The 144,179-nt window shown below is 43.0% G+C and overlaps 1 protein-coding gene across 5 annotated transcripts; it reads left to right on the plus strand.

The window, feature by feature from the left end:
• Positions 1-16,716: 16,716 nt before the first annotated feature.
• On the plus strand, positions 16,717-113,910 carry Bcl11a (BCL11 transcription factor A). Of its 5 annotated transcripts, none has more exons than XM_090336874.1 (5): positions 16,717-16,875; positions 23,981-24,310; positions 97,767-97,868; positions 103,283-105,031; positions 113,380-113,910. In XM_090336874.1, exons 1-5 carry the CDS (start codon positions 16,821-16,823, stop codon positions 113,469-113,471), a joined length of 2,328 nt encoding a protein of 775 aa, XP_090193000.1. In that variant the 5' UTR covers positions 16,717-16,820; the 3' UTR covers positions 113,472-113,910. The 5 variants fall into 5 exon arrangements, with proteins under 5 accessions (XP_090193000.1, XP_090192998.1, XP_090193002.1 ...); XM_090336876.1 differs by having other exon boundaries at positions 16,769-16,875; positions 103,283-105,048; XM_090336875.1 differs by having other exon boundaries at positions 16,770-16,875; positions 103,283-103,425.
• The last annotated feature ends 30,269 nt before the right edge of the window (positions 113,911-144,179 follow it).

The raw sequence follows: 144,179 nt of genomic DNA on the forward strand, positions 1-144,179 counted from the left end.
TACCTAGTGTTAGGTTATCTGTCTGGGCTTCTCTGTCTCTGTCTCTTGTCTCTTTCACCTTTACTCTCTTGTTCTCTTCATCTCTCCCCTCTTAATGGCTTAGAAAGGGGACAGAATACAGAGAGAGAAAAGCTCATCTGTCTCCAAATACATAATGGGGATAGGTGTGGAGATGGAAGATATTCAAGGCAGATTTGATTTTTGTGTCTCTGAAACCATCCTTTGCTTTGGTAGATTTTTCTTAAAGAAAGGCACACACAAGCACATACAAGCATGAGCGCATGCACACACACACACACACACACACACACACACACACACACACACACACACCCTAGATAAAAGCCAGTGAGTTGTTAAAAATGAATTTGCAGCATTAGAGCTGTTAGCATCATTCAGCAAGCAGCAAGCTTGATAATTTCCAGGTGTTGGGGATAGCCGTCGTCCAGGAGCTCTTACAGAGCTTATAAATCCCTGTTGGGAGGGAGGGGGAAAAAAATCTTTGGAGGTGAATGAAATATCAAATCACAAGACTCCTATGTAGATTTATGATTGCATAAGAGGCTTGATCATTTCCATATACTGAAATGTGCTGTCCTCCTGAGTCTGCCCAGCCCTTCCAGGAGACGAAGCGCTCCGTTCTGCCTTGATCAATGTTGACTATGAAGGCAGAGAGGAGGGAGGGGGGGTGGGAAGCAGGCTGGCACCAGATGGAGCGGGGTCTCGGGAAAGGTCAAGGTTAGCCCAGGCTGCTATTGAGTCGGTAGCAGCCTCACAGATAGATCTCTGCCTCGAAGGCACCCACTGGGGCTTCTCAAAATCAAATCTAATAGAAAAGGCAGTCACAGAATGAAATCGCTTCATCTGAATGCTAAAATTGTTATTAGGCTACATTAGAGAGATATCAGGCACGTGGTTACCAAAAAAGGGAGCATGCCTAGCAGTTTGTGTCTGAAAGAAAAGCTATGAATATGTTGATAACATCAGTAATGGGCAAGTGGAAAAGATGGATATCTTTTTTTGTTGTTTGTTTGAAGACCAGATTAACATATTAAATGAACACACCCACTGCACCTCCCTTTTAAAAGCAGGACTACCTATACTTGCAATTGCTTAGAATTACTTGGGAGAGGAGAGCTAAAAAAAAACCTTTCAATTCAGAAAGATGATTTTTATTGATCCAGAAGTTTGATTCACTTCAGGAATTTTGTTGGCATTTTTGGCCAGGTGTGTGGCTTTGGAAATGTATTCCTCAGGCATTCCATTAGGGGTTGACACTGCCATGTCAATCAGTTTCTCTGGCTTTGGACCACTGAAAATAATCTGTCAGAGGCCCTTTTTCTTTTCTTCCTTTTCTTCTCTTGCATTCTTTTTAGAGACAACTGTTTCTGGAGAATCGCAGGCAAACCTCAACCTAGAAGAGAGTCTGGGACTAGCCTATCTGAGTAACCACAATGGAATTTTTTTTTCAGTCTTTCCTTCCAATTATCATAATGAAACCCACATTAGCTGTTTTTTAACCTACAGCACCGCCATATCTTAAAGAAGGATTTAGTCTTGTAAAATAAATGCGGGCTACACTAGATTAAACATGATGACTGCACTCCAAGGGTTAATAAATTTAGAATTAACAGATCATCCCAGCTTGATACAGCTACTATAGATGATTTAATATGCAGCCTAAGCAGGTTGACAGTCAGCTCACAGATGCAGATAAGATCAAACAGTCTCTTGATTCAATAGATTGAATGGTGGTAGTGAGAGTCTAGAAGGTGAATGACAGAACATATATGGCAGGGGTTCTGGCAAAGAGGGCTTCGACTCCCAACTGCTGTTTTGTACACTGGTTTTCTTTTTCTAACAGGTCACCTTCTGTAGCAATAAAAACCCATAGTGGGGGTTTAAAAATCCTCTTCATCATATAGAGTAATGGAGTGCTTGTTTGAGTTTTGCATAAAAAAGATGGAAAGCTTGAATAACAAGATCTATTTCTAATTAGTTCTGCCTGGTAAATAGCAGTCACCAGTTCTTTTCCTCATTTCTCTCCATGGGCTCTCAGGTCCAGAGCTCAACAGACAGGATACAAGATTTCTGGGTGATGCAGATAAAGGCAGCTCATTGCTGAAATGATATAGGTAATTTTCCTCAGTCCTCTGCTTTGCTCTGGCTGTGAAGATCTGAATATGGAAACAAGATTCAAAGCTAAGTTGAAATTCAAACTCCAGCACATAACCATTCTGAAATATATTTACACTAGGAGAGAACTTACGGTTCTGAAACTGATGTTTAAAAAAAATAGCAAAAGTTGGGGGCAGGAGGGCTTAGGACACTGAGGTAGACTGAGGATCCAATAGAAAAAAATGGAATTATCTGTTATCAAAGTTTGCATCTGCAGCTGCAATCTAGAGGCTGGAATGTCTACTAAATTGAGTGCCCCCCACTTTCACCCCCTCAGGCTTAATTTCCTTTTATCTGTTACAACTCTAGTAGTTAAACAAGAAGACCAAAATTTTTTTTGATGGAATTGTATGTGATTTAATATATGAAAGACAAGTTTATAACAGTTTTTATGATTTAATCAGGAGCAGGGGCTCCTCCTAAACCCATTAGATTCTGTCATGTGAATATATATTCAGGCAATTTAAAAATGCATATTATGTATTCAATAGACCGTCACAGGTCTGAATTGTATCATGTTATTCTGGTTATTCTGTTCTATCAGGTCATCCCCCCCCTCAGCCCATCTTAATATGAAATCTGTAATAGAATGACTATAGGGTTACTGTAATCTATTTTCTTGTGTTCTTAACTTAGATATTTCATACATTTATTTTATTTCATTTTATTTTGAATCTTAAAAATGTCCACTATACACTATGAGCTAATGGACCACAAGATTTTGAAACCATGTAATATCTTTACATGCTGTTAGCACTAACTTTTTTCTCTTCCTTCTGCTGCAATATCCCAGAGACTGACAAGTAACTTTCTTAATTCACAATTTGTTTTCATTAAGTAACTTCTAAGAAATTCTTAATTCTTTGAAAAAGCTGTTTTGGATCTTGATTTTTTTCTTTTCTTTTCTTTTTTTTTTTTTTTAAAGAAAATCCATCATTGTGCAACCTGCAGATGAAAAGATACCAGTGAATTTTCCAAACTTAAGGCTGAGAAAGTATTTAAAAGTGGAATTGCATCTGGTAAGAAGAATTCTGAGCTTGAGAATGGCTGCTCCTAGAATTGGGATAGTGGACATTTATTTTACATTTAATCAGGAGATCTAAATGCTTCTGAATTTTATTTTTCCCTTTCTTGGACAACTTGTGATTGCAGCAGGGGGCACCACCAACATACGAATTACTTGGAAGCAGGCAGCTCCGGCTCTCTGGCTTCCCATACTACTTGGAGGCATAACCACTGAAAACAGTTATCTCTTGGAAATTTGCATATTTATGGTGCCTCCTGCAGGTTTCTGTGATTGCTTTACAGTCAGGAAAGGTAACAGAAAAATATATATCCTTCTTTAACACATGAAAAAGGATCATATAGGCGCAGTGACTCTAATAGGAGACTAATCCTTGCAAAGCCTGTAGCATGAAATTTGTCTCCTGAACATTTTTGTTTTGGTTTTGTTTTAGGATTTGAAGGGAATCTTCTGGAAGTTATAGGACTAAGTATCTGATTTTTTGAAAATGGACAGAGGAGAATACTTAATGTTTTGGAAAAATTAGCATAGATATATTCATTGAATGACTACCTCCAAGAACAGAAAATTTGTTACAGGCAAGGAAAGCCATCCAATAGATCATTTAAAAGCCTAGTACCATGGCACATATATTTTTTTTAGTCCTCGTCCTCAGCAATGAAAATATGTGCAGTGTACCTTTGGATATAAAAGTTAATTAGGTCTCAGAAGAGAATAGTTTCATTTTTATTTGCTCTGAGTTCCAAGGATACCTTTGATACACCTTTTTTCCCCCCTTCCCACTCTTTTTGACCTTCTTTGTGAAAACTACATGGTTCAGGCACTCAGGCTTGCTGAGTTCTGAATGCCAGATTTTTGTTATTTTCTGTGCTCTCTTGAGAAGCATTCCACCAAAGTAAGTATCATAATTGAAATTACACCCAGAAAAATCTAATCTCATCTCCACTTCAGAATCAAGGTGCAGCTAAAGTGCTGTTTTATCAAGGATTTTAGTTTAGCAAGATATTTCATATATCTTGTAGTTGGTGAGACCTAAAAACAGAATCAGGGAAGATGGAGAATGAAGCTTTAATTTGGAGTCATCCTGTTCTGTGTATCTTCATCAGAACTTCATCTTTACTTTATCCCAGGTCTCATGTACTTAATTTCATTCCCACAGCTGGTATCAGCAGTCATCAGCAGACATTCTTAGTGACCGTAGATTGCCACAATACACAGCCCTTCTCTGCATTTCACTCCTTCTATGGAAATGCCTATCAAATCCAAGAGGATAAAAATAATTTTTCTTGCAATTAGGCTTTATGTAGTGAAGACATCATGTATAAAAATAATATGTGCTATCAATAATTGGTGATGACATAAATGCCCACACTGTGAGCAGAAGGATTCTCTTACCACACATTAGTTACCACGGTATCTTGTATATAGCACACTTGTATACACACACACTACCTTACAGTGTAATGTTAGGTGATATATCTGTTTGTTATTCTGGCTGGGAAAATTCTCATTAAAATAATTACTGCACCATCTTATTATTTCTGTGTAAATTTATCCATAGCCTTTAGGTATTTGGTATTATGTTGAAAAAAACTTCAGAAATAATATACATACATATATATGTATACGTATATATATACATATATATTTCCTTGCTGCTGGACAATTTGTTATCTTAAAAAAATTAAGTAAAGGTACCAAATAAAATCAAAGGCTCTTTGGCTCATTTCATCTCCCATAGTGAAAACTTTTCTTCTTTCTAGAATATTTAAAAATTGAAAGTAATGAATTACAACTTTTTTAGCATGGTCATAAAATATATTAATTATGGACATTTTTACATATCAAATATCATACAAGTCTCACATAGAACAAAGTAACTGGAAACATAAGCTTACATATCACTACAAATATTTCTCCTTTCATATTAATTTTGAGATTGAAATTCTTAAATGTGATGATCAGTGAAAGAAAAACAGTTGGTCTTGGAATTCTAAAGATAATTCTGAAGCTAAAGTCAAATAAAAAAAAGTAGTTCCCTTTGGTTTGAGATTGCTTCTCAGTTTATTTTAGCTAAAATAAAATTTTAAAAAAGAGTTGCAAGTTTCTGTTCAGGAAGTTGACTTTAAAAATACACGTTTTAAAATGAGTATGTTTTAGATTTTTTAGAACCTGTAAATGAATACATGCAAAAGACTATAATCTTAAGCAAATCTCTTTAGGTGTTTAATATTAAAACAATTAATGTATGTACTTTCTCCGTAATATATTCACAATCAGAAGCTGAATTTATTTTGAAATTTCACTGATTTCATGTTTTCTCTTACAAATTAATTGAGTTCATGATTTAATATTTCGAGAGTGGGTCATGATTAAATGATCCTATTAAATTAATTTAATAGGATAAAGATCCATTGTATTTGAAGAACATTTACTGCTATTTCCTATGCTCCTTAAGCCAGGCCCTACCTTTCCCAGAAAAAAAAATAGGAGTTTGGGGTGAGTAGCTTTGACTTAGAGAACCAGCTAGACCAGGCCTTGATATTCAAAAAAGGCAGTGCCTGGAGACTTAGGCTTCAGAATGAATCCCTCACAGTTGCTCTGGATTACTATGCACTTGGAATTTGGATGCTTGAATGTTTTATTGTATTGCAAGACCTGAAAATTGAGAACAATAAGAAAGACATTTTATCTGTGGTAGTTAGGCTGTTTTGAATTTTCTGAGAATCTAAGTGGTCTATTTTATTCACATGCCAGATATTTTCTGGAGGTCCTACTCTGTGCTGAAGGGATTTAAAAAAAAAGATGAGAATGACACAGGCTTTCACAAGCCCCAAAAACTCAGGACTTAGGTAATTTAGTGGCTTTATGATATAAATTACTGCATGCCATAAGCTATACAGAGAAATGCAGTTGCCTTCATCTGATACAAATGAACATGTAATTTAGAACATGTATGTTGGCCAGCAGTACAAATGGTTCAACCTGTTAATTATTTTAAAAAGTGAAATAGTAGCTGAGCTCCAGTGGCTTATTCCTGTAATCGTAGCTACTCGGGAGGCTGAGATTCAAGGATTATGGTTTGAAGCCAGCCTGGGCAGAAAAGTTTGTGAGACTCTTATCTCCACTCAGAAAAAGCCAAAAGTGACACTGTGGCTCAAGTGGTAGAGTGCTAGGCTTGAGTAGAATGAAGCTCAGGGACAGTGCCAAGGCCCTGAGTTTAAGCCCCAAGACCAGAAAAGGAAAAAAGGGAGAAAGAAAGAAAGAGAGAGAGAGAGAGAGAGAGAGAGAGAGAGAGAGAGAGAGAGAGAGAGAGAGAGAGAGAGAGAGAGAGAGAGAGAGAAAGGTGAAATCCCAGTATATGAAGTGTTTGCACCCTGTGTCCTTTCCTCCCTCAGTCTTTTTGAGTTCATTCTTCAACAATGTAAACGCCTACCTTGTATTTGGAAACAGAAAAAATGTCATGTTTAGAATGGTAAATTCATAATTACATGCCAAGCATAGCCGAGTATGTACTAGTGAGCTTCATGTAATATGAAGTCCTGTGTGTATGTGTGTCTTAGTGCCTTAAAAATAAGAAAGATCCCAAACCAGAGGCTAGATCTCATTTTTGCTCAATGTAGTACTTAGGACCACATTCTTTTTCTTTTATGGGAGTACTGGTCCTTGAACTCAGTGTCTTGTCTTCTGCTGCATTTTTCTTCTCCTAGCTGGCTCTACCACTTGAGACAAACCTCCAGTTACAGGGTGTGTGTGTGTGTGTGTGTGTGTGTGTGTGTTTCTTCTGGTTAATTGAGCTCTGGCTGTCTTGAAACCCCTATCCTCAGATCTCAGATTCTTAATTTTATAGAAACCTGGTGATTTGGATGACTGATTTTGTGCGAAACCTTTTTTTTTTCTTCGTCTATTTGGACTTGGGGCCTCCAGCTTGCTCAGCTTGCTTGCTTGGCTGGTGTTCTAACTCTTGAGACATGCCTCTAGATCAGGGTTTTTGCTAGTCATTTTGGAGATGGAGTCTGGTAGACTCTTCTGCCTGGATTGGCTTCAAACTGAGAACTTCTGAATCTCAACCTCCTGAATATCTAAGATGACAGGTATGAACCATGGGTGTATGGAAAAAACTTTTATTTATTGAAACAGTAGCAATGTGTCTCAAAGTGGTAGAGTGCTAGCCTTGAGTAAAAAAGCTCAGAGAAAGCATTCAGGAGCTGAGTTCAAGCCCCGTGACTGACAAACACACAAACAAAAGGCATATCTCTTAGAAGGGAAAATAAGGTGCCCAATTTCGAGAAAAAGGACCTTGCTGACCTGAGTTAGCAGAGAGAACAGGGAAGAGAGCTGCTCTTCCAGACATGGAAAGGGTTCTGATTGCAAATGTGCAGCTCTTGATGGGTTTTTCTGGATCAAGTCAGGGACCTTATAGTCTGCTGGCAGCCATATCTAGCCAAGGCCACATCTTGGTGATGAGTAGAGTTGTGGGCATTTGGAAACTGTCCTTTTAATTGCTTATCCACCTGAAGCAACAAGAATGAGGGAAGCACGCATCTGAATTTCTAACTCTGTCTTTCACCCTAGTTTTACTCTGATGGATATGTTAGCTAGAAAAACCACCACAACCACTGTCACTATCATATCTTATCATCATTACCCCTGTATCTCACCACCACCATGACCATCTCTTCCATCATCACTACAATCACCTCCACCACTGCCTTTGTCACAAACACTATCAGTACCATTTCCAGAACCATGACCAGCATCATCCTCACTTTTTCATGTACAGAATTAGCATTCTCACAGCACCATGAATAAATATTAATTGTATATTATGGTGGTGAGATAACAAGGTAGTAGTTATAGTTCTGATCCATTAGATAATCTTAGGTAATTTCTTCATCAACCAATGAAGTCAAACAGAGAAATACATAGTATTTATATATAGTCATGGGGTTATTTCCCTCTTTTCCTTCCTTCCTTCCTTCCTTCCTTCCTTCCTTCCTTCCTTCCTTCCTTCCTTCCCTTCTCTGTTTCTTTTCTTTCTCCTGCCTTCCTTATTTTCTTCTTTTTTTTTTTTTTGTCAGTCATGGGGCTTGAACTCTGGGCCTGGGAGTTGTCCCTGAGCTCTTCAGCCTAAGGTTACCACCCTAACCCTTGAGCCACAGTGCCACTTCCAATTTTCTGGTAGTTAATTGGAGATAAGAGTCTCATGGGACTGAATGTAGAGTCTTAAGGTAACTAGTTAAGCACTATACAACTGAGTTAAATCTCTATCACTTAAATGACTTTAAAATTTTTTATAAGTCAGGCTCTGGTGGCTCATGCCTGTAGTCCTGAGACTGAGATCCCAGGACCGAGGTTCAAAGCCAGCCTGGACTCAAAGGTCTGTGAGACATTTATCTTCAATTAACCACCAGAAAACCGAAAGTGGCGGTGTGACTCAAGTGATAGAAGTGCTAACCTTGAGCTGAAGAGCTCAGGGACAACGCCCAGGCCCAGAGTTCAAACCCCAAGACTGACTCCCAAAAAACTATATTAAGGGCCAGAAGTGTGGCCTAGTGGTACAGTGCTTGCCAAGTATACATGAAACCCTAGGTTCAATTCCTCAGTACCACATAGACAGAAAAAGCCAGAAGTGGTGTTGTGGCTCACATGGTAAAGTGCTTGCCTTGAGAAAGCCCAAGGACAGTGTTCAGGCCCTAAGTTCAAGACCCAAGGTGGCAAAAAATGTTATAATAAGTTGTTCAGGCTGGCCTGTCATGATTCTCCTGGTTTATCTGGGATTACAGATATGAACCACCACACTTAGCTCTAGTGATTTATTTTTTTTAATAAACCAAGTGATATCAGGAAAAGGTCAACATCTATGAAGTAGGATGTTAGTACTAATTTCACATTTGTGCTTACATATTTATTTCAGTGCTGTGTACAACAGACAAATGAAATTAACCAGTGTCCATTAATGGACAGATAAAGACAATGTGGCACATATACACAGTGGAATATTACTTAGACATGAAAGAATCAAATTCTGCCATTCATAGCAGCATGGGACTGAAATTATGTTAAGTGAAGTAAGTCAGGCACAGATAGATAATTAATGTGTTTATCCAAAGAAGTAGAAAATAGACTAGAGTTTACCAAGCAGCCTGAGGGGACTTGGCGAGTTGGCTGGTTAACTGGTACAGGGATGCAATTGGATAAGAAGACTAAGTTCCAATATTCTATAACACAGTAGGATAACTATAGTCCACAGTAATTAATTGAAACATCCAAATTAATTAATTAAAAGAAACATCTAAAACCAGCAGCTATGTCTCATTTTTGCTCAGAGAAATTGTGTCAGAGGTAACCTATATGCCAATGAATCAGATCTGACCATTATATATTATATACCTGTATCAAAATGTCACACAAATATGCATAATTGCTATGTGTCAAAAATCTTTTATTTTTACCATGTAGTTGATAAATGAGATAAAAAATATGAGATACTTCGTTCTTGATAAACTCATGTTCTCATGAGAATATAACACAGATATGTGGATATATGTTTAAGGCTGCACCATTTTTTGGCATTATAGTCTTAATTTCTCTCTGTGTGTATATACACATACATATACAGAAACTCCACACATATACTTCAGGACAATAAGATGATAAAAAAAATTATATGAATAGCAAGGAATTCTTATCCAAATAAAGGACTAACTGCCTTCAAAATTTTCTTTTTAGAGAGTGAAGTCATAGCTAGAGGTTGGCAATAAGGCTATCTAAAAAACACTAAAAATTATTTGTGCAATGGAGAGAGAGAGAGAGAGAGGAGAGGAGGGAGGGAGGGAGGGAGGAAGAGAGAGAGAGAGAGAGAGAGAGAGAGAGAGAGAGAGAGAGAGAGAGAGAGAGAGAGAGAGAGAGTAACCAAAACCAAAATCTTCCACAGCTGAGTTATTCTGCCTTTTATAAAACAACTTCACATCTGGACTGATAACTTGAATTCCACCCAGTGCCATTTAAATAGCCCAAGTTATAAACCTCTTAAACTTGGGGTTTATAATAGAAACACTGACAGACCCTTAACTATAGTGCCTCTATAGTAATGAAAGCACAACTATTTCATTATAGCAGTGTCTGGTGAGGCTGCTATAATTAAGAGTCTGTCAGCGTTTCCATTATAAACCCAAATTTTAAGAGGTTTTTAACTCACATTGTTTTAAATCACATTGGGCTGAAACTTGCTGTACAAAATGTCAGACCAGATGTGTATGTGTGTGTGTGTGTATGTGTGTGTGTGCACGCGTGCGCGTGTGCACAAGTGTGAGTTTTATTGACAAAAAATGAGGCAAATAGGTGAAGGTTGTTTTTTAAGAATGGGTGTGCAAAATGTATATTGAAAAAATTATTCTTTTGCTAAAAGCAAAAGATCCATAGGGGAGGGGTAGAGAATAAAATCCAAAATATCTTTTATTTTTGGTTGTTTTGATTGCATTTTTTTTCCTTTAGAAGTTCTCTCATTTGTGAAAGCAGATTTGTACATATCCAAAAAGCAGTGTTAAAAATGAATCATTTGGTACTGGTTTCTTGATACTGGCTAATTTGGAATATATGTGATAATGTAGGCTGCTGGAACGATGGAAATATCTTGCCTTGTATTGTTAATTGTTCAGCTGCTGTGATATTTGGAGTGATTGTTTTTTGAGCTCCTTGTCCTTGGTTGGGAATCACTTTTAGGCTTAAATGCACTCTCATAGTAGGGGTGCTTAATCAAAGCCTAAATGGCTTCTGAGACAATGACTAGAGTTTGGGAGGCCATGTTGGTTTCGTGAATGTGGTATGAAGATTGGTTGGTTCCTTCATTTGAGGACTATTTATTGAGCACCTACAGTCACTACACTGCTAGCAATGTCCTCCTGTACCTGCTTTTTTTTTTTCTTTTTTCATGTCAATGGTAGGTAGCTAAGTTAAGTATTTCACCCAACTGGGTTCTAACCAGATCTCCCTGAAACTTCAAAAGGACCTCTTACTTAAACGGTGACACTATAACTCTCTACTTTTCTTTCATACACTGACTCAGACTATAGCCGACCCAACTCTTCTTCTCTCTCTCCCTCTCCTCCCTCCTTCCTCTCTCCCTCTATTCCTTCCTTCCTTCCTTCCTTCCTTCCTTCCTTCCTTCCTTCCTTCCTTCCTTCCTTCCTTTCTTTTCCCTTTCCCTTTCCCTTTCCCTTTTCCCTCTCTTCTTTCTGTTTCTCTTTTCCTTAGGATGGTCCACCCAGGATCAGGAAGTATCCTGCCAGCCTTCCCCCTGCCCACTCCACCCCCCCCCCAAAAAAAAAGAAAGCTCAGAAAGACTCTGAGGCTCTGGGCCATAATGGCAGACTGACTTAATGCTTCTTCCAGGAACCACTTGGGGGGAAGTCTGTGCCTCTGCAGAAGGTATAGACACTCCTCAGGCCAGGGGCCTCCTCAGGTTCTGAGGTTCTGAGTCACACAGGGAATAGAGAGGAAAGCACTCAATCCCTTCCTCACACCCAGTTTTCTTCCCTTTAAAATCCCTTTTCCATTGTGTGACAGCACCCAGGCTCCCACCCTTAGGCTGAACCTGTGCTGAGTGCTGGACCCAAACCCAAGTTTTACTTTTATGAAGAAGACAACCCACTCCCAGTTTCTTATCTGTTGATTAGGAGAAAGAATAATGAGAGAGAGAGAGAGAGAGAGAGAGAGAGAGAGAGAGAGAGAGAGAGAGAGAGAGAGAGAGAGAGAGAGAGAGGAGAGAGACAGACAGACAGACAGATAGGCAGACAGACAGGGAGACAGAAAGAGAGAGGGAGGAAGAAGAAAAAAGATGAAAAGCTAGGTGGGACGGAGTGTTAAATCATTCATTTATTTATCTTTAAATCTATAAAAGTGTTTCTCCCCAAAGGCAGACAGTGAATATTTTAATCATGTAGTTTCCATTGAGACAGACCTTTTAACCATTCATTCTCTGGCTCAGCCCAAGTCTCCCGCGCCAGCCAGGCGATCCTCACACTAAGGCTGGGACTGTATTAAGTCTCTCTCTTCGAGCTGTTTGTTGACCACATTCACGTTCAGAGCCCTGGAGCTAAAAGCACTTTACACCATAAAATAAAAGCACTGTCTTTTTTTCTAAAAGGTTACGTCTGGAGGCCACGCGGCTCATACTTCATACCGAAAACTACTGAAAGGACTATGAAATCCTCTATGATTTACACTCTCTCACTGCATTAGGGTATAGATCTACCCGGCTCTAAAAATACGGTGAGTTCCTAACCGACGTGAATATATGTGCATTATTTCAGAAAGTCTGTTAGAAAACTTGTCAACACATTATAAAGCATAAACCAGGACTTGGCTATTAAGTACGGAGATCAGAGGCAGAATACATACAGCAGGAAGTACTGGGGAGTCTCCTCTGTGGGCAAGATAAAAAGGAGGAGGAGGGGAGAGGAGGGAGGGTCCCTGTCTGTTGGCCTGTGTGGTCACCCGGGTTTGGGGAAGAGCCCACGGAGTGTAATTACCTTTTCAGTGCAAGCAGCCAAAGGTTCCACAGCCCCAAACGAAGTTAACTGAATTGGCAGAAAATAATTTTAACGTTGTCATAATTTATTACTTTCTAAAAGCCACTTCTGGAAAGGTAAATATACTTATTGTGTATCCAAGTGTGTGCGTTTCAAGTGACCTTTCACCTCCCCTCTGCCAAACCACCTGCATCATTAATCAATACTTAAGTAATATTTTAACATCTCTTAGAATAACACATTTTCTTCGACTTCTTTAAACACACTGACGATCCTGCCCCTCCCCCACTTTTGGGCGCCATTGAGTGCGTCCAGCAGTGTCGAGAGAGGGGGCGTCACCCGCCTGGAGAGCAGAAGGGACTCGGGGATGGGAGGGGGGGGTCGGCGTCGAGGAGAGATCAAATGCCGACGCACTGCCTGGGTTTCTGGACTGGGTGAAATCTGGTTGGGGGAGGGGCGGGAGCGGAGGGCAGTTGCCATTCTCACCCTGGGCATTTTATGATGGTGAAATTAAATCTATGTTAATGGTGGAAACGTCGCTGCTTACCTCTCCGTGGGCACCCAGGAAAGGCAGCTGCAAAAGCTGGCTCTTTAATGTGTGTTTTAAGATGTGGTTTAGGAAGGAGCCCCCCCCCCCCCGAATCTGGAACTAGTGCCATAACACAGCAGACCTACTTGTAACTAAGTGCTTAATTTCCTATGATTTTTTTTTAAAAAAGAAAATCGATAAAATGTTGCCAGTTATTTATTGGAAATAACCACAGATAGCAGTCCTGATAGGGTGCTGGTTTTAGAGAACACACAATTGTGTAATGAATTGTAATTCAAAAGACTGTTAAATGTGAACCACAGAACCTTTCAGAGGTAATAAAGTCATTACTTTTTACGCTACACCCAACCCTGAAAAGCTTTATACATACCATTCTGTATAAATCTCACACCATCTACACCATATATTTCGTCAATATAATTTGTCCATTTATATATCTTCTCACTATATGGGACTTGTGTGGATGAATGAGAACAAGATTCAAATCTGAACAGCTCGGTTCTGCCAGAGTCTGGCTCCCAGGGTTACCTGAAGGCGATTTTATTTATTGATTTTTCGCAGGCCTCCCAGTCTGACTTTTTTCCCTCTTCCCTCTCCTCACCTTCCCGGTGGCCGTCTTCCTGGAGTCCCGCCTCCCCTCCGCCCTGGGTTCGGACTTTCTCTGGGAGGCAGGCTGGGAGGCTGGTTTAGCAAGACAAAAAAACAAAAACAAAAGCAAAAACAAAAAGCCCAAACCAAACAGACATGAGAGGAAGAAGAGAGGCTGGTCCTGCTGTTTAGAACTCAGAGAAAAGGGGAAATGGTGTCACTCACAGGAGCTTTTCTGCTAGTGAATCTTCTTACTTAAAAGAATGGGAGGACCCTCCCCCCCACCCCCCAAAAGCTGAGGAGGAAAAACAATAAACCTCATTTACGCACACCTAGTCCAGTGTACACCTCTCCTAATGCTGGCCACCGAAACTTTCTTTTCTTCCTTAGAGGGGCCCGAAGCTTCGCGGCGCCAGACAAGCCAGTCATTTTCTAATAGGTTTGAAACTTTCCTAAGAAGACCTAGGAATAAAACAGCCGCTTGCTGGTGAGGCTGGGAGGTGGGTGAACGCCTGCAAGCCCGAGGCCCACACTTTAAACAATAAAGCCCCCCGCCGGGTGGGGTGAATTTACGGAAAAGACCCCCTCTCCTCTTGGACTGAACCAGGGTGGGGTGAGGGGGGGTCTGAGAAGACACGAGGGGACGTGGAGGCGCTTGGAGAAGGGAAAGCAGGCTCTTCGCTTGGCAGACACCCACGTCCACCTGCAGCTGGCTGGGGTGGGGGTGGGGGCTGAGGCCCACCGTCTCCGCCCCGGACTTTCGGCACCTTCCAGCTCTCGGGTCCCCCGCCTCCCCTCCCCCACTCCTCCCGGTGGAGGAACCGCAGCTCGATCTCCGGTGCAGCGGCGGCTGGGTGGTGCAAGCAGGCAGGCAGGCAGGCAGGGAGCCTGGGAGGCGGGAGACGCCGGGGGACTTTGCAGGCACGTTTCTGAATAAACTTTCCAATCGCAGGGGGTGCTGTTGCTGTACATTTTACGTAAAACTGAAAGTATCCCACGCCAGAGTGAAGCCCGCTTTTTGACAGCGGCAGCGCGCGCGTGTGTGCATTAAAGAGACAGGGGTTTATTTCCAACAGGTCTTCCCTAATTTCCCGGGAGGGACTGCCGAGGGGCGAGCGGGTGCTGCGGGCGCCGGGGTGTGCGCCATGGCCGCTGGCTCCTGGGGAGCGCGGCGCTGACCCCTGGGCGGTCACCTCACCACCGTGGCCTCCCCGCTGCTTACTCCTTTCCCCAATCCTCCATTTCCTCGGGCAACAGATTAGGAACAGTTGTGCTCTGTCCGTAAGAAAGCATTTTATTTTCCATCCCTTTATACGTTTGGCAGTGGATCTGAAGTGGGAAGGGGGTGTGTCCCCTCCTGGAGACCCGGCGGGGAGACCGCCGGCAGCGCCGAGAACAGGTTCCCAGGGACCCGGGCTCCCGGGACTGCCCGCGCTTTGTCCTGGCCGCCCCGGGAGAGGTGGACGCCTCGGCATCTCCCGCGCTCCGGGCCCCCGGTGCTCCCAGGCCGGGACTCGGGCTCCACGGCTTTTTTTTTTTTTTAAAATCTCTCGGCCACTATCTCTTTCCTGCGGTTCTCGGGAGCTGGGCACTCGGTGCTTCCAGCTCCATTTCGAGCCAGTCGTTTGTTGGGGGCGCCCGGTCCTCCCGGGTCTGGCCGAAGCCGACGCCGCCGGTGCGCCCCAACCCCCAACCCCGTGGGCCACCGAGGCTGCACGAGGCCCCGGCGGTGCCCTTCCGGATCCGCCACCCTCCAAACTTGGGCTGCATTCCGCTTGGCCACGCGCTCCCGCCCAGCGCCCCGTGCCCACCGCCGAGCTCTTAACTTAGAGGCTCAGCTCTCAACTTCGGGTGATTTTTTTTTCCTTCTCTCTCTCCCCGTTCCTGTCCTTTCCTTGGGCAAAGTTTCCCGAGCGCTACCGCGGGCTCGGGTCTTTGACTTGGGCCCGGAGAGGCGGCCGGCGGGGAGCGCGAGCGCGGCGGCGACGGCGGGGAGGGGAAGTGGGTGTGCGCACGGAAGAGGGTGTCCGGGCGCAACTCTACCTGGCTTCCCTCCGCCCGCGCTGCCCCAGTCCGGGGCCGCAGCCACCCGCGGCACCGTGGCTCCCCCCCACCCTTAAATAATCTTCCATTTTAGGGACCGCGCGCGCGTGTGTGTGTTGGGGGGGAGCGGGGCGCAAGTCTTGCACCCCGCTCTCCCCCTCCCTCCTCCCTCCCTCCCCCACCCCCACGGCCGCCCCTTTCTTCTCCCCGGGCCACGCCATCGCCGCGGCGCTCGCTGCGGCCACTGGTGAGCCGGCGGCCCCGGAGCCCCCTCCCCTCCCGCCGCCCCTCCCCCCGGGGCCGCGTCTGGCGTCTGCGGAGCCCCCCGCCCCGCACCTCCCCCGCCCCGCACTGGCCATTGGCTTGTCCTGGTCTCTTTTTCATGTCCAGCCCCTGATGTGTGTCCATTGGTGTGAGCTTCCCCTTCCCTCCTCCCCTTCTCTCCTGCTCGCCCTGCCCATGTTTTGTGTGTCTCTGTCCATCCAGACTCCTGACGTTCAAGTTCGCAGGGACGTCACGTCCGCACTTGAACTTGCAGCTCAGGGGGGCTTTTGCCATTTTTTTCATCTCTCTCTCTCTCTCTCCCTCCTCTCTCTCCCTCTCTCTCTCCCTCTATTTCTCTCTCTTCCCTCTCTCTCTCTCTCTCTCTCTCTTTTTTTTTGCTTAAAAAAAAAAAAGCCATGACGGCTCTCCCACAATTCATCTTCCCTGCGCCATCTTTGTATTATTTCTAATTTATTTTGGATGTCAAAAGGCACTGATGAAGATATTTTCTCTGGAGTCTCCTTCTTTCTAACCCGGCTCTCCCGATGTGAACCGAGCCGTCGTCCGCCCGCCGCCGCCGCCGCCGCCGCCGCTGCCGCCGCCGCCGCCGCCGCCGCCGCCGCCCGCCCCGCAGCCCACCATGTCTCGCCGCAAGCAAGGCAAACCCCAGCACTTAAGCAAACGGGAATTCTCGCGTAAGTAACCCAATAATAGTAATAATAATTATTAATAATCACGGGAGCGCGCAGGATGAGAGAGAAACAAGAGCGAGGGGGGAGAGGGGTGTGTGCACGCATTAAAATTTTTTTTTCACGTGAAAAAGCCTGAGAGTCGAGGTAAAAGAGACTAAGAGGGAGGGAAAAAAAAAAGCCCCGTATCCCCTCTCCAACCGTAGCCCTGTGTGCACTTTTGAGACAGCACGCACCTTTTAATTTTATTTAATTCTACAAAAAATTGACTCCTCCTTCTTTCCTCCTTTCCGCCGCTTTATTTCTCCTTTCAGAAGGCAATGCAATGATTCCCCCCCCCCCCCCCCAGTTTTGCAAAAATAATGAACAATGCTAAGGATGCGAACAACTCACATGCAAACCTGGGGGTGGGACTGGGAGGGAAGGGGGGTTGTTCCCACTCACCGTAGGAAAATGGAAGTTGGGGGGGGAGCGAGACCAAGACTAAAAAAAAAACAACACCAAAAAACCCACAAACAAACAATTTCTGGGGAGAAAGAGGTGAGACTGGCCCCTACGACACCAACGTGCGCGCGATCAAGTGTGCAGCGACTGAAAGTAGCCATCCCCACAATAGTGCGAAAGAGCACGGTGAAAGGGGCTCCCCGGCGCTCCGGGGTCTGCTGAGTGGGGAGAGGGTCTGAGATGACCGGGGAGAACCGGGTGACAGGCAAGGAGCGGAGACGCGGCGGGCGCTGCGGCCTTTTGTTCCGGCCGAGGTGGGTGTTTGTCCCGCCGCCTTTTGTGCCGGCTCCAGGCGCTGGCCCTCCCGCGCCGCCGCCGCCGCCGCCGCCGCCGCAGTGGGGCTGGAGCTCGGACCCGGGGAGGAGGCGGCCGGGAGCACGCGGGAGAAGGGAGGGAGGGAACTCGAGCAGCCGCCGCCGCCGCGTTTGCAGCTGCCCTCCCCTCCCTGGCCAAAAATTCTTAGAGGCGACGAAAAGAAGACGTGCAAAATAAAAGGAAAAAAAAATTAAAACAATTCAACAAGGCAAGAGAATGTACAATTTTTTCCCCCCTGCCCCTAAACTGTAGCCAAACGCTCCGCCAGCCTTCCTCCCCCCTCTTCCCCAGCGCGTTCCTTCTTTGACCCCCCCCCACGCAAAAAAAAATCTCACCGTCTCTGATCGAGAAAAAAAAATGACAAACACCCTCTTTCCCCCAAACCTCTTCAGTGGCAAACTTCAGAGCGCCCGCGGCGCGGAGAGGGAGTGAGGAACTCCCTCCTCTTACTATTTTTTGGAAGATTTTCAAAAAAAGTGGAAGTGGATTTTGATTGGGAAAAATCTCGTGTCTGAATGTTTACAAGCACCGCGTGTGCGGGAGCCTCCTGCCAACAAACAGAGCGAGGACCTAGCGCGGCGCGGCGGTCCTGGAGCGGGGCGGTAGCCGCGGCCTGGCCTCTCCCGGGCCTCGCCGCGCCCGGGTCTAGCCCGGGATCGCCCACCCCGCGCCCGCCGCCCACCCGCGGGGGGCACCGCGGCCGGCCGGCTCGTTTGCCACTCCGAGACAGCCCGGCCTGCGGGTGTGTGTTTGCCCCGGTACAATGCCCAGATCTCTTCCCCGACCTCCCCAGGCTGCGAAATCGGCCGCAGGAAACTCGGTTTTGCAAAGCATTTTTCTTTTTTTCTTTGCAAATGGTGCAAAGCAACAGTAAAAGCACGTTCCGCGCGCCCCCCTCCACGCTGCCCCAGCTCCTTTCTCCGACTTCTCTAGTCCAGAGCTGGTGGAAGGGGGGGACGGCGGGGAGGTCACCACGTGCTTTCCCTGCCCCCTCTCTCACTCAGCCGGGTCACTCCACCTCTTGAACTCCAGCCCGGCCAGGCCAGGTGTGTGTGTGAGTGTGTGTGTCTGTGTGTGTGTGTGTGTGTGTGTGTGTGTGTGTGTGTGTGTGTGTGTGTGCCTGTGTGTTGAGGGGGGGAGCAGGGTAGAAGTAAGCATTTTGGGGGTGTTAGTTCCTCGGACTGTCTGCTCCCCACTCTTGGGTTCCCCTTACTATCGTGGGCCTGGCTGGGTCAGGGGTCTTGGCGAGTCCATATAAAGGGAGGTGGTGGCTAGGTGGTTCTCTCCAGATGAGGCGCGCCTGGGGAAGGCGGGTGTTGGACACTTCAGAAACTTTGAGAGTCGGGAGAGAAGAGGCGGGGAAGGACCCCCTTCAAACCCTCCTCCCTCGTCTTATTTTAATTATTTTGGGTGCAAGTTTCAAGGACCACCTATACTCTTCTGTTTTTTTTAAGTGGGGGGGGTGTGTGTGGGAGCACCGAGAACTGAATTTTTCACTGGGCTCTGGAACTTGTCACACACTTGGGGGAGCTCCCCCCGCCCCAGCACGTTGCGGGGCCCTCCCTCTCCCCACCCCCGCGCGTCCCTCCCTCGCCGCTCTCCCCCGCCCCCCACTCCCCGGGCCGTGCCGGATGCGGAGCAGACGCGGCGCGCACGGCGGTGTGAAGTTACAGCCCGGCCAGGTACCGGCGGGAAGGAAGGGCAGTTGTTCTTCGCAGGACTCGGGAAAGCCAGGCTCTTCGGAAGGATGCCTTGGGGGTTCAAAGGACTGACTGGGGCGCGCAAGGGGAGCTGCGCTCCTTTTCTCTTCCCTCTCTGGTCCATTTCAGGTTACTCCAAGGCGGGAGGGTTAGTCTTTCCCAGCGTGTCCCGGGGCGGACCCTTGATTAGGGGGCATCTTTTTTTTTTTTGAGTGTGTGTGTGTGTGTGTGTGTCACAGGGGTTGCTCCTTTCATTTTTCTAGGTGTGTAGAGAGGGGGCGGGAACGTTCCCAGTTTACAGGATTACCCCCCCCCCCCAGCCCGCTACGTGGGCTGAATGAGCCATTCGGTCGCTAGGAGGCAGAACAAGATCAAGAAAGCTCAGCGAACTTGAACCTGTACCAGAGCTTCCCCCCCCCCCCCGGCGTTTCTCGTCTTGGGAGGGACCAGCGTTGCGAGGGTGGGGGAGGTGGGGGGGAACGAACGGTTAGGCAGAATTCCTCCCCCCCCCCCAGCACCCCTATGTCTTTGTTCTTTCATTTTGACTTTAAAAAAGCGTTTGGCCAGGGCGACGGAGAAGCGCCTGGGCGCGCGGCCGACACTCCCTGTGCGCGAGCCGTGGAGCCTAGGGCGCGCCGGGAGCAGAGCGGGGTGCAGTTTTTTGTTTTGGGGCAGGCTTTTTTATTTTTTGGTAGGAAAGTAAGGAGAGTGCGAGCTCTTAGGCTTTGGTCAAGGTCGAAGAGAGGAACGTGGCAAGTTAGCACTTGGTCACCAGGTTCACTTCTACCCGGTCACCCCCCCCCCCCATCTCCGCGGCCACCGCAGGCTTTCCAGGCGCCTCGGCAATCCAAAGCTCCCGGTCCCCGCCTCCTGCCGCTCTCGCCTTGGAGCCCGAAATCACAACAATAGTAATAGTTATCATCATAATGATGCGGGCAAGCAGCGTCATTAATAATGAATAACCGTGGTCGCCGCCTGGCGCACACCCGGTGTCCAGAATTGCGGAGTGAAAAGCATTGAACAGATCCTCCAAAGTGTAAAAAAAAAAAAAAAAGTGTTTGCATGTGGACCACAAGAATGGATTTCAGACTCGAGCTTGGGGTGTATGGGATAAAACTAAGACTGCACCAGGTTAAAACCCGCCGACTTTTTCCAAACCTCATTTTCCTGGGCCTGATAGCCCAGGAAACCTTCAGCAGCACGCTGGGGCTGGACTGGATGGGTGTGGAGGCAGCAGTTGGAGGCCCCTGGGTACCCGCCGCCTCAGGCCCGGAGTCCCAGTCCCTAGGCCGCCGCTGCACGTGTTTGCAGCAAGCACCCGCCAGACCCTGCAGTCAGGAGGCTGCTTGCTTTGTGCCTTCTCGCCCTGGCGCCCAACTTCACTTTCTACCAGGCACACCCCTGCAAGGGCCCCCAACCCTGGGGCCTGTAGCCCTGGGCATTGCTTTTGTTTCTTTGCTTTTCCCCTCTGTATATTGGCCTCCCCTTGCGTTACCCTGCTAAGAAAAATTCAGAAGGACTTGGAAAGCAAACTTGAAGACACATTTTCTTATACCCCTCCCCCCCCCACTCCCTCATCCCCTCGTTTCCTTGTGTCTTCCCATTGCTTCTAAGGATTTAAAAATTTTTTTAAATTGATTCTTTTGCAACTGTTTACAGAAAGAGGAAAGAGATCTCAGTCTGCCGCTGGGACACTGAGACATTTCAGTCTGTTTTTCTGAATTCAGAAGCATTTTATTTTTTTTATTTCTTCCTCCCTTGTAGAGAGAATTCGCGGCTAATTATTATCATTATTTGTCCACTCCCTTCCACTTCAATCGAGGACTCCCCGCTTTGTAGCCAGAGTTAGGCCCGAGCTTAGAAAGGATGGTTTTGTGGGGGCAAATTAGGATGGTGTTGAATTGAGGGAGGGGATGAAATGGCTGAGGTTAGGAATGTTTTTAGAGAAAGAGGAATTTGCATTAAAATACAGAGAAATTATCTTATGCCCAGAAAGGAAATGTTGATTGCCACTGAGAAAAGATGTCAATGCAAATCAGTAGACTGCTACTAGAGAATTGTATTTTCATATTTTCTTTGTGCCCCACTTCGTCTGATTTTCAATAAGACAGCAGCAATAATAAAAACACGTTTTGATATTTCTCTGCACATTAGTAGCCAAATGTTTTTCAAGGAGCCGCATGTTAAGCTTATTTCATACATTAGGATATAATTCTTGTTAATTAGCAATAATTTACGTTAAGAGCATAGAAAATGTTGAGGTTACAGGTTTTATATCTGTACATTTGATCATCTTGTTATTTTCAAGAACTTTGCCTCCTATAAAATTAATTAGGTGAAATGTGGAGGTGTAATCAGCAACCTGTGAATTACCACTTCATTTCCTGGTTTTGATTGTAAATCAGTTCAGTCACTACATTTAAAAGACTTTAACCAAGTCTGTTTGGTACGGAATTACCTTTAACTGTTTGATACCTAGGAGAATATTTCCTTTTTCTCCTAAATAATGTTCCTACAGTCAGAAAGATATCAGACCTCCAGAGTTAAAAAAACAAAAACAGATAAACTCAAACGAATCTTAACGGAATTTTCAAACATGTTTTAACTTTAATAAAATAAAGAATGCTTCCTCCCTTGCTTCCTTCAGTCTGCAAACCGTAGGGCTTGTAGTTAAAACTACAATCAAAAAAGCTCCATTTGTCTGTGTATTTAAGATCCTTAATTCAAATAGTAGGGATCTTGGAGAATGACTTCCCTAATTCCATTTTTCACTTGGTCAAAATGAAAGCAAGTGTGTGTGTGTGTGGGGGGGGGGGGGGGAGGTGACATAAAGGCACAATGCAGAAGCCCTAACGTTCGTCTCTCATTATTTGAAAAGTATGCTTGTGCAGTCTGAATTTATCTTTTACTCAGGACGTTGGGCAAAGCAACGTTTAAGTGCTTACTTTGCTGTCTTTATTAGTAGAGAGATAACCTTCATATTCCTGTGGTGACCTTATGTTAAATTAGGAGGCGTACCAAAGGCTAGAAATTATGACATGTCCTACTTGAGCACAGGTGCAGCTAGGCAGGGCTCTCTCAACATTATTTCACCCAGCACATCTGGGAGTTACTCCAGATCTTCCCCCTCAATATTCAGCCTGGGAAGGGTTGAAATAAATTTAACCTGAGTTCACTGGATTTTTGCACTTTATCAAAATCTGTTCCAATATTCTACACTCAAATTAAAATCTATTTTTTGATTCTCTGTGGCTTTAAGTTCATTAAATGTGAAATTGGCAGCTTGCTAAAGAAGGTCAGACTGATTAACTGTTTAAGACTTGTACATTTTTTGCTTCACTTTTTTATTAACTGGCAACATCCTGATGTGTTTTGTATTTTGTGATTTTTTTTTTTTTTGATAGAGAAAGTATAAGGTTTCCTGTGAGAGACTTCCTAGATTTCCTTTCCTCATTTGAAAGGTCAAAAAAATGATAAAAGCTGCTCAAATAAATGTTAGAGTATTTTGGCACAAAAGTTAAAAATAAAAAAAACGAAGAGGAGAGACACAGCTACCGTGTTATACCATTCGTTGGTGATTATGTGTTCAAAAATAGTCCCATAATGAAGCATTTAGAGCTCATTCAGAAAATTAGTCAACTTTGACAACATTAGGTGAAGTATTTCAAATCTAAAGAAAGGAATTCTCAGCCTCGTTTTGAATTGTGGCATTTGCTTGACCATTCTGATTTTTTCTGTCATGGATGCCACCAAGTGCAAACATGTTTAGAATATTTTAGGCATTCCTTTCTTCAGAAAAAAATGACTAATTGGCTTATTTTCTTAAGTACTCAAAAGTATCCCATTTAGTTAATGTGTCTGAGAAGAATTGCCAGTGAAATTGATATTTCTTTCATTTTTTGTGGCTCTGCTGAGTGTCAGATCAGAAAGGCTTTTGGCAGAGTGAATTCTACTGCATTATGATTATTTAGGCCGGTTTTTACAGGTGAATGCAGTCCTTTCCTTAGTATGGCAGGGTGTGTGAGGGTGGTACATTTTTGTGTGATATAGTATCCTTCTGATTTATGAAGCTGTGTCTGTATCCTTATGAATATACACATCACGCACAAAGGGAGTGTGTGCTTATTCACCTCTTACATTCTTTGGCACAATAGGCAACTTAGTGTCCAGGAAAGAAACAAATTTGGATTCAACCCTTCTTTTTGCCAGTTTTTTTCTTATGACTAATCTTGAGGTACCTTTATGTTCTCGGTGTTAGCTATTTGTCCCATTCTTTCTAGGGGAAGGATGTGTGTGTGTGTGTGTGTGTGTGTGTGTGTGTGTGTGTGTGTGTGTGGTGTATTCACACATGATCTGGAGTTAAGCAAGTCAGATAGATTTCTTTAAACATGTGATGACATGCCTCATTGATAAATTTACTTTCTTGCTGATAACCCCCACATTCTTATACATTTTGTATGTCTCCTTTTCTGGAGAAGGCTACAGATACTTTCCCTAATGTGGGGAGGTGGGGTGGGGTTCAAAATGTATTTCCCTCCTTTTTTCTCCCTTTTGGCATCCTAATAATTGTGCTTTTGTTTCTCTCGTCACAGCCGAACCTCTTGAAGCCATTCTTACAGATGATGAACCTGACCACGGTCCGCTGGGAGCTCCAGAAGGAGACCATGACCTCCTCACCTGTGGGCAGTGCCAGATGAACTTCCCATTGGGGGACATTCTTATTTTTATCGAGCACAAACGGAAACAATGCAATGGCAGTCTCTGCTTAGAAAAAGCTGTGGATAAGCCACCTTCCCCTTCACCAATCGAGATGAAAAAAGCATCCAATCCTGTGGAGGTTGGCATCCAGGTCACACCAGAGGATGACGATTGTTTATCAACGTCATCTAGAGGAATTTGCCCCAAACAGGAACACATAGCAGGTAAATGAGAAGCAAGGACAAAAGCTGTTTGCATGTTTTCTTTTCATTTTCAGAGGTGCTGTAAGGAGTGGTGAAGTGCTTTCTATATTTCTCCACGTGACTGTCCATAACAGCCTGTAATGTTCAAATAATCATTCCTATTGCTTTATGCCCAGAACACAGAAAATAAATACTTTCCATTTCATGGAGTCAGATGCTGGTGAATAGGTACACACACCTGACACCCTCTCTCTCGATCTGCTGATTCTGAATTTCTTTTCTTCCCTCTGCCTGCCTTCTCCTTGGAAAGTGTTGGACCTTTTTATACCTCATCCAGTTGCCAATGTCCATTCCTGGCCTTGGGGACATTATCAGAGGCAAAGTGGTCACATAGGCATTTGTAGTTCAGCCAATAATGATCTGTCTTACTAAAGATGTCTGGTTGGGTCTCCCTTGAGGTATAGTGAGTTCTCCAGTCTTCCCTGAAGTGGGATGGGCTGCAATGGTGGCTTGGAAGGGGTGGAAAGAGTTAACTGAGCTTCAGGGCTAGCCTTGGATCCATATTGGCTGTCAGCCCATATGGGGCTGTAATTAAACACAGCCCCGTGGTGGGATGACACTGTGACCTTGACTTTAAGATGCCATTTTCGACTGGCCAGGCCAGAGTAGAGAGGGCAGTTGCTGAAGCGCACAGACATGCTTACTCGAAAAGTTTAAGGGCATGTTGGAAATTTCAAAAGGTTGGTTTGACAGGAACGGCTGCTCCCTGCAGCCTGCCTCCTCAGCTCAATGATAAATGCTTCTCGGTGCTCTCTCTTGTCTCTGATGTGGTTTTGACAGATGTATCTTGATTTTGTTTGTGGTTTACACAACCACATGTCACCCTTACAAATGTCCAGTCCAGATTCCACTGTTTCTGCTATAATGCAACGTAAAAAATTCTTACAAAAATAACGTTCACAGGTTCAACAGCTCATTCCCCTTCAGTTCATTTTTACCAGAAAGGCAGCTAGGTGTGTGTGGATTCCTCAACAACTCAAGGGAGAGGAATTAAAGATGACAGAGGGATTTAAATTTCCTACTCCGAATCATAAACAGCAACACTATATAGTGATCCTTGAAAGGATTTTTGATTTGGCACTTTAGACAAAATGACCGATGATTCTGTGGTGGTGGAAACTCTCTACCTGTCAAAGATAGGATCATTTTTTCCAGTCCTTCTTCCCATTCTGCTAAAGGTAGACTGTTTGTTATTCAGTGTTAGGAAAGGTAGTTCATATAATCAATGGTGGTGGGGGGCAGGATCCACTGGAACTTTTCTCTCCCACCTAGTTTAACCATAAAGTTGCACCATAATAAGTCAGTGGTCCAGAGGGAATTAAATATCATATTATTTCTCCTTTTGCTCTCTAGAATTTGATCATTACATTGCCCCTCCCCTCTTTACAAACATGTTTTCTGCAGCCAACATTCATACTTCTCCTTTAGTGAAAGGAGAAGTATGCTACCAAAGAAGCTAGGCTGCCTGTGTAGTCTTTCTTGAATCCACCATGAGACATGTAGTTTTTTTTTTTTTTAATCTTCCCCCCACCCCCAGTAGGATATGGCAATGACCATTTCCATGTGCTGTCTTGTGTCTGGAAGGAAAATGAACAGAAGTGTAAGGCATGATTAATGAAGCAAGAGCAGGCGGAAGGGGATTTGTCGTCTTTGGAGATCCAAAGCCTTGCTCAATCACCAAATATGGAGTAACGCTTGTGTGATGTAACGTCATATTTACATATAGAGCTGCTCGTTTAAAAGACAAAACACAGTGTCTGTCAAGCAAGAATTAAAACCACACTTCTCTTTGAGGTCCCAAATAGGTTATTCAGTTTCAGGTTAACCAGATCCAAAATCTGGGCTTTTGTATTTAAGGGAGGAATCTGAAGGCTGAGGAGAGCCTTATAAATAGTTAAGGCTTTTTTACTCTTATGTTTGTGAATCCTCTTAAGATAGACAGGGGAGGAAATTGGCTTTAAATCCCTGGTTGTCATAATGATTCCATTGTTATTTCTTTTCTTTTCTTTCTTTTTTTCTTTCTTTTTCTTTTTTTTTTAAAAGAACTAATACAACAGCAGACTGTAAAGAAGCCAGAAAAAACGTGGAATGGGGAGCAAATATGACATATTGTATTGGGCTATACTACATTAGTTTACTGAGATGGAAAGCTATCTAAGGTGTTTAGATACTCAAGGGGTACACAAGTGTTGCAATCTAGGTGAGGTAAAACTTTCATATGCGAATAATGGCAGTCTTGATTCCTTTCATTGTGTTTAATCACCCTGGATTTGTCTGTACATACATAGTTAGCATGGTCACATCTCAAAGTGAATGTCAGTAACGAGACTCATGACTTCTCATTATCAACAGTAATGAATTAAGAGTTTCCTATGGTGAAATTAACATTCTACCATTGTGCATAAATTATGAAGCTGTGGCTCTCAGGTGCTCCTGAAGTAAAGTTTGGGAAAGAGAGCTGTACACTGTCCACCCATTTCTCTAAGCATATTGCCACAATTCTAAGCCTGCTTGTCTTTTTTTATGATGAGGAAGGAAACAATAACAGTAATCATTCAGTAGATAATTTGGATTGTGTGGCACAAAAAGAAAGGTGAAGCAATGCTCTATATTAAGAAGGAGATGTATTGATAAATGTCTAGAAGAATATGTTTAGTAACTACATAAAAGATAGCCATTTTCACATGCTGGGTAGGAAAGGCTTTATTAAAGTGATGTGAATTGGATTTGAGTTCACTGTGTGCTCTATGCTCTATTTTATAGTTAGGAAGCAGGAATAAAACAGTGACAGATCTAAGAAACATAATGCTTGGAATTCAGGGTTTTCAAATAGGAGAATCAGGTAGAGTTCTTAAGATCTGCAGAAAAAATGGCATGCATTTTGACTCCCAAACCTGTATGTTTTTAAGACGATGCATTTTTTAGCTGGTGATGAATGTGTGTGTGTGTGTGTGTGTGTGTGTGTGTGTGTGTGTGTGTGTGTTACCATACTCTAGCTACAGATATCAATTAGATTGCCTTTTCTATTTTATTCAGTTATTTAAAGTATTGTATGATTGTGATCCCTGGAAACCATTGATATAGTATTAATTGAACTAGATATTAGTAGCTTATATTGTATGGGCCGGTTCATCAACATGTGTGTCAAATACCCACAATCAGATAAGAGCAGCTTTTGACTGGCAGGTAGAGCTTATAATATGGATTTTGTTTTGTTTGTCTTATTTTTGAGGCTCCTGTTTTATGTTGGGGGAAATAATCATAGAAGGTTAGTGAATGTAAAACTGTTCTTCTCTTATAGAAAAGGCAAAAAAATTATATCCTACAGATTTTAAGTTTGGCTTATTGTACATAAACATCTCTATATTAGGGCTGGCCCATCATAGAATTTGGGGAGATTGGAGGAAAATACCATACATCCTGTGGAATGCACTGAACTTGGTTGCTACTGGTATATTCTACTGTTTTCTCCTTAAAATCATGAACTTAGTCACTCATATCAGGGTTTTTGACTACACAGTATAGCTGATATCTAGATAATGATATGTAAGACAGATCCTTTAAAGAAGGGAGAAGTACTCATTCAAAATGGAAATATATTAGCATGCTACTTACAGGTAAATCAAGTATAACATCTTTAATGGTTACCAGAATTTAGGAAATCAATTTGCCATTTCTTTTTGTACCCCTTCTAATTCTTTCCTGGCTTATTCAGAACTGGAGGATGTATCAATACATTTTATGGTATAATTGTGGCTGATACTAAATTATAGTATCCTGTTATTAATGACTACTTATTTTTCATTTTTCTTTGTCTGTGATTCAGAATAAAAACTACTGATCTCTCTGAAGTGAATTTTCAGGCTGGCAGCAAAATCAGAAAACATCACCATCAAAAAAAATCAAACAACGAAACAATAAAAACAAAAGCACCTCCAATATTTGGCAAACATTTTGTTTACCTTCAGGAGGTACAGAGAGTAGAGAGTATTGTTTCCTGGTAAATACCTAAGGATTTTCCTAGGGATCCTAGGTTTGTGAGGCCACTGCCCAAAGACTCATGTGCATGAAACTGGGAGTCCTATATACAAGCTGTATTTGTAAATAAGACAGAGAAAGGTTGTGAACTGGCAGCTTGGATGTTTTGTCAAAGTACAATGTCAGAGAAACTCTTTCTAAGACAAATTGTAAATAGAACTGTCACAGTGATTGCATGATTGAGCCGCAGAAGTGCCCTACAATTGTTGGCATTGTCAGAGGACTTTTGAAAGCTTAATTAAACACAGTGGCCCGCATGGCTGCTAAATTTACTTGGGGAAGCCAAAAAAAAAAAAACCAAAACCTAAAATGTGGACGATCCCAAAGATCCCCAAATTCTTCAGATGTTACTCTTTCGGTGACACAGAAAAGGTGCATTGTGCGTTTTTCCTGGCAGTCTTTTATAAATAATAGTTTGAGAATAGGTCCACGTGATATGAAGATCATCCTGTGTGTGATGTGAAGATTGTGTTAGTTTTTCTGTCTCCTGCTGTTACAGACAGTTAATGTAAAAATGGCCTTTTATTGGAAACACAAATATGTATTCACTTCAAGAACAGGAGCAGAGGGGGACAAAGTTTGCCTCCCATTCTCTTGTGTTTATTCTGTGAAAGCTTAAAAAAAACAGTGCTGTAATTTCTCAAATCACTCCACTCCTTGTTGTGGTGCAGGTTTGTGCCTTTTCCTTTGAAGGATCTGAAATATGTTTTGCACACCTTTCTCTCAGTGAATGTGGCATTTAATTGTGGAGCTGCCCATGGGCTGGAAAACGCAACTGGGTGTAGAAACATCAGGCAGGGTCAGGATAGACACCTTCAGCTCAGGGAAGAGGCGACTTGGATGCATATTAATGGCACATTTGAGAGTCCTGGAAAATCATTAATTTCATACTGTAGCCTCCATGTAGTTTCGCTAATGTGGGAGGACTAAATTGGGGTACATCACCACCAGGCAGATTCTGAGAAAGCGTTCTTTAGATTTTTCATGATTTCTTGGTGGTGGTATTTAATAAAGGAACAGAGGTGAATGGTGGCTTCATACACTAGTCATTGAGCGAAGGAAGAAAAGTTTGCCTCTCCTGTGAGGGAAAAATATTAGATTTAAGTGAAGCAGAAAGCTCAACCAGGGAGACGCACTGAGATTGCGTCACTGGATGTTAACTTAATCTACTTTCGTTGGTCTGTTCAAATCTTTTACTGCACAAAGAAATCATTTGACAGAATTTACCCCAAGCCCAGGTCTGTTTTTACACACAGTAGTGTGAGCTTTGTGCAATAAAAAACACTTAGCATCAAGCTGGACCCAGTCTGGCATCTTGCCACTTTTTCTTTTTCTTTTCTTTTCTTCTTTTTTTTTTAAAGCATGAGATTTAATCACCAAGGATCTTTAGTACCTTTCTGCTTGTTCAGATTTCTTTTGGGTCATGGCTATGCCAGCACTGTTGTTATTGCAAGGATTTTTTTTTTTTAAGATTTAAACTTAAGATTTAATATAATTTCAAATCAAGCAGGTTTTTATTTTGTGCCATTATGGAGGACATGAATAAAGTTCATGAAATATGTTCAGATGGAGACTGACTTAATGGAGAATGGCTAATATTTTTGTTGGTAATACAAATAGAATATCAACTCTCATACCTTATCCCCTCTGTTCTTTTCTCCTGCCCAGGTAAATAAGCACCCTTAAACTACTTCTTTCCCTGCCAGGGTATAGAGCACTGGCCAATACCAGTAAATTTACCTTTGTAATTTGCTATGTAGTTTTTATAACAATGACCTAATTAATTTGAGCATGAACCATATTATTGCTACTGGAGTCATTTTCTGTCACAGACTTAATTTCCAGGAAATGTAACCTGATGAATAACAATTCTTTACGTCTCCATATGTGCTCCTAGAGACAAAAGGCAGATTTAAAATAATGATAATGATAATGATAATAATAATAATATGCAAGAATTATTAAAGCCAGTATGCTTGATGCCAAACTCAATCTGAAGCCAGTGAACATCAGACTGTATTTCTAATCAGTTTTAGAATGTAACATTCCATATTGGGTTCACTGGAATTTGTCTTCCTGTTTTTTACTGGCCAGCTGCAACTCCCTATGCATTTTTAAAACATTTCAGCAAAGGGTTTTGCTGTTCTTAGCAGGGCTAGTAACTTGGGGTCTATTTCTGAGCTCATTCGTCATTCTGCTATGGCACTGAGTTAGGTTGGCAAGGGAAGGATTTGAGGCATGGGGGGTGGTGAGGTCACTTCTGATCCCAGCAGGGAATAGGTGGGCTTCATTTGCCTTTACAATAGAAGCACGGTTACTGTACCTTGGAGGGGCTCTCAGGTGCTGCTCAGATGGGCGCATGTAAATGCCCTGTCAGATGCGGAGCTAGAATATTAATGCTTCTTCCACCACCGCACCATAATAAAGCTGTACACAGCAAGCTTAATATGCAGCTAGTCTGGGGAATTGTATAAACTTAGATAGCCCAGTGTGAAAGACAGCGATGGAAGAATGCTCACTATGCCACAGTTCCCGTCTTGTTCTCCTCTGATAGATAGTAAAACGAAAACAGCATCTTTTCCTTCTCTCTGACTTCTCTCCCCAACTCTGCCACCTCCCTATCTACCACCAGGATTTTTTTTCTTTTCTGTTCTGTTGTTCTTTTTTTTTTGCATGTGCTGGTATGGAGAAATGCGCCATAATTTGTTTCATATGGTTAATTACAGGCATTTGAATATTTAAAAATTTAAATAGCCACAGTTCTAGCTTCTTCTGTTAAAAGTATGTGATTTGAACAAAGGGATTACAGTGTAAATATTTGTGGTGATTTGCAACACCCCCTTTTCCCCATTAAACACACATACACACAGTTTAAATGTAGTGCTGACTTAAAGGACTTCTGTACCTTCATTTGTACTTCTTTTTTTTTTTTAAACTAACTCTCAACTGGAACTCCATTAAAATATTTTACCATTGTATTTTTGAATCTGCTGTTGCTTGAGGTCTTAAAGAGGATTTTTATAATGTGTTCATTTAACAGAATCAACAGCTGTCAGAACCAGTTGTGGTAAATCCACAAAACGTACAAAGAAAAATACACACATTTCCTGAAACAAAACACTTGGAAAAATAAGCTGCCAGGAACTGGCAAATTAGAAGTTTGCAGACAGGCAACTGAAGTGTCTCATCTCTCAGTTTGCCCTAGAGACTGATCTGGGCAGATCTGATGCAATGCTGCTGGAAGGTTTACCTGGGCAGGTTGTTCCTCTAAGGCAAGGAGCTGTGTGCATTCAACGTGTGCACCAGAGGTAGGCCCCGCCTCAGCTGGCTCACTTTGCTTCCTTTCCTCTTTGCATGTTGATCTCTTTAGATAGCTGAAATATGAAGTTCTTGGAGTGCTAAACAACAAATTATACTCACCTAACGGTGAGATGATAAGGTTTAAACTTCCCAAGAAAGCAGCACCCTGCACACCTCTCCAGGTGGAGTTGGCAGAACATTATTCAGCTCTGTAAATGTTCTCTGCCAGGCAATTCCCAGTGGAAACGTGGAGCGAGTATGTTGATGAAGGGGACACCTGGGGACCTTCGGTCACTCACAATGAGTTTTTGTTTGTATCCTCACTGTTGTTAGCATTGGTGCCGAACAATTACACCTACAGTTCGATCTCAGTTTTAGATAGAGGCAAACCCACTGATCAAAAACTCCCATTAATATGAAGAATAGAATTACTGTGAAACAAGCAAAGGTGCTTTCACAAAGAACACAGGTGCCGGCTGGCGCTCACTCCTCCCACCACCCTTTTTCTATCTTCTTTTTTGAACTTTCCTGAAATATATAAGGAAGCTTCCTGCTAAGCATCAGGGCATCTAAATTTATACTTGTCAGTTGTTCATTTTCTTGATATGTAATGATGCATTAAAAAAAAAGCTGCTGAAAAAAGCACATCTGTTAATTTTTAGGGAAATAAGATGTAACTTGGATTCTTACCTTCCCAGTGCAGTGTGTGCCAAGTCCGATCTTTTATGTTTCAAATAAGGAGTTTCTCTTTGGGCAAAAGAGGGCCTCCCCCCTTCCATTCTCAAATAAAATCTGAAGCATTTTCCTTCACCAACTCAAGTCATACCATTATTTCATAAATATATTTATACTTAAGGAGAATCTCACAGTGAACCATTTACTACCTATTTTAATCCCTACCCCCTTCCCCAAATCCTTTGAGTTTAAAGTTAAAACATTGTATTAACCAATATTAAAATTTAAGTCTCAAGTTTCTCCTCCTACTGCATCCTACTTTAAGAATTAAAAAACTATACATTCCTTTTTACATTTAAAAGTGAACATTGGCCACTGAAGAGTGATTTAAAGATGGAAAATAATTTTTAATATTAAATGGTCACCTTCTCATGTAATGTTTTTGTTATGTTAAGGGGAAAAATCAATAAGGAAAAATTTAATTCTGATAAAGATACTCTTGGATCTTTGAAAACAACTGCTGTCCTTTTAACTAAAACATTTGAGCAGCTTCAAAGACTATGTATTTCTTCTGATCTTGGAACTGTGTGACTGGTAGCAAGCAGGAAAAAAAATCTTATTCTACATACAAGTGGATTGCTTAACAAGTCAGCACAGACACGTACTTGTTTGTACAATAGAGATAAAAATTCCTGTATAAAAATAATTCAGCTGCTGACAGCAGGCATTGTTGTTGGACCTGTCTTTTGTGCTTGTCCCGGCTCTGGGCCCTCCTCCCCTCCTATCTGCTCGGGGCAGCCTGCTGCCTGCAGACACCTGACCACAAGTTAATTGCTATATATTAAGTATATAGGTATTGTATTTAAAGAGGAATATCCATATGCATCCTCTAACATGCATTCCACTCTCCTCTCCTGTGGCTGTGGCAGTGCCAGCAGGGGGATGGTAGGCCACTGCTCCAATAGGAAAAATGACTTGCAGGCAGTTAGGGGAAATTTGGCGTTCATGTCCTATTTGCTCTGCAGTGTAGTATCGGTTTCCAAACTTTTGTGTTTAATCTAATTCTGATTTACCCTGTCACATCCCATATCAACCCTCATTGAACTCTACTCAGGTAGAGTAACATTAGTGTCAAATGGAATTGGTCAGGACTGTGGACCTGTGGCCGGTACAGATGGTTGTAGATGGAGGTTCCATGTGGCACTGCATCCCATCCTTCCTAATAAATGTTACAAAATGGACAGGTCCGAGTGGGGAGAAGGGTGGCAGAAGATATTTTTCAGTAGGAGTTCAAACAGTGGAGAGCCTTTTGGGTTGTAGCAGTGGAGCACTCAGCATGGCCCTTTCAAAGCTCTGATTCTCAGTCTGACTTGTATACCAGCTGGGGCAGGTCTTCCATATACTTTTCATACTTTCAGCTGGGGTGGAAGAAAAGAAGGGGTTCATTGGGAATTCTGTCACTCGACTCTTCAAAATGTCAGTAGGTGAGTAAGGTGTCAGCATGCAAGCAAAGGATTCTTTTCCAGACTGGTAATTGGGAAGCATGGAAATCCAAAGTCCCGTGATGCTGTCTAATAACTGGGGTGGGCTGCTGGTGGTAGGTGGACACCACAACTTTCTGAATGTCAGCTGATGTCTGTCTGACCCCCATCCTCTTGGATTCAGTGCTGCTGGTGCAGGTGGGGAAATTGGGATGACATCCTGGAAGGACAGGATTTTCATTCCTTAGAATTAAACCCCACCACACCTCTGCCTCCTCTGCCATTCCTCCCCTTTCTTAACTCTTTTCCCTTTGGAAGCAGAAACTTCTACTAACAGCAATGACACTCCAAGCCAATGAAAAAGCCGTTTTCCTACCACAGTGGATGTTTACACAGGAGAGGCAACATGGGCGGGGGAGGGAGCCTTTCTGAGAGGATGGAGGGACTCCTGTTAATCTGTGCTGTTGGAGGGTTGTGTGGTGTTGCCTATGAGCAACTCTGTGCTGTTTTTGATAAATTACCGTGTTTAGAGATAGGTTTGGCTCTTAAGGGTTTCGCTTTATGAACAAAGTCCATGACGATGTTTGCAGCCTCTGTCTGTCTCTCAGCCCCTTTGGCTTGACTGGAAGCTCCATGTTTAGTTTAAGCTCAGTCTGGAAGATATAACAATTTTGCATTAAAAAAATGAGGAAATCATAGGAAGAAAAACCCTTTGCTTTTTGGATGAATCTTACTGATAATTTGCTAAAGCTCATTTGAATTTTAAGCACTTCTTTAATCTTCAAAGGCTAAATTGCTTTATGAATATGCATGGTGTGGGCAGACTTCAGTTCATTACCTAGTTGTAAATTCTAATGACCATTAGGTCCTTCCAGTAATTGCGAATTGTTTTGCATTTTTGATTGGCCTATTAACATGTACATTCGGTGCACATCAGGCTGGCCTGTCAGCCAGCTGAAGGAGAAAAAAAAGGTGAAAATTGTTTATAGCACCAAGATTCTTAGATTTTTCAATCTTGCAAAATTGATGATGTAAAAAAAATTAAAGCAGTGTTTTTTCTTCTCAAGATTGAAAGTTCACCCAGAGATTTGACATATTTAATTTACATGATGACTTTGCACTCCTTCATTAATGCAATTTGCATATGAAGCTGTTGTTAATCACTTTTGATCATGTTTTGTGTATTAGCTGCCTCAGTGGCTCTCCTCCTCATATGCCCCAATAGAAAGGAGTAAAATGATGCAGCTCCTTGCCAAGTTTCCTTTAGTGAATTGAGGAATGAGAAGTCTAACCTTGAGTAATTACATATGTTTTATCCGTTTTTCTTTTAACGTTAAGTACAGTTTGTGGACGTGTTGGCTGGAAATTGTTCTCATTTGGGGAGAAGACTGTAAAATTTAAGTGGATGATTGAGGCACATCCAGAGACACACAGAAATATGGATTGCTTGTCTCTTTTTTTGCCCACTGACACTGATGGGCAGCTTCATTGTTCACTGTTGGATGTTCCAGTATGAAGACATCTTCCTTTTGGAAGACAGAAAGCTATAAAGCTTTCTAACAGTGCATTGGGTTTTGTTAAATAAATGACCAGCACCTCAACAGTGTCTTGGCCTTGGGTTTAAGTGATTCTTTCACCTTCTAGATCCAGTAAGTCTTCTGCTCTGAGCTGCGGTGTGTCCTTTTCTAGTTGCCAAAGTAAATTGTGGTCTCCAGGCTCCTCCATCCCTCCCTGAAGGTAGAGAAGTTGCCTTGCTTGTGAAAACAAGGTGCTAACTAACGGTTTCCGATTTTGGAGAGCCTGTGATTTTGACATTTGTCTTTGCTGTGGAAGAGCCTGTGCTGTATTATTGATGTTCATCTCCGGTTTATGCGTTTGTCACTGGTTAACACGCAGAATCAGAACAGTGAAATTGATATTCTGATTAAAAAGAATGTTTAATGAAAGAAAATAAAATTGTGATGGAAAATGAACAGTGTGTAAGCAACATAACTATAATTTTAACCTCTGAGGGACCTAGCCTTGCCCTACTGTGACTTCCATCCATACCATGCTAAAAGCATGCTTCAGTTCAAAGTTGTTAATATTCAGCTGGGAAACAGTATCCAGAACACAAATAAATTATTAAGTGCATGAACTTTTTAGGCAGTAAGATGAACTGATGGGGTCCATCTGTGAGATCCAGGGGCTTTTTATTTGTGTGTGTCGAGCGATTCTGCCCTCTCTGACTTCACAGCCTTTGGTCTCCGGCCAACTGCATGCATAATTGATTCCACACGCACTATCATTTTCTTGATGTAATTGCTTTACTAAGATATGATGAAATCTAATGGATAATTTGCTATTTGAAAATGGGCAAAAAAAATCTTCATACTTTAAGTTGGGGGATGGATAAGGAGTGGAGAAAGGGGTGTCCATTCAGGTGAGGAAACAAAACTGAGCAGGCAAGAGTAGCTTAACCCACACACTCGGCTTCAGTGGTATTGGATATGGATAGGAATGCCTTTGTGACATATGGAAGCCAATGTAAAAATCTCTCTCAGCCCCCCTTCATTCCTTCTCTTGGTCTCTCCCCTAAACTTTACAAGAAAGGGAACCTAACAAGGTAAAAAGTAAACAATTTAGTCATCACAGGCGTTATTATTCAGTCTATCCAGGAGTTTTGCCATGTCGGTTTATTTAACTTTCCAGGAATGTAAACACTGACACAGCCCTAGAAGCAGCAAGAAAGATTACAGTATTAGAGTTAAAAACGTGAGCATGGAGTAGCTGTGCTTTATACTCAGCTATAATAACACTTTAACACTGAAACCTAATGGTGAGTCAAAACCCACTGGAAACTTCTGCTTATATGGAGTACAAATTTTATTCTAATAGATTGGCATAATCTAGTATACCCAAGGTGGATTGTTATATAATGCAGAAACTGTGTAAATGTCAAGTACACAAATACTTCCACAGGAAGTAAATGAAAAGTATTAGAATTTCTTAAATCACCATTAAATTTTGTTGGTGGGACAATCTCATTAGCTCCCTCCAAATCATGTGTGGCTTTTGCCATTGGAAAATGTATTTTGAGGGGATTTACAGATGTTGAAACATTGTTTTAATCCAAACCAGTTCATGCTCTAAATGTACCCTAAAAAATTGTACTGTTTTTCATAGTGCTTAAAGGGACGGGAGTGGTAGAGGCATAAAAAGTAAATGCATCTCACTGGGGCAAACTGTTTTTCAAGTACAGTCATAATAATGAACAACACATGATCTGAAATTTGATCAGCAAACATATACTTATGCCAAGGAATTTTCTTTCTTTTTTCTTTTTGCCATTCACATACCAAGGCTCTGTAAATCAATAAACCAGGCAGGCAGAGTAACTATTGTAGGGGGAACCAAATTCTGCTATGCAGAATGGTGCAGAAACTGACATTTGAAGAAACATTAATACTACCACCATCAGACATACTAAAAAAAAACCCATACAAACCATTCTTATAAAACTGGAAATGACAGAATAGTTTCAAAAGGAAAAAAAAAACCCTACCTTCTGACACCCCAAACTTCCAACTATTAATAGACCACTAGTGAGATAGACTGTCTTTGTGCCTTGAAATGCAAAACGAGAGAAATAATTAGCAGAGGAACAAAATTCTCAAAATTTGAAGAACTTCTGTGATTACTGGGGGTACAGTGAAAGGAAAATGCAAATTTCATCCTGATCTTAATTAGATTCAATTGTGTAGTGGGTGTGTTGGATTTGGGGGGAGGGGCGGTGGCAGGGAGTTCTGGGGGTGAGTCTGGGGAGGGAGTCAGGTTAGCAGGGCCTGTCGGAGTGGCAGGAACAAAGACGCCTGGAAGCTGCTGGTGCAGTATTGGGTGCCTTAATCCAGATGCTGATGTTGCTGGGATTCCACAGCCTTTAAGTTAGCTAGCTCTTTTGGGGCTCTGGGGATTTCATTTGTCGGTTATGGAGAGCGTGGACAGAGCTGGGGCTGCCTTAGGAAGAGGAAGCAGTCTGTCTGTAACTTTTCCAGACCACATGGTTTGGAACCCTACCTTGGGTCCTCAGCCCCATCAGCTTCTCATAATGGCACTGCCCAAACCCAGGGCACCATCAAAATGCTTTATAGAGTTTAATAGTGGCGATTGGTCAGAGTTCTGCCAAAGTGTGTGGAGCAAGTTTCCTTGGCTGCATTTCCCCTTGTGTGAAATAATAAAAGCTCTGGCCAAGGCTTATGAATCTATTTTTGTTTCATTAATATTATTTATTGTGTATTTTATTAATATTTTTAGGAGGGACTGTGCTCTCATTTGACCATTTGTAGTTATAATTAATACATTCCGTACTGGTTATAAAAAGTGTACTTGCATTTAATTGCAAGTCAGGATAAATTAATGGATATGATTTAAAACAAAACTCACTTAAAATATTCTTGCAGGGAGAAAGGGAGGGGGCAGTCCCTGAATTTAATTTATTTTCTGTGTGAAGGTCAGTGGGGGGAGGATGGAAAGGATGTGTGGGTCTGTAGCAGGATCCCTGGTGTGTGTGTGTGTGTGTGTATGTGCGTGTGTGTGTGTCTGTGTCTGTGTGTGCACGTGCATGTGCAGAACTTTGGGGGTACTAGGGGGGTTACAGAAACTTGGTTTTCTTTTCTTTAATTTCTGAGGTTGCCAGGAGGGGCTTTAGCAAAGTAGTCAAGTCCATCTGCTTTGGAGAAGATGGCAAAGAAAAGAGGTTACTGGAAAGAGGGAAGGAGCACAAAGGGAAAATTGTACATTGGGAGTGTTGCTCTCCCTGGCCGTGGAGGCCAGTGGTGTAGCCAGACTGGTTTAGCAGACAGAATGATAGATTGTTTTGTCAAGGGTCCCAGGGTGCGCCCTGAACTTGAAGCACTTTGTTTATCTTGAATAGAAAGGGAAAAGCGCAGACATAATCGATGTCTAGTTTTTAGGAGCTCCAAAGAGGTAAGAGAACAGAGAAGACTCAGGGAGGGGCAGAGGGGGTGGGGGAGGGGCAGGCCTTGGTTGTGGCTGTCCATTAACAGATGAACTTGGCCGTGGGCCAGGCTTTGGATGAGAGCATGTCAGGGCCCCAGTGCAGCCAAGCCTTTTCAGTATTTTCCTACCTCCTTCTCCCTTTTTTCTTTCATATATATATCCATATATATGTGTATACACACACACACACACACACACACACACACACAGGATACCTGATGAGTGTATATCAAATGCTCTTAGGTCTTTTGGCTAAAAGAAAAAAAATAAGTAAATAAATGAATAGGTAAGATAGAAAAAAATAAGTGAATAAAGGAACACATAGCTTAGTATTTTTCCTTCTCTGGACCAGTTGAGGTAGTCTTTTGGCTGCATCTGCTATCATCTTTCCTGGCTTGCTATTGGGGAAAAAAGATCTGTGATAACGCCAGTATGCAGAGGGCCCAGATGGCAGGATTGCTTGTGTTCAGGGGGCCAAAGTGTGCAAGCTTGTAGGTGCAATAGTGGGCACAACATGGCTAGTTGACTTGTGTACACAGGCAGAAAACTGGTGGAAATGGAAACTTTTTTTTTTTTAATGGCTGAAGTTGAATTTGTTGGAAAGCACCTGTGAATTAATCTTTTGGTGGCTGCAAAAGATAATCTGCAAGAAAGGACTAGGAAAGGCCAAGGAAGGGGAAAATTGCCCTTGTTGGCAGTGCAGCATTTCCTGTGTATGTGTCTGATGGCAAACCTATGTGTTTGGGCTGGTTTTGTTTTCGATTAGCTTATCTTTTTCCGTCTGTTTCTGTGTTTTTTAGTTTATTGTGACATTATGCATTCCACATATGAGTGTTGGCAAGCACGAGCCATCAGCCCAATAACTTCCTGACATTTTTAGCTCTTTTAATGTGCAGTCTTGGCCCTCCTGCCTCCAGTGGCAGAGGCAATTGAATTTCCCTGTTATATACTGGAAAGGGTTGCTGGGGCTAAAGCCAGGTTCATAGAATTCCAGCTACGGGACACCAGGGCTTCCCAGTGGTTTGGGGACTTGTCCAATTTGCTGTTTACACAGTCATGTATTCCTCCCCACCTTAGCCTTGAAAAGACACTATTGTGAATATCCCTATAAAATGGGATGAAATCCTGTATTTGTGTGCAGGCTGAAGCCTTTTAAGGGAGATAGATTTTTTTTTTTAATCCTTATTTAGTAGCAAATAAAAATCAGGTAAACCTGGAAGCCTCTGGGCTAATCCTAAAGATATCCCACAAAACTTAGTTTTCAATACAGTCTTTTTTTTTTAACCTCAATATCGTTCTAACCTGAATTAATAAGAAAGGGAAGCGGAGGTGGGCACACCTTTAATCCTAGTTAGTCAGAAGGCTGAGATCTGAGGATTGTGGTTCGAAGCCAGCCTGGACAGGAAAATCTGTGAGAATTTTATCTCTAATTAATCACCAAAACAGTTGGAAGTAGAGTTGTGGTTCAAGTGGCAAAGCATTAATCTTGAGCTATGAAGTTCAGAAATAACCTGAGTTCAAGCCCTAGGACCCTAAAAAAAAAACACCAAAAACAGAAAGAGGGACCAAAAGGGGAAATAAGCCCTTAAAATGTGTTTCATCTCTTTTCTTTTCCTCTTTAGCTTCTGATTACATGAAATATAACGGTTTGAAGGTGAAAAGGTACTGTCATCTATAATTGTATGAACTTTAGCAGATTATATTTCTCTAACTCTCATTTTCCTCATTCGTAAAGTGGGAGAAATCATAGGACACATCTCTTGGGCTCATGTGAGTATTCTGTGAGAACCTGGTGAACATGGGCTCAGGGCTGGGCACAGGGTAAGCTCTTAACAAAGGCCAGTTACTGTTTTCACAACTCATAGTTTACAGCTTTTTCCTTCCACAAGAATTGGGGCCTTCCTTTTGTGTTGGGTGAAGGAGAAGAGAAGAATGGAGCGGGTGGGTCCTAAAGGAGTTTATAGTCTTGTGATGATCAAGGAGGGCTTCTTCCTGTCTGAGTCTTGGGAGAGGCCCTTGGATGTGATATTCAGTAGTTATTGCAGATATGCTGAGGTGTGGTTGATGGTGGAGGGCTTCTGCCATTGACCATTGGCTACCGGCAGCTCCCACAGTGTCTGAGATTCCACTCCTCACAGACACAGATAGCCTTTCAAGGACTAGGTCCCTGGGGATGTGGATCCAAGACTCTGGATCCACATTTCTGATTCACCCTCAATTGGTTGGGGGAGTTTGGGCAAATTATTTAATTTTTCTGTGAGTTAGACACAACCCAAAGTCCCTTCCTTATAGGGTCAGTGAGATAGGTACATGAGGGAAAGCTCATGAGTCACTTGTTATATAGGGTACATAAGAGTTGCTGTTGCCATCTCTTTTCTTCAAGAAATGCTAGTCTCCCCACCCCACAGCCCCAGAAGGATGCTACTCCCACCAGACTCATTGGGTAAAAGGAGGAGACTGAGGCTCATCAAGGACTGGACACTTTCCTGAGAAGCCTGTTGGCTTCTGGTTAGCATCCTGTACCAACTTCAATAGGACTGAGCAAACAATGGGTAGGGCTTCGCAGCTCTGATGCAGCACCCTGACTTGGTGGGCAAGCTTTTCAGCCTTGTGGAAAAGAGAAGCCTGTTTCTATCTAGGCCCTGGGCACATGTCCTGGGCATATTGGAGGAGCCTTGAGACAGTGGGATCAATTGCAATGTAAGGAATCCTGTTTTGCAAGTTGTTATTTCTCCATCTGTCTAGAATGAGCCAGGGTCTTGTGAAGGAGAGGGAGCACAATTTACTATTTGTCTGTGACTAGATTTGGAGACAGCAGAGGGCTGATCAAGAAACTATGCTTGCTTGAATTATGAAGGGCTGGCAAAGTCTGTTATTCAGCAGCCCTGAATATTATTGTTTTGTCAGTCTTTCCTCTGGCTATACCTTTAAAGTATGTGGAGAGTCAGAATTGTACTGTGAGGGAGAGAGTGACTGAATGTGAGAGAATCTGTGTGTGTGTGTGTGTGTGTGTGTGTGTGTGTTGGGGAATATGAGTGCCAGGCATAATAACCTGCTTCAAAGAGGATTTTGGGTCTAGTAGAAGAAGTTCTGTGCTAAGGCAAATGAGGAAGACAAGGCTAGGAGACTTGAAAGAAGTTTTGAATGAGAAGGACAGCCAACAAACAGCTCTACAGGATGCACATGTGGCTTTCCCCAAAGCAAGTTTTCAGTTGCTTGGTGTCCTCTCCCAGTTCACTCTGCAGGCTGCCCTGCCACCATTAACATTTGCTGAAGCAAGACCTGAGGATACTTGTAGAGCAATTGCATAATATGTTATAAAACCAAATTGTGTTTTCCTCCCATTTCCCATCTGTGTATATCTTTGTTGAGGTGTCTACTATGTGTGGCAGGGAGAAGAGGGTAAAAGAGAATAGGAGGTTGTCCAAAGGAAGTGATGCATGCTTGGAAAATTTCTGTTCTTCCCAAGTGAAGCTGAGAGGTTGTCATTGGCATGGACCCAAGGGATATTAGACTTTGGGCAGGGGTAAAAGTGATTGTTAAGAATACAGGTGGGTTAAGAACCCCTAAAACTTTAGATATAGTTTTTACTCTGCCTAGAGGTGGCATTTGTACCCTAATGGATGGTTTATGTACACTTTCCCGCCTTCTTCTTCACCCTTTAACTCAGCTGTCTACTTTGTGTATATGTTCCAGAGTGTAATGGGGGCTTCCTAAATCACCCCAGAAGAGAAGCTTTTGGTTTTGTTTCCTGGGACTCTAGACTGGAAAGCTGAAAGGTTAAAAGGAATACCATTCTCCTTCCCAATCCCCTGCTTTTTCTCTTATTCCCTTAAAAACCAGGGAAGATCTCTGATGGTGGCCTTTTGTTTCTTTTTCTTTTTCTTTTGGTTCTGCCTTCGTTAAGGTAAGCACAAATTTAATGTCCCAAGAGACAGGCCAGTGACCCTTCAGGCCAAGTGGCTGGATGTGGCAAAGCTACAATAAATATCGAATGGTGAGAGCAATGGAAATTTAACAAAGCCATAACGGAGAGACCTCAGAGGGGCAGCGGGCTGGTTAAGAGGCTGTTGGATGAACTGGATAGTATTTCTACTTCAACCTGATTGAAATGTCGACTAAAAATCAATGCTGTTGACTAGTGATAATTTACAATGTTCCTGGCGCTAAGTAGTTCGCTGCTTAAGAATGCGTTGGCTGGGCAGAGATTAGTGCAGGGAGTTGTGTGTGTCACGATGAATCAGACGCATTATAGGTCAGCCCTTTATTTGTCTCATCATGACTTTTACACAGTTGTCATGTAATTTATGGCTGCTTTCACGTTGTCAAACATTTTCATTGCATCTTCTTCTTTAACACACTCCTGACACAGACCCACTGCATTTGAAGGCTTGGTATTGTTTCATAATCCAAGAGGAGGCCTATAAACCATCAAATTACACTATCTGCAGGCTAATCTAAATGCAATGCAGATTAAAATCAGAGCTCATTTGTCCCTGATGCAAATTATTAAGTTCTAATTATAAAAATGCATTTAATTACCCCATACATTTTTATTTTGCGGACCCTTTTGAGTACGGATGTCTGCCACAGTGGGGAGGAGGCATAGGAGACAATCTGTGATAATTAATGTACACTTCCCAAATGGTAAAGGATAAACATATGCTGCTTTGTTTGTCTTATTTATTGATTGATTAGATGTATAGAGACTTTGGCATTGACACAATCCAAAGTCGAAATCCTTTTAAAAATGAAAACTATTTAAAACTCTTTTGGGGAAGAAAGAGCAAAATATAGCCAGCCAATAGCTTTCTGCTAGGACACAGCTTCCTAAAATATGGGATTCTGCTTTGATCAAATCACTGGTTTCTGAATTAATCTAGATTTTGCAGAAGTGAGGACTATGAGAAACCATGCCTATTTTATACTTTTAATGTGAAACCACTGTTAGAAAAGAAACCAATCGTGTTTCAAAAAGCTTGCTAGTTGGGTACTGGTGGTTCATACCTATAATGCTATCTACTCAAGAGGCTGAGACCTGAGGATTATAGTTCAAAGCCAGCTCAGGCAGGAAAGTCTGAAGACTCTTATTTCCAAGTAAATAATTTCTGGAAAAAGCCAGAAGTAGCACTGTGGTAAAGTGTTGACCTTGAACAAAAAAGCTCAGACAATGTCTAGGTCCTGAGTTCAAGCCCCAGTACTGGCAAATACACATACCCACCACCACCACCACCACCACCACCACCACAATAATGAAAAAAACCTCTAAAATCTGTCTTCTGCTTTTCAATCTCAATATGATCCTCTACTGGGAAGTAACGGTATCTGCCTGCCATACGAAGATATTTCCATTGAAAGTATTATGATAAATTATGTTTTTGATTATCAAACAATAAAGCAAAAAGAAGATCATATAAAAAACAGGCAAAGTTCTTACAACTAAACATTTTCCTTCCCATTACACCACTGGAAAAATTACTAAGACTGATTGGGGATGATGGTGAATTGAGGTCTTTGACTTTAGATTTTTCTAAAATGAAATATTGATTTTTAATGATATTGGAAAGAAGACATTGATCTGAGAACCAGGATCTCTAAGTTCTGACCCTGTCATGCTGGAGGACTCAGAGTTTCACCACCTTTACCCATCTTGGTTTTCTCACCTGTAAAATGGATTGTTTGAATGGAGGGCTGGGGGGAAGGGATATCGCTAAACTCTTGCTGCGTGCTAGCATGCTGTGAATACTACTGGTCAACTTCTTCACTCTTCCTCCTGAAACCGAGCTGTAGAATGGGGTGTACTCGTAAAGAGGCCTGCATATTTTCTTGATTTGTCTCAAAGAAAGGACCTACAGTGGAGACAGAGCCTTGGACTTATGAGCCCCTAGCAAAAAGCTTAATGGGATCTTTTAAATTGCTGGAAGCAAAACTGAAGCGTGGTATAATAGAATGGTGATAATTCACAGAAGTTCCCAGCTTACAAGATTTCTCCATCTTTTAATTGTTGCAAGCTGTCTTTTTTTTTTTTTATAAACTCCAAAGAATGTAATGTGTATTTTGTCCAAGTTTTGCTTTTTTTTTTTTAAAGGCAACTAAACTACATGGAAATTAAATTCAAATTCTTTTTTTTTAAATGTAATTCTAACAACCAGGTATTTTAAATTCAATTAGCTGTCGAATTCAGTGATATTTTGCTCCTTCCTTGCCCTAAAAGCTGGTTTCTCTGTATGGACATAGCCTGCATATGCTGAGTTCTTGGAGTTTCAAATTCTTGCTCATTAAAGGCATCCAATGCAACATGTTTAAAAGACTTCTCCCTCTGTTAGTGTTGGAAGACAGCATGAATTGAGGAAAAAATGTTCTTTTTTTCCTTTTTAAAAAAAATTTTAGTTCATCCTGTAGGTAAAAACATATGGCCTCTTGAAGGACATGTGATCTTTACAATCCGTTCCCTAAGCTTAGTGTTTACCACTGATTTTGAGTGTGCATGTTTCCGTTTTCCGCACCATCTAGAAAAATACCATTTATATATGACATTCAACTAAATAGAAGATGATGTTTTCAGAAGCATGCTGAAAAGGAACACTCCAAATTATCCTTTACGTAATGATTATCTAAAACTTTCTTTTAAGATCCCATAGATTTGGAATAAGGGGAAAATGAACTGGTTGTGAAATACATGTTCCTTGTAGGACATGGATACTCCTGAGATCTCTAGCTTCAATGAGAAAGTAATTTGTTTAATTTATGTTTGGGGGATTTTTATGATGAGTGAATTATATGGGGACTAATAATCAGTTATTTCAGATTTTACATGTTCTTATGTCTCTGTCAAGAAAAAAAAAAAGCAAAACAAAAACCTAAACCTACCAACCCATAAAACAAGAATAACAACAATTTGAAGGAAGATAGCAGACCAAATGATTGGCACCTACCGGAGGCTCTACTTTCCTCTTCAGTTATTGCCTGAAAAAGAAGCATAATATTCATGCTCAAGAGATGGGTGACTTAAAAATGTATTCAGACATCAGCTTTAGCATTTCATAGCCTGATAGTCTGCTTTTCCTCCATCCCTTACTGTATTGTGCAAATGTATCAGCTGTGGTCTTGTTAATGTATGATAGGAAGCTGCTGCTAGGACAGTCCCAGCTCACTAATGGGGTCAGCTGTGTCACAATGTGATATATGGATTATGTTTACCATGGCATATTTTGTTTGTGAGCTGGACTATGAGATGGGAGCTAATGATAAATGAAGAGATCCAACTGTTTTCACACTAGTTCTTGTGGTCCTGAGACTCCAAAACAGTAAAACCACCCCTGATAATAGAGAGGTATTTATGGGGGCAAAACTGATTTCCAAGTTTTAGATCTCTGAAAAAGGTGTGCTAGTCTATCACATTGATATCTTAGCTCAGCGCTTCTATTTGGCTTAAATCATTTAGGGTTTGTTGCTAAAACCTTGGTAAACTAGTTGAATTCCTTTCTGTGGTGATCTATGCATTGGTAATTCATTTACTTGGGCTCCTATGTGTCTGTACAATTTCTAAATTTATCTTTCAAATTCACCTGGCAAGGAATGAGATTTTGTTCATTGAAATCTAGGTGAAGATGTAACTCAGAAACACTTATTGTCTCTTCTTGGTAAGAAAAATCTCCAGACACACACATTAATACTCTGTGTGTGTGTGTGTGTGTTCGTATACATACAGGGTTAATGCGTTTAATAAATTGCTATATATTATATGTGTATACATGTATCTCTAGCTGTCTTTTTATGAGGAGAGTGTATGTGTAGGGAGGTCTTTAGAATTTACCAGGATTTCATTAAGTCAGAATAGTCATTTGTGAAGATACCACTTAGCAAGCCCATCTTCATGCTTATTTGTTATTCACATAGACCTGGATTAAAGGTCATGCTTGTAAATTTAGGGAAACAGCTACAGACAGAAGTTTTATGTGGCAGCCTCCACAAGTTCAGAAGGCTCATACTTTCAACATGGCGTCTTCCTCCTTGAGACACTGCCATGAGTATTATTTCCTGTGATGGGCCTCTGCATCTGGTTAAATGGACTTCAGTACTCTGTACCCAGTTACTTCTTACTTATTTCATATCCTGAAAGATATTAAGTCCAACAAGCTTTTACCCACCGAGTCTACAGAGAAAACGGCCAGGCAATTTTTGTTTCAATCTCTATGTCTCTCTGGAGCACTAGTTCCAGAGACTGATCAATAGGTTTTATTGTAGACCTCACTGTCTCTAAAAGCATTGTGACCTTATCCTGTCTAAAAATAGTATTTGCTCTTGCCTGCACAACCTTGACCTATGAAAACCCATTTGGAATATAACTGACATATCTAGTCAGCTGTAGATCCAAGACATGCTCTGTGAATGAATTCTGTGCTGAACTGTCCAGGAGAAAACATTCTTACATTCTTGGAAGAAAAATACAATACCAGTTCTGAACACTGGGAGTGCACCTGTTTGTCTAATGAGATCATGGGTGAGGAATGATGGAGACTTGAGCCCCACCCCCCTCCTTGGGGGTGGGGGGCGTAGAGTGGAAAGCAGTGGGGATTGGTGCTGAGGACAGCTATAGGGTTGGTTCAGTCTTAACTAGAACAAAGGCCTGAAAGGGAAGGGGTTAAGGCTGTTGGGCAAAGTGGCTTTTCCCAACATGCCACAGTCCTCTTAGATAATTTGACTCTGAATGATGTCCTTGACAACTTCATCTTGAGCATCTGTGGAAGGGATCCCTCAAAGCATAACCCAGGTGGGAAATGTTTCTGAGTGTAAAGTCAGCCCTGTTTGGTAATAAGGAATTATCACTTTGTTTCTTTTTGTTGTAATAATGGTTTTGTGGTTGTGCTTGAAAGGGGAAAAAAAGAATCCTTATCATATAAAAATACATATTGAAGTATTTACTGATGAAATGATATGACCGCAGGGATCAACTTTAATAATCCATTGGGCAAGGGAGGTGGTGGAGTTAGAGATAAGACAAATTACAGCTGTGAGTTGAAGATGGATGGTGTGTACCTGGGAGACTGATTCATGCCGTTGTCTTTACATTTGTATATATTAGAGATTTTCCCCCAAAGTAAAGATAACTGAATGCCAGGGAGAAGCAAAATAGCCTTGCTCAGGGAGTCTTATTTCTAAACCAAGGTTTGGGTTCAGAGAAAGAGGGACGGGGCAGGTGTCTCACGGGAAGAAAGTACCTTTGAGCTCAATATTGTGTCTGTAAAGTTCATAGTTAAGATAGATGGGGATAGGACAGGATATCTCTTGGGGTCTGCACTGTGTACATTGTTTCAGTCTGGAAAGCATGGAGAGACTCAGGCCTTCTGTAGTGAGTAAGGAAGTACTAGAGATGGAGTTGGACTGTCGGTGTGGGCTTCTCTTCTCATTTTGCTGTATTGGGAAGAAGCAGTTAAGAAATATCCACTTACGTAGTGGTTGATAAAAGCAAGGTGGTGGAGCCCTAGCCTTAAAGACTGAGCCTAAGATGTAGCAGGAGGGGACAGTGTTCTACAGCATCCCCTTCCAGGGAGGGCTAGGGCACTGCCTTGGGAAGGGGAGGGGAGCAATATAGTGACTGCAGAGCTATTAAAAAAGGGGGCTATTTGGTGCCCCTTTGGTGCTGCCAAGCTTGAAAGCTGAGACACTTATGGGTCTTGGGCAGCCATTCACAAAGGAACAAGGTGGGCTTGGTCTCAGAAGTTATCCGCTGCCTGGAAGCTGAGACCAGCCTCCTGAGTCTTTCCCAGGCCCAGCTCCTTCTGGTTTTGCAAAATGCCTGCTTCACGCAGTGGTTATTATTGGCAAGTGTCACTCAGTTATCTGAGAGTAGCGCTTTTAGCTGCCATCTAAGTGCCTGACACTTGGGTTTACGGCAGATTAAATTAAACTTAAGGCTGGTTTGACTTCACTGGCAGTAGACAATAGGAGCAGCTGTTGTGGAAATGTAACCTGGCACCCTCAAGTGTGTATGTGTGTATGTGTGTGTGGGGGAGTTTGTATGTACTCTCATGTTGGTGTTTGAGACTTATGAGCATGCAGGTTACTCTTGGGGGAGATTTAAGGGCTTCCAAAGAATCACCTGTGCCTCCTGGTATTTTGGGGAGACGAACTTGTCAGTACCTGGGCCTGACCACTAGGTTACAACGTCTTTTTCCTCTCTCTCTCTCCCCCTCCCTTTTCTTTCTCCAGTCCTGGGGCTTGAACTCAGGGCCTGGGCACTGTCCCTGAGCTTCTTTTGTTCAAAGCTAGCACTCTACAACTTGAGCCATAGTTTCCCTTCTGGCTTTTTCTGTGTATGTGGTACTGAGGAATTGAACCCAGGGCTTCGTGCATGCTAGGCAAGCACTCTATCACTAAGCCATATTCCCAGCCCACATTTCCGTTTGCTTTCTATTCATTCCTTCTCCCAAAGGTGTTGGTTGAGACATACAGTTTTTCAAACTCATAGTTTTCAAACATATAGTTTTATCCTGCCTGGTGACAAAGGGAATATACAGAGCAGGTGTAATTTTTTCTTCTCTCTAATCTTCTCCAGAGGGCCTAAACTTCCATGTGAAGTCCAGCGGAAATTAATGGGAGAGCAGTGTAGATGGTTTCTGGCTCCTTGAGACCTGCCGACTACTTTGGTCTGAGGGGTAGTGCAGGTAGCAGAGTCCTCTAGGGTCAGCAGGTAACCAACACAGGGAATGGACCAGACATAGCTGCTCCTGTAGATGCAAATATCTTGATTCTCCTTGGTGTTCTGTGAATTTAGGACCTTTCTGCCCCATAATGTTGAGTCATAGCAAAGCAGTGCACATCAAAGGCCACTTACTTAAAATTCTTCAGAAAACTCTGTAGGAATAATTTCTCCTTCTCATAAACGGAATGCAAATGTGTACATTATTCCATCAAAGGGCGATGCTCTTTACTTTTATGACCTAGATTAAAAAAATCCGTGGCACTTGATTTCAGTGCTTCATAGTCCAGAATTTATACTCACTGATTAGTAATACATTATGCAAATAATTCAGTTTACATATCCAAATACTATTTTGCATCATTCACACCTCATGTCTTGAAAAAAAAAAAGAAGTGAAATGTTTCCTCAAAATAAACAAAACCTGCAGAAGAGTTTATTGTAAGGGTGAAAATTAAAGAGGCACCCATTTGCCTGGGAACTTTTGAGGAAAATGTTAATACCCTTACACAAAAAAGTTTGAAACTTTTCCCCACTCAGCTCCTACCTATACAGTGTACCTATCTGAACTTTTGGCTTTCTGAATTTTTTCAGGTTTGGGGAAAAAATAAGTCATTATTATGTTATATACACATCAATGCATAGAGAGCTACAGCCACAAGTGAAGATTTAGGCTCTTTTGAGAAGGTACAATATGTGCTTAGCCATGATCCCTAGAGAAGAGAGGGGAGAGAGGGGCCAAATAAGTAGGTGTAAACTTTTAATGCTTTGTTCCAAAAGAGAGTTAGTCAGGCATAGCCAATAATTCTTAAGTTAGGGCCTGGCAAATGGCCAATCCATATGAAAAGTCTCTTTTTGCTTTTATTGTCATTGGAGTAATTCAGGAGAATACAGGATATGACCTGGAGCCCCTGTCTGAATAGGCACATCCCTGTTCCCATGTGATTGCCTACACGAGTGGTTCCCACCCTCACATGTCAAAACAGAAATCCACATAGGATTTACTCTGAGCAGCAGAGTGCTATTGCAAAGCATGTCAGATTTCAGTAGCAATTTCCCTCTCAAGGAAGCAAGGAGGAAAGAAGGGTGGAAAGTAAGCGAGAACCTTAGTTTTTCTCTGTAGCGTAGGTTCAGTCATCTTTTTTTCTCCAGTATCCCACACCCATCTCTCCTTACAGGTTATAGACACATTTTTGGCACTGCATAAAGTAAGTGTTCCAACATGTTTTTAATCTTTAACTTTCACGTCGTTAAAAGTCTGATGTACTGACTTTCAGCTGCCTGGAGATAGTTCAGTGCCCAGCACCTGACAGGTGTAATGTTTTGTGTTTTATGTTTTTCAGTAAGGAGGTTAGAGAATCAAAAAGACCGCAGAATGCCTTAAAGATGTTGAGGCCCATTGATGGAGTATGCACAGTTCTCAGGTTTTCTTGCTTGCTTGACTTTCACCTTTCATATCACTATGTGCCTCCTCCTTTTCCTTTTTTTCCCCTTAATTTTAATTTTTTAAACCCTTACATTTAAAGGGAGCTTTTACTTCATTTGGTTATAAAGAAGTTTCTTGACTGAGTACAGCCCACCAAAGACTCCTTGTTTCCTGTGAGTGTCGGGATTGAAAAATCCTATTTCCCTTCAATTTTCTCTCAAGCATGGAGAAATGTGGGCCCTTGCTCTTTTAAAGACTGAATGTTCCTGTTCCTTTGGAGTCTAGGGAGATGGAATATGTGCCGACTGTGACTTCAGGGCTCATCTCAAATTATGTCAGAATGTCAGTAACAAGTAGCCCCAGAATATGGGGGTGAATGGCTACACTTGGATCTTTGAACAGTACCAGGTTGATGGGGCTGTCCAGCTCACCCTGAACTTTGAACTTCCTCTTATTCCCCAGAATACCAATGGCATGCCCTCTTACATTCTGATTCTGAATGGGCTTCTACAGGAACTCCACAATGATAAGCTGTCACTTCCTTGACAATCTCTGTTAGGATCTTGCTTTACGCTTCTCACCTGTTCTCCATGGTCCTGTATGGGAGGAAGTGACATTTGCATGTGATGCAAGTGTGGTTTTTACTAGGTCCCTCACTCTCCCTTTGAGCAAGCTTATTGTGAGTTGGAATGTCATTTTACAGATACAATCTTGAATATGCTCTAGCACTGATCTTTATGAAGTAAATAATTTTTATTTTTAAATTTTTTGCCAGTGCTGGGGCTTGAACTTAGGGCTTGAGCACTATCCCTTGGCTTTCTCAAGGCTAGCACTCTACCACTTGAGCCACAGCACCACTTCTGGCTTTTTCTGTGTATGTGTTACCAAGGAATCTGATTTGGATATTCATGCATGTTAGGCAAGCACTCGACCACTCAGCCAAACTCCTGGCCCCAGATTTTTAAGTTATAGTACTGAGTAGCAGCAAAATCCTCTAAGTCTATTTCATGACAGCCTGTGCCAGAACTATTAGTCTAGTTTGGTGCATCCTATATCCAGGACATTTTATTCAGTATAAGAGCTCAGAAGAGGAAGGAAGGAATGAAATGATATAATTTCAGGTGCAGATTTTTGGGAGAGAATCTGGTTAGGGAAAAATTGAGCCTAATTTGAGAATAAGTTAACAAATTAGAGATAGTGGTGCATGCCTGAAATTCCAGATACTCCAGAGGCAGAAATATAAGGATCCCAGTTTGAGAACAGTTTAGGGTGTCACTCTTTGTCCCTGAGTGAGTAAGAACCTAGTTCAATAAACAAGCTAGGTATAATAATTCACAGCTGTAATCATGGTTACTTTGGAGTTTGGAGGCTTACAGTCCAAGGTAATCCTTGGCAAAATCATGAGACCCTATCTGAAAAATAAACTAATGCAGAAAAGGGCTCAAGTGTTAGAAAATCTACCTAGCAAGCACAGGCCCTGAGTACTGAACAAAAACTATAGATAAATCTTAGTAATTATTTTTTATAGTATTAAAAAATCTGTCTTCCTGTAAAATTGACTTTTAGGTCATGATTGTAATTGACAAGCGTGTCTGAGGAATGATGGTATATGTATAGGTCTTTGTGCATAGACATTGGTTAACCTACTTTCCTTTCCTCCCTCCTTCCCTTCCTTCCTCCCTCCCTCCCTCCCTCCCTCCCTTCCTTCTTCCTTTCCTTTCCTTGCATCTTTCATGTAGATGTGGAATCATAAAGTCATATCATTTTGCAGATGAGAAATGTTCAAGCTGAACAATATACCTAAAGGCTTCTTGCTAGGTAATGAGAGAATATGGCCCAGAGCCGGTGGTTTCATTCTTGCCTGGCTGAACCAATGCATACACTTTTCTATGTCCAGCTGGAATCAGGGCTGTTGCTTTGCCTAAGAACTTGGGCCAGAGATTTGTGTGAGAAGTCAACAACTCTTCTGGGCTGTAGCTTTACTGATATAAACCGTGGCACTCTCTGGCAGTTCTAAACTATAGCTCCCATGGTAAAACTCTAAACAAGACACTCAATGACCTGTGCCTGTTCCACGTGATTCCATCTCACACCTCCTCCATTCTTCTTCCAGCCTTCACACCACTTTTGCCAGCAAAGTTTCTCCTGGCAGGGCAGTCCTGAGGTTTGCACACTGCCCCCCTGTAAGAACTCTCCCTCCTCATTAAGATCATTGATTATAAGTGCTAGACGGGAGTTGGAGTCAGGTGATAGAGGAACTGTACCCTTTCAGAAACAGACATGTCTTGAGAAGCAGCTAGCTCAATCTCTTCCTTATCTCATGATTCTATTTTTAAAGACATCTCTCAATAGCAGGAAATCCTTCCTTTTGTCTACCTTCAATCTCTTATGCTTCAATTTAAGCCAATTTCCTCTCTACTCCAGAGAGGAGAAAGTATTTCATCACCAGCATTGAGCCAAAATATCTCACATTTTAGAATTCTTATTGCACTTTTGCTACTCCGACTTCCTGAATGATCTCTCTTCTCTGAACATGAACGGACAGATTTATTCCCTTTTAACCCATTTATTTTTGTACCCTTCTTTAGAACCTGCTGGCTTCCTAGATCTTTTGCTCAGACACTAGTCTGATTACTGCAGAGAACAATGGCAAGATCCCCAAATGTCTACATTCTTAGATCTTTCTTGCTTTTTCAAAAAATGGAGAGCTTTTCTGGTAATCTATGCTCAGCTTCTCCTAGGAAGCCCAAATCTTCATCAACCATCTCAGATTAAGGTTAAACTTTTCCTTTCAATTGGATTGGTGCCACATTTCTCCCTTCCCACATTCTCTTTTGTGTCCTTGTCCTTATTGACCTTAGCTCTTTTCTCCTGGCACAAGTTCTCTGACTACCCCTCTCTGCTTTATGGGATGATGGAGGGTCAGGCTGTGTCTTCAGTGGGGATTCCTCCCGCTAGCTTGCTCTCCCACTGAGACAGTCTCACTTATTGCAGCCCAGGTAACTTAGCTTGGCGGGGGGTGGGGGCACGGAAGGGTGGGGGAGAGTTGTTCTTAACTATTCACTGACATCTGGAGAACAAAGGTTTTAGAAGAGCAGAGCTCAGATTCCCTGTGAGCCAGCCACAGCCAAATCCTCCTGAGTTTCCAGCAAAACCTGTGTTAAAATAATAGGAGTTGGCCTTTGTGTTTAATAGTACAACAGAACCCAAGTAAACATAATAAGCACATCTTTTCTATGTGTTGGGGTGAGGAGAGGTGACAATGAATGTGTAGGATGATACGAAAAGCATTACAGACATGGGAAAGCATTTTAGAGTACACAAATGTATGAGTAATACCAGGCTGATAGCCATAAGGCTAACTTTTCAACCCTGTCTCCCTTGTTCATATCCCAGTTCAATGAAGAGGTAACTGAAGTGCTGCATTTCTAACTCCAAGCTGTCTGTACCCCATGATCCTTTCATGAATGTTGCCCCAGTGGAGCCAAGAGAATATCCTCTGATGGACTCTTTCTCAGGTTGACTTGTTCACTTCCTACCCTTCTTGGCCCCGTTGTGACTTGGTAATCTCCACAGGATGAGCTCACAGTACACTGGGCTGGGTGGCCTGGGAACTTCTGCCTCAAGTTTCAAGTTAGGAGCAGAAATGGGGAAGTTGGGATGCTGGGTGATCAGAGTTCTTAGAATTCTACTTTATTTGTATCCAAATCCGGTCAGGTCTACTCCTCTGGGTACCACCACTTTCATCTCTTCGTCTAATACACTGGGCTGTGTTTCAAAGAGTAAGTCTTGTCCCATATCTATTTGTCGAGTGTGTCTCCATAGGCTATTTTTCTAGGAAACCAGGAATCTCTGAGTTGGGCTTGTCCAAGCCCCTGACTCCAGGTCCCTAAGGAGGTCTTGTTCTGGAGTTAATGAAAAGGGGTCAGTAGTGTTCACATGGTCTTATGGGGTTTGTGTTGTCGTCAAAAAATTATTCTGTTTTTTTTGAGCATAGGCTCCTCAGACAGCTGGCTCTTTTATAGAGTGGACTTTGTTCTTCGTAAGTTGATGAATTAGAACCCTGACTTTGCATTGGATTCACTGACTCTCTGTTGCTGAAGGATGTGAAGCTGGGCTTGTTTATTTTTCTACTTTGTCCTATGGAAAAAATTAAGAGATGGCTTTCACTTCATGGCCAACCAATGAGCTAGCCTTGTAGCTCTACCACTGCCCACCTAGAGTGTTGGGAGGGCTCCTCCAGGAAGCAGGGGATTGCCCTGGGGAATGGGAAGCTGGACCTACATCCTGTGTACAGCCCAGAAGCCACCTCATTGGAAGAAGGTGCAGAAAAGACTGAGTACTGTTTCCCTTGAAGTAGCCCTAATTAGCTCTGAGCTCCGGCTAAAGGCTGAGTCTTTTATCCTCTCAACCCTCCACTTTCTGGTGTATGTGTATGCAAGACCTTTGATATTTAAGTAGGGAAATCCTCTCTTATCAATGGAATGCACAGCCTCTTGCAGTGTGTTACACTATTCAGTGTGGTGAAGAGTCAGCCCGACTGATTAGATATATTTGTACAACTCTGATCTGTTTCCTAAAGAAAAAGCTTCCATGTTTAATTCTATTTTTAAATGGATTGTTCTCTAAGGTACAAGATTATCCATAAATGAGCTGCCCAGCTGGGCAGCTGAAGGTCCAGTAGTAAGTAGCTGAGCTGTGGTCCGTCTTTCTATTTCCATGTGTGTGCTGGAGATGGGCCAGTGTGAAAGACTTCTTAGAGATCTATAGGAAGAAACAGATCACTGTTGCCCAAAAATGTCCTTGGGGAAGTCTGGGAGAAAGTTCCTGTGCATACTTAGCTCAGCCCCAGCCGAGGCAGCTACTTGCCTTCTCTTGAGCGTGTCTTCTTTGGGGAATGTTGAGCCATAGACTTACAGAATTCAAGATGGTAGAATGCCTGGGACATTTTTCCAACACAAGCCAGGGGACAGAGTGTCTATGGGAGGTGACAATCATGGCCTTGAACAGTGAGTCTACCTGCCCTTCTGACTCCAGGCTAGAGTCAGGACCCCTTTGAAGTCCTGCCCCAGAGTGCTCAGTTCTAGAGCTGGGTCTCAGTTCTTGTTCCCAGCTAGTGGCATGCAGGGAGTGTTAGTTGTGGTGGAGGCATTTTTCTTGTTTCTTTGCTTCTGTTCAGTCATCTGTTCTGTTGTGGGTGTGAGTGGGGAGACTGTGTAGGCAGCCTGCCCTTGGTGGGGTGGGAGGATCCAGAAGGGAGAGGGAAAATTCTGACAGGATATGCAGATCTGCTCCCAAAAGAGAAGCAGCAGGAGTTCTGGCATGAGGCTGCTCTAGGGCCCACACCTGGTGAAGGTGCTCTCATAGAGTGGGTGGCTACAGGGCTTCTATGGGGAAGGAAGGGTATGGAGATATCGTCCTTTGATCACCCGGCTCCTGAGGCAGAGGACTCATGGAAGTGGGGACTCTATCTCTACTGCTACTCCTAGGATGAAATTCTCCCCTCCCAGGATACCATCTTGGCAAATGCATAGATAGGAATAGGACATTGCAGGAGTGTACCCGGAACCTAATTAGCATGTAAGTCTCTCAGTGTTGGCATCTTTTCTCAGGGCTAACCAGACACAGCATTGGGGTCCATTGTGTCTTGTCAGTTGCTGCCCTGGGTGAGATTAATCTCTGAGCTCTCTGTGAGGTAAAACTCTTTCCTTTGTAGCTCCAAGTGGATGCCAGGTGGGTGGACGATACAGTCAGGTTTATTCATTCCCTTTAGGTGTGTGTTGTAGTAAAACCTGCTGTTCTCCTACCCTCTTGTTAAAGATGACTCATAAATGAGAAAGTAAAAGAGAATAAACTGTCTTTACCAGACTGTGAACATTGCCAGACTGTGAACCAACCTCTAGCAACACACTGAAGGCCCAACCATTACTGAAGACTTTTTTTTTTAATTAAAAAAGTTGTTGAGATAATGTCTAGAAGGGTTACAGTGACATTGATCAGGTCATAACCTCACACACTGATACCTTTTCTTATGTTTTTGTCCCTGTTTCCCTCCCCCCATCCCCTCAATCATCTTGTTTTTCCCCCTTGCCTTTCCTATTTCAAATAAACAAATAAATGTATCTACAATATACCAGGTAACAAAGTCAGATATTGAAGACTTCTTAAAATCAAATAAGCAACCTGGAGCTACTGGGGCTTTCAATTTTTTAGGTCTAAGATTTTATTTTAGTTTTGCTCAAGTTGGGATTGTTGAGTACCTGGGCTTTGGCAAGCCCAATAATGGATACTTGGCTGCTGGGGGTGGGGAAGGGTGGGGTGGGGGGGAGCAGGTAGGTGTGCCAGGCAAGACAGGTGACCTCTGGGAAGGAAACTGACTGTGTCATTTGAGAGATGGGCCTGAGTGGGGTCAGTGGTGGGATGGGGACAAATTCTTTCTACCCAAATGCAAGACATACTGCCAGAAAAGCTAAAGTATGTAGGCAAAGGGCTGGGAAGTAACTTCTCAGGCCACCCGAATTCCTAAACTAAGTTCAGTCACAAACCAAAAAAAAAACCCTCCTATACTGAATTCCAAATCCATGCTTTTCCTGGCACATCAGACTATCACCATCAGAATACCAACAGAGTTGTATCTGGGACTCTGGGTGCACTCTGAATTGTCTTCTCTAAAACATCCTAGGTAAGCAGTTTCCTCTTCTGACAACACTCCAGGGATGGTGAGCGGTGAGCACAATGTTTTCTTTCTGGTTCTCTAGCTTTAGTGGTTTTTTTTTTTTCCTTTCACTTTCCAAGTTCTTAGACTTGGGCTGCATGCTCAGGTGGCTGCACACATACCCATTCGGGAATTCCTGTGACATGGAAAGGAGTCATTCTAAGCTGTATGTATGGCCCACTTAGTCCTAAGACCTGAACCTTTTGTTCCCTCTAGTTTGCTTTTGAACACCTCTCTAGCCCAGTAGTTGGAAGGATGCTTTGGACAGTAGACCCAGGTCTCTCACTGTGGTACATGAAGCACCTTTACAATCTTATTGATCTGTGGGCTTTATTTGACAGAAGTATTTTTTTATTCTTATTTTTTTTTGCCAGTCCTGGGGCTTGAACTCTGGGCCTGGACATTGCCCCTGAGCCTCTCTGTGCTCAAGGCTAGTGTTGTACCACTTGAACCATAGCACCACTTCTAGCTTTTTCTGTATATGTGGTACCAAGGAATTGAACCCAGGGCTTCATGCATGCTAGACAAGCACTTTACCTCTAGGCTAAACTTCTGACCCTTTACAGAAATTTTATACCTATTTTTTTCCTGACCATTCATTCCTCTTCTTACCTTCATGAAAACAGAGTACACAAAACTTGGAGAAGAGTGAATGTCACTTTGCTACACACACACTCTCCCTGCCCCCCAGCTCTCCTCTGTCTTACATTACAAGCTGCTTCATTTTGCCTAGTGCATTTTCAACATATTATAGCTTTTCTGTGGCTTGAAAAATACGTTGACTGAGTGATGATTGTTTTCATGAAATGTGCAACATGTAAAGCAATGGTTGTCATTAATAGTGCAGTTATGTAGAGCTCTTTAAGTCTTCAGATTTGAATCTGATTAGTGCTCAGTTAACTTAAAATAGCCCCCAAAAAAAGAAGAAGGAAAGAAAGAAAAAAGAACTGTCAGAAATCAGAGGGAAATATTAGCATTATGAAACATGTTAACAAGTGGCCATTAGCACTTTATGTCTGCATGAATAGCATCTTTAAGTGTTTTATTGGTAAGAGAATAGAATGGAGTCACATAGAATGGCATTACTTTCCAAATTGGCAAGTTCTTTTAATTCAGACTTCTCCTTGTTATTGCCTACCGGGGAGCATTTATTCATCTGTCAAAATGTATGCCAGGGTGGGAAAGGGCACTGGAGTATTTCTGGCTTCATCCAGGGCTCTCAGGTATAAGGAATTTGTCCCTTTACTTTGTTTCTTGTCCCTACCCCAGTCTCAAGAGGAGGGAGGGTCGGAAAGCACTAATGGAGATAGAGTGATTCCACAGTGGCCAGCACGGCAGGGGCCAGGGCCTGAGCAGCGCTGAGTATAAGCCTGTGCTCCCCAGGTACCTGACCACATGGTGGCTGTGGAAGTGGGGACTAGGACTTCAAGTGGTGCTTGAGCTTCAGCTCTTCCCTAGGTTTTTACTCCCTTTTTCTAACAGCTCCTTAAAAGCCTTAGGGGGAAAAAGGACTCTAATTTGTGTTTATTGGTCTCTGTCAAGGGTTTCTCACATGTTTCCTTTCCCCAAACCAGATGAACCCCTCCATTTATATTACAGTGCAAAATACTCTTTCCTGTGGGCCTCAGGGCCTATGGGGAAAAAATGGAACTTGGCTCCAAACCAAACTCCAAAGCCAAGTGCCCCAGGTTGGGCTTCCTGACAGTTTTATAGATATAGTATTGAGCAGCTTCCTGGCAGTTTGTAATGGTGAAGGTTCACTCATTCATTTTCAACAAATACTTTGAACACCTGCCATGTGCTGGGAATTGCTTCTGGAGTTGGGCATACAGCAGTGGTCAGAGCATTACAAAATCCCTGCTCTTGGGTCACCCTCACTCTAAATAGAAGAGACAGACAATACAGACATCAATATGTGAATTAGTCAGTATAGCAAGTCAAACTGCCTTAGAGAAAATTTGGAAGAGGGTAGGAGGATAGGGGTGGTGTGTTGGCACACATTGAAAAGCATGGTTAAAGAAGACCCCACTGAGAAGCAAGGGCTCCATGAAGGTGAGGAGATGGGCCCTGTGAATTCTGGGGAGCCATTCCAGGCCTCCTAGTAAGTAGCAGATGTCCTAAAGACCTTGTGCTTAGGCTGTGTCTGGTTGTTGGAGGATGGATGGCTTCTAGTGAGAGTGAAGGAGAGATGGGTGGGAGCTGAAATCAGAGAGGTAGGAGCTACTGGAGGAGTGACTTCCTGTGACGAGGGTGTCCAGAAGATCACTTTGGTGGGGCTTTGAGACTTGAACATGGGGAATGGAGGCAGGTGGATTCAGGAGGCAAAATCCAGGCTTAATGATGATGGCTTAGGCCAGGGTGATGAAGAAGTGAACAGAGATTGAATCCTGGACATTCTCTGAAGGTAAAGCCGGCAGGATTTGCTGAGAGGTTATAAGGGAGAAGGAACAATCAAGGTGAGCATAAACTGTTTGGTTTGGTGACTAGAAGGGTAGAATTGGGCTTCACTAGGATGGGCTAGGAGAGTGGTGGGAGGTGTTCAAGAAAATGGACCTGGGTTTGGAAACCTACCAAGTACCTGTTGACTGCTCACAGCTGAGATGACTTTAGTCAAACTAAGTAGAATCTTTAGGGAAGGCTTGTTCTCTCTCCCTAATCTTTTTTTTTTTTTTTACTCATATTTCTTCTCTATCAATCAAAGACAACTTAATCTTTTGACTCAGAAATGCCTGCTTGTTTCTTAACCCTTCTCTTCCTTAGCTTGTCTTCTCAGGGCTCAGGTGAACTATCAGACAGCTGGCAAGCCATGGGTTTGGAAATTAGTATGTAAGCACACTGTATTGTCTCATACCTCTGAAGACCCCTTCCTGAAGAGTCTGGCTGTGCTGTTACAGGTCTGTTGGTTAGCCCAGGGGCTGGAATGTAATATGGAAATGCCTTGTCCTCCTCTCCATCGATCCCTCCCCTCTTCCCTCATTCCTGGAAAGATGTAGGCTGGCAGCTAGAACATTTTTCCTTGAAAGGGTTGTGGAGAGCCCTCTAATGGAAAAGTGAAATAATTCTTGGAATCCTTGCAACATCCCAGCTAGCACATCCCACCCAGCCAAAGCTGAGATCAAGAAACTTATTTGGGGGTAATTTGCAAGGACCTTAGTCAACCAGATTGCCAAAAGGAGTCTTACAGGGCTTAGAGGGCTTAGAGTTCTATCCACAGTGGTTATGTACTCATAACACCTCTCTTTGTCTCAGGAAAGACCTTCCATAGCAATGTTTAGGGAAGAACTGTAGCATTCCTCAAGGTAGGCCTTGGTTTTCTCTCTGTCCCCTTGTGGCATCCAGGGTCCAGCCTTGTATCCAAGGAGACTTTCAGGGAACTAAGAATCTCAGCTCATCCCAGGATGCAGCGTAGGTAAGTGTTGTCATCTTCCTGAGTTGTGCTGATGGTTTCATGCTGTCTTCACTCTCATAGCTATATTGTGTCTAGTCTTCTGTGACACTTAGTTTTTCATCCCTTGCCCACCAGTCCTACCCAAAATCCTCTTGAGAAAGAGCAAAGTCCAATGCAGTGCCATGCTGTGGCAAACCTCACAGTCACATTCCTTCAGAAGCGTGCATTGGGGATGCTTGTTTCACAGCAGCAGCTGGCAGACAATCTCCCTCTATGTGTAAGAATTCGATGCCCTGACTAACAGGGGTTGGGGAGTGGGCAGAGAGGGGGCTACTGCTGACCCTGCAAGGAGCCTGGGTTGGCCATAAGCCCTTGTATCAAAGAATTTTTTCTCTGGCTCCTTTTTAGCATCCAGCCTTGAACCAATGCTTGGTTCAAAATATGAGGAATTTGAGTTTGTGTTTCCTCATAATTTTCATTTGTGTAATTCATTGTTTTGGGGAGGGGTAGACAAGGCTCTGTCAGCATTTTAGGCTGGTTCTTTGAGAGGAATAGCTACTTAGCTGTTGCTCAACTACTTTTGTTAGTGAAATAAAGGCCAGTGAACACTATGACATGAGAGCATTTTAGGTTTATTGTGGTTTCTTTGTTGTATTTGCATCTGTCTTGCTCAGTTAGGGCATTATCTGTAACCCATAGACACCAACACTGAAGACCATAGGATTTTAAAGCTTTGGAAAACCATGTGTGTAATATGTCTTTTGTGGAACTTCTTTTTAAAAATCTTTTTTTTTTGCTCCTGAAACTAATAATAATACACAGTAATTATCCCAGAGTATGCTGTCCTTTGTTACAGAGAGCTGGATTAGTGTGAAAACGTGTCCTGTGTACAGTTTGCTCCCCCCCTTTCACTTTTCTGTCTTGTGCTATTTGGAAGACAATTTCCACATTTATGCCATATGTCTTCAGAAAGCTCAGGACTTCCAGGCAGTCAGGGGCTTAGTTCAGGTGGGGAAGAGACAGAACATGACCGAGTCTCAGCTATACAGACAATAAGCTGAGGAAACATCTGCCTTTAGAAATACTGCTTTTCCGTTCCTGCCCTCTTTTCATGAAAGACTCCAAAACATTTGAAAATGCAAAAACACTTCACTAGGTTTTAACTTTGCTGGCTATAGCAGAGGCAGCTTCAGGTCAACAAGATCCAGCCGCTTTGTATAACTTTTTGCACACTTTCCCTGCATTTCAAGAGGTGCAAGTCCTTCCCTCCCCTCTCCTTCCTTCTTTCTTCCCTCCCACGTGTTCCTTTTTCCCTTCTCTACCTTCCTCTACTTCCTCCCTCCCTCTTTCCCTCCTTTCCTAGTTCTTCTTTTCTCCCTTTTTCTCTCCATCTTACCTTCCCTCCTTCTCTTTACTTTTGGTGTCTTATTTTGCATTCTGCTGAACTGGAAGAGCGTTTAATCCTTGGCCTCCTGTCTGTGGGGTATTATGTTTTTTTAATAGTGCTTGTTTATGACTAAGGTCAAGACAGTATTTCGGAACAAAAATTAGAGTTAGTTCATAATTGAGTACATATGTATGTTACTGTTTATTTTTATAGTTTGCTAATTTATTTTTAAACAGCTCAGTTACACCAACATGTTTATAGTTCTGTTCATCATGTGCCTTACCAGTCAGGGTGTTAAAAGGCACATGCTTCTCAATAGTTTGGATCCTAAGTTAAATTAGATAATGCCATCAGGTAGCAATTTAATTACATTAATTGAATGTTTAGGTGGAAAGGTAGTTTTTCAGAGACTATAATAAGATAACATTTGTAAGTACACAAGTATAAATCTTAGCATTGTAGACATTAGTTGAGGATGCTGACAGAAAAATGGATATATATCAGACATTTGGAAGGAAACATGGAGGGGGGTTTTCTTGGTGGTAATAAATGCTGCCTTTGCAGTTTAGGAGCCATTTTCTTAGTGTGCTGCCTCTGTCATTAGTCCTCTGAGAGGCAAATACACAAAGGCATTTTGAGCTGCGTTTGTATAGCCATGCTTTCCTGGGAGGCAGAATGCCAGCTTGGGCCAGCTCACTGAAAAGATGAGATACAGTCCAGAGACGGCTTTGTCACCTTGGAGGGTTTGAGTGTTGGCATCTTTGTGTTTACCCCAGAACATAGCCAGCTATGTTCTGAATCTGAAGAATGCCATCTCAAGATTCCGGGGGTTTTTACAGACCAGGATGGAAGCCTTATAGTATAAGAGACTTGCTTGTGAAGGTGATGTTTCCTTCAAAAGAAGGATTTAAAAACTGAGTGCGGTGGCTCACACCTGTAATCCTAGCAACTCAGGAGGCTGAGATCCGAGGATCAAGGTTCAAAGCCAATGGGGGCACAAAAGGACCTGAGACTCTTATCTCCAATTCACCTTTAGCCAAGTGGGGCTTGGCTCAAGGGTAGGGTGGTAACCTTGAGCTGAAGAGCTCAGGGACAATGCCCAGGCCCAGGGTAGGTGGTAGCCTTGAACTGAAGAGCTCAAGGACAGCGAGCACCCAGGCCGAGTTCAAGCCCCATGACCCACAGGAGGAAGAAGAAGGAGAAGGAGAAGGAGAAGAATTATTAAATCCCAGCCACTGGTCAGCACCTGTCCCCAGTGTCTTCAGACAGAGAAGTGCCAGCATTTGGTTAATGTGACAAGCTATTTGGGGCCTAGGAGTTCTTTCCTGTCTCTCTGTGATTTAATGGAGGGTAATGTGTGGTTGGAGAAAAGGATTCTTCAATATGCTAACAACAGATCCTTTGCCTCTGAGTAACTCATTGTCTTTTCATACCATCTGGTGTCACTTGAGCTGCAAAGCCCGGTCTGGTGTCCCCTACTCTGCACAGCTCTAGTTGGGTTATTTGCTAAGACTGCCACTCCAAGTCCCCCACCCCTCCCACCTCCACCCCTACCCCCGCCCGCTTCAGCTCTCCTCTCTCCCCTGTAGTGTCTGGCATATAATCAGGTGATTCTGCCATTGCTCCTGGGGATTTTACTGGGTGTAAATTTTTCTGCTTATCCTTTTTTTGGGGGGTGGGGTATGGGTAGTTGCCTTCTTCTTCAGGTAAAATTGGATCTTCCCATATAAGCACTAGCTATGGATGTCTTAGTCCAAAATTGTTGACTTATGTGGGGGATACCCACTCTCTTCAGAGAGTCACCAATGTGTGGCTTCTGCCCCTGGGAGGTGGGAGAGGGGTTACATTTCCTTTCTTTCCTTAGTGGTTAGAAGTGGGCTGTGTGTCCTCTGAATGATTGCTTAGGGAAGGGCGGGAGGTCTTCTGGAGAGAAGAGGGCTCCCAGGGTAGGATGAAAGGGTGACGGAGGATTGCTTTGGCCTCCGGGGAAGGACAGGGAAGCCATTGTCGCTGGTGCATACGTGGTGTTTGTCCAGCTGAATGCAGCCCCATTCGGCTGACTACCTGATGAGTGATTTTCCCCAAGCTGACAGCTGCTCCAGCATATTTCACCTACAAGTCCTGACAAAGTGCCTTTTTTTTTTGGCTGTTATTACTGTAGCAGGCATTTGGAAAAATCTGGAAGAATGGCATTCTTAAAGGACAACCTTGAAGCATTCATTTTCTGAGGTCCTGTTCCTTTCCTTTCTCCAACCCTTTCACATTTTTGGTTTCTGAAAAGCTGGGGTCATCCTTTTCAAATACCCATTGTGCTGTTAATAATGAAGTTTATGGATCTTGAGGAAACCTCATGATGAGCCTTGTCCTATTTGAGCCTTACCTTATGAGTTACCTTGTGAAGAGGAAGGAGAACGGGGTATCTAAAAGCCTAGAGAGGTTCAGTAGCATGTCTGGTCACATATAGCTATGGGGGTGGACTCGGATTCCAGCAGAAGGCTGGATTTGATGGAAGATCTGTTTTAACAGTTTGGAGTAGGAAGCTGGTGGGTTGCTCACTGGTAGGAGAGGCAGGTTGATGGGAATTGATTTGATCTCTTTAGAATTTGAGGAAACAGAAATGTGTCTGATGTTCAGCCTCTCCATAATTTTGAGACTGTACTTGCTGTAGCTCCTAAGCACCAGTGGAAAAATAACTTGTAAAAGCTTCTCAGGAAGTCCATCAACTACCTTTCCAGCTGAGCAGCAGTAACCTGCCTCTTGGCCCTTACTCCTGTCTTGCTGAAATGCAAAGGGAAGGCCCTGAAAAGGAGGGTGTGGCAAAGGCTGATCCAGAGAGAGTGAACATTTCAGTGGATGAATACTTCTCTTTGCTTTTGGCAGTGAATTTGACTTTTCCTGGGGGAGCACACTGGCAGGTCCAAGTGTATGGCAGTCAGGTCTGTGGCTTCCTCTGCCTTTGCAGTGGGTGGCTAGGCTGGGTGAGGGCCCACAGTGATGTAGAGAGGGAAAGGTGGGCCCAGAGAATACCTGGAAGATTGAGCCTCTTCATCCTTGCTCCTGTACACTTGCCAGAGGAAGAAGTTTGGGAGTTGCTGAGAAAACTACACTGTGTTATGTGAGCTGTGGGCCCTGTTTGCTTATTCCTCCCTCATTCACTCTTGGCTCTGCACCTCTGCTTTGTGGGGGCAAGTGTGAGACAGAAAGAAACCTGGGAGCCTGTGGCACAGTGACAGTATTAAATACTAGAATGCTTCCCAGAGTTTTCAGACTGTGTTGTTCAGAGTCAAGAATGCTTCGTCAGGCAGTCACAAAGTGTGGTGTTTTCTTACTCAATGTCTTTCTCTCTCTCCCTCCTTTCCTTTTCTTATTTTAGGACCAATAAAATAGCTAACAATCAGTTTTAAGGAGGCCTAAGTGAATTTAAATTACAATATTTACGTATATGTGTGGTCTGACAAACTAGAATATTGTCCCGGTTAATGGGTGTTACATTTGTGTCTTATCATCCAGATCTTTCAGACAGGTTACATTAGTCCTCACATGGTGTCACATTTTCCTGGCTGGAGCTACAGGTTTCCAAGGCCAAACAAGGGCCATCTGAGTATTTAATGAAGACTTTTCAGTCCTGAACAGGAACCGCTGGGTATGGAATTTACCAGGGCTTTGAAATCCCTAAAGTGGCCTGTTGGGAGTTTGGTATTCAAGCCTGAGCTCCATACCTTTTTATTCCAAAACTGGGAATTTCATGGGCAAGTGCAGCCGTCATTGCAAATGTATGTCTGTGCCCAGAATGACAGAGGAGAGGGTACAGAGGAAACTATTATGTTCAGAGGAAGCAAGCGCCAGCAGCCCCCAGGAAGAAGCCCCAGTGGTGTGAGTGCTTCAATAAGAAGTCAGCTTTCCTGGGGAGTGAGTCTCCTTTGCAACTGTCTTCCTGATTTGTCTTTGGCCTTTTGATGGGACTATGTGCTCCCAATTGTCCGCAGGCTACCAGAGCTTCAGAACAAACCCAACCTGGTGGTGGTGGTGTGGTGTACATGTCCAGGTTTGGGAAGAGGCCTCCTTTACCACCAAGGCAAATACAGTGAGCACAAATAACTTCACTACTGGCTTTGAGCCTTATGTTAAACATGTTCTGTATGTAGTAAGATGACAGATACAGGGTTTTGTTCCAAGCTAGTAGCCATCCATTCTACCTAGGCCTGAGCTCTAGGAAGTAGGGAGGTGTTGGGAAGGGTAAACCCCATTGTTAGGTCTTTCTGTCTCTTATCCCTTCCCTGGCTCATTTTACCCATGTGTACAACAAAATATAAAATTTAACTCCCTTAGAAGTCACATAGTTTTCTTCTGGTTCCATAGCTTCTTAAGGACAGGACTAGAATTTGTTAATCACAAGGGGAATACTTTCTTCTCTATTGTTCACATGCTCAGAGCTAAAAGGTGTTTTCCCTTCCTCTGATGATGACAACCGAAAACAAAGTTTTAATCTGTCAAGGCCATCAGAACACAAAGGACCTGAATTCAGAATGTAGCCCAGGTTAGCCTCCAACTTGTGATCCTTTAACCTCAGCTCAGTTTTTAACAGATGAATGCTACTACATCCAGTTTAAATACATATTTTTTACGTGAGGACTTGAGTTGTTGGAGAAAGGGAATCCATGGGCCAGTTGAGAAGGCTTGAGCTCCAGGAGCTGTGTGCAGAGTGTGATGGCACAGCTTGCATTCCCAGCTGCACTGCCAGGACCCTATGCATTACACCGCAACTTGTAGGAAGAAGTTACTCTGTCCGTGTAATCTTATCAGGCTGAAACTTTTTCTGATGGCCTCTTTTCCCATTCTCTTGCAGCCCATAGAAAAAGAGCCAAGCAGGATGCCCATGGGTGTGTGCTATTTACCTTCTCTCTCTAACTTAGAGCTCAGCAAATCTGCTGTGCACCATTCCATTCTAGTGGCTTTTACAAATCAGGACAATAAAATGTAAGCCCATCAGCCTATGTGGTGGCAGCCTTTCTGCCTGATCCTTGATTGTTGCTTGGATAAGTGTCTGCACAAATATTTATGATCCTGATAGTCTTGAGCTGTGTTGTTACAACATGTGAAGCTGTCAGGTTTCCAGGATTTCTGGTGGCCCAGCTTCTCTTCAGAGTGAACAATATTTTTGTTCTGGTCCGTCCTCCCTGAGGCTCAATTAGTCTGAGATTCCACCCAACCCAAGTTGTAGAAAAGAGCATAATATTACTTTGTTTCATCCTTCACTAGTAAAATAATTGGAATAAGAGGTAATTCTGGAAGGCACAGTGGAGGAATATGTCTCCCTACTCCCCTTCTTAAATTGTTATGTGCTTTGAGCTCTTGGCTATGAGAAAGCATGGCTGTAATTGTGAAACCTGTGTGTCTTGTCATTTAGGTGAGCACCTGAGGGATAACATATACAGCAGGTAAGTTGTTTGGCAGTTATTAGTCAAAAGACAGAGGTATCCTGTATTTCCCCAAAGGGTCTAGAGCACCTTGGGATGCTTGCCTAGGTATTTAGATCGCTGAAGGCAGAGCACCCCAGACTGGGAGCACCCCAAGGGCAAGCAGTGAGACTCAGGCTGCTTTGATCTCCCAGAGATGATCAACACAATGTGAAATAAATGAATGAGATGGCTCTCAAGCAGAATAAAGGTAGCATTTGGTAAATATTTACTGACAACTTTCCAGAAACAGAACTTGTTTTGAAGGTGCTGCAGAGCCATCCTATTTGGGAGGGGTTTCTTCGGCAGGTGGACCCTCAGTTTTGAATTAGTTAGCCCTGACTTGGGTCAAGCAGTTCATCAGTGTCTCCATATCACAGGTGAGGACAATAAACCCAGAACTGCCTGCATCCTTCCCGGCTTGGTCCTTTACCTACTCCCACCCCCACCACAGCGGGCTGGCAGTGTAATGCAGATTTTACTAATAAAGAAACAGGTCCTGGAAAGGTTAGAAAGCTGCTTAGAATCTACAGGAAGTGACACTAAGGGAAGTTTCCAGCTAGGTCTGCCTAAGTGGGAATCTTAATATTCTCTCTACTGACCTGCCAAAGCTTAAGGTCAATGTGTCTTGACAATGAGCTCTGGCTTTGCTTTTCAAAGCCATTAGTCTTACACAACAACTGCCAGCAAGTTCTGTCTCTGTAGGTAGCAGCCTCCAGCCTGGCTCTGTACATCATCTCAAGGGGTTGGGAAGGCTGGAGTGCCTGGGTCACCCCCTAGTTCCTGCCTCTCTACCTCAGTTTTGCATAGGGTGCCTGCTCTGATATCCATTCTTGGGTAATTGCACTGACCAAGCCACCTGCCCCTCCTTGTTGAGATCTGAAGGTGTATCTGACAGCCCACAGAGGTGTGGTCCATGGTGGCAGAGACAGAGGCAAGGCAACCTGGTCTGGTAAAATAGTCTCAGGGACCTTCCCCTGTCCCCTGTCTCTCTCTGCCTGAGTTTGACTTAGGCCACCTCTCTAATAAGTAGCCCTTGTACTCCTAAGGTGCTGCCCCCAGACTGCTTCAGGACTCTGGGAGCTGCAGTCCTCAGTGCCAGGGGCATCCTGGCAAGCAGCCTCAGGCAGGCCTGGGCAGAGGACTGAAAGCAGAAGGAGGAGGGAAGGGAGCTGTGGCAGGGTGGACCAGCTAGAGTAAACAGCCTGGTGGTGAGGTGGGTGCCCTGGCTGGAGGGGCTTCCCGGGCTAGCCTGCCCTGGGACAGGCAGATTGACACCTGTTCTCTCAAGTCTTAGCCCTGCTTGATCCCTGTCAGCTGCTGGGGGCTGTGCATGGGGCCTGAAGCCTGCTACTTGTGAGAAGGAGGAGAAGAATGAGAACCTAGCAGTTTCAGAATGTCCCCTTTCCCCTGTACACTGTTGCCCTGGTGTTGCCCCTTAGCACCTTTGGGAGGGGATTTAGAGTCTCTGGGGCTGTTGGGGAGATCTTAATCTCCTGGTTTGATCTCTTGGCCAGCCCTGGCTTGTAACCAACTCTGTATTGAGAAAGCAGGACTCCTGACTTTTCACCTGCTACTGGTGACCTCAGACTGGGCCTTAGGCTTCTACCTGTAAAATAGGACTAACTTCCTCTATTTCTCCTGTGAAGAAACACATGCCACTAGACCCTCACTTAAGATGGTCCAGATTGGGCAGCTTCTCCCAGGTGATTACTCCCAAATGAACAAGGCATGAGGGGTGAGGGATCTTCTTTAGCTTGAAGCCCTGTGCAGGATATGTGTGGCAGGAAAACTGCCTGGGCCTGTATGGCTCACTGAAAGACACCATCTGCTCACTTCCCATGTGACTGGCTTGTGCTGTGCCCCACAGTGATGGTGCCTTCCCAGCCTTGGTGGGAAGTGTCCTCTAGCTTATTGGCTTGGACCCTAAAGATAGAAGATAATGTAACCCTAGAAACTGGAGTAGCAGAGGACACATCAGGAGAGGTAGACAGATGAGCCAGAACTGGAGCTTTTCCCTTTAGATGTCTGTATGAATAGGGTCCAAGGAAGCGAAATTGGGAAGAGATGCTGCCTCCGCCTCTCATTTCACCTTACCTGCCTTCTGTTCTAGTGGTTTCTGGGTAAGGTTTCTGTGAAGCACATCCATATTAGCATGTATACTCAAGGAGCTTTCCTAGGCAGCAAAGTCTCCAGGTTCCTGGAAGAAGGTGACTCCAAATGACCTGCAGATGACCTTCCTGGCTTCTGTTTTTTTTTTCTTTTTTTTTTCTGCTCCTCTGTCTTTAGTGATCTGTGCTGGTGAGTAGGTAGAGATCATTTCACTTTTGCTCTGCTTTGTGCAGCACTTGAAATCTGTTTGCTGTCAAAATTTTAGAAATCCCAGTGCCAAAAATGGCTAGACAGCCATTTCTGAGAGTGGATATGGGGCAGTCAACTACCTTTCTTGGGCATTAAGGTATGCAGTGCTTGAAGGCTATTAACAAGAAAGCTCTCCACCTTCTTAGGGAACACCCTGAAATCTTGCAGGGACCCCCTATGTCCAGCCCAACCTGGGTGTACATTTTGCCTGCTTGTTGGGCACTGATAGGGGTCATGGGTGGGGAGTAATTCTTGGATTCCACTGCAGCAGTTCCTAGGAGCTGTCCTTGAGGCCATGCCCAGCCTGAACTATCCAAGGCCTTTTGTGCCAGAGCCCTCTGGTTATCACTGTGGGCATTATCTATACTCAACACCTCTCTGCCCAGAGACTGTGGTATTCTCTCAAGAGGCCACACACCCATCTACCCAAAGGCCTATCTTGCTTGGAGTTTGACCCAATTCTCTTCCCTATCCTCTTGGGCTTGGATTCATGCCATTTCTCTTCAAAGAAATGTCCTCCAAAGCACCAGAGCCAAGTCTTAGGAGATTGCTCAAAAGAGTAGTTCGTTAATTTCTTACCTCCACTGGCTTCCAAATTTATTCTGTACATAGTAATCTATGACATGCAAACCTTTCCAGATTTTAGGTGCCCTGATGATGGGATGGTAAGTCCAGGTGCCCCTCTCCACAGCCTGAGCCATTGCTGTTCTACAGAAGAAACATAATTTCCTTTGGGACTATGAAGAGGAGCGTTCTGATCATTTCTGTTATCTCATTTTCCTATTATTTGTATAGTGAGAAATGGGAGACAAATCTATAGAGACTTTTTGCTGGAAAATGAGTGCTGATAGTAAGGTGATAGCCCAGAGAAAGGGGAGGTAGATTTGTTTCAAAGGGCTTCAAAGGAAGTAGAGGTTGTTAAGTTGCTTTGCAAGCTACAAGGTATCATCCAGTAGAAGCTATTATCATCATCATCATCGTCATTATAATGGTCATTATCTTCGCCCGTTACAGGAAGTATCAGTGAAGGAGAGTCCACTCCTCATGTTATGAGCTATGATTTTGTCTAGTTTGAGCATTCTAAATCAATTCAAGAGATGAGATTTGAGTCTAGGCTTCAAAGCTCTCTGATATATCCTAGAATGCTAACGTGAGGACTAGTTTTTGGGGACTGACTAGAAGACAACTTTTGTATCCTTCAATACTAGTTATTCATATTCTTAAGATGCTGAATGTATCAAACAACAGTGGGGAGGTTTTGTTTGATAAAAGGTTGCTTTTTACTTTAGGAAAGGATCCGCAGTGGTGTGTTTTTTCATGGACTGTTTCCCCAGCTCATTAAACGTTTACAGGGCGTTAACTTTTCTATGAAAGAACTTTTGGTAGAGAAAAAGAAGGCTGCAGGAAATAGACATTCAGCTCTAGATTTGGGGATGCTCCTGAAAGAGAATTAGAATGGGTGGCCAACAGGTGTCTGCTGAATCCTTGGGATGCACTTAGTGCTGGGATCAGAGAGAGCACTTCCTTCCACCTAGGAACCACAGCTCCTTAAAAATCCAGACTGTAAAGTCATTCTAGAGACAGACATCAGGTGTTCAGTTGTATTCACTCACACCTCACAATTATTGAAAGGAAAATGGGTCTTGCCGTATAGAAACTCAGTCTACATTACTGCTTTCAGGAGCCCTGCTGTTGCGGATAGGGAGTGCTTCTTTTGGTGAGCATTGTGTGAGTTCAGGATGATACTTGTACGATTGGTTTGGCTGTCCTGGAATGTAGATATGTGCTTAGTGCTCTAGCCATGGCTGTGTTATACAGGACAGGAGCAATATACTCACTGACTCTTCTAAAAGGGCTAACTGGCTCAATTCTGGGTCTCATGGAAGAGGTTGCTCTCTCCCTCTTTCCTGCTGTCTACCAAATGTATATTCAGAGGACAGTGGTGGACCTATTATCAGTACTAGCCTAGCATTGTACCTCTGTCCTCTACCTCTCACTCAGGCTAGGTTACTACCTCTGGATAGTCAGCTCTTGCCTTATCCTCTAAATCCACATTTTCCCAAATCTACTTTATTCTCCTAATCCATTCCCTTCTACAGCTTTTGCATTGCCCACATATAGCTTTCAGTCATCTCTGTTTGTTACCCTAAAAGCCTTCATAATCACAGAGCTCCTGCTACCTTCACTTTGGTTTGTTCCCTCCTTTCTGGCAATCTTTCCCAACCTTCCATATGTTTCTTAGGGATGTAAAAAAAATCTAAGAAGAGGAAAATATCTCTGAAATTTAGAGCTTCAGTTTAGAGCTGGCCAAAGCTGAATTAACACTTGGTTGCTGAGGGTGCCCTCTTCCCTGGGCTCTGGTGGTGCCAGGACTTTGGGTTTGGGAGGACATCAAACTGCCAGTGACTGAGCAGTAGGAAAATTAGACATCTATTATTTTAAATGCAGATTCAGGGTCTCTTTCAAACCCTTTCACCTTAGGAAGTCTCCAAAGGCAAACCATGCAAGACCACAATATAGTATACATCACAATAATGTCAGCATCCCAACCCCCAGAAACAACATGTCCAGTTGATGAGCCCACGTGCCATCCCTGTGATAAGGAAACTAGGCAGGGACCTGGAGATGAGTGATAGAGCTTCAGGGGGTCACAGGGCTAATCTCTGCCCAGGTGTGCAGGAGGAAGAACAATTAGTTGATTCAAGTGCAAACTCCTAGAGGTCCTGGTGATAATCTTGGCCAGAAAAGAACTCCTAGACTTCATGCATCAGGATCAATATAACCGAAGCTCCTGTATGCTGGCTAACAGTTGCTTTTATCACGGGCTCCAAGAAAGGGTTTGGCCTCTGGTTGGGGTGTTAAGAAGAATGTTTGTCTCTAAGTCTGTTGTCATTTACTTAGGGTGTCTTTTTCAGAAGACTCACTTCTTGGTGAAGAATTAGATTTTATTTCTCAATGGTAAAAAAAAAAAACAGTTTATATACCCAGTTGGTGGACTGCATCATTTCTTTCAAGATTGTAAAGAAGTTGTGTGTATCTAGTCACTATTCACTTTTCATCTGTCTGTCTGTGTGCTGGTTGGTTTGTTATACATATTTTTTTTTTTAATGGGGTACTAACTCATTTGCTAGAAGCTGTATTACTAGGGTTTCCTCCAAGCTTTCTATTTTTCTTTATCTCCTTCTTCCCTTTCATACCAACCCAAACTTATTTTTAGGAAAAGGGTGAATAACCTCATTTCTTCTAAGGTGCGACTAATAAATACCCAGAAGCATACATTTTTATCATATAAGCACAAATCACTTACTTTGCTTTAAGTACTTTACAAATATGCATTCATTTTATTTTTTGTAGCAATCCTATGAAGGAGATAATTGTTATTATTCTTACTTTACAGATGATTTCCCCCCCTTAAATTCCAGCTGAAGAAATCAAGTTTGGTCCAGGAGTGAGCCTGGAATCATCTGTCATCACAGAACCAGTCTGTATTTCCCCAAGTCTGGCTTTGCCAATTGGAAATGCTTTTCTTCCCCTTCCATGGCAGAGTTCCTCTGGGCCGAGTCCTTTTTCCTTTCTCTGTTTTCCCACATCTGTAAAGTTATAAAGTCTTGAAGTGTTATAAAGCACAAACTTTATAAGACCTTAAGATATTAGACATAATTCCTTCCAGCCTTCTTGTTTGCAGAGGGCTGAGGTCCTGAGCAGTAAGAGGCCCACTTGACTGTTCAGAGACCGAGATACAAAGCTCCTCGCTCCATAGTTTCAGTGCTCCCAGAGTGTTATCAGCACCGTAGTCTCCTTTCCTCTTGCCTCCTCATTCTATTTAGCTAGATTGTCTTTTTGCTCTATGTGTCTTAAGTCATATAGGTTTGTCTCACCCCTGGGGCTTTCACATCTCTGTCCTGCAGGTAGGAATCTTCATTTTGTTTTCTTCAGCGTCTTCCCCTTGAGTTGTTCCTCCTCTTTATCACATTCCCTCTATTTTCCTTGCATTTCCTTAATCTGTTTCTGCCACTGCTAGTCCTCAGGCCCTTCGTGACCCTGCTGTGTCCTGGCTGATGCAGGAAGGGTGTCAAGTTCCTGGATGGTTCTCTGCTCGTCATTGCACTGGGCAGCAGCTGGCACCCCTAGGATGTTGTCTGACACCTTGAGGATATCTTTTGCTGTAAGATCTTTTGGCGAGGTAGAAGTCATCTCCAGGACTCTCTGATACCATTCAATGCTCCTACTAATAGTGAAGTCAGCCTGATCTCATCTCTGGTCTGGTGGGGGCTCTTAGGGCTCTCAATACCATGTTATATAGTTATCTCTGACCCAGAAGGGATCTCAGGCTAAGTAGAGTCCATCATAACATGTTTTTGGGTCTCTTCCTATCATTTCCTTTGTGTATTAGAGACGTTTCTATAGGGAAGAAGGTGACATTTGATGGTTGAGATAAACAGATGGCAAGAGCACAGAACTCCTTAGAGAATGGAGTGGAAGAAGGAAAGGCACAGGATGACAAAATGGGTCTCCCTGACTCACAGGCTTAACACTTTTGCTGTGTTCTCAACACACCTTCAGTATCTACCTAATAAAAACGAAGAGGTACTTACCTGTAAACTTCATTCTAGCATTGTTTGCTGTCAAAAAATAACAACCCAAATGTTAATCAGTAAATAGTTGAATAAATAACCCTACAATGAAGTATATCTCAATACTTAGAAAATGAAATAGTAGCACTCAACAACATGGATGAACCTTAAAGTATGTCTGTTAGTGAAAAAGAAATTGATCAGCTAGGATGACACTCTCTATGATTCCACTTATACAAAATTCTAGAAGACTCAGAATTGTATTGTCAGAAAGTAGCTGAGTGACTGTAATAAGTGAGGAGACTCAGGGAAGGGAATCTACAATGGGGTCATAAAAAAACACTTGAGAGTGATGGAAATTTTTTGTATCTTGGATTTGTGTGTTGGTTTCATGACTGTATAGCAAAATTCATCAGGCCGTACACTTAAATTTCTTATATGTAAATTATGACTCAATAAAGCTAAAAGGACAAAACACAACGTTGTTTGAGTTGGGTCAACATGGAAGACCATTGGTATTTAGCCACTCTTTATTTTGGTCTTCTTATGACTCAGTCTGTCTCTGAGGGATCCTAAAGTACATTTCAGGGAAAAAAGAATGCTCTTTGAATTCTGAGTAGGCTTCTTGGAAATTAGTTACTACATAGGAGAATAATAGAGGTAAGCTTGGGATGAGCTTATTACCAGGGGTAGAGCGCATGTATTTGTGAAATGTGAGTATGTATTTGTGAGGGTATGTGAGAAGGACAGAAGAGCAAATTCATGTAATTTCAGTGGGCTTCAAAACATTAAGAAGAGGAACCAGTACTCATTCACTGATGATGCATTCTTGATATGTATTGTCTCTTTGAGTAAAAATCCCAACTCTTGTTTGTTTTTAACACCTATTTTCCTTCCTGAATTGTCTTTTGTAGAGTTTCTAAGGTAGTCAGTGTAAATATGGAATCTGAGCTTTAGTTCATTTGTTTGGCAGATTTGTATGGAGTACATTTTCTGAATCTGGTGGTGTGCTAACCACTGTGGCATGGGTAATATTGAGTCCTATCTGCCCACCTTCCTGATTCCAGATCATTCTCACAAAGTGGAATGAGGATGTCCACAGTGTTTGTGGATATGGACTGCTAGCCTAATCTGGGGTATTTCAGTTATATAACATTTCAAATAATAGCTATATTATTAACTATTGCCTAAGCTTTAGTAGCTTTAGTAGCCAATGAGACCTAAGAATGTCTAAGTTTGCTGCTCTTTGGTGGCAACATGCCATCCCTTTCAGTGATGCCAGGTTCAAAAGAGTATTACCAGCAGATTTTTAGAATTTAGCTTTTTGCGTTCAGGGTATGCTCCTGTTGAGCCTGATTTCTTTGCACCTATGGTCAAAATACAGCTATGGAGTTGTACAACCCTGAGGCTGGGCTTCACATTTAGAAGGTGTTGCCTTTAGTTTACTCTAACAGTCAGACTTCATTGACCTGGTATAGGGTCTGGTTGGCCCTTGAACTTCATGCCTGTTCTTTAGGGTGTGGGGTGGCTGTTTAAAGAGGGTGGGTATGAATGCTAATCTTTGTGTAGCATAACATGCTTCAGCTACTTGCCTTTTTTATCTGAAATTCAAGCAGACATCAGAAGGGAACTGTTGGTGAATAGTGAGAAGGTTCAAATGGCCATTTTGGACAGATATTTGTAAAAGTAACTTTTGGGAAGGCAAATCAGTTTTGCTGAGTTTGTGAAATATATGATATTATATGTTGTAGGCTCTCTTGCAATGTATTTTCGTTTACTGGAAATAAAATAAAAACAAGGAGAGGATAGAACGCCTACACATAAAAAGCACATTGAGAAGATACAGAATTAATCAGAGACAGAGAGGTCACCACAATAGAAGGCCAGGTTGGCCTTGCTGTGAGTGGAGTGAAACACAGCTTGAGTGCTCTGGCTGGGAGGTTCAGGAGTGGGTGTGGAGAAGGACAAGGTTGATTCTTCTTGCTAGGGTCATTGGATAGGTCTTCAAGTGGGCTTGTATAAACAACAGTCTAGGAAGTTAGAGCAAAAGAAGAAAAACCAGAAAGGAAGTGGGGATGGAATGGATTTTTACTTGAGCAGAACATTGTCACTGGTGGGTAGAGGGATTGAAGACCAGAATGGAGATTTGGAGATGGGTTACAGACCTCAGGATTGGAGCTTCAGGAGTTGGTCCACATGCAGTAGATAGATCATGGGAGTTTGCTGAAATGTTCTGAACAAGGAACCAAGGCAGCATTCCAGGAGACACACACAGAGGACTCTGTATAGGGTGTTGGGTGGGTTGTTGAAATCCTCTGTTCTCATACTGAGTTCTCTCCTGTTGACTTGTATGCTCTAGACGATGGAGTTGGTTGACTGCAGGGTTTCCTTTCCCAAGTGGAATGGAGCCAAGCACTGTAGGAGACTAGCACTTTTCAATCTGAGAAAGTTTTCACTTCGCCCCTACTGTGGATGGATGGGGAGTGGGCAGGAATGAAATTTAGAAGCATAAACCCATCAAGCTTCTTATTGGCTCCTTGTCCTTCTCTGCCAGTCCATTATGTTGGGGAGTTGTTTAGGGCCTGGGTAGTTTTCTACGGTGGTGATTATTCCTCAGATGATGGGTTATGAAACAAGGCAAGCTTCAAAATCTGTATGCTTATGAACACTGTTTGGTAGTAGCACCCTCCTACTTGGGAGGTTATGAGGGTCACTTAAATTTGAACAAGCTTTTTAGAATGGGGTTAAGAAAAGGCTTAAGAAAGGAAAGGGGTGGGTATTCTGAGAACTCAGGTGATTAGCCAGTGAGTGATAAGGAAAGCAGAAAACTTAATGACCCAGGATGTTTTAGAGGATAAATTCTTTTTAGCCTCCTTCATGTAGTTCTTCTAGCCAGAATTTTCTTTTGAGACAGGTGTTGAGCAAATAAGCTTTGTTTGTGCTTGGTCACTTGGTGTGAAACATGGCCTTTATCCTAGACAATGAGGAAGTTGTTTCAATGTCAAGCAAGATAGCTGTGTATTCACTACAAGGCAACGGTGGCTTCTAGAAAACTTAGTGGCTTGGAGAAAAACTCTGAGTGGCAGAAATTAGATAACAGAGGAGAACTGGGTTCCAAAGGTTGGTAGTCTATGGATTTGGATGTACTGTGGGTAAAATGACGTTGAGAAAATGGGATGAGAAATAGTGTGGCTGGCAAGATGGCAGTTAGGGTGGGTAGGCCACTCCCTCAACTTAAATTTAGATGGGTGTCTTTACATTGTCTGCTGAAAACTCTTTAAGCAGCTGTTTCACTGAGGGCTAAGATACCTGTAGGAACTCTTAGTCACCTATTGTTGATGACTGATAGGAATATTTTTCTTCTGTTTTGAAAATAAATTTATTTAGAGTGATTGTGATTAAGTCCATTAAGAAGTATTTAACAATTGATTTGAGATTTTTCTGTTATTATTTTCCCATCAATGAAAGCTAGAAACTTTCACTAAATCCCACTGCAGTGTAATAAGAGTTTCTTTTCATGAGGGAAACAAACTATTTACAACCCTAACAGGGTTTTCAATGAATTGTATAAGTGATACTGACTTTTGTGTCAGCAAAAAATGAAACAAAAACTGATCATAAATGACATTACCTAAATGACAGTACCTGCGTGTGTCCTTTCTTTCACATTTGCTGTAATCCTGTTATGGCATTGTCCTATTACCTCAAGTACTGTCATTTTTAAATGCTGTCAACTCATAAGTGGATTTCCAAGGACAGAGGAGAAGAACAATAGAGAATGCAATGTTATTTCCCAACACACCACAGAGATGGTCTTTCTTTCCCATCTCAGGCTAAATTCCTGGATAAATTCTCCAATTAAAATCATGACTCAACTATCTTTTACACACATTGATAAAATGGCCAGGTGAATTCCTCATGTTCCTTGAAGAAAAGAAACATTCTCTTAACACAACCAATAATATAACTTCCTGAATAAGTTTAATGGTTCTCCATATATAACAAATTACAACTATTATTGTGTTCTTAAAACCAAGGACAAAAGTAATAGCAAAAAAACCTGGGAACTACATGGCTCATGTCTGCAATCAGAACTAATCAGGAGGCTGAGACATGAGGATCGAGGTTCAAAGCTAGCCCAGGCAGAAGTCTAAGAGACTCTTTTAACTAGCAAAGAGCTGAAAGTGGAGGTATGGCCAAGTGGTAGAGTGCTAGCCTGAGCAAAAAAGTTAAACAAGAGTCTGAGACCCTGAGATCAAGCCCTAGTACTGGCACACACACACACTAGCTAAAAGAAGGATCTAAGATTTTAATACCTGGTTGCTTTACATAGTATTTTCACAGACTTGGTTGGGAGACTCCATTCTATAGATGGGGAGTAACTGAATCAGACAGTGATCTTGATAGGCAGATACACAGTAGCTGGAGTTGTTCCACATGACCCTCCTCCTCCTCCTCCTCCTCGTCCTCCTCCTCCTCATCGTCCTCCTCCTCCTCCTGTTCCTCATATGTGTAGACCAGCTTCTTCTTCAGCTCTCTATGAAAGCTTTCTAAGTTCCCAGCTTCCTTAGACAGAATGGCTGCTGGAAATATCATTGTATTAACATTAAACCTCTTGCTTTTTACATTCCACTGCTCAGAAATAAGGGAGTGAGAAACCGCTAGTTTAAAAGACTTCCTTAAAGGCTGGTTTGGTTGCCAAACAGTAAGACCAATTTTTTTTGGCATGCCCTTTTACCATTTGATTTTGTTTACAAAGAGATCATCTAATTTTTCTAATTCCATGTTCATTTTCATAGTATCTAATGTTGATTCATATATTCTATTATGTATGGCCTCCCAGAAGGATCTCAAGGGAAGATAATCTCCATTTGAGCTTTTTATACAGATGACAAAAAGGTAGCTGCCCACTGTACCATTGCTTCCCCCACCCTGGAGTTTTCATCTTCCACTCCTGGTGTGAGGGCACAGATATCCCAAAGCCTGGCTGGAGGAACAGTATTACTGTGCTAACATTCACATGAGGAACTTGACTAATTGACTTGCAAAGTGTAGGTTAGAGAGTTTTATGGGATATCGAATTATCTTACACTTCCTCTGATTAATGACAAAATATTATATTAGGTAGATTATTACGTGGGTAAAAGGTTAGAAATTTGAGTACTTAGGAGTTGACACTATCTCTCCCGTTCCTACCTTGTGGCAAATAACGGTTTGAAGGCAGGCTAACTGTCCATCCTAGCTTTCAATGTCTGAATCGTTAGGTTGCTAGGAGGGCTGTTTGTCTTAGCCTTGATTTCCTGAGTCTTTTTTCATTCTGATAGACTATTCATCTTGAAATTGAATATTAATTGGCTGTGCTTCCATATGTATTAGAGAAAGAAGCTAACTCTGATAGGAGGCAGAATGGGGGCAGGTTTGAGAGACATAGTGATGCATCTTAGACTGCTACTGGTAAGTAGTATTCACAGGGTGTCATTTGAGAAAGGAAGGATCTGATCATTTATACTGGGCTACTTCCTTGTTACACTCTCATGCTTTGGTCAATGTCTACCACTACTAAGGTCTTCCTGAAAGAATTTCCAAGCTCTATCCTGATGTTGGATTGTAGTTTTTATGTGTCATGGTTAATCTACCAGCTAATCTAGCATGCTGCCAATTTCTTTGTATATGTCAAAGTCTGAGGCTCTCATGTCTACCACTGGGCTGTACTTTGGAGACAGTGATAATATCAAAAATTTTTGAACCCAGTCCTCTCTCCATCTGTCCTTCCCTCCCCTCCCTCTCCTCTGTCCCCTCTGCTCCCCTTCCCTCCCTCCCTCCCTTCTTTCCTTTCTTCCTTCCTTGGCTTGAAAAGGGTTTAAAATCTGGGCCTCATGCTTTTTCAACCTATTTGCTTTAGCTGGTGCCCTATTGCTTCAGCCACACCTCCAGCCAGGCCTTTTACTGATTATTCTGGAGATTAAATCTCCCAGGGCTGGTCTTGAATCATGATTCATTGGGTCTCAGTCTTCTGAGTAGCTAGGATTATAGGTGTGAGATATTACTGGTCAGTTCCCATTTTCTTTAGCATGTTAATGGATAAATCTTTAGAAGTTAGCTCTTAAATATGTGTGTGGGTTTGTATGTCTCTAATCATAGTTTCTTGCTTCAGTGCTTGACTTATGAATAAAATGGTCTCTAGACTTAAGTCTCTCCTTTTCCCTTGTATGAAAAGGAACAGTTGCCAACTGCAGGTGGGGAAAGGTGGAGTAGTGGAACTGTGATACGTTTCAGTATGATGTTTTGGAGAGAGAATAAATCACAAGCCAGTATCAGAAGTATACCAGGTCCAACCAACAGAGCAAGGACCCAGAGAACCCCCATACCAGCTCCTGCCAGACTTTTTGCCTTCAACACTCATTCAGCCCAAATCCATCTCAGAATATGGATGAGCTTGTCTCATTTCTCTCTTCTTGGCTTGCTGATAAAACAAAGGTCTTTAAGGAGATATAGAAATACCTGAATATACTAAACATGTCTACTTCTCTTGTTCATGAGAGGAGAACCAGAGCAGAAAGTTGGAGGGAAAAAAAGCTGGGAAGAGAAACACTCAAATGAGCAATCTCATTCCTTACCTTCGAGTTGAAAATGAGAATCAAATGTAAGTCAGAAGTATTTCCAAGAGGAGAAAAGGATATCTCTGGTAAGGGGGTATTTCCGGAGGATGTGTAATTGCTGTGTGACTTTAGGGAGACACTTGCCGTCTCTAGGTTGAGCTCAGCCCATTGTTCTTAAGGGGCACCACTGGTATTTATAGACTATGTGTGACAGTCCCCAGTGAGAGGCAACTTCACTTCTCACCTCAGAATAGCAAGAGTTGTTTCTCATATCTAGGTTGCTGGGACAGCTTCCGAGGAACCTAATATTCATCAGCTCTGTGACGTTGGATGGACAGGTTTTTTTTTTAATGAATTGATGAGGGTTTGCTAGTGGATCAAGGTTCATTTTTCTCTCATAGTCAGGATCTAAAAGGTGAGTGATCTGCCCTGACATACCATCATGCATGTTGGTTTGTTTTTTCATTAGCATAAAGCCATCCAGGGCTTTTCTGGGACTGAAGCCTCTTAAGTAGATGGCCAAGCTGACAGCACACGATGTCCAAGGAGTCATAGCTGTGCTGGGGCTAGAGGACCACAGCGGCAGCTCCCGTGGTGTCTATTACATTCTTGCTTCACTTTGAGTACCCCTCTGTCACAGCAAATTCAGGGCTTACAGGAACCTCTGGAACTTCTAACTGTGCTTCCCCTGACCTACCAATGCTTATCCTAAACCAGCTTATTCAAGCCTATAGTCCTGTTGGTCTGCAGAGATCTCAAGAAAGAAGGACCTGGTGGAGGGAACTTGGCTTTCATGTGGTGACTCTACTTCAGAGCTCTGGCTGCGGGCATGGATTGGGTTTTCTAGAGTTGTGCCTTATTGTTGGTAGTGGTGGAATGGGCACATAAAAGACCCTGTTTGGTTTTTTGGTGGTTTTTTTGGTGGAGGAAGGGGTTTTGTACCAAGGCCATGTGTGTGTTGTCCCTTTGTGTTTCACTCAAGGCTGGTATTCTACAACTTGAGCCACAACTCATTTCTGGTTTAGTTTTTGGCAGTTAATTGGCAATGAATCTCATGAATGCTGCCCAGGCTGACTTTGAACTAGGATTCTCAGCACTCAGAGATATGAGTAGCCAGGATTATAGGTGTGAGCTATTGGCATCTGGCTTAAACCCCCATAATGAACCAGTGACATAGAGGATTTCTTCTGGACTTGACCTTGATAAATGAAGAAGTTCACACACATGTGGTTGTAGACATATTCCTCCTTTCCCTAGCACATCATCTAACACTGAAGCTACTACTAAGTGAGAATTTGTTAATTCGAGGTTGAATTGGTTATGAGAGCAAGAGACCTCAGGCTTTTTTGCTTTATTTGTTTATCTCGTCTTCCTCCTTTTCTTTTAATCTGTCCCTCCAAGGTTTTCTTTCCGTAAGATTTGCCAGCAGAACATACTCAACCTTAACCTCATCATGTGCAGCTCTGACCATGGCAAAAAAAACAAAAAAACTAAAAAGAAAGTAATATTTTAAAAGGATGTAGGGGGACAGTTTCTGTTCTACAATCACTGTTGCTTTAATCAAAATCAGCCTGGTTTATCTGTAAAGCTGACTTCCCTTTCTGATGACTGTGTTCATTTCTCATAGTAAACTACCCTGGATTTTTTTTTTCTTTTTTGTGGGGGGGGGATGGAGGTGAGGAGGTGAGGACAGGTTGATGGTAGGAAGAGAGTACAGGAAAAAGGAAAAGAGGGGAAAGTGATAAGGCAGAGGGAGGAGAGAGAGAGAGCATCGGAACTGGAGCTATTTTCAGCTGAATTGAGGGCTGACTTCATCAGGCTTCATGGCTGTGGGGAAACAGACTGTGGGACCTTCTTGTAACTTCCTGTGAAGCGGCCGTGGCAACTGAATTCTCTGACACTGTCAGAGTCTGGACAACCCTGCCAGCTCCTGGAAGGGCAGCCCAACAACTGTCACAGGCGAAGCATCAAAAGCATGAGCTGTCGATAGTGACCTGCATTTGCAGAAAATCTGAGGGCTTCCTAATTAACGGAGGAGCTCTAAATGAGAGTAACACGCTCGACAAGCCCCTTCACACACGGTAAGTGTCAGGATGCAGATAATCATTACATCTAACAAGCTTCTGATTTTCAGCAGAAGCTACCAGACCAACTCACTTACAATGCAGTTCAGTGGCAAGAGAGGAGGGGTGGGTGGGGGCAACCAAGACAGAAAAAGAAGGAAGGGGGGAAAAAAGAGAGAACAAAAAAAGAAAAGAAATAGGCAGGAAGAAAGAAAAGCAATTGCACTTTACTGCTTGACGTGAATGTTGAGAGCCCTTCCCTGAATTCTTCCTTTGTTGCTACCTGAAGCATTCTTATACCTCTTCTGTTTTAGATTTCCCTTACTGTAATCTACATCTTCTAATATGCCTCCTCATTCCTGGGATGTTTCCTGGAGATGAGCAATCCTCTGTGAGTTATTTCTGACCACTGTAACATTCCACAAGGTCTGAATGGCTGGATGTAGTGTGCTAACTTAAATAGTACAGTCAGAACACATGATATAGACAACGATTGATTTTGGTTTTACTTTGAATGGAGAAATAGACTGGGTCTCAAGTAAAGAGATGCCGTACCTCAGGACTTGCCAGAAATCATTCGGGGCTTGTCTGGACTCAAGCTTTGTCACCTTGGTTGAGGCTGTCTGCACTAAGCAGGGATATTTGAGTCCTGGTTTAACTAAGGCAGGGTTTTACTAGTTTCTGAAGGCCTGAATGGAGCTGATCAATTGCGTGTCTTTTTCTGGGCATTCCCTCCCATTTCTGCTGTGGGAGATACATTAGGGGGGTAAAAACTGACCCTGATTATTGGCCATCATTGGCAGGGAGTGTAGCATTTAAGAGCAATCCTCTGGTGTTGCATCTTCCCACAATCCCCACGCTGTCCTTATAATTATTCATGGAAAATAGAATAATATAAATCATGCTGCCTGATTCTTCTCAAGCATCTCACAAAGTAATCACAGCTGAAAGTGCAGGTTTTCTTGCAGTGCCTTTATCAGTAAATCAGATTTGGAGCATTTATCAGCAAAAGTTAGATTTAAGCATCATTCCTGTAAGGTTTGAAAGAAAGAAGATTTGTTTTGGTGGGGACTCTGCCAATCAATGATCTTCCAGCTTGACTCTGCTATCAATTATTGCTGCAATTATTTGTCTAGTTGGATATTTAAAATGTCATCAGAAAGAGATGATTACATATTCCAGAAAGCGAGGCACTGTATAATCAGATGAACTGAATCCAGTTAAATGTAGTGTGGGACCAACCTGTCCTTCAAAGTAGAATTCTTGAGCTACCACCGAAGCAGCAGCCTTCTGGCCTGCTTTCAGGAAGCTGATCTTAACCTTGGGATGCAGTGTGCTGTTGGGGTTGGGCGATACTCAATTATGGGAACTTTCCAAGTCTGAAAATGGAATTGCTCCTTCAGAGACATGAGAAGTGCATTTTGGTTATCTTGTTCAATTCATCTGCAAATCTATAAATAAGCTGTCCCTCTATTCTTCTTGCTTCCTGTGGATTTAAATGCCAAATCTTGATTTGTGGCAAACTTGTCACATGCCCCTTTCCCACTCTATGCCTGGTGCCCAGGAACTAAGCAGTGGCGTGGAAATTACAACTGTTTGGAAGCCAAGAAAAAGCTCCATTTCTCACTTTTCTCCAGTTCCGGATATTCTCGGCCCTGCTCCATCTCTCAGCCTCCTCCCCACACACCTCCTCCACTGCACACCCTCCTTCTGTCCGCTCCATGAACAGGAAACCAAAATGCAGATCCAACTTTTTATTTTCATTTTTTTTTAATGGAGGAAGAGAAACCACAGCCTGAATAAACAACAACAACAAGAACTCCAAACAAACTAAACTCCTCATATAACGAGGCCCTAATTGAGCATATAGAGATTTCCCTTTACTAAGCCTGTCTCTGTGAGTCCCAAGTGTCCCCTGAAGCTGGATGTCAGAAGGTGACAACCATACCCTCAGCTGGGGATCATCTGTTCATCCCCATCTTTCTGATCAAGGTTGGAACTGACCAGATGTTGTTGGGAAGGCCTATAGATTGCAATGATTTCCCTCAAGAATCTTCTGTGGGAGCTGTCCCTCTGTGGCGTGGCGTCTCTCAGTTCAGTATCCACAGAGCTCACTCTCCATACTGGTGACATTCTGGTGGTCCAAAGTCTCCCCCACTATTTTACAAAATGTACCAGGAGTCTGTTAATCTCATCTTGCAGGAGGAAGAGAAGAAGAGGAAGATGTTGAACATACTTGAGACCCAGGTTGTGGGAATATGATAGAGAAAAATATGTAGGGTGGAGCACCAAAAAGAACTGATTTAACAAAAGGATGAGCCCCCTCGGGGGCCAGACTTGTCACCTCTTTCCCTTTTCTTATTTTACTAGCTGGGCTTAGGGATATCTTTCATTCTCCAGCTTATGGCTTGGGTGGCCTCAGTTCCAGCCCCAGGAACCACTGGGCTAGCTTGATCTCATACCCTATTTGGGATGAAATTAAATTGACCCTTAAAAGTATGTTTGTATGATTGTGATGAGTGAGGTATCGTGTGTGGAAACCACAAGACAGAGGTGTGAAGGGCCTGGCTTAGCTCTTGGGAGACAGAGGTGAAGCATTTGATTCTGAATGTGTTTTTTTTTTTTTTTTTTTTTACTTTTCTTGGATTCTTGCTCTACTTTGGCTTTTACAAAAGTGGATGCATATGTTTCTCTGTTCATATGTTCCAGCATGTCCAGAGCATGGGTGTGGGCCTGGGGAGAAGGGAATCCTGGCCAAGGGGTCTCCTCTGGCAGAGCAGCATATTCCATTCCAGGGCTCTTGCCAGTCATTTAACTGGGAAGCTCCAGCCTCCCAGAGATTCCATGGCTTTGTATACTTTCTTCCCGAGGCCGACTATACTTTGCTACCACTCGGTTGTACCAGGATCTGGAGCAACTTGAGTGATGAGTGTAGGCTCTGCAGGTGTTCTACCTGCATCTGAGGTAGGGTGAGGGCATCCAGCTAGCTGTTAATGCACCTTCCATGGTCAGCTTCCTGCCCTTATTTTTAATAAAGCTCCTTTAGTGGAGTGAAATTATTTAGTCCTATTTAATCCAAATGGGGATGGTTTGAACCATAGACTGTCTGTGGGGGCAGGGAGGTGGGCGTGCAGGTGGGAGATAAGAATGGGGGGGGGAGTATGGAGGGTTGTTTTAAAAAATGAGAGGGGGAGAAAAAAAGTGACCCAGCCTCATAATTGGGAGGAATCTATCAAAGACTTAAGGAAATTTGACATCTATTGCGGCTCTTCTGTGTAATTATACAGCATTTGAAAAGTGAATTATTAACCTGATTGTCCATAACAACCACTGAGTAAATATACAATTACAGATTGCCAAAATCATACAGTGAACTGATGGGCCAGCAGCCACTTTCAAGGGGCTGTAATCATCTCCTGGTTCAAGGCTGACCCACAGGCTCCTTGCTGAGTGAATCATTGACTAAGAAGACCTCTGTGCTTTAAGGGAGGAAAGGTTTCCCCTCTGATTCTGTGCCTTTGTCTGTCTAGCTGCTAGTTTGGAATACTTTGCCAACAGGAGGAAAAGTCCACAGCATAGGGCTGGATTTCCAAGTGTTTACTGAAGAGTTCTTCTTTGCTTAAACAATATGGTGCCTGGCAGTCAGAGGTAGACAGTATAGTCTCGATTCTCAGAAAGCTTGAACTTTGGCTTGAGAACCGATAGTAGACATTGGCTGATGACACCTTGATCTAAGAGACCTGTGGGGCCAGGGTCAGAAGGACAAAGCAAATCCTTTATAGTTCTTTGAGTTGTCTAACCAGTGGGCTTTATGTCTCCAGCTCCTGGACTTTGGGGCACAGCCCGGTTTGGAGATGGGGGCAGGAGTGGGTGTGGTGAAGGTGGGGGCAGGAGTGGGAGTGGGGCCTCTCCTGGGGGAAGTCCACAGCCTGTTCCACGCTGGGGGAACTGCCAGAGTGAGCCAAGAGCCGCAGGCCATAAATGCAAAGTCTGGTTTAACAAAAGCGGCTTTTGAGTGAGAAAGCTGAGTGGAGTTGTCCCAACCTGTCAACTTCACATTTCTTTCCTCCTCTCCATAAATCAAAAAACGGTTGGTAGAAGGGAAGGGATAGAAGCATTTCATTTTCAGATTTTTTTTTTGTAAGAAAATAAAATCAAATCAAAAGAACCTGTCCCACGCTGATACCTTACATGCCAGGTTTGAGCCTCAGGCAAATTTTTGTGGCCATGTAATAAGCCTTTTTAAAATGGTGACAGACCCTTGACTCTTTGCCTTGAATTACATTGATAAAAGACATTTTATTGCGCTGGAGCTGGGGCTCGAGTACAGGATGGTTCTTGCCTGGTCGGCCTCTTTGAAACCACTTCACCCCGCTGTCCACACTCCCCACTGGCTGACAGGGTTTGAGTGTCATGGCGGCCAAGATCTGTGGACTGGTGACAGATCTAGGGCCTTTCTACCCAGCAGTTGAAGGCTGATGCTCTGGAAGCAAAAGGATTTCATCTCGAGGGGCTTGTTAAGGGAGGGTGGAGTCTTTGACATTCCTAGTAAACCTGAGAGATCTTGACATGGGTGGCCTCAAGTCAGACTCACAGTCAGGACTACATGGAATTTGAGGGTTTCTGGAATGCTAGACCTCTTAGGCCATATTCCTCATTCAGTTTCAGAGATGATTAAAAAGAAATGTTTGTTGAGTACGGCCCCATTACCCAAAGGGGTAGTAGGGTCCCCACGGCTGAACCCCAGAATGGCCCTATCTCAGGGACAGGAAAGACTTGCCCATGCTGCGTTCCTGGCTTGAGAGTTTGGAGTCACCCGGATGTTACTTCCCATTGTAATGGCGGAATGAATAAATCCCAGAATAGCCACAGCACCCACATGGGGACTGGCACCTCAAAGGCTTGCAGATTGTATCCATGGCCAAGGAATTATGTCCAGACTGGTGGGTGATAGAAATAAGGGATTTGACATTGGATAAAAAGCCAAGAAACGATGCCTGTCTGTTGTTGTGTTGGACGCTTGTCCCAGAATTAGGGGCTGCTGTGTATCTGAGAGGCGAGAAGGTGCTCAGGGACTGAGGAGATATAGTAGGTGCTGCCTGGCCCTGTCAAGAGGCCTGTTTTGGAAAGAAGGACTCTGTCAAGGGACAAGGTCTGGCCTCAAAGCACCAGAACCTCCTTGATTCAACCTCACCTCAGGCGAGAGGGCAGCCTACTTTTTTTCCTGAAGAAATGTCAGAGCCTGACCCGCTAGACCTTTTTTTTTTTTCTTCTTTGAGCTTCGAAGCCTTAAATTAGTTCTCATAATTCCCTAGTAGTTCTGTGTTAACCATAGAACATAATAGGTTTTTAATTCTGGAGAATGGCCAGTTCTAATTCTAAGAATCCCTTGGCCAAGAATGTCACTGAGTATTAAAATCATAACCTGTGCTTCCCCATTTTTTCTGAACTACACACACACACACACACACACACACACACACACACACACACACACACATATTATATTGTAGTCCCAGAAAGTAATTGCTTCTCAGCAGCCATCACAGCAATCTTCTGTGGCAGGACAATTCTAAAGACTACCATTCCCTCTCTGGAAAGGAGAGAGGACATAGAGCCTCTCATAAGGGATAAAGGCCTTGAGAAGGGCAAGGTTTGGAAGAAGAATCCTTTGGGCCTGTTGGCAGTGGAAGAGACCTGTCTGAGACTTCTTGAGGCTGCTCATTCTTCTGGCTCTCATTATCCATTGAAGGATTACCCAGATCTTTAATGGAAACTCCTCAGCTATCTGGGTTGCCTACCTGCTCATGCTCTTACTTTCTATCCATATTTTCCTCTGCTTTAGTAGCATCCAGGAAGGGTCTTCCTTCTTATAAGTTTAGTTTTTCTTTTAGCTTATTCTCACATTTTCCTCAAGGCTATTAAAAATGGTGATACAGAGGCATAAATAACTAAATAACATTTGTTATGAGTTAACACAGATAAAAAGGCTAGGGTTGGCCTCTTCAGAGTAACTTGGGAGTTGTGTGTTCTGCTGGCTTTGATAGACAAACTCTTCACTGCCCTGGCAGGTGTTATCAGAACACAACTGTTAAGCAAATGGTCATTCTTCTTGGATCCCTCTTCATAGCCCAGACTCCCCTTAGTCCCCTCTTCTGCAGTTGAAAATGCACATTCCACCTTCTGGCATCTACTACTTACCTGAGGGATTTCCCATCTTCCCCCCCCCCCGCCCCCCGACCCTGCCTTTTTGAGTAGAGTGTTTTCGAACTCATTTTTGTGAGACCAGATGGTGAAGGCTCAGTGAACATGTTCAAGACAACTTCTTTTACTGTTCACTTCTTTTTGTATACACAGAAGCACTACCTTTATTTGTACCCCACTTTCAGAAAGCCCAGTAAACACCAAAACTTCATCAATAGACACTGATAAATTAGGTGGTGATTACTTTTCCAAAGGTTGCACCATGGGGTTCCTTTAATAGTGAGTTCCCCCACTGAATTTAAAGTGTTTGTTTACAGATCATTAACTGCTTGACAGCAAGGATGTTGGGGGAGGGGGGGACATACTTAAAAGGTAAAATGTTAGAAGCCCTGCCAATTTTCCTTGGGAAGATGATGAAATCTCTCTGAAGTTATGTCAGTTAGTAAATGTGTTTCAGTTAACAGAAATTCATTTTACACACAGGCTTTTCAGGAAACCTTCAAACAGACTGAAGGCAGGGACCACAGTTTCTTGAGTTTTGCCACCTAGGTATGAGGATGTAGCTGGGGAGAAGACTCCAGTTTCTTAGAGTCCTGTGTGTGCTTTCGCAGGCAGTGGTGACAGTCTCTGGCATAATGCTGAGCCTTGCCACTGGCCTTCTGGCAAGGGCTGCAGAGACCTTTTCTCTTGACATTTAGCCTGGGTGTGTGGGAAGTTTCTTCCTGGTTCTCTGACCTTCAGTTTCATTGGCTTAGGACTTACCTGGATTTCCTTCTTGAAACTCAGGCAGGCAAACTTGATAAGCCTGGGTCCTAAGAGGCTGAAGTTCCACAGTGGGCTATTGTCACAGTCTGGAAATAGTATAGTGTCAAGCCTGGCCTGATTTTCCTGGGATCCCCAGCAGCTTCTAGTGAGGCCCAAGGAGGTTTGGCCTAGCCTAGGAATTGGATCCAGCATATTTTCTCTCTTTCTTGTGCTCGCGCTCTCTCTCTCTCTCTCTCCCTCCCTCCCCCCCCTCTCTTTCTCAAGTTAGAACAGATTTAAGGCCAGAAAGGGGATGAGATTTACTACACTGAGATATGGCTAGTGTGGCAGAGATGGTTGGGACTGAAAAACCAAAGTTTCTGTCTTCACGAAGAAAAGAATCTGAGGAGGGGCAGTGGTGAGATTTAATGCAACGATATCATTAAAACTGGTTTCCAGGTTTCCCCAAATAAGATGAAAAATACCTATGAAACACACACACACACACACACACACTTCAAATAAGGGTTCAAAACTAAATAAGGTTCCCCAACATTCCTACCATCTCCCTTGGCTTTGAAGAGAAGAAAGGGGACATTTGGAGGGAAGGTCAAACTGGTGATAGAAAAGACAAAGTAGTATAGGAAAAATCGCAACATTTCTTGCCCATCCATTTGTTGACAAAGTTTCAGCAAGTACAAGCCCATCTTAAACTGGCAGTGATACATCTGAAATAGATTATTTAAGTCAGGGAGGCAGAATTGCAAAGAAGAACATGGCTATCAACACTTGTTTGTCTGACTCAGAGGAATAAAACAGTGGATTTTGCCTTAGCAGACCACCCACCACTCAACAAGGAAAGGAAAATTCAGGGGCGGGGGACGGGGGGGAACAAAACAGGACAGATGATTTTTGCAATAGTCCACATGGCTGTGTTGCTTATTTTAAGAAATGTGGTATTTGAAATTATGAACTTGTAAAAGCTAAAGACTTCACAAAAATCCCCAGAGGACTTAAAGGATGACCACAGTCACTGCTCTCAACTGGCTAGCCGTACAATATTGGAATATAACTGTCAGTTGAGACCTCTTTACTCTGTATTCTTTGGGCTTTGCTTCTCTCTGAGCATCCATACTTTTTCTTCTGTCTAGAAAGTCCTTCTCTTAGCTCTCCAAGGCTAGTTCACTAATGACTTGTTTCCTGAGGCCTCTATCCTCCCTTTAAAAGGTGAGTGTGGTAACCATTCAGGATTTAACCAACCTTGAATTGAAAATAGTTTTCAAAAATTGTGTCAATTCCAAAACATGTATAGATATTTTCTTGTCATTGTTTCTTAATGTTTACTTACTTAAACATTTACATTGCTTTATACTATGAGTCATGAGGTAGAGATGATTCAAGAATATTCTACTGTGCATGAAGGACTTGAAGGCCTGCAGATTTGCATATCTGAGGGGGTCCTGAAACTCCCCACAGATACTGAGGGCCACTTATAATTGTTTAAGCTTGGATTCCCACAGTGCCTTTCTTACTATACATTATCTGTGCTGGAACAGAGTAATTTCTGTCTAGCTTGTCTGAATTTTCCTTATGCTATTACACATAGTGCCTGGCCCATTGTTTTGGGCACTATAGGTGCTTTGTAAATATTTGTTGAATGAATGCATGGAAAAAGGAATGAAGGGAATTTGTCCTGGAAACACACATTTTTGCATACAAGGTACATGGCTAAACAGACGACAACCACAAAAATTGTCCTAAGACAATTTATCTTGTTGTGCAGCTGCCATTCTAGTCTCTATGATAAGCCCCCACTATTCTAAGGCAAAAGCTTAAAGTGTAATAAAAATTTATCTAATTCACAATCAAGTAAAAATACTTTGGGCCTAGAGCCAAAGAATATTATTGGAGTGAACTTTTTTCAGCACCCTAAATTTAACCAGCTGGAATTCTTTTTTTAAGTACCATCCTATTCAACCTTTTGAAATGAAGGATTTGCCTTTTAGTGGGAAATCTGCATTTCAACACAAGATGGAACACAATGTCTCTGGCTTAGTTATTTTTCAGAAAAGCAAGCTTTTCTTTTTTTTCTTTTTTGAATTATATGCTTTGCTTATGTTAAAGACACAGATTGCACAAAATTTTGTTTAGTCCTGACAGATTGGTGGCTTGTAATTTTTGCATTCTTATAGATAAAGGGATATGAAAGATGTCATTTCTTCCTCTTCCCTTATCAAGAGAAGGCCTAGAGTAAGAACTCCTAAAAGGTAAACTTAGTTAGGATCCTGCTTGAATACTCACAGCTCTGAAATGTGTGTGCGAGCGCACACACACACACACACACACACACGACATGCACATGGGGAATCACTTAAATGAGTGACTGAAATAACTAAAGTCACTGATGAACTACCAAGAAATATAAAGATAATGAGCAAGTTTCAACACAGAAATTCTGGAGTATGGTGGTATGGTGTCCAAAATCTTTGCTTGCTTCTGTTTTTGAAACATATACTTTTCCTTGCTTTCTTGCACTTTTTCCTTTTTTTCTTTTCATTCATGGGGATCAAATATAGGGCTTTGGGCCTGCTAAGCAAGTTACCATGGAGTTATATCCTTAGCTTTTGTGTTTCCTGAGACAGGATCTTGTTGTCTAGCTCAAGTTGGTCTTGAACTTGAAATCCTTCCTATCCTTCCCTTCCTGAGTACTGAGATTTCAGGTATGTGCCATCACACAAGGCTAGAATATGCTTTTTTAAATAGCATTTCCATTTGATAAAACCTTAGACAGTTAAAAAGTAATAAAGGAAAAAATGCTCATTTCTAGAACAAAAGAGAATGTGATTTTTGACAATTATTAGAAGGTTAATTAGGAATTCTATTCTCATTGACAAAGCTGGCACATTTTCAGTCCAGATTGACACAACTCAAGACACAGGCATGGCTAATGTTTACTCTAGAATACTCCGAGATAAGTCAGAAGCTCTCAGAGAAGTGCTGGTGGCCGGGGTAAATGCAGGGTCAAGAGCTCAAGGGGACTGACCACAAAGGACATTTCAGAGGATTTGCTTTCCAGTTAGATAAAGAAGCTTCTAGACTAGACTAGCTGCACTGTTGTTATTTGGGTGGCTTGAATCCAGTGATTGGATTCAGAGCTGATATTGATTCCTTTAGGAAACTTCACACATGCAGGGAAGAGTTAATATGTAGCCTAGGAGGTGACTAATTGGCAGTAGGGATCAAATCCCAGGTCTCAAAAATATCAGGCAAGTACTTTACCACTGAGCCACATCCTCTGCCCGTTGCTCTAAGATTCAAAGCAGCCATGTAGCTGTATTACATGGCTAATGATTAGTTGGAGAAACAAATAGCAGATTAACTGTTAAGGAATCTTTGAGGTGTTCTTATAAAAACCAAAACCTTGATTTAATAACATTTACTTCTGGAATTTCCCACTGTGCCCAAAGTTTTGGTAACCAATGTTTATAGAAATGTAAAGTAATTGATGTTTAACATGAAATCAAAGCCCTTCCTTTTTCATGAGATCTGAAAATTAAGTCACTCTTTTATTATGCGGCCATAAGGAAACTTTGCAAGTTAATAACACATAAGGTTTTTTCTGACACCCCCACGTAGACTTACGTCTAGAGGGATCTTTCGGAAATAGAGCAGGTGGAAGTACCTTCGGTTGGGGAAGCATAGGCATTTGGGAAAGAACTGATTCAGATGATGGCAAATGTTACATTTGAGAGCCCAGTTTTCACTCTGTGCAGCATGCTACAGCTGCAAGCTTCAACCTTTTCCACTTGTAGGGAAGCAGTGAGTGTATGCCTGCCTGACATTAGCTAGTTTGGATGTAGTCTCATGTGAAGAGGGCTCCCTGTTTGATCATGAGTCTGGGCCTGTTTTGTCTGTGTCAGTGATGGGCAGATGGATGGTAGAACCTTGAACACAGAAGAGAGGGAGCTGAGTCTCCCTCTACTAGGAACTGAGGCCTGGCAGAGGGATGGCAGCCTTATCACCCCTGACTCTGCTCAGGGAACATCAGAGTTTTCCACTCTTACTTGAGAGTGTATCACCACCTAGAAAGCTTATTTAAGACAGATGCTGCAACCTGACCTACCTGCAGTTCTTCATCCCCATCTAAGATAGGCCTAAGATTTTGTGTTTCCAACCAATTCCCAGGTGATGCTGGTCTAGGCCTGGGTCTACCTTTTGGGAACCACTTCTCTAATAAAAGTAGCAACAAAGAAATAAAAGATTATATAGCTGTGTAGACCACCACTTCTCAGCCAGTGACTGAAACTCCCTCCCTCACATTCTGTGCCAGTGCTTAGGCTTGAACTTAGGGCCAGGGCATTGTCCCTGAGCTTTTATTTTTCTTTTTGCTTAAGGCTAGCCTTCTACCACTTGAGCCATAACTTCACTTCTGGCTTTTTGGGGGGTTAATAGGAGATAAGAATCACATAGACTTTCCTCCCCAGGCTTTGAACTGCAACCCTCAGATCCCAGCCTCCTCAGTAGCTAGAATTACAGAGTGAGCCACCAGCTCCTGGCTCTGAGCCTTTCTACAGAGAACAGCTCAGCTCAGAAAGGCAGAGCTGCTCATCGAGTTTAATGCTCAGAAGCATTAATTGTGATACTTTGCCTAAGCTGTGATGAAATAATTGAAGGCATCATAGCAAGAAGTTAAACCCTAGGGAGACTATTAACAATTTAGCATTTCTAGTTCTTGTGGGAATGTCGATTCTCCTTAGCATGGAGAATATTAGGGATGCGTTTAGTGGAAGAAGTGACAGAATCAGTTGGGTTCCCAATTGGCTAGGCTTTGACCCTTTTCCTGGAGGAAGAGAAAGGCACTGCTCTCTCCCCCTCCTCCTATCTCTGTCACAAAGATCAAGTATACTGTTTTTCTGAAGCAATTGATAGCATTTCTCCTCAACTCAGAAAGCAGAGAAAGAGGCTGAAACCATGAAGCTTAGGCCACGAGGCTCTGGATGCAGAGTAGGCACTGTTTTCCAGTAAAGAGTACAGAAGGGATAGCAGAGGAGTGGAGTCAGATGCCCCAGGAAAAACAGAGACTAAAAGTTGAGAAAGTAACTCTGATCTTCCTTTTGTGATTCATCATCTACTTGGCAGTGGACAAATCATTTAATTTCAAGGCCCCATTTTTCCTATCTTTCAAATGAAGATACAGACTTGATAATCCCTAGGAATTTTTTACAACTTAAAAAACAAAACCTCAAATCAACCATGATGCCAGATATGCAGTGTTCAGGCCAATGAGACTTCACTGTGGTCTGTGGTCTTGCAGATCTGGGCTGCTGCTCTGAGCTGTTTTGTGATGACAGGTTAGTAAACCAGTTTGCCAATAGGGCATAATGCAAGTGGCTAAGCCAGAATCTGGCTAATAGTCCCCTTATTTCTTGCTGGAGTCCTCTTTTATTTCTGAATGCACCCCAGGGTCTCTTCTCAGGGTAAGTGGCAAGGAGTTTGAAATTAGACTCACCCATGCAAGGGTCCAAGGGCCTTGTTGCTTGTGTGTGCGTGTGTGTGTGTGTGTGTGTGTGTGTGTGTGTGTGTGTGTGGTGTCATAGGAATAACTGGGTTGTATGGCTTCCTGAAGAAAAGAATTTCAGTCTCAGCAACAATAATCTTGCTGAGAAAGGAACAGGTATAGAAGTCAACTTTCAGGTTTTTCCTTAAAAACTAGGACTAAACCTGTAGTTGGTCTTTATCCCCAACCCTAAATTCATTTAACATAAACAATTCAAGGTAGAGATATTTGTTTTTTGAGGCCAATCTTCCTACTTTTGTTGGTTCACTAGGTGGTTTTATTATGCTCTAGAGTCAGAGAGAAGGAAATGCCTCCATAACTGGGCTCAGGCTGGGTTGTACCTCCTTTTTTCTCCTCCTCCTCCTCCTCCTCCTCCTCCTCCTCCTCCTCCTCCTCCTCCTCCTCCTCCTCCTCCTCCTCCTCCTCTTCCTCCTCCTCCTTTTTAATTCCCTGATTCCCCTGATCAACACAAACGCCAAACCTCCAGAACACATGGAATGTTTTCTACCCCATCTGTCCTCCATTATCCCAGGGAAGATGTCTCCCTGCTTAGTTAGCTGATGGTGAATTTGTAAAAACAAGACACATATCAGAGAAACCAAACCATTCTCCAGTTACACAAACCAAATTTCCTTTTTTGCAAAAACCCCAATGCTAGAAGTGGTTGATTAACTGACTCTGGATTTATTTACTGAGAGACGTTATATTACCTCTCCAGGTGTGCAGTAGAATGGGAGAAATAGGCCCTGTTTCTGGGTGCTGCTGATGTCGGTTTATGGTATGATTCTTCATGCTCAAGGGTAGGACTTATCAAAAGTTATTTTAATTCCAGCAGTCCACTCTTCGTTCTTTATTGCTTTGTATTTTAAATAGGCACTTTTTTGGGGGGGGTATGTGTCAGTTGTAGGGCTTAAACTCAGGACTTGGGCACTTTTCCTGAGCTCTTTTGCTCTCTATCACTTTCAGCCACAGCGCCACTTTAGGTTTTCTGGTAGTTAACTGGAGATAAGAGTCTCATGGACTTTCCTGCCCCAGCTGGTTTTGAACTATGATCCTCAGATCTCAGCCTCCTGAGTAGCTAGGATTACAGGTGTGAGCCACTGGGCCTCGCCATTGGTAGGATTCTTGAGTGTGGCCTGTCCATATCAGTGCTTTGAGGTTTCCCTATTATTTGATGGTCTTATGGGAGAAAGCTGTAGGATGGAGAAGGCAGAGCTGGACTGTCCCATTAAAAAAATGGTTCACAAATCCATTTATTTTCTAGTAATCTTTTTTCTTCTTTTTTTTAAAAGTAATTTTGGGCTTGGGCTTTCATATGTATACATATGTATACCTACGTATATATGCACACATAGACATATATACATATATATATATATACATACATTTACAAATCAGCCTTGCAGATAATTCACTTTTTTCAACTTACTCATAATCTTACTAATTTCCTCCTTGATATTTTTACATCTCCCAAATAAAACAACAATCAAATAACACCAAACAAATAGAAAATGAACCAAAGAACACTACAACAAACCCCTTCCCTTTTGTCCAAAATTAAAAACAAAACAAAAACTGTAGGAAACAACTCACCACTGTTCTTTTGTTTCAGGCCTTGGGCCTGTTAACTATCTGCAAGGCTGTTGTAATGATGTTAATCTATTTTAATGGAATTGAAATGTGATATCCTGTGGTTTATGATGCACTTTGTTTATGGCTGTAGTACTTGATTTTGGGTTTCTTTCACAGATAAACTTCTGCACTGGAGGGGCCTGTCCTCCCCTCGTTCTGCACATGGAGCTCTAATCCCCACGCCTGGGATGAGTGCAGAATACGCCCCGCAGGGTATTTGTAAGTTGAACATTCTTTCTTCTACAAATGTCCATGTGTGTAGAGATGAGTTTCTGGAAATTACCTTAACTTTTTAATACTGAAGGGAGTTGCTTCCAGAATAGATTGGCACCACATCTTTATTATTCCATTGTTGTCTTGGCACCCAATTCCCAGCCCTATTCAGCTCTGAAAGTGACTTTTACTTCCCTCTTTTTTTTTTTCTTTCCTCAGTGGAAGCCTGGAGCTAATGGCACCTCATCCCAGAGAGTCTTCTCTTTAAGATTGTGTCTGGCTTCATAGCTAGTGGCTGGATATATCAGTACAGGCTGATACTTTTTGGTACTGGTAGTAGGGCTTGGACTCAGGGCCTGGGCACTGTCCCTTAGCTTTTTTACTCAAGGCTGGCCCCCTAATATGTGATTTATAATTTTACTTCCAGTTTTTTGGTAGAAAGTAGAGATAAGAGTCTCATGGACTTTCTAGCACTGGCTAACTGAAACCATGATCCTCAGCTCTCAGCCTCCTGAATGGCTAGGATGACAGGTGCGAGCACTGATGCCCAGAAATGACATACATCTTTAGCAGAGGCCAGAATTACAAGAAGTCAGCTTATAGTTATTCTGGAGTTATTCTAAAGCACGTTATGTATGCATTCACATGTGTATAGTTATATATACACATGGAACATTATATATGTGCATATATACACCCCTACATGTACTCTCTGCTTGTTTTTCTTCTAGTTTTAGAGCATTAAAGTGTAATGATTCCACTTCCACATCATTATCTGTTTACTTATTCAGGTCAACTTAAGGGCGGATCTTTTTATGAAATTTAGATTTGTTTGTTTATAACAATGTTTTCTGAGATATATTGTTTTAGAAAGCAATTCAGTTGGCTTTTCTCTGTAGAAACACATGGTATGAATCACACATAGCTCATGTGTCAGAGGGAGGGACTGATTCTACCCCCAAAACAGAAAAGAATAGGTTCAAGATAAAAGGATATGTGACATCTAGATTTTATTTTGGAGGTAAATGAAAAATAACCTGCCATGGGAACGGAAAGAGTAATAGAATGATGGAAGAGTTAAACTATAAAGCAAGATTCGAAAGCATATGGGAGGGAAAGTAGTCCTATTCATATGTGGACTGTTGTTTTCGGAGCAGGACATGCACCCCGAGACCAAATTCAAAACCAGTTGTTTATTTTTGTTAACTCCTAGGTAATCCTAGGTAACAAAGAGTTATTGTAGGAGTTTCACAAGCCCTTGGGTCCTGAGGGCTGGGTGGTGCAGAGGTTAAAGCACCTCACCTCCCCCCCACCCCCCCACTGGTTGGGACCGAGCCTAGGTTAGGTCACAGGCTGCAGAGTTTAGGGAGTTGGCCTCACAGATTCGAGTCCCTGCATGCTGTTTGGGTGGGGGTGCCTGGGGCCTGCACTTGGCTGTGGGAACCGAGCTACAGAGCTACACTGGGAGGGAAGGGAGATGAGGGAGTGAGGCACTGGAGAGGAGGGTGGGGATGAGGAGCCCAGGCCTATGGGTTAAGCAAACAGTTTTACCTTCTCTCCTCGGCTTGGTTTTCCTGAGGACAGCGAGTTGATAAGATGGATGGGAAAGCAGGAACCTGGTAGAGAGCCCCTATTCTTCCCCCTCATCCACATAGTACGTAACTTTCTGGTTCCCAGGCTGGCAGGACCAGTTTAGGAAGAAGGTATGTGGAAATGGGCTGTAGGGTTCCAGAAAGCTCTAGGACAAAAGCCTATTCCTCTCCCTGGCCGCCCTCCCTCCACCCCCCCCCACCCCCAGTTGCAATGACTAGCTGCTTTTAGCTTCAGAGCTCATAGCTTAGTGAACCCCTGCATTGTGAAATGGGGAACAAGGTCTTAAAATTTCCTTCTGTTCCCTCCTACCCTCTCTAACCAGAGCCTGGGGTGAGCGTAGCCTCGGACCTTCCTTCCGAGCCTTGCTGGGCATGTAATGTGGTTAGTGATTATCCTCAGTAATTAATCACGCCTGGTAGTCATGAAAACTCCCATGTGTGTTGGACCTCATAGTTTATGCAGGGTTTTTATATGCATCTGTCACCTGACCCTCACAATTCTTTGAAGGTGCTGTTTTTGTGCTTATTTTTACAGATAGAAATCCTAAGGCTTAGGGAAATTAAACGACAATCTCAGAGTCACAAGCTAGTAAATTACAGAGCTGGGATTTCCAGCTTCAGACCGCCTTGTTCTTCCAAATTTGGAAGTTTTAGTCACATGACTTTTCTACGTTGGTGACACACCAGGAATGGAAGTCATTCCTCATAAAAAAAAATGAAATAAGATAAAGCCCAGTTAGGTGGGCAGCAAACTGCTTTTAACCCCTCTAGTGCCTCAAGTTCCTTATGCTTGGGGCCCAGCTCTCAGTTTATTGCTTTAAATCAGAACAATCCTAGTGAATGCCCAATGAGGCTCTCAAATTGAGAAGTTGATTTTCATCAGAGTAAATGAAGAATATTATTATATTTTACATGTCGATAAATCAATGTAGCCCTAATTTTGCCACCCAGGAAATCAATTCTGGTCTTTCTAAACCATCCAAGATGTTATGAACAAAGTAATTTCACCAATTATGGCAAGTAACACATTTATTGATGAGTGCAGTTTAGGAATTTCCAATCTGTGAGCACTGTAATATACTATGGCACACCGGCATGAGCCAAGTGAAACACAGATTATATGGTGAAATTGTAATGCATCATTTGCTATTAGTGGACTGGTAATAATTACCAGTTTCAAAGCAGCTTTTTGCATGCAATCTTTAGTCTCAATCGTAACAGCCCTTCTCATTGACATTATGATTACACTAGCTGCCCTCCCGATCTAGAATATTTAGTTGACGGGAATACTAAAATGTGATAGTGAGAACTGTATGTTGTGTGCTCATTATAAGATAAAATGCCATTTTCCCTGACCTGATGTATGAAGGGGGACAGATACCATCAAAGTGTTAACATACTGTAGCATAATCATATAACTGTCTCTGAAAAAATAATTTTTTTAAGGAAGCTTGGGCAGCAAAGTAAAATGGACTTATCTTGGTTAAGCTTTGTGGAAAGGATACAAATAGGATTCTTGATGTAGTGCTGTGTGCCACAGATTTTGGCATTTATCACTGGCCGTATTGTGGCACAGGAGAAGCCAGAGTTGCTAATTATGGGTACAGTCCTGGGCTCCAGAAAAGATTATAAGGGTAAAATATGATTTTAAGGCATTTGGAATGATGAAAGTGTTAAGGATTTGCCTCAGCTGACAAATCTCCTTTTTACTTATCCAATTCCGATTGTCAGGCTAAATATATGCTAATCAGCCAGAGTTCTGGAAAGGCACAGGAAAAAAGCCACAGAGGGTCATGACATGGAAGCAGCTAGATTTTTTTTTCCACCCTGCCTATTTGAGACCCAAGTTATTGTTCGACAACAACAACAAAAATTACAGAAATATTCTCAATGATGCTTTTTATTTCCCTTTGAAGAGGGGAGGCAAACAAAAATAGGCAGATAATGTGATAGTAATGTCAGCATTTTCTTTCAAAATCTTTCTGCCTTTCCATCCCCCCTCTTCTTTTCCACATTAGACAACTGTTTCAAGCCTAATTTTGATATCTTACCATCAAATCATGTTAAAGAGACTTGTCCAGGAGTGGGGTATATTGGGTGAGATTATGAATACATTGTAAAGTAAATTACAAGGTCAGGACAGGAGTCCATAATTTAGACTAGTGCTGCAGTGATGCTGGCTTGTTTTGGAATATGAGTATGAAGGGATTGGGAGAAGCCCTTGCCAGTTTCTCTTTCTGACTTGCTCAATGGAAGAATCATACAATTGATAAATTCCACATTCCCACTCTTTGGTTCTGTTAAATTCTGTCACTTTTAACCAGTTACTCACAAAGCTAGCCGGGGGCTTGAGAAATACCGCTAGCCCCTCTTAAAAGAGAAAGAAAGTTGATTTCTCAGTTACATTTTAAGCCCCTCTTCTTTTTTGTTGTTTTTTTAAATAACCTTAGGGACATTATCTTTTCTTCTCACCCCTGTTCCTAGGCTACTATCACTTTTGCCCCTTTAAAGGCTTTTAGTTTGACTAGTCAACTGTTGGTTAGTGACTTCATATAGATGGAGTAAACATATGTATATAAACCACATATATATATATATTAATTTAGCTATCTTCAAAAATGAATGATTTTGTAAAGTCAAGCTGGCCCCCTCTTTGCCAACGTGGCATTTTACCACTCTCGGGTGCCTTTCAGCAAGAGAGAAATAATGTGACTTACGCAGGGCCCCTCTCCAGACGGCTTGGCTACTGGCCAAAGAGTTGACTAGCTGAACTGTATCTTTCTGTTTTTTTCTCAACTGGAGCCGAGTCTCAGCCGAGGGCGCAGGATGTTGTATAATTTGGTTCACGTTGTTAGCCTCTCAAAATAATGAGGAGGAGGCTAGGGTAGCATTGCTCAGCCTGCTGCCTGCCAGGGTGCATGCTGGCTGCCCTAACTGTTCCTGCAGTCGGAATACTGTGTCTGCTGAAGTTGGCACCACCCACTCCCGACTAACTTTTCTAGGCTTGTGTTTGTTGCACTGGGGGGGACAGCGACAGTTCCTCAAGATTTCAAACCGCCTTTGGTTAGCCTTGCATTAAATGTTCCCATTGAGAGTTTTCACAACGAGATTAGACATGGGTGGCCTTGTAGGTTGTTTCGGACCCCAAATTTAGAACTCACATGGTGGGCTATGAGAATTTTGCTAGTTTCTCTCCCACTGAAGATTTTTTTTTTTTTCTGATATCAGCAATTAGTGTATTTCGAGCTAAGCCTCTGTAGATCCATGGAGAAATGTAGTGGAGTCCATCTGTTTGTTTTTAATTTTTGGTGTTTCTGTGGAATGATGGCCTAGTTAGAAAGTTCACTTACCACCTCAGGAAGAATAGTGTAGGCCCAGAGGATTTAGGAAGGGAGTTTCCCTGTCCAAGTCTCTGAGCCAACAGATGAGGAGAAAGAGGCATGCAGAGATGAAGTGGCTTGTTCCCAAACCACAGCCGATGAGATCAAGAAGTTCAGAAGACTGAGGTCCCGGGTATCAGGCTTCTCACTCATCCTGGAGCTCCATATGGCCAGGATGTTTTCACCTTGGGGCTTCCATACAGAACCCTCAGAACCGAGCTTAATGGCAGGGAGACTAGTCTGACAGCATACTCATGGAGTGGGGGCCCCCAGACCGTGGCCAGCCACACCCTGAGGCTCCGGGCAGCTATGTGAGAAGTTGGTGTGTAGGACAGAGGGATGGTGAGGGTGGACGTGGGGAAATCTGGACGTAGAAAGATGAATAAGCAATTGCAGAGGTCCACGTGGGGTGATGAAACATTGATGTTGGTGTTGTGTTATTTTGCAGGTAAGGATGAGCCCAGCAGCTACACATGTACAACTTGCAAACAGCCATTCACCAGTGCATGGTTTCTCTTGCAACACGCACAGAACACTCATGGATTAAGAATCTACTTAGAAAGCGAACACGGAAGTCCCCTGACCCCGCGGGTTGGTATCCCTTCAGGACTAGGTGCAGAATGTCCTTCCCAGCCACCTCTCCATGGGATTCATATTGCAGACAATAACCCCTTTAACCTGCTCAGAATACCAGGATCAGTATCGAGAGAGGCTTCCGGCCTGGCCGAAGGGCGCTTTCCACCCACTCCCCCCCTGTTTAGCCCACCACCGAGACATCACTTGGACCCCCACCGCATAGAGCGCCTGGGGGCGGAAGAGATGGCCCTGGCCTCCCATCACCCGAGTGCCTTTGACAGGGTGCTGCGGTTGAATCCGATGGCTATGGAGCCTCCCGCCATGGATTTCTCTAGGAGACTTAGAGAGCTGGCAGGGAACACGTCTAGCCCGCCGCTGTCCCCAGGCCGGCCCAGCCCTATGCAAAGGTTACTGCAACCATTCCAGCCAGGTAGCAAGCCGCCCTTCCTGGCTACGCCCCCCCTCCCTCCTCTACAATCTGCCCCTCCTCCCTCCCAGCCCCCGGTCAAGTCCAAGTCCTGTGAGTTCTGCGGCAAGACGTTCAAATTTCAGAGCAACCTGGTGGTGCACCGGCGCAGCCACACGGGCGAGAAGCCCTACAAGTGCAACCTGTGCGACCACGCGTGCACGCAGGCCAGCAAGCTGAAGCGCCACATGAAGACGCACATGCACAAGTCGTCCCCCATGACGGTCAAGTCCGACGACGGCCTCTCCACCGCCAGCTCCCCGGAACCCGGCACCAGCGACCTGGTGGGCAGCGCCAGCAGCGCGCTCAAGTCGGTGGTGGCCAAGTTCAAGACGGAGAACGACCCCAACCTGATCCCGGAGAACGGGGACGAGGAGGAAGAGGAGGACGACGAGGAAGAGGAAGAAGAGGAGGAAGAGGAGGAGGAGGAGCTGACGGAGAGCGAGAGGGTGGACTACGGCTTCGGGCTGAGCCTGGAGGCGGCGCGCCACCACGAGAACAGCTCGCGCGGGGGCGCCGTGGTGGGCGTGGTGGGCGACGAGGGCCGCGCCCTGCCCGACGTCATGCAGGGCATGGTGCTCAGCTCCATGCAGCACTTCAGCGAGGCCTTCCACCAGGTCCTGGGCGAGAAGCATAAGCGCGGCCACCTGGCCGAGGCCGAGAGCCACAGGGACACTTGCGACGAAGACTCGGTGGCCGGCGAGTCGGACCGCATAGACGATGGCACTGTTAACGGCCGTGGCTGCTCCCCGGGCGAGTCGGCCTCGGGGGGCCTGTCCAAAAAGCTGCTGCTGGGCAGCCCCAGCTCGCTGAGCCCCTTCTCCAAGCGCATCAAGCTGGAGAAGGAGTTCGACCTGCCCCCCGCCGCCATGCCCAACACGGAGAACGTGTACTCGCAGTGGCTGGCGGGCTACGCAGCCTCCAGGCAGCTCAAGGATCCCTTCCTTAGCTTCGGAGACTCCAGACAATCGCCTTTTGCCTCCTCGTCGGAGCACTCCTCGGAGAATGGGAGCTTGCGCTTCTCCACGCCGCCCGGGGAGCTGGACGGAGGGATCTCGGGGCGCAGCGGCACGGGAAGTGGAGGGAGCACGCCCCATATTAGTGGTCCGGGCCCGGGCAGGCCCAGCTCAAAAGAGGGCAGACGCAGCGACACTTGTGAGTACTGTGGGAAAGTCTTCAAGAACTGTAGCAATCTCACTGTCCACAGGAGAAGCCACACGGGCGAAAGGCCTTATAAATGCGAGCTGTGCAACTATGCCTGTGCCCAGAGTAGCAAGCTCACCAGGCACATGAAAACGCATGGCCAGGTGGGGAAGGACGTTTACAAATGTGAAATTTGTAAGATGCCTTTTAGCGTGTACAGTACCCTGGAGAAACACATGAAAAAATGGCACAGTGATCGAGTGTTGAATAATGATATAAAAACTGAATAGAGGTATATTAATACCCCTCCTCCCCTCGGCCCCACCTGACAAGCCACCCCCCCTCTTCACCCCTCCCTCCTCATAGTCCTCCAGCCCCACTTCCCTGTAGGATTTTTTTCTAGTCCCTTGTGATTTAAACAAGCAAACAAACAACAAGCAGAAGTAAGGAAAGCTAAGAATATGAGAGTGCTTGTCACCAGCACACCTGTTTTTTTTTTTCTTCTTCTTTTCTTTTTCCTTTTTCCTTTTTCTTTCTTCCCCCCTCCCACCCCCTTTTATGTTCTCACCGTTTGAATGCATGATCTGTATGGGGCAATACTATTGCATTTTACGCAAACTTTGAGCCTTTCTCTTGTGCAATAATTTACATGTTGTGTATGTTTTTTTTTTTAAGCTTAGACAGCATGTATGGTATGTTATGGCTATTTTAAATTGTCCCTAATTCATTGCTGAGCAAACATGTTGCTGTTTCCAGTTCCGTTCTGAGAGAAAGAGAGAAAGAGAGAGAGAGAGAGAGAGAGAGAGAGAGGGGAAAAGACCATGCTGCATACATTCTGTAATACATATCATGTACAGTTTTATTTTATAACGTGAGGAGGAAAAACAGTCTGGATTAATCCTCTATAGACAGAAGAGATAGCACTGAAAAAGAAAATAACTCTATGAGCTAAATGTCTGTCTCTAAAGGGTTAAACGTATCAATTGGAAAGGGGAAAAAAGGCCTTGGATTGACGTATTAACAGAAAAACAAAAACAAACAAAACCAGAACAAGTTTTTTCTATCATTTGGTTTTAAAATATGAGTGCCTTGGATCTATTAAAACCACACTGATGGATCTTTCTACTTGTTATAAGCTTGTAGCTGAATTCAGCATTGGGTGAGGTAATAAACCTTAGGACCTAGCATATAAGAATTCTATATTGTATTTCTCACAACAATGGCTACCTAAAAATATGACCTATTAAGTCCTAGTTAATCATCATTTTCCCTTTAGTTTAACTTGGTGAACAAAAACTGATTATACCAGTATAAAAGCTACTTTGCTCCTGGTGAGAGCTTAAAAGAAATGGGCTGTTTTGCCCAAAGTTTTATTTTCTTTTTAATGATGCCTAAATCGAATGTGTAATGTGCAAAAGCCCTGGATATGATGAAATACATTAGTAGGGAGTTAATTTTATGAAGATATTTGTTTTAAATAATATCTTTTAAATATTTTGGCACTAAAAGAAATAGATCCAGATTCACTTGGTTGTCAAGAGGACAATCAATTGATCAACTTAAGACCTTGTGTACCATATTAAAAAGAAGAGACTGACAGTAAAGTTTTGACAGAGGGAACAGAGTGTGTGGGGGGGAGTGATTTCTTAGCACAAGGTGGTACTCTTTGCCATTTTAAAACTAGAACAGGTGTATAAGCTAATACTGATACAATGATGATTAACTATGAATTCTTAAGATTTACATTTAAATGTGACATTCTTTAAAAAAGAAGAGAAAGAGTAGCAGTATATATGTCTGTGTTCCCTAAAAGTTGTACTTCATTTCTTTTCCATACACTGTGTGCTATTTGTGTTAACATGGAAGAAGAATCATTGTTTTGATTTTTTTTTAATTTTTTTAAATGAAGCTAGCATCTACCCCAGTTGGTGTTCAAATAGCACTTGACTCTGCCTGTGATACCTGTATCTTTTCTCTAATCAGAGATACAGAGGTTGAGTATAAAATAACCTTGCTCAGATAGGACAATGAAGTGCACTGTACAATTTTCCCAGTTTACAGGTCTATACTTAAGGGAAAAGTTGCAAGAATGCTGGAAAAAAAATTGAACACAGTCTCATTGATGAGCATAAAAAATAATTTACAAAACGCTGCCAGCCATTTACTTGACTAATGAGCTTACTTACTTGGACGCAACATTGCAAAGCGCTGTGAATGGAAACAGAATACACTTAACATAGAAATGAATGATTGCTTTTGCTTCTACAGTGCAAGGATTTTTTTTTTTGTACAAAAACTTTTTTAAGTATAAATGTAAGAAAAAAATTTTTTTTAAAAAAACACTTCATTATGTTTAGGGGGGAAACTACATTTTAGGGTTCCATTGTCTTGGTGGTGTTACAAGACTTGTTATCCATTTAAAAATGGTAGTGGAAATTCTATGCCTTGGATTACACACCGCTCTTCAGGTTGTAAAAAAAAAAAAATAACCATACACCGGGGAAAGGTTTAAGATTATATAGTACTTAAATATAGGAAAATGCACACTCATGTTGATTCCTATGCTAAAACACATTTATGGTCTTTTTTCTGTATTTCTAGAATGGTATTTGAATTAAATGTTCATCTAGTGTTAGGCACTATAGTATTTATATTGAAGCTTGTATTTTTAACTGTTGCTTGTTCTCTTAAAAGGTATCAATGTACCTTTTTTTTTGGTAGTGGAAAAAAAAAAGACAGGCTGCCACAGTATATTTTTTTAATTTGGCAGGATAATATAGTGCAAATTATTTGTATGCTTAAAAAAAAGAAACAAAAAAGTGTGACATTGTACAGATGAGAAGCCATATAATGGCAGTTTGGGGGAGCCTGCTAGAATGTCACACGGATGGCTGTCATAGAAGTTGTACATATCCTTTTTGTTCCTTTTTCCTGCTGCCATGCTGTATGCAGTACTGCAAGCTAATAACGTTGGTTTGTTCTGTAGTGTGCTTCTTGTCCCTTTTCCTTCTATCTCCCCTACATTCCAGCATCTTACCTTCATATGCAGTAAAAGAAAGAAAGAAAAAAAAGGAAAAAAAAATAAAACCAATGTTTTGCAGTTTTTTTTTCATTGCCAAAAACTAAATGGTGCTTTATATTTAGATTGGAAAGAATTTCATATGCAAAGCATATTAAAGAGAAAAGCCCGCTTTAGTCAATACTTTTTTGTAAATGGCAATGCAGAATATTTTGTTATTGGCCTTTTCTATTCCTGTAATGAAAGCTGTTTGTCGTAACTTGAAATTTTATCTTTTACTATGGGAGTCACTATTTATTATTGCTTAGGTGCCCTGTTCAAAACAGAGGCACTTAATCTGATCTTTTATTTTTCTTTGTTTTTATTATTTTTTTATTTGGATGACCAAAGGTCATTACAACCTGGCTTTTTATTGTATTTGTTTCTGGTCTTTGTTAAGTTCTATTGGAAAAACCACTGTCTGTGTTTTTTTGGCAGTTGTCTGCATTAACCTGTTCATACACCCATTTTGTCCCTTTATTGAAAAAAATAAAAAAAATTAAAGTACACAACGTAAGCTTCCTGTGTCCTCATTTGACACACTCTGTAAATTACTTACAAGAAAATAGCAGGTTTTAGTAGAAGGCCAGATAGTCTTTTTCAGAGTGATTTGTATGGGTATTTTGATGTGTGTATTATACCCTAGAGGAACATAAAGTACTTACTATATTAAAATAGGCGTACCTCAAACCATGGAACTAGTTTATAGCCTTTACAGTTCTAAAATAATTTTCATCTGATAGTCAAAACTTTCACTTTATCTCTTAGCAGAAATCCATTCAGCTATTAACAAAAAAACTTGCTGGTGATAGCATCTTAAACTTTTATTTCCTTCAGAATTTTTGCTGTTTTTATTGTCTAAAAGTTCTTTTCAGTTCTCTCACCATTACACTATCTTAGTGTGTAATGTAAAAGCATTTTTTAAAAGCAGAAAATCAGCTCTTTAGTTTCTACACTGCAGCTTTTCCTCAAAAGAAAAACAACCACACCTCTCACCTCTAAAAATCCAAAAACAAAGGCATCTGATTAAAAGCAGAGAGAGAGAGAGAGAGAGAGAGAGAGAGAGAGAGAGAGAGAGAGAGAGAGAGAGAGAAAGAGAGAAAGAAAGGAAGAAAGAAAGAAAGAAAGAAAGAAAGGCAACAGAAAAGGAGGGATGGAAAAAGGAGACAAAGAAACAGAATCAACCAACAAAAACCCATAAAGTAGCAACCAGGGGTAGCCAGATATAGTCAAGTCTCTGGAATCTGAAACTGATTCCCTGAGATGATGCATCATGGTTTGCCTGTGAAAATTCTCGGGACATAGATGCTGCAGATTGTTTTTATAGTCTACCTAACTGACAGAAAATGAGGCTGGGGGTACCCTTCAATTATCTTTTGACCAACCAACAGATTCATGAATTGCCTTCGAAAAGCAACTTAGGTCTATTTGATAAAGCCCTCCTTAGAACTCTGTGTTGTCAGTTTTATAAATTCTGCATGTTACAGCATCAATTTGCTTTATTACAACACATGCCTCTGTGATATTGTCTCCCTGTGCCCAGTGTAGATGAATGGATCCGACATTGTTCTTAGTTTTGTAAAAAACAAAACAAAACAAAACAAAAACTGTTCGTTGTCTTCTTGTAGTAGCATTTTTGTTGCTCAATTCTTAGGCTCTGGTGCCTGTGAGGTGGCCTTTTCATGTAATGCTTTTTATCTGATGCAAGAAGAGTTTTTATCTTTGGAAAGTATAGAGAAAGTAGGTGTTTTTCTTTTTTCTTTTTTAAAGTCAAGTTGGGTGGGGAACAGAGGACTTCACTAAGAGGAATTTGGAGAACTTTGCTTAGGAGCTGAGAGGGGGCATGGTGAACTTAATGTTTGTTAGTGAATGGAGAAAGATATGTGTGTTTTAGATTAGGTTACTTCAAGCCCGAATCTAAACTGCTGTTTAAGATGGATACACGTATTCTCTGGGGCCATGCTGATTTTAGATATGGTGACTCCTGCTACACTATATTAAATGCCTATAGCCTTGTGTATGTCCCTACTGCCCATTTATTAGGAGCTCTGATTATAGCTATATAGGTTTTATAGACAATATTCTTTTTAATTTCTCAGTATATGATGCTCTTAGTGTAATTAGGTTTTGCATCCTGTCAGATGGAATTAATGGGGGCTACGGTATATTTATATGTTCCGATTTCTTAAATCAAATGGGGAATGGGGAGGAGTGCAACAGTCTGGTGATAAATCATAGATTATGTTTAATTTACATGGTCCAAAGTTAAATAAATTTATCTGGAGACAGATTCTTCAGGTTACTTTGTCTCCTGACTTATTGAAGCCTGCTGATACAAGCTCTCTGAGTGGAGTGAACAATGGAAGCACGGAAGCTTAGCCCACTGTAATATGACTTATAAGTGACATTGTATATCCAGAACCCTGAAGTTTAATCCTAGTATAAAATAATATGGAAACATTTCCCATATTAAGATGAGATCCAGATACACTTTTAAGTGAGAAAATGACTAAAAACAGTATCTCTCCAAATTTTTCAGTTAAGCTTTATTAACAGTCTAGAATGTACTTGAACCTACTGATGCTTAAGAGTTTCACTTTTATCTTCATTTTGAGGAACTTAATAAACATGAATAGGACAAATACTATTTCTCACAGATGTTAGCCCAGAAACTCCCAGCAAATAAGTCCTGCCTCCTTCTCAAGCCCATTTGTTAACTCTTGTTGTGTAGGGGCCCCAGAAGGACTGAAGTGAAATGTTTTAAAGGTTGCTAAGAAGGAGGTGAATGTGGTTCCTCAAGTGTACCAGCTGTGGCAGGAATTGTGAAGTAGTTGAGTTTGTCCCAGGACATTCTGTGGATAGAACTGTTTGTTTAAATACATACATATATATATATATATATATCTCCAATAAGTCTATATGCTTGAAGAGAGCATTTGAAAGGAAGGGTCCAGGAGGAAGGGCAAATTAGATAGAATGTCAACTGGAGAAATCAGGAAATGAAGTGGTTTATTTACAGACACTGAAAGTTTGCTGGAAGATAGTTGAGGCCATCCTGAAAAGAAGCTGGGAGGCTTCAGGGTCCATTTTGTCCAGCATTAAACACTTTCTTCACATAGTGAGCGAGGAAATAGAATAACTTCTCCCATTCCCCCCCTCACATACACACACACCCACACACACATATACACACACTTGTTGATGACTATTATTTGTGTTTAAGAATAATCCTGCATGGCCCTGGGCCTAGCCCATTCAAGAATGAATCCTTCCCATTCAGTTTTCAAAAACAACTTCCTTAAAAAAAACACACAACAGCAAACAAACTGTGGGGCTTTTGCTGTTAAGAGGATGGGTTTGCAGTGTTCTTTCAACCTGCTTGGGAGTACTGTTTTTGAAAAATTTGCTTTTGAAAAATTTGCTTTTAAAAGGCTTGAGCCACTTAGCAAATTTTCCTAAGTGTCTCTTGAGGCTCAGGGGCCTTCCCAGTGGAGATAAAATGAGGCCATTTTTGGAGAAATGGACACTAGCACACAGACACATTTACTCCAGCGCTGCTACAGCTACAAGCTATAGACATAGGTGGTTGGCTGCACACTTCTGCTTGCTGGCACCTCGTTCCCCCACTAACCCCACTCTTCCGTTTACTGCAGCACATGGCCAGGGGGACCTTCAGGGACAGGGCTCGCTCTCTCTCTCTCTCTCTCTCTCTCTCTCTCTCTCCCCCTCCTTCCCTCCCTCCCTCCCTCCCTCCCTCCCTCCCTCCCTCCCTCCCTCCCTCCCTCCCTCCCTCCCTCCCTCCCTCTCTCTCTCTCTCTCTCTCTCTCTCTCTCTCTCTCTCTCTCTCTCTCTCTCTCTCCCAGTGTCATCGCCGGTGAGAATGAGATCCAGTTAATTCCTCCCAAGTGGGAAAGGAGACCAATACAGGTTATGAGAGCCACTGAACTTAAACTTGGCCAAACACAATGGTTGATTCAAATACTGTTTTTCCTTTCTGTAATGTGGCGAACACAACTGTGTAAAGGAAGTACATATATCTATCAGGTCTTTCACAGAGACAGCAGAAAAGGCAAATTGAAGAATTTCCCTGAAGGTTTTTCTTAAAGCAGGAGCCCCCAGACTCCTAGGGGACTGTGCTTTAAAATAACCACAGTGTGGTACATGTCCTTGCTATACTTTGTTCCGGCTTTCAGTACCCATAGTGATTCAGACAAAGGGGTGTGGTGATGGCTGTTGGTGGTGGGGTTCTCAGTTGAAGGGACCTCAAGGACAGTTAGAGCTGTACTGAGAATGTGATTTCCCAGAGCCCACCTGGACACAGCAGGCCCCTCATCCAGGTCTTCACTGCTCAAGGGTGGGGTGGGGAATTCCTGAGAGCAGCTGAGCTCCAGACCCCAAGCCTCCTACCCCACGGAGTCAGGGGAGAGGAGGCCCCAGGCCCTTGCTTTGGGTCGCCATGGCAACAAGGCCTGGAATGCCACTGTGCAGCCCTCCTCAACACATCGGGACTCTCAGTTCTGCTGCTTCAAGCCACTGTCCACACACAAGGGAGGAACCCAGAGGAAAATAACCTCTCTTCTTTCCTTCGCCATTGCCTTCCCCCCTGACAGACCAAAAAGGAAAGAAAAGAAAAGAAAAAGAAAAAGAAAAAGAAAAACAAACCAACCAACCCTGCATGTTTGCAAGAAACGACAGGCAGTTTGGGGTGCAATTTGAGAGCAACTTCTTTGGGTTCTGATTTTCTCTTCTGAGATTTGTTCGCCTTTTGTAAATCGTTGGCTGCTTTGACGTTGAACCTTGATGACATTTCATGTTTTCGTTGTGCTGCTTTTACATCAATTTTGATTTTTTTGTTTCTTTATAATTTTATTATTATTTTAAGAAAATGTCCCCCTCCCCTCCTCCCTCTCCCGCTCTCCTCAACCAAAGGAATGTTTCCTACTAAGTTTTCTCAGTCCTAAGGAAAAGTGTTTCCTTCCAGGTGTGTCCCAAGTTTCTAGGACTATCATATAATGGGGTCCTGGGGATGGAGGGTCCGGGTCTCCTGGAGAGTGAATGTAAGGTGGGGATGGCCTGGGGAAGCCACTCAGAAGTCAGGGGACTTATCTGGGGAGGGGAGATTGTATTTGAAATCAAGCCAGTGGCTCAATCTGTGGTTGATTTTAAGTCATATATATATTTATATATATATATATTTGTTTTTAAATAAAAGCTAGTGAGAAATCAGAAAAATCACTGGGCCAAGTCACACCTGTACTTTTTCTCCCCCCTCCTTCTTCTTCTATCTCCAACCTCTTTCTAGGTGCTTCACACACCCCCATTCGGCGTAGTGCCCAGAGAGCTCAAGATGTGTGGCAGTTTTCGGATGGAAGCTCGAGAGCCCTTAAGTTCTGAGAAAATTTGAAGCCCTCCCCCACCCCCGAACCCCGGGGCGGGGTGGACACCTCCCGCCCAGCCGACGTCAGCGTGGTTTGTCATCCTGCTAGTTTGTGATGTTTTCTGACAGTAGCCTCCAAGAAGCCGTTTGTGCGAAGACAAGAATCCTGCGGAGTCCTTGCCAGCCTGGGCCTGCAGTGCCATTTTATTTATATTTTTTAATAAAAAGTAAAAAGAAAAAAACAGATCCACCTTGGAACAGTGAATCAGCCCCATACCGAGGGTCCTCGGACCATTGCCGTCCCGAGCAATGTCCTGCCCTTTTGAAACCAGCTAACCTAATTACTCGTATTGTGGAAATGAGCATGAGCCCCGCCCCCAGCCCTTGTTTCTATACATTCTATGTTGTCTTTTAAAAAGTGTGCTTAACATTGACACAATAAATGTTGGAGCTTTAGGTGGTGTTTTGTTTGTTCTTTAATTTTTCAATGTTCCAAAGACAATGCGGCTGCTTAGGACTGTATTTCTCTACCCATTTCCTGCCCATGGGGTGGGTCCCAGAGACCCAGCTGAGGAATGGGTGGGCCTAGTTCCCAGAGGGGGACTATGTTATTGTTTATCAGATGGCATACATTTTCAAGGAAAATCAACATGCAAAACTTGAGAATAAATCATAGCGATATCATAATTAATGCAGTAGTAGTATTGCTGTTTATTAGCGCTGAAGTGTGGGTTTTCTAACTGTCTGGCTTATAATTTGCATGCCATTAAATAATGCATAATATGGCACACTGAGTCCCGTTTTTCAAATATATGCTTTTGGTAGCTACCAGGCAGGATTTGAATTTGTCTTTTAATTTAGTTCAAGAAAGATAATATCACTGTCTGAGTGGTAAATCCTAAAGGAAGTGATAAATGTCAGTAGTTGCTTATTAGAGATTCGAATTTTAGGTTCTTAAACCTTCAGCAAATACACCTTAATGCAGACAAGCAAACAGACATAAAACTTCTTTAGAGCTTATATTTGGGGCAGATCTTATAAATGGGTAAAATTATAGGAGGAAAGAGGTTCATATCTAGTAGACCATTGTAGTCATAGTATTATCCTGTATCTTACAAATCAGGGACACAAGTAAGTAAATGAGGTCTACAAATAGGTTATTAAAAATTCCTTTTGGCCGGGCCAGGAGTTTAGCCTAGTGGTAGAGTGCTTGCCTAGCATGCATGAAGACCCGGGTTTGATTCCTCGATACTACATGCATAGAAAAAAGCTGGAAGTGGTGCTGAGGCTCAAGTGGTAGAGCTCTGAGCTCAAACCCAGGACTGGCAAAAAAAAAAAAAATCCTTTTGGCCTAGTCAACTTGCCAACAACTTTTCTCAATTTGTTTTTTTTCTGTTAAGAGATCCAGAAGAAAATTGGAAACAAAATAGTATATAAAAATAAGCTTATAAATAATAGAACCCAGACACCTGTGTGTCATAGATTTACACATTGGCTGTGAACCTAAGTGGGGAAAATTTTACCATTCACCCTCTGGCTAGATTACTCAACCTATTGAAAAGATAGTGAAGTAATTGGCATCTGGACTCCGTCCTGCTTATTCATCATAAATAATAGTGTTCTACCTTATACTTTATACACTGCTTTCATGTGCATTGTGTTATCCAACCCTTACTGGGATGACTGTCACAACTGTCACTATACAGGTGAGGAGACCAAGGCTCATCCAGGCCATATGTCTAAGAAGAAAAGCTGAGAATCCAAGTTTTCTGATTTGGAATCCAAAGATAACCCAATAGAACCCTGTTTGACGGATCAAAGGAGGTGCTTCTTCATCTGTTATCCCACAAGCCATACGTGTTCACAAACACACATGGTTTATGTACACAAAGGCTAAAGGAGGTCCACTGGTAGAGACACAGAGTTGTCACCAACAGCTGTATGAACTGCACAAGGGACTGCGAAGCAAGGGCCCCCTCCTTACCATTTCCTTCTCTCTGTGGCTTTTGATGACAAACAAATAACCCTATAGTATAGATCTTCATGATAGATTTTTGAGAGTTCCTAGGTGAGGATGGGACTTCCAGACAAGAAATTATTTAAAAGGGAAACCCTTTCCCTGCCCTGGGCTCTGTCTGTGTTGCTGAAACCTAAGGCCATTAGATATTCTTTGATGGCATCCTCCTTCAATGTGCTCAGCTCCTTACGGATACATAGAAAGGGCACATCCATTTCCACAGAGTCCTGAACAGAAACGGAATGATCATGGGACTGGAGACAACTTCAGCCTTGACAAATACACTTGATATCTCTATGCTTTCCAATTAGGTGTGCATTTCCACTCCTACCTCATATTTCTTCTTAGGGCGGGATTCTAACTAAATGGATATCTCTAGAAGTGGTTTTTATTGGGGAGAGGGAACTGAAGAGTATGAAAGACATCCTTTTTCTTTACTCTTGAAGAAGAAAGAGCCCGTGCCATTACTCAAACAAAACACTCCCCTGTCTTCACTCTTACCTGTTTTAGTTGAAGGAAAACAAAAGTTCATTGATGAGATTCATTATGAAATGGCATTATAGTAGGGCTGTACCTTTCAAAATCCCACCAAAGATTGATGATCTGGGAAGTTATCTCTCTGTGCAATATGTCAAGGTCATGGTTATTTGAGAATGGTGCAAGCAGCAGAAGGAACTGACAAATCAAACCGGGGTCCTCCCAATGCCTTCTGTGGAAAAAGGAACTTCAAATTGCAGGGAGATTAATGGGTTGCCTGGTATGCACTGAGAACAGCTTAGAGGCCAGTGCTGGCTAAGAGGCTGATGACATGGGAGACCAAATATGAGCATTATCCTTCCCCTGCCAACCCTGGTCTACATAATTTTGTGATCTTCCAGATGTCACACTAACAGGTCTGTATGGCTTTGGGGGTCTATGATGGCCTCAGAATCCCTACAGTCCTTGTACATCCAGCTCACTGAATGTCAGCAGTGCTTTAAACGAAAATCCCCAGAAGCCCAGTAATTTATTTAAAGAAAAATGGTAGGCAAGGAGAGCAAAGTTGGACTCTACTGAGGTATGACTATGCCAACCCTGGGCAAAATATTTCCTGGATACTTTTGCTTGGAGTTTTCATGCGCACTTGAATTTAAGCCAAGCTCTTCAAATGGTTAGGAATACCCTTCAGATATTGTACTTATCAATATGCTGACTCAGTTTTGTTTTGATTTATGTTGGTATTGAGGCTTGATCTCAGGACTTGGGTCCTGTGCTTCGAGTTTTCTCCTCAAAGTTGGTTCTCTGTTATTTGAGCCACACCTCCACTTCCATCTCTTTTTATGGTGGCAAGTTGGAGATAAGAGTCTCATGGACTTTCCTGCCCAGGCTTGCTTCCAACCTTGATTTTTAGTTTTAGCCCCCTGAATAGCTAGGATTACAGGTGTGAGCCACTAGCACTCAGCTTTAGGTTTATTTTTTTGACAGCTGGAGAATGACATCGAGGGTCACCATTAATATTAATATAGGCTTTTAAAACCATTAGTATTCTGTTGATTTCTATTTTAAAAATTCTATTTTTTTTCTAAATCAATGTCTTGAAAGTAGTGGCAGAGGTTAAAATTGAGGGTATTTTGAATATTATTTGTTTGTTTGTTTGTTTGTTAGTTTGTTTTCCATGTAGCTACAACCCCTTATTGGGTATAGTGTGAGGGAAACAAACAAGGAATTTCAAGCCTGATGAAAGTTCAGAATAAGAAAAAGGCATGTTTCAAAGCATCCATTTTTTTCTTCAAAAATTCATCCTGTCAGAGGAAAACACTAGCATTACATTTTTTCCTCTTCTGATTCCTCAGTGGAAATACTCTTCAGTTTGTACTCCTTGGGGCTTACATCATGCCAAAAACTCACTTCTGGTAAAATCCAAAAGCAGTGATTATTTTCCATCCTGTCTTACTGTAAACTAAGATGTCTCATTGCTAGCCTGGCACCACTGGCTCATGTTGAGGTCAATTAAGTACCAAACACTGTAGTTCAAATGGTAGAGCACTAGCTTTGAGCAACAAAGCTCAGAGATAGTGCCTAGCCCTGAGTTCAAGTTCCAGATGCAGCAACCCTCCCCACCCCCACCCTACCACCACCACTAAAAAAAACTCATTGCTAAACTATAGGAAATACCTAAAGGCCATAAAACACTTTCATGTATATGATATAGCCAACTTTTCTTTTGATTCTAAAAAACAGGTAGGCAAAGAAGACTAAAGTTGCAAGGCATCATGAGCACATTGAGCAACAGAGGCCCCAGAGATAAGGGAGTATACAAGTACATGGTATAAGAAAGTTAGAATCAACATAAAGGAAGTGCAAATCAAAGCAACCCAAAGATATCACCTTACCTTAACCACAATGGCCAATATTCTGAATTCAGACAACAGCAAAAATGCTGGTGGGGATGTGGAGAAAGAGGAACCCTATTGCACTGCTGGTGGGACTGTAAACTAGCCACTCTGGAAGTCAGTGTGGAGGTTCCTCAAAAAACTAAAAATAGATCTTCCTTACGATCCCACCATTCCACTCCTGGGCATCTACCCTGAGCATCATAACCTAGCATATGATAAGAACACTGCTCAGCCATGCTCATCCCTGCCCTATTCACAATAGCCAAGCGATTGTATATTGACATTCCAATTTTGAATACTTGTTCGTCAAACTTGACATTTGACATATGATGTAAAAATATCAGTGTTAATGAAATCTTTTAATAAAAAAAAGTTAGAACCAAGATGGAAAACCAGTTCCTTAGGGCTGAGCAGAACTGGAACCCAAAGTCTCCTACTTGTGCAGAGAAATTCAGGTGGCAGCTATTTCACTATTGACTCATGAAATTCAGAAACTGTCACAGCAGAAAAGTGTGCACCTCAGAAGGAGTTAACAAAATCGAAAGCTAGTGTGATTTGGACAGTCATAGAAGGGGTCCTGGATGCCTGTCCCACAACAGGATCCTGATAACAGAGAATACTTCAATCACTTCCTGGAAGAATCCTGCTCTAGTGTTTTCCTCCAGTGGTAGAAATACACTTAGGGACCAAGAATTGCTAAGAGATGGCTTTTAAAGCTAAAAGGGCATAAAAAAGCTACTCATCAAACCAAATTCATCTCAAATGACTTAACTAGATCCTGCAATCTTTTCCATTCTCTAGACAGGATTGAGGAGAAACACTCATTTAATTAGAATTTCGAGGCCACGTTGCATCCTCTCAGGTTGCAGCACAACCTGAACGTTGTTACTGGGGATATTTGACTCAGTTTGGAAGCAGTAAAGTTGTGATGATCTAGGTAGAGAGGCCGATGGAGACAGACTTCATGCACCACTGGGTTCGGAGGCTCGGTCTGTCTAATGTGCTTTTTACCTCATGTTCTTCCTCTGCAAGGCAAAAACCTTCCTCATTTTTTCCCCTTCGAATTGGGTTCCTGGCGGTGTTCAGAGATGAGGGAATTCTGCTCCATCTTTTCTTGGATCCTTGTGTTCAGCTCCTCTGCTGTCATTTCTTTTCCTGCCAGTCACTACTTGATCCACACTTACTTGTTGGACACAACATGGGGGAACTCTGACTATCGTAGAGTAATGGGGCTGCAAGTTATGTACAGCCATTGATTGGAGCCAGCAGACACCCGTGGAATGAATGGCAGGTAGGTCATGGCACCTGGCTAGGCCCTTGCACACCAAGTCTCTCTGCTGAAGATGGTCTGAAAGGAGTTAATGTGTCCAATCTCCCTCCATCCATGAACACTCAGCACTCCCCCTGGCTCTTCTCTGAATAATGTATGTCTGGCTGCCTTTTCAGACCTCTTTGACTCTTTCTCTCCTTGTGTCCTCTCTTTTCTGAGACAGAGACATTGTGTGCCAACTGCAAGTGAGCAGAGACCCTCTTCCTTCTTTCGGGCTGAGGACTTGCAGTTGCTCACGCCTCTGTGTCAGCGTGACTGGTTCTGCCAGCTGTGAAGGGAAAACCAAACTCACAGGGAAAACCAAAATGCAAATACTCCTCTTGAGAAACAACCCCAGTGCCCAGAGCTCAGGAACACAAGCAGTCCCTTTAAAGCAGTCCCTTTGTGTGGATTTGCATGTAGCCACCATGCCTCTAGTTTCTATCTTCTCTAACCCTCTGACACAGGCTGATGTGCCCAATGGCCTCTTATCCTCTTCAGTTTAGGCCGAAGTGTTGGTGCTGGTCTCTGAGCCCACAGCTGAGGACTGCGATCCTGCAGTTATCATTGCCCCTCTCTGACCTTGACCCTATTCAAGGACTGGGCTTGGTATAGAGGCAAATCAAGGCTTCAAGAGAAATAATAGATAGTGTTGATAAAGAATTGACTATATTCCAGGGAACAAGGATAAGTGTTTTCCATGCACATCAATATGTCTTCTTCAGAACCATGGTGTGGATATCCACTGTTATTTCCCTCCATCCCACAGAAGCTTGGAAAGACTAAACAACCTGTCCAGTACTATTACTACAATATGACTCTCGAGCTTCCACTCTGGTCTCTGAATATTAATTTCAATCTCACTCCACAATTTTGTTTACATCTGTAGTGCCAAGGGTATGTACCATATTTAAAAATAACAGTGCCAATTAAACTCATTCGGAAGCTTATACAAAATGGCGTTACTTTATGGGGTTTGGTGTCCTCAGTTCCTGTAGTCCTTGGGTTCTTATCCATCTGCACACTGGAGGACTGGTTGCTTTTGTGAGACACAGCTAAGGATTCGCTCATGAATCTTCTCTATCTGTCACAAAGCCCATTCATTTGTTCAATCAACAAATATTTATTAGGTCCCTGCTACACACAACCTACTGAGTTAAGTGCGGGGGAAGGGCTACAAAGAGGTAAAAGGCACAGTCATTACCCATCAGAAATTGCCACCAGTGGAGAACTAAATTAATTAGAATCCTACTAAATAACTGGTCTCAGTTAAGTTGATGTGGTGAGAACAGTGGGCTTTTAAAAATGCTAATACATAATTCACTTTGCCAATGTAAATGCAATCCCAGGCAAGGGACTGCAGCCTCTGGAATGAATAAGAATGGGATTCTTTACATGTCATCAGTAGGATGCACACTTAGAAGTAGTTGTTCAAATAAGTGTACATGGATGTGTTTGTCTTGGTCTTGCTTGTAAATAAAACCAGATGTTTCAGAAAGAGAGAAGGAACATAGTTCTAGGATCAAAGCTAAGTGACCTATACAGGGGTAAGTTGGTGAATTTTAGCCCTCCAAGTTGACCTGTATGTCACTGATGACAGTATGTTACTTCAGAACGAATCTCTTCAGGAGTCTGTTTCTCCTCTGTGAGACTGAACAAATGAATGACCTTTGCCACAGATAGAGAAGATTCATGAGTGAATCCTTAGCTATAGCTTACAAAAGTAAACTGGTCCTGCCAGTGTGCAGATGGACCAGTAGTGGAGAGATGCAACACGATCAACTCACAAATGAGAGCTCCCAAGTGAAGTGTACAGGAAGATCATTCTCTGGGGTCTACAGAGATGCTGGGCTTTTAACTGGTCCTCCAAAGCAGGCTAGGATTTTGATGATGATGATGATGTTAATGAGGAGGAGGAGGAGGAGGAGGAGGAGGAGGAGGAGGAGGATGGTGACCCAGATCTATGATGTTCTGAGGGGCAATGACTGTGGAGAATAAAATGTTTAGGATGAAGGAAGCAGACATGGAGTGGATTAAAGGAGAACTGAAAAGAAGCCAAGATTCTAGGGAAAGGTGAATCCTTGAAGGTGTTGCCCATTCAGAGAGGAGAAGCTCCTCTGCTGTTAGTATAGCACCTGGCTTAAATTATTGTTATCCTTGCCACATTTAAATGAATGGTGTCTCCACTGTATGATGGTCTACCTAAATTCCCAATCAGCATCCATCTAGGTCCATTTCACGCTGCCCTTAGAAGCCAACTCCAAATCTTTCTTACTAGTTGCCTATCGGTAGAAGGAAACACACCTAGAGGCTCCAACAGGTTAATTAGCTCCTACAGAGTAACCATTTTTTTTTTTGTTAACAGTTCAGAAGACATCATGTCTTAAAGCAAAATGATCAATCTAACTAGAAAAAGAACAGAAAGCTACACGATTTTTGTAGGTCAGCCAGCATCAAAGACTTCTGAGGAGAAGATTTACGAAGTTTTTGATTTTCTTATTCGTAAAAATTGTATGACACTGCCTTTTCTGTGCAATATGCTTGCTGATGCAAGCCATATCCTGGCATAGCATTATTTTTTGTCACCATTTGCCCCTCACATTAGATGAGTTTCACAATGAAGGCATGGATTGGGAGCAAGCAAGCATGCATACCTGTTCTCAGAGAAGCATTTTCTGTACAAAGCAAGGCAGAAGTGGCTGAGACTTTGCTCTTAGAGAGCTTATGTTTCAAAGATGAAGACCTTGTATATTTATGTTGCATTCATTTGGTTTCCTTCCATACCTCTCTTCCCTGCCTAGCTCCCTCCTCCTCCTGGATGTGGGCCTGGTCTCCAATTGGCAAAAATCATTATGTCATGATTGTGAAGGCACACAAAGCATTTGGTCTTGGGATTGAGTTGCAAACTATACGTTTCCCCCTGAAGTTTCTTCAGAGCCTCTTCCTTATTCCCAACGCCACGAGTGCCAGCAATGATTCCACCCCACCCTCTGGACAACAAGCAGCAGTGATGCTAGTACTTATGGAGAATCAGAGTGATGTCAGTGCCTTCGAAGAACCAGCTATCGGTGCATGGTGAGAGTCACCTGAGTGGTTCAACACAAGTGGAAGTATTACCTGGGGGTGGGGAAACACTTAGATATCACCAGGGCTTCCCAAATCTCCCCTCCCATCAAAATATTGTAAAGCATAGCTGAACAAGGTAAAAAGGGGCATGACAGAAGGGAGGCCTCTGTCAGATGAAGTCTGTGAGCAGAAGACAAAGCTCCCTTTCCTAGCTAAGCATCCACCCCTTTTGAGGGGACAGTATTGAGGTTTAAAGTTAAGCCTGGTACTTGCTGGGCAGGCACTCTGATCATGTGGCACTCACCGTCAGCCCTTTAGGCTTCTGTTATTTTTTAGGTAGGGTTTTGTGGCTTTGTCCCAGGTCAGTCTCAGACTATGATCTTCCTGTTCCTGGTATAATTGGGATTATAGGTACATACCACCATGCCTCAAAGAATGAGCCTCCTGCTCTCCCCTTCATGGGTTGCTGAGAGTAGAGGCATGAAACTCTGTGCCCAGCCCTAAGCACATTAGCATGGGCTGATTCTGACATGGAAGCAGCCTCATGATAGTCACATGAAGTCATGTGTACTAGTGCATTCCAAAGGCTGGCTTACATACATTTTCCCTTTCCATTTTCCCAATGAGTCACAGCTATGGTGTAGAGACAGGAAGAATATATAGGCGCAACTGTACAAATAATTCCTTATGCCACCCACTCACACAAATCTGAACAGGAAAATATCTGTGTCATACCTGCAATGACTGTGATGATCTCAGGACATTATTGTGCTTGGATTTTTTTTTTGTCAGTCCTGGGGCTTGAACTCAGGGCCTGGGTGTTGTCTCTGAGCCTCTGTATACTCAAGTCTAGTACTCTACCACTTGTACCACAGAACCACTTCCAACTTTTTCTGAGTAATTTACTTGAGAAAGAAAGTCTCATAGACTTTATTTTCTGCCCTGGCTGGCTTTGAACCAAGATCTTCAGGTCTCAGCCTTCTGTGTAGCTCAGATTATAGATGTGAGCCGCTGGTACTCAGCAAGGGCCTTGATTTTTGTCCCACCTGATCACCACCCCTTTACTTCTAGGGTCTTTTTCCTCAGATACCTCTCTCTCTCTCTCTCTCTCTCTCTCTCTCTCTCTCTCTCTCTCTCTCTCTCTCTCTCTCTCTCTCTCTCTCTCTTCCCTCTCTCCCTCTCTCCCTCTCTCTATCTCTCCCCCTCTCTGGGATCCCAGTCCTCTTCTCCTAGGGTTAAAGGTCAAGGCCAGGGAGCCAGGCTGTAGGTTAGCTTATCCTCTCCCAGCTGAGGAGTCACTGTGTCTACAGAACATATGTAGATGGGCAATTGCACAGTAATCCTAGCCCCTTTCCTACTGGAAATCCCATTTCATGCTGACCTGAGGGGACGCCATGCCATAAATGGAGAGGTAATTAAGCTGCTGGACTCAGAGCCTTGGGGGAAAGGGTGTGGTTTATTTTTCTGCATCCAGTATATACTTTTTTGAAGAGCTGGGGTGGTTGGTGGTGGTGGTGATGGTGGTGGTGTGTAGAGAGCCACAGACTCAGGAACCTTTATAGAGGATAGAAACAAGATGACAGGTGTTAGGTGTAGGACTGCTAGGTGACATGAATCAACAGAAAACCTACTTAAAAATTAATTTGACTTTTAAAAAGCTCTAAGAATTAGAGGAGCATTGTTTATGGTAAGATAGAAAATGGGGTCACCGAATTGCCTGATGAGAGCCCCTCCCCTCACCCCTCTCCCGGTGGGAAGAAATGTGGGTTGGAGTGCTCCTTTTCGTTCCACTTCTTATTATGTTACCAACGATCATACACATGGAAAAGTTTCACCTGCAGAGATGTGGAGAGAGACCTCGAAGTCTAGAAGGCTTCCGTGGGTTAATGACACTGGGTCATTAACCAACACAACCTAGGACAGAGCCCAGTACCCAGAGGGAGCTGGCTGAGGAAACTCAGTCCCCAGGTATTGTCCCTGAGGCTTTGGGGCCCCATTTCAGCCACTGCTAGCAAGGAGCATTCCACTTGGGGCTACTCCATGCGGATTCATCTGGTCCCTTCTGGGTGTGTGGCTGTGGCAGAGCTTGGAAAATCTGAAGCAAGTGAACTGGCTTGAGGTTTCTGTTTAGGAAAGCTGACGCCTTCTGATGTGTAAAAGCCGCAGTGTCTGCAGGTGTGTGCACGCATGTGCATGGGGCCTGCCTGAAGGCTCCCTGCTGCCCTTCACTAGTTAGTTGTGTTAGGCCCTGCAAAGTGGAGGTGCTTCCTGTGTATTGCTCACTCTCGCTCTCATCACCCTCTTTGGAAGCACGCTAAGAGAACTCTTTAGCATGGGCACCCTTAGGTTTTTTTTTTTTTTTTTTTGATGGGCCAAGCTTACAGTTTTCAAAGTGCTATGACAGGATGGTTACAAAAATAAAAAGCTAGTGAAAGCTAAGTCACAATATTTCTATAGCTGGCAATCAAAAGATCATATTGCATGCAACTGGCAAAATCATCATAGGGAAATTATGCATTTTCCAGAATACCTTATTCCCTTCTGTGTATTAAACATTACTTTAATATTCTGGTGACAATGTTTTATAATTAATCTAAATGTAAGGGAATGAACACACCAGAGATTATGTCTCAGCACAGAAAGGTGAGAAAGGCTTCTTTTCTGTGGCAGACTGGATTACTGACTCGACTCCTTTCACTTACAAGCATCCGTGGAGATCACGGAGGGCTCATAGCCCACCACAAGCTCAGTAAATATAAACGCTCTGTACACTTTGGGGAGTTAAACCCCTTTCACTCATAAGGGTGTTAATGTTAACACAGAAGAAAAGTGTTTTAAAAATTGCATTAGTTCATAGACTTATATTGAACTCATGAGGGGGAATCTAGCCCTAGAGAGATAAAAACTAAAGAGCTGAGCCATAAACCAGTATGATAACATCCTTATTATAAGATGCAAATTGAGGAACCCAATTCACTAAAACACATGTTACTGGTATTTAATTTTGCTTGTGGGAATATATCAGAAGTTGGCCTATGCCTTATGCACAATGTACTTAAAATGAGGGCGAGTAACTTTAGCTATATAAAAAAAGTGATAAAGAAGCACAGGGCAAGCCAGGATTGAGAGATAATTGCAAGGCTTTAATTTAAGTGTCAGTGTACACAGCTTGCTTTCCTGGCTTTGGCTTTGGCTTGAAGGCACCGCGTTGGTGTGTTAAAGACAAGTGGGGCTGAACTCTGGCTGAAGAGGCTGGGATCTTGAGACCAGGCAGGGAGCCTTGTCAGTTCTTAGGGTGGGGAGCCCCTCTGGGCGGGGCTGTAGGAGGCCGGCCTACCTCCAGTGGCCATTGCAGGAACTTCGCTGTAGCTCATCAACTTACGAGCCTGTGGTTTCTAGAACAGATTTACTTCCCCATGAGAAAGAGATCAGTTCCTCTTTCCTGCATGGCACAAACAGCCTGTGGGGGGTACTTGGACTTCCTGCCACCCTCCACCCAGAACAGGTGAGTTATGCTTCCCTTTCAGGGGCATTATTGAGAGGATGTCCCCAATGTGTTTTTCCAGGTGGTTGACCCTACTGTGCTTAACGGAAACTGTCCCTTGGCCCCTCCCCTCATCTGAGAAGCCTTCTCCACTCACAGGCTTTGGGATCTGCCCTCTTGAGACTCGAAGTGTGATCCAAGGACCACAGTGCTACAGAGTCTCCCCTGGGAGCTTACTAGACATGCAAAGTGGGTAGCTTCTCCCTAGAGCAACTGAGGCACACTGTATGTTTTCATTAGACATGTAAAAATCTGGAGGTACAACTAGCTCTCTGCCCTATTGCATGAGACCCTCATCTGGCATGTATCATTTAGGGTTGGGTGAAGAATGTGAACGTGAAAATCTTGACTGCTGGCTACCAGTCAGGCCTAGTTTACTTCATGCCTGGCAGGAGCAGAGGAAACATCTAAACATGTATTTTCGTTTCACAGCTGCAAAGGCCACAGCTTAACTTTGCATTATTCAGTACAGGTTTTTGTTTGTGTTTTTAAGCCTGGGTTATTTCATCTGCAGGGGTGTGTCTCCTAGGGCCTTATGAATTGGAGCATTACATTTAAATGTCTTATCTCTCCACCTGGTCTGCCTTATGCCTTGTGGCTTCTCACAGCTAGCCCAGCTACCTGCACATAATTCTGAGTGATTAGTAAACTCTTTACAGATACCCACGTGGAAGTGGCCTTTGGAAAGACAGACAAAAACTATGGGATAATTTCCTTCTCTCTCAGGATGAATTTTACGTCTGTAAAATCTAGATACCATATGCACCTAGATCTCTGAAGGAACTCCCCCCACCCCGATTTTTTAGTACTGGGGTTTGAACTTAGGGTCTTACTTTTGCTAGGCAGGCACTCCACTAATAAGCCACATGTCTAGTCCCATTTTTTGTTGCTAGTTATTTTCAGATAGGGGTTCACCTATTTTAGACTATTTTAGAATGAGAAGTGGGTGAGAGTGCATCCAGCTTCTCTCCATTGAGAATAGAGCCTCAAGAACTGTTCTGCCTGGCCTGGAGCTGCAGTCTTCCCAGTCTCAGCCTCTCAGACAGCTTAGGATGTCAGTGCATGCCAGGTGCAGGTTGAGAAGGGGTCTCACAAACTTTTCTGCCCAGAGAACTACAACCCTCTTGATCCTCTGGAGTTACAGGAATAGATACCAATGCCTAGTTTTCTTTTCTTTTTTTAAAACGCACACTACACATGTTTCTTGATCTAAATGGTCACCAATGAGGATGTGCAGTGTGAGATAGCTAATTCATGTTTTTAAATGTATGGATTAACATAGGTTAGATTCAGATTCCGATTCTGTTTCTCATTTGGCCTTTGAGGAGTCATCTCTCCAGGTACTTCTTTGGGACTGGAAAGCCCTTGGTGGTCTCTTTCTTTTTTTTTTTTTGTATTCATAAACAGCTTTGTTAAATGACAGTTCCTTTGTACAGCTATTTAAAGATAATATTTTTTGCATTTTTTTATTGTAATTAGTAAAAGGGTTACATGATATTTGCCAGATAGAAGGTGCATTAATTCATGTACATTGATACCCTTTCACATGTCTTGGTACCCATTTCCCTCCCCCCCCACACCCCCCACCTGTCTTGGTTGGTGGTCTCTTTCTGAATTTGGGCTTGAGTCTGCTCAGAAATAACAATGGATGAGAAATGCTCAAGCAGCAGTGCTCACTGTGGGTGGAATAGCCCTTGGCTTGGGAGGATGCTCGGGAAGAAATTCATGGCATGCTTTGGGTCCTAAAGCATGGTTCTTATGGTTTCTAGCCATTTCTGATTGTTATGGGGTCAGGAGGAGGGATTCCACATCCCACCAGAGTCCACCACACAGAGACAGTCTCATATAAAAAGGTGAATTTGTTGGGGAAGTAGATGGTGAACTGACCGGCCAGGGACACAGGGCAGACTCCAGAGCTGACACTGTGACCGCGAGCAGCTCTCACGCAGGGTTTTTAAGGGCAAAACCCATGTGGTCAACCCAGGCCACACACAGGTGGCCAATGGGATACTTTACATACACAGAGGGACCATTACCAGCTCCGGCCACACGCAGGTAGCCAATAGGGTCACAGTCCAGTGTTTGGATTAGCCTATCACTTTAGTTGGAGTTGGTGAGCAAATTGGGCAGGTCTCCACACAAAGCAGCCCCCCTCCCCCCTCAAGCGGATATCCCATCCCGCTTCATGGGGGGTGGGGAGAAGAAGGTTGCCCCTCCCTAGAAGGGCAAAGGTGGCTGGGCTGCTTTACCATTGTTGACCTTCCACAATGGGGCAGGGGAACACTTAGGCATTCAGGATGGCGCCAGTCCCTGCTCCCCTTAACACTGCTCACTGTTACTCTTCGTATGTGTATAACCAGTTCCTGGTCTATGAAAGTTCAGGAGCATTCTCTCACTGGGTATTTACTGAAGCACCTGGTGGGCCACACAGGGGACAGGTGCTGTGCTTCCATTTCACTGACTGTGAAACTAAGGCTCACAGTGGTCTGGGAAGTCCGCTGAGGTCACAGCTGGCTGGAAGTGAAGTCATATTCCCCAGGGTGAATAATTCAGTGCAATGCGAAGGGGTATAAAGTGAGGTTTTCTCTGACAATTTTGTGCTCTGTCTTGCTCTTCAGTTAAGAGCAAGTTGGTTCCCTTCTTGAACTGAGAGCTACTCTGCCTCTCCCTAGCCACACTTTGGGGGCTTCTAATTAGTGCTGGGCAGGAGTTTCCAGCTCATCGAGGTTCTGAGAACACAGGGTTCACTTATGGCTCAGGACTAACTCTATCCCATTCTCCAACCTCCATGCAAAAACGCATGGAAACACCACACCCGCTAGGTGGTTATTAAAACAAAGACAGTGGAACTCCATCAGTGTTAGCAATATTTGGAGGAACTGGAATCCTTGTGCCTTGCTAGGGGAATAGAAAATGGTCAGGCACTCTAGAACAGATTTGGCTGGATGCTGATGGCTCATGCTTGTAATCCTAGCTACCCAGGAGGCTGCGATCTGAGGATTGCAGATCAAAGCCATCCCAGGTAGGAAAATCTATGAGATTTCTCTCCAATTAACCACCAGAAAGTCAGAAGAGAAAGCATAGTTCAAATGGTAAAGTGACAGCCATGAGCAACAAAGTTGAATGAGTGATTGAAGTCCTGAGTTCAAGTCCCAGTAGTGGACACACACACCCACACATCACAAATCAAATAAGACTCACTATAAAATCCAGAAATCCCACTCCCAGGTATATATCCAAAAGAAGTGAAAGCAGGCAGTTGAACAGATGTATGTGGCACTCATGTTCATAGCAGCATTATTCTCAATAGCTGAAAAGTGAGAACACCCCAAGCATCCATCAACAGAGGAATGGATAAACAAAATGTGGGATATGCACACAATGGAATAATATTCAGCCATAGAAAGAAATGAAATTTTGACATATGTCACAACATAGATGGACCTCAAAAATATTATGCTAAGTGAAATAGCCAAATATAGAAAAACCAATATTGTGAGATTCTACTTATATGAAAGTCCCAGCCTAGGCAAATTCATAGACAAGAGAAGAACAATAACCAGGAGCTAGGAGATGGGAGAAAGGAGACTTAATGGTTACAGAATTTATAGTAGGGATAATGAAAAAGCTCTAGAGATGGCTAAATGACTCTATATACTTGAAATTACAATAGGAGATTGGTTAAAAAAAATCAAGTAAAAAAACTTATATCGGAGTCCAGGTGCCAGTGGCTCATGCCTGTAATCCTAGCTCAGGAGGCTGAGATCTGAAGATCATGGTTCAAAGCCAGCGTGGGCAGAAAAGTCCCTGTGAGATTTTTATCTCCAGCTAACAACTCAAAAACTGGAAGTGGTGCTGTGGCTCACAGTGGTCGAGAGCTAGCCTTGAGCAAACGGACTCAGGGACAGCACCCAGACCCTGAGTTTAAGCCCCATGAACACCCCTAACAACAAAAAAGGGAAAACAAAGCCTCAAGCATGAAACAAACACATCCAAATAACGCTACCACAGATAAAACCAAGAGAAGGCAAAGAAAGAAGAGAAGGTGCAAGGTGAAGTATGGGGCCTGCTATTGGTGGCACAGATCATCAGTAGGAAGAAGAGGAGAAGGGTGCTGGGCACAGGTGGCTCACACTTGTAAGATCACTAAAGAAGCTGAGATCTGAGGCACCAAGTTCACAGCCAGCCAGGTCAAGGCTCTTATCTCCAATGAACCAGCAAAAAATTGGACTGGAAGTATGAGTCAAGTTATAGAGCGGTAGCTAGAAGCCAAAAGCTGAGCAAGAGACCCTGAATTATAGGAAAAGAAAGGAAGACAGAGAGGGGGTGGGGGAGGTAAAAGGTGGCTTTGGATAGGATCCAGGCAGGGATCTACTGGCCAGGGTGTTGGGAAGCAGTGGACCAAGGACCATCACTTCAGACTGAGGCTCTTGTAGGAAAACTGTCTCCACATCAGCCAGACAGGGGCTAAATTCTTTGCGATGTGGCAGAGTGCCTGAGCCCTGGGCAGGATCAGATCCCTAGGGCAGGAGAAGTGTCCATTTCCAGTTTATTTATGAGTTTTATCCCTAGGGTGGGATAAAGGACTGTGAAACTGACCAGATATTTATATCCACTTTAAGGCTGGGCTTTGATATGAGGGTTTTCTCCATGAACTGCGCCCTCAGAGCCATTTACTTCTGTGAAATGTTTCTGTGGAGGCACAGATTGGGAAAAGTCATCAGACCCTGGGCCTGCAGCTTCTTCTAATTATACTCTCCCAATTTTGAATAATTTCCTAGCTCTTAGAAGGTGCAAGACATCCAACTCCTTAAAGTTAGGGGAACTTTCCAAACACAGGTAACAGCTTTGCTGTACTATGGCTGGCTCTTCTACTGTTACTTCGTGAAATCTACATTTATCATTCTAAAAGTTTCACATTGTTCACATTACTCATAAGGGGAAGCTGAAAGATTTGTCTTTCAAACATGACCTCTTTCTGGATCAGATCTAAATTGTGCCTATGCTAATTTGTATGGTAGTCCCTGGTCCACTGAAAAGGGAGAATAGTTTTGGGGCAGTCTTTCTTTTTTTCTTGAAGGGGAAAGTGGTGGAATCAAGTCCTGGTAGGCTTGTATTATCTCTGTCCAGCCTGAAGTGGAGTGTCTACAGATAGAAGATGTGAACAGGTCAAATGCTGATGGCACACAACTGCAATCCTAGCTACGTAGGAGGCTGAACTCTGAGGATGAAGGCTTGAAGCATGCTTCTTATCTCCAATTAGCCACCAAAAAACCAAAAGTGGAAATGAGCGTGTGGCTCAAGTAGTAGATTGCTAGTCTTAGCAAAAATGCTCTGGGACATTGCCCAGGCACTGCGTTCAAGTTCCAGGATTGACACAAAAGAGGAAAAAAAAACATGTGGACAGGATTTTTTTTTTTCTTTTACCAGTCCTCGGCTTGAGCTCAGGGCCTGAGCACTGTCCTTGGACTTTCTCAAGGCTAGAGCTCTACCACTTGAGCCTCAGCACCACTTCTGGCTTTTTTCTATGTATGTGGTGCCGAGGAATCGAACCCGGGTCTTCGTGCATGCTAGGCAGGCACTCTACCATTAGGCCAAACTCCCAGCCCACAATTTTTTTTTTTAAAGGAAATGTTCTGTTTGGTCTCCATTTGGCTTCAGAACAAGATCAAAGCCTGGCTTCAAAAGCAAAAGGAACCACAGGAATGAAGTTACATCTGAAACCGGTGCAAAAGCACTAAGCATCCAGCACTGACTTGTGCTCGAGCAGAATTTAAGCATGTGCCAATGACAGAGGCAGGTAATTAAAACCTATTCCTTCTACCTGATAATTTTGTTTCTGACTCCTGAGATATGACCTAGCTAAGTCTTCCCTTGTAATCTTACTTCAAAAAAAAAATCAGTTGGTACAGGCTGGGATTAACGGAAATGGTATGAGAAGCTAATTCTTTTTTTTTTTGAGAAGCTAATTCTTAAAGGCTATTTGGTAAATCTGGGGAGATCTTAGAAGGGATTCTGAGGTAAGGTCTGGGAAGAAGTGATTATTTTATTGGTAATAATATAATGAAATAATAATGTATCAGTAATAATATGAGTCATGTCTTTGACAAAGAATTTTAACTTGGTTGACAAGTTATTTTCTCATTTTGTTTCCATACCACGCAAGAATCACCCACACTGTCATTTCTCTGTGTGTAAACTGAGGCACAGAACTGATTGGAAGAAGGCAGACATGAGGGTCCAAGTATTGCAAGTCACACTGCACTTGCCTGGGCATTGTTAGAATTGTTCTTTCTGCTTGTACCCATTCCTGGGTTTGGCTTCACGCTGTGTGCTGTGTGGGATGTTGGATATATCTAGGTAAGTGTGTGGGTGTGAGGTGTGGGTATGAGAAGGTCCTGATGATGCTATAGTTGAGTTTGGAGCTGGCCCCTACTTACCATGGGAGAATGGATGGGAATTGAAGACAGATCCTTTTCCATGAGGGAATATGAGTGCTGAGTTCTTGGTACTGGTCCTCACTGATTCTACTAAGCTGCAAAAGCAGATAGATATGCTGACCTCGGGACCTGTCTGAACTAGGTCTGTCTATGTCTTACCTTTAGAAGGAAAGCTCTCCCATCACTCTCGGAATTCAAATACCCTCTGTTAAAATCACTGCCATGGCGGGGATAGCAATGGTGTACTCCAGAAGCCGGTTCAAGTTACTTGGAAGGAGTCTGTAGTCTCTTCCTCTCTGTTGGATTAGTTTGTCAGAACCTCACCCTTGACTGTCTAGAAGCCAGGCGTCTGACCTGGAGAGGCCTAATTGCAGGGAATGCAGGGGTCGGGAGGCTGCTAAGGACAGGTGCCAGCCATCTGCCTGGTGCACATGGCACTGTGTATACTGGGGTTCTGGTCCTGGCTCTTTGGGGTCATTCTCGTCAGACACTACAAAATGAATAGGTCATGTCCACGTAAGAGTAGCTGTCATTCTCCCTGGAAGGAAAATGTCAGGAGTGGACTGCAAACCTCCTCCTCTGGGGTGGCTGGATAGGAAACCGTCACACAAAGCCACAGGAGCTGCCAGCACCGGAGCTGTCTGCGATGAGAGACACAGGTCCAGGACAGCCAGGGGAGGAAGGTGACCACCACAAACGTCAAGGAAATGTACAAGATTTGGGCCCAGTGACAAGTAGGTAGGCACCAATTACAAGCCAGCTCAGGGTTTCAACGTGGTCAGGAATGGAATGCTTTTTTTTTTTAAGGAAATAAATCCACTCAGTTCTTTTATCTTGCTTATAAATCATAAATTTAACATATATTGGGGTTAGTAGACCAGTTCAGAGGCTGTTTGGGGGCATGGCTTCATTAGGTCTGGAGTATTTACGAGGCAGGGTTTAAAGGAGGTCATTTAACAGTCCATAGGCTGGAGCTGTTTTGGCTGTAGCTCTGGAGTCTTTGGAGTTCTGGTTTGGAATTCCATTTGTTAAAATACAGTTTAGAACACCAAAACCTAATTCCCTTTTGAAAACATTTCTCTCCCACCCTAAATGGATAAATTTCCAATATTTTGTGTGTGTGATCATGTACACATGTGTGTGTATATGTGTGTGTGTTTATATGCATACGTGCAAGTGTGCACCAGTACTGGGTCTTGAATTCAGGGTTTGGGTGTTGTCTCTGAGCTTTTTCACTAAGACTGGTGCTCCACTACTTGAGTCATAGCTCCACTTCTGGATCTTTGGTAGTTAATTGAAAACAAGAACCTCATGGACTTTCCTGCCCAGACTGGTTTTGACATCCTCAGATGTCAGTTTCCTGAGTAGGGTGGATTACAATGTGAGCCATTGGCACCTAGCTAAAAATCTCCTAATACTTTTGAATCATGGCCACAATTCAGTTTACAAGGGCAAATGGAGTGCCCATTGTGTCTTGTGACCTGCAGCACTCAGATGTTTTGAGGGAGAAAAGGAAGGATTCTAGGTCCATAGAAAGTGACTTGAGCATCGTTTTCTGAATTGCAATATGTTTTGGGAATTTTCCTTTTCAGATAGGAAGGCACAGCAACACATATCGCACACTGACCTCCATGTATATCTTTTTGTTATTGGACTAGATTCTTAGAAACTATTTTACAATAGGTCAAACATCCAAATCAAAATGGGATAAATAGCCCTTTTGGTTTTCTGACCAGCACCATAGCGGTCGGCAAGAACAAGTGCCTTGCAAGAGGTGGCAAATAAAGGAGCCAAGAAGAAAGTGGCTGATCCATTTTCTAAGAAAAATTGATATGTTGTGAAAGTCCCAGCCATGTTCATTATAAGAAATATTGGGAAAACACCAGTCACGAGGACTTAAGGAACCAAAATTGCATCTGATGTCTTAAGGGTAGGGTATTTGAAGTGCAGATCTTGCTGATCAGCAGAATGATGAAGTTGTATCTAGAAAATTCAAGCTAATTACTGAGGATGTTCAGGGCCATAACTGCCAGACCTAATTCTTTGGCATGAATCTCACCTGAGCCAAAATGTGCTCCATGGTCAAAAAGTGGCAGACCAGGATTGAAGCTCATATTGATGCCAAGATTACCTATGGTTATTTGCTTCATCTGTTCTGTGTTGGTTTTTCTTAAAAAACGCAACAATCAGATCCACAAGACCTCATATGCTCAGTATCAGCAGGTCCGCCAGATCTGGAAGAAGATGATGGAAATCGTGACCTGAGAAGTGCAGACCAATGACTTGAAAGAAGTGGTTAATAAGTCGATTCCAGACAGCATCGGGAAAGACATAGACAAGGCTTGCCAGTCTTTTCATCCACTTCATGTCTTCATTAGGAAAGTAAAAATGCTGGAGAAGCCCAAGTTTGAATTGGAAAAACTCATGGAGCTTCATGGTGAAGGTGGTAGTTCTTGGAAAGCTACTGGGGATGAGACTGGTGATAAAGTTGACTGAATGAACCAGAATGAACTGAATGTTCCAGAATGAACACCATTTAAAGTAAAGATAGTTTGGAATACAAACTGGATTAGATATTGGGCACTTGGCCAGGGTAAAGGACTCCTACTCTATTTCTCAAAATCTATGCAGCATAGTCCTCTGATCCATATGCTATTATTACTGAATTTTTTTTCAGGAAAAAGAACAACTACAAAGGTTTAAATTAGTTAGAGTGACTTGATGCTTCACTTAGAGGTAAAGTCAGGTCTTTTTGAAAATCCATATTGCCATTCATTCATTCATTCATGCATGCATGCATTCCACAAATATTACTTGAGCATTCTCATTAAACCTGCTAGACTCATGTCAGTCACTTTATGGCCTAAGGGAGGCAAATGTGGCTGTCACAAGATGCTTTGGGATGATGCAGCTGGTCAGGAGAGATTGGAAGTTAAGTTTGGAGTCCCAGAAGAATGTGGTAACTCACAATGGTGGTGTGGTGCGGTGTGGCCTTGTTGGCAGGCACCACATTCTCTCCCCAAGGGGACACTGCTGCCACCATCCTCTCCTCTGCCAATGGTGGTGATGACTGGGAATGTTGCTCCTGGGATTTGGGGATGGATGTCCAGGTTTATCTCTTGGGGCCCATTAATTTGGTTGCTTGGGCACTTTGGTGGTGATTCATGCTGTGTGGTGCAAAGAAGGAGCTTTAGATTAAAAAATAGGCTGAGGCACAGATAGGTCTGCTGCTGCATGGGCTTAAGTAAGTTCCTGAAGGTTTCCCCATCATTTTCCCTATTTGCTGTAAGAATTGTTGCATTAGTAGATAATCTCCAAGCTCCCTTCCAAGTCTGTGACCAGAGGCCAACGTTGTAAATTCTATGTCTCATGGGGACAGAGCATTGCTTTATGTCCGAGTCACAGACAGCAGACCTAACCTGTTCTCCTCTTGGCCTCTCTGTGTCAGACCAAATCCCTTATCATTTTATGCAAAAATAGCTTCCAGTTGCTGCTGTCTGCAAAACCGTGCAGACAAGACAGGAGTAGCAGCCATACTGGTTTGATTAAGGGGATTTTCTCAGTTTTAAGACTAGCAAACTTCTGGCCAACTAGGAAGAGAAAGAACCTTAAGAAGGACAGTGTTCAGTGGTGTGGTGTTAAGGTGGTACTCAGCCAGAACAAATGGAGGTGTAAAACAGAAAAACTTCTTTTAAACTCCTCCCTTTTTGGAGGGTGGGTGGAGCAATGATTTATTTCCATGGAAGTCTGGTCAGAACTTTGTTAGTCTCATGTGGAAATTTAGGTGATGAAATGCTTACTAAGTGTCTAAGATTCTCCCTATCCTAGAGGTTGATGTGGATTTAGTCTAAGTGGTCCCATGCCAGGATCCCTGCGCCCCCTTCTTCTTTAGCTGGCCTCCCGCTCCAGCTCACCTGTCCCTGACGCTGAAAGTACCGAAAGAGTCAGGTGGTGTGGTGAGGTTTCACTGCAGATATCACACCCCAGCCCTCACCCTACACTGGAGATTTGAAAATGCATTCTCAACTGTGATTGGTTTACTGAGCCAAGTGAGATTACAATAGGGCAGAAGTTTTATGAGGTGAGTATGGTTGTTTTGTGCCTAAGACTGCAAAATGTTCTGATTCAGATGCTTTAATTCTTGAAGGGAGATTTCTGGCTGTAGAGTCTGAAAAAGCCTATTTTGGCACAACCTGTCCCCTAGTAAGGATACGTCTGTACCTTACTAGGGCTTGTGCTCATTCTCCATCTCTCATTTATTAAAACAACAAAAACAAAAATCTCTCTTGAGTTAGGGAGCAATGTAAGTAGTATATCAAGTCTTCCTGTTGCGCTGATTCTCTTTCTATTCCTAACTCTCTTGAAGAGGGTGCTTTTGTGTTTTCCAGGGGTGGGGCACAGAAACCCAAGGAGACATTTTATAATGCTAAAAATCAGTTTCAATCACACTATTTGTATACACATATATTTTTTTATTATAGATTCTTTTTTAAATGTGTCAACCTGCTAGGTGAGAATGGTTTGATGTTGGTTGAATGCACATTAACCTGGTTCTATTAGCATCGTACACACTCTTTTGCAAACTGGCTTTGGACTGAAATAAGCTGGAAATAGTTGTGTTTATATTAGACACTGACATTGGGGCTGTTTGTTACAGCAGCAGCCCACTGTGACTAACACAGAATATAGATATCTTTTGTGACTTCTTTTTTTTTGGTCGGTGGTGGTGCTTGAACTCTGGGGCCGGGGCCCTGTCCCTGAGCTCTTCAGCTCAAGGCTACCGCCCTAACCCTTAAAGATTTTTTTTTTTTTTTTTTTTTTTGCCAGTCCTGGGCTTGGGCTCAGGGCCTGAGCACTGTCCTTGGACTTTCTCAAGGCTAGAGCTCTACCACTTGAGTCTCAGCACCACTTTCAGCTTTTTTTCTATGTATGTGGTACTGAGGAATCGAACCTGGGTCTTCGTGCATGCTAGGCAAGCACTCTACCACTAGGCCAAACTCCTGGCCCCTTTTGTGACTTCTTAAAATCATATGGCAGGGGCCAGGAGTTTGGCCTAATGGTAGAGTGCTCACCTAGCATGCATGACGACTCAGGTTTGATTTCTCAGTACCACATACACAGACAAAAAAATAAAATAAAAACAAAACAACAACAACAAAAAAAACCGGCCAGAAGTGGTGCTGTGGCTCAAGTGGTAGAACTCTAGTCTTGAGAAAGCACAAGAACAGTACTCATGTCCTGAGTTCAAGGCCCAGGACTGGAAAAAAAAATATGGCAAAGGTCCTGTTCCATTTGGTCTACATGTAATACCCGCTTTGATTTTAAAATGTTTTTCTTTTTATTATTATCTTAAGTTGTATACAAGTTACCATTTATCAAAACAGTTTATGAATACAAGATATCTTGATCAATGTCATTCTTTCAACGTTCTCACCCATCCCTACCCTGCTCATCCCTTCCCTCATTCTTCTAAGTTGTGTGTGATATGTATTGGATTCTTGGCTCCATTTCCCCATCTTCTCCTCTTTACTGGCCTACCTCTTGTTCCTTGCCATCACTCCACCTCTACTAAATGCTAGCTTCTCGTGTCTTATTTTGCCGAAGTTTGATTTTTTCCTTTCCAAGGAATTACACTATTGAGGTCTCGCTTAAATCTACCTTATTTCAGTTAATACAGTTGTATATAGTAGCATGCCGCTCAGCATGTTTATTTATAAGTTTGTAAGTAAAACCAAGCTTCCCTGTACAAGTGAAAACATGCATCCTTTGTCTCTTTGGGCCTGACATAGTTCACTTAACATAATATTTTCCAAGTCTTTCCACTTCTTTATACATGGCACAATATGAAGTGCACCAACTTTGATTTCTTCTTCCTAACCTATGATGTGAAAACTCAAGGGACTACAGAGGATTGAAATAGCCTTTTCTTCCTCCCTTGGTTCATTCTCAGAGCTACACTTTCATTATCTTCTTGGATGTTCTTTTCCTCTCTTTTCTCAATTTATATAGCAAAATGGAATTGTCCAAAGGTTAAAATATCCCCATGATTCTTTGGTTCTGTCAACATATAACAAATTGGGGTGGAAATCTTAACAAAGCAACGTCATTCTGAATCTTCCTTTAGCCCTCTGTGCTGGCTAGTCTACTGCTACTATAGCATCTTTTCTTCTCTGGGCAGTTGACTAAATATTTGTGCCTTGGCTCCCTCTTTCTCGTGTGTGTGCGTGTGCGTGTGTGTGTGTGGTGTGTGTGTGAATAATCTCAGCATAGTACTTTAAGATCTGACAGTGAAAAATACCCTTCTTCCATTGGAGAAGGTCACTCAGTTCTGGAAAAGCTGCCTGGAGAAAGGACCATCTATCTACACTTTTGTAAAAACACGATGATTAAGTTTCAGGTTTATTATCATGCAAATGCTTCTATTTCCCTTCACACCCCACCCACTCCCCTCCTACAACTGTGCTAAAATGACATTTGGGACACAGGGAATTGAGCGGAAGGACAAGCAGTGCTTCCTCAGCCAGTGGATCATGAGGGTCCACAGAGAGTCTTTGTGGGAACTTAGGAGTTGTTCCTTGAAGCAAGGTGCTGGCTTATCTCACACTTTTAAATTCCCTTTGATTTCAAAGTTAAGTGTTTATTGCCTTGGAAATCCGAGCTGGCACAACCTTTCAGAGAAGCAATTTGGCAACATGCTTCAGGAGCCTGAAAACTACATTCACTTACATGACCCTGTAGCTTCCCTTTTTATGCTCTATCCTATGTCACGAATCAAGAGATGGGATCACGGATCTTTGTACAAGAATGCTTATCACTGTATAACTTACGATAGCAAACTACTGGGACAGAGCCCACAGGCTGAATTGGGCAGGATAAATTTGCTCAATAGTGGAATATTATGTAGTCTTTAAAAATAATGTTTTCCAATGAATTGTTTTGTGATCTAGAAACATATTCGTGATAAAGTTTTGAGTAGGGGGAATCTGACTAAAAATTATTTATTTAGAATATCATACATGAAAGGCAAAAGGATATGTAAATATGAGACACAAGTAACCCCAGCTCTAATACATTCTGTTTACCATGACTCAAATGATGCTTCAAAGTGACTCAAACTCACTGAGTTTTATTTAGGGCTGTGGTGAGACTCTAAAAGAACATTTGCAAAGCTTCTGAAACATAGTAGTTCCTCAATGATAGCAGCTGGTATTGTTCCTATTCTTATAACTATTATTAGTGGTACAACGGAAGCCAGGTACGAATAGTTCCCTGGAGACGCCTGCCTGCGCCGGTGGCTGTCAGCCTCTTCTCACTGTTGTCTTCCCACTGGCTTTGTTGAGATGGTCTGCCAACAATCTGAGGGCCACACACTTAAGCTGGGAGCAAACATCAACACAGAGACACAATCTTCAGGGAAGTATATATGGACAGACAGATGGAGGCTCTTAAAGACAGCAGACCTTCTCCTGACCATTTGAAGGGAGTAATTTTATCTTTTAGGATAAAGCAAACAATAATACACATCTGTATGGGGCATCACTCTTTTAAACTGTATGATCTCATTGGAGAAAAACAACCCTATGAAATAGTTTATATGGCTTTATCTTCTAAGTAAATAACAGGAGTTTCTACTATATAAGAAGTGCCTCCCAAACTTCACGTGTGGTCCAGCACACGTTGATGACGTATCTCAGGGGATGACGCTGCTCATCTGGGCTCAGCTGCCTTTCACCAAGCTGTGGTGCAGGTTGCTCAGAGCTGCTTGGTATCTTCTCCAAGTTCAGCTGGGCAGGGGCTACTCCAAGTTCACCCAGTGGCCACTGGCAGGATTCAGTTCCTTGTGGGTTGTTGGACAGAGAGGCCTCAGTTCCTCAGGACCTGTTGTTCCTCCCTATGTGGTCTTTGTAGAGCAACTTACAATATGGTAGTGAGCCTTGTCAGAATGTGTGGGGGGAGAGGAGGGGGCAGGGAGACGAGGGTTTTATAATCCGTGTTTAAAATGGACATTGAATCACTTTTCTTGTATTCGTGTTAGAAGTAAAAGGAAGGGGTTACTCAAGGGTGTGGGGATGAGAATGGGGCCACCTTTAGAAGGCTACCTACCACATCCCCTTCTTAGAGAAGAGGAAATCAAAGCCTAGCAAAGACATGTGATTCTCCCTGGATCTGTCACAGAAGAGGCTTCAACCTTGGCTCCTTCCTCTCTGCACCCCATCAGGCAAAACCCGCCATCTTTTCCAATGTTATCCTCATATACAAAGGCATGTGTGATAGAGATTGTTGAATGCTTGAGGATTTTTACCTAATAAAGACTATCTGGAAGTATCAAAAAGAAATTATGACAATCTAGGATGAGGGCTCATTCTGGAGACAGATAGAAAGATGAAGCAATGATTAGAAAAATATTCAGAGGCTCCATTACCTACAAATGTCTTTTCTAGTTTTCATAGAAGATGCCCTAAAAAATAGTTCTTGGGCCATTCAGGATAACAATGATGATTAATTCCAAGCTGTTAATGCATTTTATTATGCAAATACTCCAATGATTCAGTCATGGAGAAGCCTGGCACTACCTTCACCCCATTCACTCCCGATGCTTGATTTGCATGGAAATGTGGCAGTCTCACTGGAGAGGAGACCATTCTCCTTGGGGGAGGAAGAGGCTTGGGGTGTGAATGGGGGAGACACTGGGGCTGGAGGGAGATCCAGCTACCCATTAGCGACATGCATCATTGTAAGCCATTTGTGGTTAGCAAAACAATGGCATTACCTTAATTTAGTAATTAGATTGCTGCAAGAAAGAGCGATAAGCAAAGCTGAGGGTCAATTTGGGGCACACTGAATTTTGGGCCTTCCAGCAATGAAAGATGGATCCTGTGACACCAAAAAGAAGTCTCTCTGCTTATGAGCCGTGTTTAGCCTCAGTGGTGATGGAGGGTCTCCCTTCTGGGGGGAAAGAGGTGAGCAGGACTATGGGAACCTGTGTGTGTGTGTGTGTGTGTGTGTGTGTGTGTGTGTGTGTGTGTGTGTGTGAATTCTTAGGATATAATGCTCTGTGTCAAAGAATAATTACTGATGGTACTTATGGTTTCTTAGGTGGGCTCAGAAATTCCTTGGGTGCACAAACAGCCTCAGCTTAAGCATACCAGGTTAGGGAAACTTACTTGTGGGTGTTTAAGGTAGCCACCGAGGAAGAAAATCATAGTGCCAAGGAATGCCTTGCCAGAACGGGGTCAGGACATTGATGGGACTGACACATTGGATAGGAAGGAGATGGAGTGTTACAAGTGTAGGATTTTAGCAGCCCAGTTATCTGTGAGTGGGAAGGCCTTCCAAGAACGCAGCAAGGATGAGCTCACATCTCCCTAGAAAGACCCCCTTTCTAGAAAGAGATGGATGTGGAGAGGCTGTAGAAAGAGGAATGCCTATTCATGTACACACACACACACGCACGCACGCACGCACGCGCGCGCGCGCGCGCGCGCGCGCACACACACACTGGGAATGAAAGGACCAGTCTTTCCCACTGGGAAGGAACGTGTTCAACTGCCAGGAGAGTATGTTCTCTTTTGTAACTCCCGCTTCTGGCAGTGAGGTTTCAATACAAGGTTGCTTGTGGACTGGATCTGCCATGTCAGGATTTCTCCTGCATACTACCTTGTAGACATCCAAGGGCTCTTCTGTTGTGTTGTCACCATGTTACCATAAGGCTTTTAAGATAGTCAGGACAATGTTACCAACCCTAGAGGAGGAGAGCTTAGGTCTGGAGAAGTTTTGGTGATCTGCTTGAGGAGTAAGGGGCAGATGGGCCAGAGATCAAGTCTTCCCAGCCAGAGCCCCTTCCATTCCACTAGAATAGCCTGGACCCCAAAGGTGGCTTGGAGCAAAGAGCAAAGAACGGAAGCCTAGCTACCATGAGGCCTCTGATAAGAAGTCACAAAGCTTTTTGGAAGATGGCTTATGCTGATGAATGGATAGAAGAGGGGAAGCATTACTAGAGACCTAAGACCAGCCTATTTTGGAAAAGCCAACTGATCCAGTTCATTTCTGAGAAGCAAAGGGCTTTGCTGTTCAACAAGATAGGACACACAGCACCAAAGAAAGAGGTCACAGAAGACCAGTATTGTTTTCTAGTTCTAGTTGTGGTAATGATTTACTATTTAACCCTGTGATCTCTCCTTCTCCCTCTCTGCAATTCTTCTTTTGTTTATTTGTAAAACATGGGCTAGATGATCTCTAAGCACTCGGTAGCTCAGTCTAGAAGATGCTGAAGTGAAAAAGACATGAAATCAATTTCTTCACCTTTCCTTGGTGACAGTTCATCAGATCCCAGGATCCAGGAATTCTCACTCCCCCCCAACATGTTTAAGTTCTGGGCATCTTAGAACTTTCTCTGATTGAGAAATACAGTGATGTCAGCTATAAGGACAGCTGACTTCTCCCAATCACCAGTTTCTTGGCCCACTTTCTGGACTTGGTGCCACTTCTGAGCTCCATTTCATTGTCCTCATGTTCACATTGTACCCTGCACCATTCATTGCTTTTCTTCATCTATATCCTTCCTCATTTGGCCTTAGTCTCACGTCCCTAGCCACATTCGCACAGACAAGCATGCTTTTGACCATTATTCAGGTGCCTTGGGAAATACACAGTAGGCCCTGAACTTTAGGACTTTAAATCATAATGAAGAAAAATTGATCAATGGAGTCAATGCAAATCCAGTCAAGAGTATTCAGGCATTTGTTGACATTAGCAAACTGTTTCTAAAATTTATATGGAAATGCAAATTAATTTTAGGAAAAGAAAACCAAAGTTGGAGGACTTATATTACTTGACTTCAAGAGTAAAGGACAACAGGAAAGATGTGGTGTTGGTATACAGACAGACACTGGGCTCCAAACAAACAGCAGAGTCCAGAAGGAGCCTCACATGTAAATAATTAATAGAGGTGCAAAAGCAGCTCAATGGGGAACATTAGTGTTTTAATCCGATGGTCGAGAATAATTCAAATTTATGTGCAAAAAAGAGACTTTGCTCCATATCTTGTACCATATTAATTCAAAATGAATCATAGACCTAAGTGTATAAACTAAAACTATAAAAGAAAATATCCAGACTCTGTAACCATGGGTTAGGTAAATATCAATTGAGATTGTTATCAATTGATGAATGGGTCAACAAATTGTGATATAGCCATATAGTAGAGTACTACTCAGTAATCAAGAGAATACTTTATTAATTATAGTCATGAAATGAAGTGTCTTACATATGCAGCCATATGGATGAATTGGTAAGATATTTTAAGTGAAAAGAACCAGCCATGAAAGTGTACATTCTGAAGGATTCCATGTAAGAGAAATTCTAGAATAGATCCAATGGCAGGGACAGAACACGGATTGGATGCCAAGAGTCAAGGGGTGTGGCTAAAGGAGTGACTGAAAGGGGTAAGAGCATATGCGGACACCCCTGAGGAGATGGTAGTTACATTTGACAGTACTCCTTAAATCACACACTTGAAGGTGGTCATTGGCATTTATATAAACTACACTTCAGGGAAAAAGAAAAATGTATTTTCTCACAACAAACAATTCCAGGTATAGCTCTACCAAATGAAGGATGAGACCTGGATTCCCAGCTCTGTGCAAGATGACCCAGGATGCCAGGATGGGTGAGGGGAACAGGGCCCATGTGGATGGGTTCCCAGGACATGGTAGGGTTGATGCAGGAAGAAGGGAAATGCTGGGGTTGTGGACAGAACCCAGGGGAATGCCTGCTCCAAAGGGCAAGCGGGGAGGGGGGGGCAGCTCCCACCGCGGTGGTTTTGGTCAGTACCTTTACAGTAAGCCGTGGGGAAGTGTGGAGCTGCTCGAGTGTGGCAGGCCTTTGGGCCGTGTGCCCCCACACGGGGTCACTTTCATCAGAACAGGAAAACGAAACAGGCTCCCCTGAATGATTTATGGGAGGGCTTGCATTT

The sequence above is a fragment of the Megascapheus bottae genome, chromosome 7 (assembly GCF_031878675.1).
Source record: "Megascapheus bottae isolate mThoBot1 chromosome 7, mThoBot2.hap1, whole genome shotgun sequence".
In the NCBI taxonomy this organism is placed as follows: domain Eukaryota; kingdom Metazoa; phylum Chordata; class Mammalia; order Rodentia; family Geomyidae; genus Megascapheus; species Megascapheus bottae.

Coding starts and splice junctions, on each gene's coding strand:
- Bcl11a (XM_090336872.1), top strand. CDS start 16,821: ATGTCTCGCCGCAAGCAAGGCAAACCCCAGCACTTAAGCAAACGGGAA. Junction 24,311..97,766: donor CAAACAGGAACACATAGCAG/GTAAATGAGAAG, acceptor TTTCTTTCACAG/ATAAACTTCTGCACTGGAGG. Junction 97,869..103,282: donor ATACGCCCCGCAGGGTATTT/GTAAGTTGAACA, acceptor GTTATTTTGCAG/GTAAGGATGAGCCCAGCAGC.